The following is a 144,179-nucleotide window of genomic DNA, read 5'->3' on the forward strand; positions in this document are numbered from 1 at the left end:
TACTGATTAACCCCTTCATGCCTAAGGGTAAAACAAATCTAAATGTACAATTTTGCAACATTGACATGTGTTAGTAAAACCGTACATATCATCACAACTACTTTATACATCCAGGTGAATTATACCTTGTGTGTATGTTATTTGTTGTTTGTAGTACAGCCAGAAACAATAGTGCACATTTTGTTTTTGTCTTTTTTTTTTAAGCACACTAACTGACACTGATACCAATTTTTTTTTTAAATCCTGACCTTTGACCCTGAACTTTTGACCTTGACCTTTGACCCTGACCTTGACCCAAACTCTAACTCTGGCACTGAACTAGATCAAACCTTGATCTAGGTATTTTTTCTTTATTTTTTCCTTTATTTTTAAATATTTATTTATCTTTACAAACATTTTTTTCCCTCTATGCCAGGAGTTAGAGAGATACAATGTGTCTCTCTCCTCCATTCATAGAGAGAGAAAAAAACAAGGGGGCTGGGCTGTACAGTGACTGATCACTGTGATAGCCAATCAGAGGCTATCACAGCGATCATGTGACCCGGAATCGGGAGTCCTGGATCCCGATCGTTAGAACGGGACCCGGGGCTCTCAGTGACACCACGGTCTTTGTGCTGGGAGTACATATGTGGCCTCACAGAAAAAAGCCCAGTTCTGTGAGGACGCATATTTATGTTACTTCGGTGTCAAGGGATTGAATGGAAATCTGGTATCGTACAAACAATTTTTTGTGTTTGTCCCTTCTCTAATTTCAGATGAGAGCTGTATACTAATGGTCAGGTTATCGTACAATCGCTTTGAAAGTGGTATATTTTGTCCGATTTTCTGATCGTGTGTACTAGGCTTTACCATACTGTACATCTTTGAGTGCCCTAGTCTACTTACGTTCTCTAGCTCCTGGGCAAATCCATTCTTTGAAAAGGATCCATGGCTTATGGTGCAATGAATAATTTTGGAGCAATTCACTTTAGCTCTTTTTTTTTATTTTTTTATTGCTGATAATGTCTTGGAGAGTGGATTAGGGAACACTCATTACCCAGAGCATGAACAGTAGCACAAGGGTGAGGGGTTTTAGTTGGATGTACACATTTACTTTAAGCCTTTTGTTCAAAAATGAGATGACCAATATTTTTCATATATATATTAAACATACATATTTCATATAAAGCAAATACAATTTTGAGGTATACAGACATTAACCAGATGTTTCCTGTAGTTGTTGAGCAGATATGCTTAGCAGTGAACTGGAATTGTAGACAATTCCTCCTGACAAAATAGTTTCAGTTAATTGATAAATATGGATTTCCTGTATGAATGTCTTTTCAGATCATGCTACATTATCACAGTCTGGTCATTCCAGAATACACGCTTAGTTGTCTTTATACCATTAAGTTGTTGATTTACTTTTTATTACAGCACAAATCTAGTTTGATGAGGGGTTGGCAGCTCTCGTCTTAATGCGCAAGCATAGATAGAGTATCTAAACATTATGACAGACTTGCCACTTGGTCCAGCATTGACACTGCTTCATCTGCAGCTGATGCTATCATATCAGCTGCTTCTTCTGGTTCATTGTCTGCTCTCTATGGCCGTTGGTCAGTCACTGATGATGTAACTAATGCTCATGCACACTTAAAGGGATAGTTCACCTTCATCAAATAACTGTCTATGCAGGTATAGGGCATCTGTGGATAAAAACAAACTATGTGTCTCTGCCTAAAGTTGAATAATGTTGTTTCTATAGGTGTAGGCCATTTATATACCTCATGAAGCCAGACTGGAATTCTCCCAGAACGTTGCTAGGACATTGCTAAGTGAGGCCTAGTCATTACTGCTCATCCCCACCAGCACAGGAGTGAGCGAGTGAGCTTATTCTCTGATTTAGACCCCCTCACATGCTCTTTCTCTCCCCTGATATATAAGCTCTGAGCTCAGAATTTGAAAGCTCTCTCCTACGATGGTGGAGGTGAGCAGTAAAGACTAGGTCTCACTTAGCAACGTCCTGGGGGTATTCCAGCCAGGCTTCATGAGGTACATAAATAGTCTACACCTATAGCAGGGGGATTATTCAACTTTAGTCAGAACTGCACAGTCTGTTTTTATCTACAGACACCCCTTATCTATATAGGCAGTTTTTTGTTAAAGGTGGACTAACCCTTTAACCTCCCTGGCGGTATTCCCGAGTGTTGCTCGGGGTAAAGTTTCAGTACCAAAAGCGGTAACCTCGAGCTACACTCGGGCTTACCATGCGGCGTTGCACAGGGATTCCCTACAACGCTTACCTTGTCCTTCGCTCCCACAATGCGTCCCCTGCAGCGTCCCCGGCCATCTCCTCCGGCCAATGCCAGCATCTGGCTTCCGTGTTCCGGTCCCTGTGACGTCAGGACGTACTGGCGCTGGAACCGGCGGCAAAATTTGAAAATTTAAAAAAAATTAAATTTTTTTTAAAACGATTATTTCATAGCAAAATATTCCTGTATCAAAGCATTTCACATACATTTTGTCCCTAGTGCTTTGTCCTGTGCCCTGCCTGCATTTTGACTGTTGTTTCTGCCTGGAAACTTAGAAAAGTCCACGGCGTCCAAAAAGCGTCCCTTTAGGTCAAAATCGGTTTTAGACCGGCTAGAGAACAGCGATAGTAAATCAGAACTACTTGCAGAATTGAGTGATAACGATAATATGAGTGATAATCGGACACTGAAAACGATTTTGCGACTTTGCTCAGTGATGTGCAAACTTGCCGCTATATTTCAAATTTCAGTGTTTTTGGTTTGATTATATTATTGAATTAAACGTATTATTATTATATTATTATTTTTTATGAGTATTTATTAAATTATAATTTATGATTTCGTGTTTCAAGTTTTATCATACCCGGAATGTTTACTAGACTCTTGTTCGAACAGATTTCAGGGAGTTATTCCTAAATTACAGGCATACAATAAAAAAATACATATTTCCATGCAAAAAAATGGTACCACTTTCAGCACCAAAAATCTGAAATAATCATACCGCTAGGGAGGTTAAATTACATCCCTGCACTAACCATTGCTTTTGGCATCTTATAGATAGGAAGTGTACACTGTGCATGTGGCATGGACGGTGTGCACAAGACAAAGAGTTTGCTAGAAGAAAGTAAAAGAATTAAAGGTCAACTCTGCCAAAAAGCTTTACTCTTATTTAGGTTGTTTAGTTCCGCTTTAAGCTCCAGTTGAAGGATCACTACCTTGGCATTCTATTTTAAAATAATGATACAATTTTAAATCAAACCATATCTAAAGCCAACACTTCTTTTTTTCATTTTGGACAGAGCAGGGGAGGGTAAAAAAGACTGTCAAATTATTTTTTGTTGTGTACCCTTTGTTTCCTGTCTCCAAAGTGAGGGGAAATCCTCTCTTAGACAGCCGTAACTCAAATAGGTGGAAAATTGGAAAATGGAAAATGTTCCCTCTGTTTTTTTCTGGTACTATATAAAATTTTGGATGTCTAATCATGTTCTATCCTGGTGACAGTGAGTGAAAGTCACCAGCAGGGGCACAGAAAGCAATAAAACGCTCTCTCGCTTTCCACCTCTGTCCAACATGAAAAGGAAACATTTGGATTTAGATACACTTTAACTGCTCCTTCTAACAATCTGCTCAAGTCCACAGTTTTTTCTTTGAAAGAAAATGGTTTAATCTGGGATGTTTTCTTATAGTGGACACATAAACATAAACAGTACATTCAAGATAATTGCTGTTGTGTTAGGCTTTTTCACTTCCTTCTGCACTGCAGGATACCCAGTACTAGGAATAGTAGTCTTTATTTTTTATTTGCCTTTTATCTATTTTACAGTAAATTTGCCTTACTCTTGATTAATTCTGTAAAATATTTTCAGCTTACGTTATACATCTTTTCAAAAACAGTTTTTGATTAAGAAAAGTGGTAATATATACTGTGACAATATATTGTGACAACCATCATCAGATGGTGTAAGAAGTAATTATAGCTGAAGTGTATGCTGCTCTCAGGATGTGGTGCTTTCTAAGGTATGCTTTGCATCTGACTGAGAATCCGCAAGTATTTGATAAAGAATAAGGCTTCTCAGTGTGTGTATGTGTGTTCTTGCATGTGTGTATGCTTGTGTATGTGAACGAGAGAGCTGATTAGCAATGTGGCTGGAAGCAGCAGGAACAAGCCACTCTAATCTGGTTGTATGACCAAATAGACAGCTGGAGCTCTTGGTCAGCCTGCAGAAATTTGACCCGATGTCCCATTCCACATACTTGCCAAGACCTTCCTGACAGAACCATGTTCAGTTTTTTCCCAGATATTGGATCACTAAAATGAGGGGGGACTTCCCAGATCCTCTTTCTATTTCTAGTTTGGAAAGTTGCCCTCAATAAGGAAACCATAGATGAGCAATACTATGCATTTGGTCAAATGCCATGGAGGAAAATGTGTTAAGGGTCAATGGGGAATTGGTGCCCTTAAGAGTGATTTACTTATAATTTTGGATTTGTGGAAACTTTCCAAGGAGGATTCATGCCGTGCAGATTGTAGTAGCAGAAACTTAGAACCCCTCTTAGGGTGGTAAAATTTTATATCCTTTAGAAGCCTGCTTTGGTCCATAATAGGAACCTGTGGGGTTCTTCATATCTCTAGAGGAAACAGGGATTATGGGTAAAGGTCTAAAGAGGTAAGTGAGAAAAGAGTAATCTACCTGAGTATTTTATTTTCCTGGTTTTTAGAGAGTGTTGAACTAATGTGTTTGGTCAAGGTCAGGGGGTCCATAAGTCCTTCTCAACAGCTAGCAGTGCTATTTGATATGCTTTTATGCTAACCCACAAGGGAGCGTTAGCGGATACATGGTATGAGGTTAACAGGGCCAATTGTGAAGCCAGGTAGTAATTGATGATGTGGGAAACCGTAGTACCTATCATCTTCTACTTTGTTTCACAGCCCTTATCCTTTAGGTATTGTAGTCACAAAAGAGGGCTTTTACAGTCTTGGCCACTGCCTGGATAGGGGAATAGTTACACGGATGCTAATATGCATTATTTGATGCCTATATAGACGGCCTCTGCCAGGTGAGTATTTTCATGTTACATGTTTGGTGTCATGTACTTTGAACTTAATACCTTTTAGTTATTATTTGTTTCATTGCCCCTTCCCTTCAGGTATTTTAGTTATACATTAGGGCCTCCACCATCTCTCTTCCTATTTTCTTGTTTTGAGATACAAGGTTGTACCTATCTTCATGATATCTGTTTGAAGTGGTGTTCTGATGTCCATGGAATTGATTACATCTTGATATAAAGCTGGTTGACTTATCTGTGGGCACTTGCCTTTACACCATATTTAGATTATCTTTATCACTTAGGACACGTACTAGTCTTGTGTTGTGATTTATGCAGTACCTTGGCTCTCATCTGGCAGACATTTGATAGCAGTGATTTCCAACACATCAGCACACTCATTATATTCTATGTATTGTAGCACTACCCCCTTGGGGTTGCTGATGAATTTGGGTCCCCCTATAGTCCTGCACAACTAGTTATTATTTTCCACACAGCTTGCATCCACAGACAGAAATCAGGTCTTGAGCATTGGTTTTGTTATTTTATTGAGGGGATTAAACTTGGATAGGGTATAGGGGTGTATAGGATGCCCAAGGTAACTGAAATCTGAGGACAACTTCCTGAACTATTCACAGCATAATCTTTCTGACACACAGTCTCTGTTAGAGTGCTAGCCCATAGCTCCAGTTGAACTACCCCAGACACTAGATGAACTCCTCTTCCTTCAGCAATCTGAAGGATTTCTTCCTGATCAGGGGATCTGGCTCCTGTTCCCTTAAGTAAGATGCATAGTCACTATAAAGGGCTAATCTGGTTTCTTCCCCTATCCACCCAAGGGGTGCAGATGTACTCACTCATATCCTCGCCTGTACAGCTTGTGAAATGGCTGCTGCTACCAGGCCTATCAGCTGGACTGCTCTTTCCTTGCCACACAGGGGATCCTCTCTCATGGGACCAGTGAGTCCTAAGGATTCCTCCTTTCCAGCTTCTGGCTCACAGGCAGACCCCATCCCAGCAGGCCTCCTGGCAGCCTTACATCTTCCTGCTTCTCATTCCTCTCCCACCGCCACACTCCGACTCCTGCTACTGAGCAGACTCTAACACCTTTTAAGGGAGTCCAGCCCCTTGCCAAGCCTCCTGTTGGGGATTGGCTGAGGTCCCTCAAAGGTGCAGCCTAACACTCCTCAGATCCACCCACTGCCTCTAAGGCCCTCCTCTGAAAGCCTCAGAGCAAGGGGAAATTCCAGAGGGGCTGGCCTGCAGAGTCTCTCAGCCCTGACCCAAATTTGACCCCTCTGGCTATTGCACCTGAGCTGCTATTCAGCTCCTAACTATTGGGGATCTAGCTCCACCTAGTGTAACTAGGAGGGTGCTACAGTATGTATACTGTATATTGCTTTATGAGACCCCCTGCCCCTCTACCATACATGTGGACACATGTTTAACTGTTCATGTTGGGGGTTTTTATTTATGAATTATTCATCATATTCACATGTTGCAATATATTCATGTTCAACTTCAGATTGTAAATCTCATCCTTACTCCTAAAGAAACAGTTTCCCAGAACTAGATTCTGGGAAATGTGTTGACCTGAGGGCAAGTCCCACTCCTAGTTTGATATTGTAATAGTGTTTATATTTCCATTACCATCACAGATAGGTTTTGTTTGCCAATTAAAGTATCTATGGGGGGTGTGATACCTATGTTGGATAGAACACTGTGCTGGAATTTTATGTGTTTTAATGAATTGTACATGTATAAAATTATATGTTTTATTATATATTTGTCTGGATGCCTTAAAAGTCTGTCTGGTGCTTTTTGTTGTTTTCTATTTATTATATAATTAGGATGTATTACCCCTCCTTGCACTTAAACCCCCCTTTTTCCTATTGTTGCTTTGCTATCTGAATTAGTCACTTCTGACAGGTTATCCCAACACCACAGAATCTGAGAAGATGACACACACCCCTCCAGTGTACAGGCTAAGTTGATTGACAGCCTCAGCTATGCATATTTCCCTATGGGACTGTGTAGGGGGGGTTAATTTCACCAATCAGGTCTCAAATTACACTCAGCTCCCTAATCTATGGTGTGCAGTGTGTGAAGGTCAGATCACCTCCACCTTCCGGAGCTGAGAAATAGCCTTTGATCTGTGTGTTTTAGAAGGTTGTAGAGAAGAGAGGGCTACAGATAAACAGGTACAACTTATGTTCGAAGATTTGTTTCATATCTGTGTATCACCTGAGTCTTCTCACTGCAGTGGGCATACACAAGGGTTTACAACCACTTTAAATGAGACAGTTTCTATCTGCATACTCCCCAAGGATGTTCTAAACATGGCCCCTAATCTAGAACACCTAGTTCTAATTTTCATGTGACAAATCTGCATTTTTGTTAATTGAAATTATGAGAATGAATACACCATGTCAATTTTTTGTTGCATTTGTTCAAGTTTATCACCTTTCTCTGTAGGCACTATTGGAGTGAAGATTTTTGTTGACAACGTCAACAGTTTCCATGGGATGTATCTACGTGGCCACGACTGTGGTAACATAATACTCATGTTGCCAAGTCACAGAGTGGAATATCTTCTCTTGTTTTAATTACCTCTCCCCTCCCTGATCAAAGCACGCTACAACAATAGTAACAATAAACTTAATAGCTTACTATATGTTGCTTTGAAGAGATAGTTATAAAAATTCCTTTTTTTTTTTTTCTTGAATGTGATTGGGTATTCTTTGCTAAGTGAATTCTCACTATATTTATTTTTAAAGTGAAAATTCCCCTGCGAAGTGAACATGCGCTCTTCCTTTAGTAAATCCACTCCAATGATGTGGAAGCTGAGTAAATCTCCCACCCAAGATAAGTCTAAATTATGGGTATGTACACAAAACGTTTATTTGGAGTATATTTACATGCTTAGAAGCACTTTTTGGAAAAGGGTTAACCGAGGGGCCAGCCATAAGTATAAGTAATTAATTCCATGCCATTAATCCTAATTATAGATTACATACATCAACACAAATCTTTTTTTACTACTAGGTGATTCATTTTAACAGATACAGATATAGTATTTGACCATGCTTTATCAGGTGGTTACATTTTAAAAGAATCCCCAAAATAGTTGATAGCTGGAATCAGATTTAAATTGTAGAGATAATAAGCAGGTATTTCCTGAACCTACAACTTTACAGTTTTAGTAAATATTTAGTGATTTAGTGAATATCAAGTAAGATGAGAAAAGAAAAATGGGTGTTTGGATTCTGCATACAATATGCAAGAATATCAGTTTATACAATGATAATATTGTCCTTTATCTATAATATGTTGGTCCACATCTGTTTTAAGGTATTAATATTTCTTTAACAAAAGGTTTTATTAATTTTCAGTAAAAATGCAAAAGTACATCTTTTATCAAGAAAAAGAACATGTTAATGTACAGACAGTACATACTGTATGTAAGGAAAAACAGAGGTATTAATATTTCTAGGGAGTAGACATGATCTTTAGGTTAATTCCCAAATTATTGCCCAATACGTTTGTGCCAAAAATGGGAAATAACCCATAATGCACTACAGAAAAAAAAAGGGCAGAGGCTTGGAATGAGCATGTGGTAAAAAATGAGCATGCTTTATTATTAGTGGGCGTGGTTAATTGGCTTGATTTAAGAGAATTGCTTATATTATCTGAGACTTGTATACAGTTGTGGCCAAAATTATTCAACCCCCACTGAAATTGAGTGTTTTGGCCAGTTTGACATTGCTTTTGATCATTCAGTCATCTTGCTTACATTTACATTAAAGAGGCACTTGTAGGTCAGACAAATATAACATAACAGTTATAATGAAATAACCACAAATGTCTTTTCTGTGCTCACAGCATTATCAGTTTTATTCAACCCCCAAGTGACATTCAATCTTAGTACTTAGTACAGCATCCTTTTACAGTTATAACAGCTTTTAAACGTGAAGCATAGCTTGACACAAGTGTCTTGCAGCGATCTACGGGTATCTTCGCCCATTCTTCATGGGCAAAGGCCTCCAGTTCAGTCACATTCTTAGGCTTGCGCACTGCAACTGCTTTCTTTAAGTCCCACCAGAGGTTCTCAATCGGATTTAAGTCTGGTGACTGCGATGGCCACTCCAAAATGTTCCAGCCTTTCCTCTGCAACCATGCTCTAGTGGACTTGGAGGTATGCTTGGGATCATTGTCCTGTTGAAAGGTCCAACGTCTCCCAAGCCTCAGGTGTGTGACGGACTGCATCACGTTTCCATCCAATATCTCCTGGTACTGAAGAGAATTCATGGTACCTTGCACACGCTGAAGCTTCCCTGTACCTGCAGAAGCAAAACAGCCCCAAAGCATGATTGACCCTCCACCATGCTTCACAGTAGGCAAGGTGTTCTTTTCATCATAGGCCTTGTTCTTCCTCCTCCAAACATAGCGTTGATCCATGGGCCCAAACAGTTCTAATTTTGTTTCATCAGTCCACAGAACACTATCCCACAACTTTTGTGGTTTGTCCACATGGCTTTTGGCATACTGCAGTCGACTCTTCTTATTCTTTGGAGACAGCAAGGGGGTACGCCTGGGAGTTCTGGCACGGAGGCCTTCATTACGCAGTGTGCGTCTTATTGTCTGGGCTGAAACTTCTGTACCCACATCTGACAAATCTTTTCTCAGTTCCTCAGCAGTCACACGGGGACTTCTCTCCACTCTACGCTTCAGGTAGCGCACAGCAGTCGAAGTCAGCATCTTCTTTCTGCCACGACCAGGTAGCGTTTCAACAGTGCCCTTTGCCTTGAATTTGCGAATGATGCTTCCTAAGGTGTCTCTTGGTATGTTTAACATCTTTGCAATCTTCTTATAGCCATTGCCCTTCCTGTGAAGAGAAATCACCTCTTCTCTTGTCTTCCTGGACCATTCTCTTGCCTTCACCATGTTTGTAACCACACCAGTAAATGTCTAGAAGGAGCTGAGTATCACAGTCATTTTAAAGCTGCCTAATTGGTGCTTATTATGCTTGATTGCTGCTCGGTGACATCCACAGGTGTTTTCAATACCTGATGGAAAGCACCTGTATGAACCTCTGTTCTTCAGAGTGGTAGTCTTTAAGGGGTTGAATAATTGTGGCAATGAAGAAACCACATAAGAACCATTTACTACTGTATTACATAAACAATTGATGTCATTTTAGTTGCATTTGGGTAGTTACAACGTCCTTGTAGGATTTGATTCTGAATACAATTCCAAATGTACACTATAGTCCCTAAACCCCTTTACAGCATTGGGGGTTGAATAATTTTGGCCACAACTGTAATAGGAACAGTTTAACTGCTTCCGTGCCACCCTATAGCAGAGATACTGCTGCAGGGTGGCACAGGTGCGCAAAATCACGTATAAATACAGTTGTGTTCAAAATAATAGCAGTCAGACATAACTAACCTCATCAATCACTGTTCTTGGTAGAAATTATATTTTTACATGGCAAATAATTTAATAGCAGGTGTAGTAGAGTAACAGAAATCCAACAGACCCAACAGTCATGACATGCATGCTGCTGATTCTGTGTAATTGAATCACTAATTGAAAGGGGCATGTTCAAAATAATAGCAGTGTGGAGTTCTATCAGTGAGGTCATTCATTCTTTGAAAAACAGGTGGCAATTATTGCCCTTATTTAAGGAAGGAAGGCAGAAAATGTTGTACATGCTGGTTACAGTGCATTTCTCTCTGAAATTCTGAGGAAAATGGGTCGTTCCAGACATTGTTCAGACGAACAGCGTACCTTGATTAAAAAGTTGATTGGAGAGGGGAAAACATATAAAGAAGTGCAGAAAACCATAGGCTGCTCAGCTAAAATGATCGCAAATGCTTTAAAATGGGAACCAAAACCTGAAAGACGTGGAAGAAAGCGAAAAACTACCATTCGAATGGATAGAAGAATAGCCAAAATGGCAAGGACTTGTTTTGGCGGTTTTCCTACCCACACTTATTTACTTGGTTCTATACAGATTATAAACGTAATAAGTGATTATAACCCTTTGTCTATACCTGAATTTAGCCAATAGTGTTAATATTAAAAGATAACCACAAAAAATAAAGATATAATTTATTTACACAGCAAGGAAGCTTTCTATTAATCAAATACAACAAAAATATAATACAGAATGTTACCAATACAAAGACTACAAGAGATAGTTACAAGAAAAAGACAGAGCAATGGTGATACATTACAGCCATCCTGATGTTCTGAGGTCTGTGCCCTGGAAGGCACATGGCACAAAAAGGGAGGGCTTCTCCTTTGTCCAAGGTGTTTTATGCACTTTACAAAAGACCATCCCTAAACCCACCCACCCAAGTAAATCACACCTCAAATGGGTGGGCTTCAGAGCAATGGTCAATTTAAATAAAAGAAAGAACAGGAAATTCAAGTTGCCTTCCATCCCCCTCAGCTCCATTGAGTCTTTTGCAGTGTAATCCCCCCAACAGTCAATAACCTTCATGAAGATGTAGGCCCAAAATTGCCATTACAGACTCAGCCAACAATCAGCTCCAGGAAGATCAAAGAAGGTCTAAAGTTACCTGTGAGTGCTGTTACAATTAGAAGAAGCCTATGTGAAGCCAAGCTATCTGCAAGAAGCCCCCGCAAAGTCCCACTGTTGAAAAAAAGACGTGCTGAAGAGGTTACAATTTGCCAAAGAGCACATTGACTGGCCTAAAGAGAAATGGTGCAACATTTTGTGAACTGATGAAAGTAAGATTGTTCTTTTTGTGGTGTTCCAACAAGACAACGACCCCAAACACACCAGTAAACGTGCAACATCTTGGTTCCAGACCAACAAGATTGATGTTATGGAGTGGCCAGCCCAATCCCCGGATCTTAATCCAATAGAAAACTTGTGGGGTGACATAAAAAATGCAGTTTCTGAGGCAAAACCAAGAAATAGAGAAGAACTGTGAAATGTAGTCCAATCATCCTGGGCTGGAATACCTGTTCACAGGTACCAGAAGTTGGTTGACTCCATGCAACACAGATGTACAGCAGTTCTCAGAAACAGTGCTTATACAACTAAATATTAATTAAGTGATTCAAAGGAAAGCAAAATCTTCAAACATTTTTCAGTTTATATAGTGAATGTTTGAGTTTGTAAAGAAGAATACAAACACTGCTATTTTTTTGAACAGTCTAATATTCACTTTTCTTCAATTTTTTTAAAGGAACAACACAAATTTGATATATTTTTCTTCATGTTTTGATTTGGAATAGAATGTGTAGTGTTCCCAATGCATTTGTGCGTATGGAAATAAAAGCTATTAGAAGGATTTTGAGCTTTATTCACTTTTTCAACACACTGCTATTATTTTGAACACAACTGTATGTGATGCACGCTCCCATGGCGACTGTGGGCTGGGGGTGTGTGCGCCCACTGAACTGCAGGTGCTGTGATTCAGTGCCCAAGGGATTGATCATCAGATTTAGGCCAGTGATGTTTGGCCTGAATCAGATGATCGATCCCTACCCTATCAGAGATCTTCCTGTACCTGTGTTTACACAACAGATCCACATGAGTAAAACAGCACACTCACACGCACAGTTAGAACACTTTTTAGGACACATTTAACCCCCTGATAACCCCCCCATCCCCCTCCATTCCCAGGTTACTGAGATATTAAAATCGCATGATGATTCTCATATGCAGCAGAGTGCCACTGCTACAACTTTTTGGTGAACTGGCGAGCACCAGCAGCCTAGTACATCCTGGTCTTTTACATACCAACACTGCAGAATCACTTGGTGATGTGGCAAATCACATAAGTGCAGTACAAGCTGGTGTGGTGGTGATCAAGTGCGGTGGCAAGTAGTGTCCCGCAGCCACCAAGAATTCGCACACAGGTCCGTAGAACCCATAGTGTCCTTCCGCATGTGCTGGCAAATTCTGATTGGCAGCCCACAAATTCTGCAGCACCCATACTTCCCCCATTCACTGCCCAATCCGGAATTCAGGTGGAAACAGCAAATTTAACTACTCCCCTTGATTTTTTTGGAGCTTTTTTCCACGGAAGATCTGTGTGCATTGATTGTGGATCAAAGCAATTTATATGCACAACAGTTTATTGCTCTCAACATGGGCATTACTAAAAGAAATGAATTGCGGTTGTATTGGTCCACGGACCCGATTCATCATATGCCCATGTTCTCTGATGCCATGGCCAGGCATAGATATGAGAATATAATGCAATTTATGCATTTCAACAATAAACTCTATTGTCCTTGGAGTGACCCTGAATTTGCCCGGCTCCACAAAATTTGGCCCCTCGTAAATTGCCTTATCCAAAAATTTGCAGATTTCTATACTCCCCAGCAAAACATCTGTGTTAATGAGTCCCTCATCAGTTTTTCTGGCCGCCTTGCAGTCAAACAATTTATACCCAGCAAGGGTGCCAGATATGGGGTCAAGATGTATAATACCTGTGAGAGGGAAACAGGCTATACATATAAGTTTCGGATTTACGAGGGATTCACGTGAATTCTCGGATGCCTAGACTACATGGGGCGCAGTGGCAAGATAGTTTGGGACTTGGTGTCACCCTTTTTCCATATGGGGTACCACTTATACTTGGACAATTTTTATTCAAGAGTTCCACTATTTAATACAATCTTGGAATTGGCGCATGTGGCACTGTGCGACCTAATTGCCGGGGCTTCCCCCAACGGCTTGTAATTACCCATCTTAGAAAGGTTTAAAAAGCCTGCTTGAGAAATGAGGAATTGCTCATAGTGAAGTGGAAGGACAAACAGGATGTTTTCGTCTTGTCTTCCATTCATGCAGACACGACCATCCAAATTGCAACAGCAGCTGGTGTTGTTGAGAAACCCCTCTGTTTCCGTGACTATAACCTTAACATGGGAGGGGTGGACTTCAATGACCAGATGATGAAGCCGTACTTAGTTTCACAAAAAGCCAGACGTTGGTACAAAAAGTGTCTGTTTATTTATTTCAATTGGCTCTATATAACACTTTTGTGCTTTACAAAGCAACTGCAAGTAGTGGATTCTTCCTAAAATTCCAGGAAGAGATCATAATGGCCCTTTTGTATCCAGAAGGTGCTATGGCCCAAACCCCCAATACAGATGCAGTTATCCGGCTGCATGAGAGGCATTTTCTTGATTCCATTCCTGGTACCCCAACCCAAAGGACACCCCAAAAAGCTATTGTGTCTGTAGCAGACATGGAATTAGGCGTGACACCCTCTTTTCTTGTACCTCCTTTCCTGGCCAACCTGGTCTCTGCCTCAAGGACTGTTTCCCGTCGCTACCATACACTACTGTAGTATTAGTATAGAGTACAGCACGGCACTGTTAACGGCACATATTTGCACAGGGTCTTGAAAGATGTTAGGTAGTCAGGGAACTGGCTATCATATTTTGAGAGACCCTACAATCTGGTTAAAGTTAAAAAAGAAAAAAATTAACTATAAAAAATAAAAAGTAAAAGTAAAAAAAAAAAATTAAAAATTTTTAAAAAACAGAAATACAGTCAGGTCCATAAATATTGGGACATGGACACAATTCTAACATTTTTGGCTCTATACACCACCACAATGGATTTGAAATGAAACGAACAAGATGTGCTTTAACTGCAGACTGTCAGCTTTAATTTGAGGGTATTTACATCCAAATCAGGTGAACGGTGTAGGAATTACAACAGTTTGCATATGTGCCTCCCACTTCTTAAGGGACCAAAAGTAATGGGACAATTGGCTTCTCAGCTGTTCTATGGCCAGGTGTGTGTTATTCCCTCATTATCCCAATTACAATGAGCAGATAAAAGATCCAGAGTTCATTTCAAGTGTGCTATTTGCATTTGGAATCTGTTGCTGTCAACTCTCAAGATGAGATCCAAAGAGCTGTCACTATCAGTGAAGCAAGCCATCATTAGGCTGAAAAAACAAAACAAACCCATCAGAGAGATAGCAAAAACATTAGGCGTGGCCAGAACAACTGTTTGGAACATTCTTAAAAAGAAAGAACGCACCAATGAGCTCAGCAACACCAAAAGACCCGGAAGACCACGGAAAACAACTGTGGTGGATGACCGAAGAATTCTTTCCCTGGTGATGAAAACACCCTTCACAACAGTTGGCCAGATCAAGAACACTCTCCAGGAGGTAGGTGTATGTGTGTCAAAGTCACCAATCAAGAGAAGACTTCACCAGAGTGAATACAGAGGGTTCACCACAAGATGTAAACCATTGGTGAGCCTCAAAAACAGGAAGGCCAGATTAGAGTTTGCCAAACGACATCTAAAAAAGCCTTCACAGTTCTGGAACAACATCCTATGGACAGATGAGACCGAGATCAACTTGTACCAGAGTGATGGGAAGAGAAGAGTATGGAGAAGGAAAGGAACTGCTCATGATCCTAAGCATACCACCTCATCAGTGAAGCATGGTGGTGGTAGTGTCATGGCGTGGGCATGTATGGCTGCCAATGGAACTGGTTCTCTTGTATTTATTGATGATGTGACTGCTGACAAAAGCAGCAGGATGAATTCTGAAGTGTTTCGGGCAATATTATCTGCTCATATTCAGCCAAATGCTTCACAACTCATTGGACGCCGCTTCACAGTTCAGATGGACAATGACCCAAAGCATACTGCAAAAGCAACCAAAGAGTTTTTTAAGTGGAATGTTATGCAATGGCCAAGTCAATCACCTGACCTGAATCCGATTGAGCATGCATTTCACTTGCTGCAGACAAAACTGAAGGGAAAATGCTCCAAGAACAAGCAGGAACTGAAGACAGTTGCAGTAGAGGCCTGGCAGAGCATCAGCAGGGATGAAACCCAGCGTCTGGTGATGTCTATGCGTTCCACACTTCAGGCTGTAATTGACTGCAAAGGATTTGCAACCAAGTATTAAAAAGTGAAAGTTTGATTTATGTTTATTATTCTGTCCCATTACTTTTGGTCCCTTAAGAAGTGGGAGGCACATATGCAAACTGTTGTAATTCCTACACCGTTCACCTGATTTGGATGTAAATTCCCTCAAATTAAAGCTGACAGTCTGCAGTTAAAGCACATCTTGTTTGTTTCATTTCAAATCCATTGTGGTGGTGTATAGAGCCAAAAATGTTAGAATTGTGTCCATGTCCCAATATTTATGGACCTGACTGTAGTTGTAGTTTTTTTTGTTGTCGAGTTACTGTTATACTCTTATGGTTTTACTGTTTTATTGTTACTGCTTTATCGTTAACCATTGCTGTTTTCTTTGCAGGAATGCCATTCAGCAGCAGCACAGTATTTTTTTCAAAAAATTTGCGTTTGAAAAATCGCTGAGCGAGTACTATGTGACATAAAAAATTGCAGCACCCATCATTTTATTCATTAGGGTGTCTACATAAAAAAAAATATATATATAATGTTTGGGGGTTCAAGGTAATTTCCTAGCGAAAAATACAGGTTTTTTTCATGTGAACAAGTGTCAGAAAAGACCTGGTCTTCAGGTGGTTAGAAGAGTAAGTGGTGGGTGTCATAACGTCTAATGCTGGGCATAAAATGCCCCCACCATGACCCCTTTTTGCAAAGTAGACACCCCAAACTATTTGCTGAGAAGCATGTTGAGTCAATAGAAGAATTTATTTTTTTACCACAAGTTTTTTGGGAAATTACAAAAAAAAATTTTTTTTTTACACAAAATTGTCAGTTAAATGATTTGTTGCTCACACATGCCATGGGTATATGTGGAATTGCTCCCGAAAATACATTCTGATACTTCTCCTGAGTATGGGGATACCACATCTGAGACTTTTTGGTAGTCTAGCCAAGTACAGGACCCCAAAATCCAATAAGTATCTTCAGGCTTTTAAAGGGATTTATTTCCTTTTTTAAAGGGCTTTATTTCTTCTTCCGCTGTCAATTATAGCTAAGGAGGTGCTTGCACCCATCGTGTCCTTAGCAACCAGTGATGTTACCTAACCCGATTCATTTACCCCAGCCATGTAAATAAAGAACCCAAGGATAGTTTAGGAAAAAGAAGGTTTGGGGGTTCCCCCCATAATTTATACCAGACCCTCTGGATCTGGTTTGAGTTTACATTACACAAAAAAAAATAAAAAATGGAGTGTGGTCACACCCAAATTCTTTACTAGACTCTCTAGGTCTGTTATGGATTTTAAGGGGCAATCCCACATGAAAATCAAGAAAAGAAGTGTGGGCCCCCAAAAAACATAGACCATTATCCAAGTATACAGCCTGGCAGTTCAGGAAAGGGTGAAGAAGCTTGCCTTATTGTCAGATAGGCCTTGGCAGGAGGAAAGACAGGGGAGATTGGTTAGAAAGCACTTAGAAACATGGGACAGAGTACAACATGTACTTTGTCCCATAGGGAACAAAACTGTAAAGTAAAAGTTGTAATGTTAGATCTAGATAAAAGGTACATTTTCAAGATACTGCTTAGGCAAAATTAACATTACTAGATTTCCCTAGTATTTATGTGACATCATCACTGGGACTTTGTGTTTCTCTATGCAATGCAGATCGATCATGGCTGGTGGGATGGGTCAGCAGGGTGCTGTACATAGCTTCCTGAAAACATCACTGCAGCCTGCTCAGTACTTCTCTGAGGAACCCTCAGCCCTGATGCAGTCAGTGAGCTGATTAATGGTTGGAGTTATAATGCCTTGATGGCCGAATGTCCGTCTGGAAAACTGAGCATTTCTAGGTAGGCAGTACTTGCATGAAGACCACCCTAAGTAATGCCCACATGCAATGCTGAGCCTATATGTTAAAAGAACTGAAATCCAATGAATGAAAGGGGTGGGCAAGGTTACAACTCAAGCCTACAAGATTACCATAAGGCTGGAGTTAAACTTTAAGGAAAATTTGTTTTCTATCATACAACATATTTAATAGTAACATATTTGCTAGGTAATACTCTCTTGCCCTGAAACACGCATGTTGGTCAGGAAAGTCGGAGTGAAGTCAGTTTTTTTTATTTTAAATACGTTTTTTATTGTAGTTTTCACAAACAATACACAAGTAAACATACAAATTGGTCTAACTCCTCTACTAAGTCTTGGCTCCTCTTCTGGGGTCCCCCACCAGAGATCTCGGTCCCTCCTCTTCTGTGTCTGTCCCCATAGCAAGTGCTTGCTATGGGAGCAGATGTGCTGGTTTGATCCATTGACACACACAGTGCAGCTTGGCTGCACCCCGCCCGACTATTTAAAATGGAACTTTAGTCAAAAAAAGTCATGCTGGATCACTTCAGACTGGCCCCTTTTGCAGGTATAGCAATTTAAACTAATAAAAATAAGTGCCTATACTGTTTAAAATCCAGTAATACACTGTCTCACCTTGCTCTGCACATGCACAGTCGCTCTCTACTTTTCAGCACTGTGCCAAAAATGTAGAGGCGGTTCTATTGACAGCCTAAAAATTTAGTGCTGCTCAGGGGCCCTAGGCTTCAGCAAAATGACAGCCTCCAGCAAGAAGAAACAGGAGCAATGATGGAGGCAATTTATAGCACATACTAATTTTGGCAGCATAATTATTAACGTGGAATGTTTGTTCCTTGCTAAAGATCATTATTTTTTATCAAGTTGTTACGGGCAAAGTTCTGTCTTAAACTGCTCGGTCCCCACTGACACACACGGTTGTAAGTTGGAGGCTGCTCACACCTGTGTAACTCAATTGTTAGTATGCTACCACTCTATAACACACAGAACATAGGCCACGAGCAACAGGATGGTAGATTAAATAGCTGCATTATGGCAAGGCAGGTAAACAATACATGAATCAGTAAACAGGCAACCAAACATGTTTAAAGATGCTGAACTAGATTGGGTAAACACTCCCACATAATATGGCAATTAGCAATATTACAAAAAAAGGCTGACCAAATTTTAATTGGTATGAATGAACAGCATTAACTAACCCAAAAAGGGGTCCTCAAGTTCACTCTGGGTATACAACCCTTTAGTGGATAGGTGTACTTTCTCCTGACAAGGAGTACCCCTGAACGTGGCTACAAAGTACCTGGAGCCTAATTGTCAGTATTAGCTGGCTGTCATTGGGGCCCATCTGTAAGGTGGTGCATGTGAAGCTCCTTCTTTAAGATTGTACAATGGATGGCTGAAGGGCTGCTAAGTAGGGAGCAGTCACTATTGTCAATAACTGCTGTCAATGTTGAGATAAAGGCAGATGATTCAGCTCACCACTTCTGGTACACATGAATCGGGTCCAGATCAATTTGTCTGCAGGTAACCAGGACCCGGTGATTCAGTCCTCACAAACAGATCCTCACAAGACTCAGTCTCTCAGCTCTGGTCCTCGCTGGTTCTCCCTTGTGTAGGCACTCATGACCAAGGGTCCTTCTAGCTCCAGTCCCAGCTGAGCAAAAGGCCCCTCAGTGTCTGTGGCTCAGTCTCACTGGTTATAAGGGGTATTCCTGTGCATGAAGAAAATGCAATGGAACAGAACCAAGGTCTATTCTTGGACCTTGTCCTTGGTATCTTTGTTGGTTCTGCTAGTACCTCTTAACTGCCACTCTGGTCATGCTAAACGTAAAACACAACTCAAAATTAGGCAGACCCCCCCCCCCCCACAAGGGAGCACCCTGTTCCCTTGGAACACCTCCCTGCATACCTTTTAAAAATTAATTTTATATACATTGTGTGGTCATTATCCTTCCTGTGCAACTGGTTGGTGGTCCTCTATTATGCAGAAAACTTTACTTGCTGAATTTTGGCTATGTTCATTATTTCATTGAGTTGTTAATAATCCTAGCTATGCTCTCTTTGAGAGAAACAGGGTAAAAGGAAAAGGTGGGAGTATCTGCCTTAGGTGAAAAGTGATCAAAAAGTATGAAAGAGGACCTTGGTGATGGAGAGTGTGAAGGTGTCAAGCTTTATTGGTGGACCTACACATGAGTGTGCAAAGTTCATTTTTGGTGGAGTCTCTGCTTTTTTTTGTACAGATAATAAGGGTTGTAAGGGTAGGGACAGTGGGAATGATTGAAGATTTTAACTACCCTGACGTATTGGTGTAATGGAACTGCTGAAACAATGGACAGATATAATGTACAAACCTACTACAACATCATTTCATGGAACAGTTTATAGAAGCTCCAACTAGACCTGTTAACCTCAAACAATGTGGACATTCTTAGTAAAGTTTATATAAAAACAAAATCTGGGTAGCAGTCACCATAATATGACTTCGTTAAATTTAGGTAATACATACATAATGAGCACATACTGGAAACAGAAAAACTCAATTTTAGGAGAAGGAAATGTTCTAGTGCTGAGGACTGCTCTCTAAGACACCGGGAAGGAAAATTGTCATCAAGTAAAACAGAATACAAATAGAAAAGTTTCAATTCGACAGTATGCAAACATAATGCGAAGTATATTCCCATGGGACATACGTTTAAAAGGATAAAAGTGAAACCAATATGGTTCACATCTAATGTTAAAAAAACTGCAAAGGATAAGAAAATAGCATTTTAAAAATATAAAAATGAAGGAACACTTTCATCATATACATTTTCATCAAGTTACAAAGAACTTAACAAAACATGTAACAAGGAAATCATGATCTCAAAAATTCAAAATGAAAAACAGGTTGCAAAAAAAAGTAAGACAATCCCCCAAAATTCTTTCAATCAATAATAATAACATTTTTAGGTCTGCGCTTTGAGCTCTTGATAAAATAACTCAGAATTAGTGACTGGGAACAAAGAGAAGGCAAATCTATAAAATACTTTTTTCAGCTCAGTACATACAGAAGAAAATGATGGAACTAAAGTCCATAATGGACATGGTAGTGCCACAGCCTCAAATGAACCATAATGGCTCAAAATTGGTATGGTCCAGAAACAGCTGGATGAAAAAAAGGTGACTAAAACACCTGGGCCAGATGGCATATACCCATGTGTCCTAAAGTGTTGAGTTAAGTTATTTCAAAGATTTATTGTTTCTCATTTTTATAGGCAATTTTGTCTTTATTGTTTTACGGAAATTTAACAGAGCATAGGAAGGATATAAAAAAACAAGTACAAGTACATAAACAAAAGAAAAACATCAGAGAGGTGGTTATGATCCATGTGGGTAAATGAAGATAGTGCAACATAACAGTAGGAGGAAGGATCAATAGCCCATATCACGGAGGTAAAACATAACAGATTGTCAGGGGGGGTATCCCCCAGCACGATGTATGGACTAATATGGAAGAACTCCGCACGACCAAGATGATAAATCATGATTGAAGATAAAGAGAGAAAGGAAAAGAAAAAAGGGAGAAGAATAAAAAAAAGGGGGAGAAGAATAAAAAAAAAAGGGGGAGGGGAGAGGAAACAGAAAGAAAAAGAAAAGAAAGGGTCAGTGGAAAGGATATCGAAGGAGAAAAAAGGATGGGGTGGGGAACGGGGATGGCAGAAGCAGCAATGGGATAGCTGCCCACGCGTGTCTCATGGAAACAATCCTGACGCACATAGCACAGCATGCGCCACAGGGTCCAACCAGCGGATAAGCCAAAATGATATCGAGATGGGAGGACAAGGCACAACTCCATTAGAGCGCAGCAGGGGCACACATATCACGGAGAGTCGTAGAGGAGGATAAATGAAGCCAGACCGACCACAACAGCTTATGTTTATCATAGGTGTCATTAGTAAACACCAGCATTTCCTCCATACGCATGGTATCATTAAGCAAGGAAACCCACATCGGGAGGGGGGGGGGGGGCAGCCGATTTCCAAAAGAGAGGTATTAATTGGCGGGCTGCAGACAGGAAGAAATGCAACAAACATTTCCTCAGTGATGCCCATGATCCCAGTAATATAGAAAGAAGAGCAATTTCCAGCGAAGGGGTCAAGGACTCTCCGTAGATCTAGTTATACACAGCAAAGACCTGCTGCCAAAAGGGTTGTATTCGATCACACTCCCACCAAATGTGGAGTTGTGTACCAACAGCTCTATCACAGCGCCAACAAAGATCAGGTGTAGAAGGAAAAATTTTGTGTAGAGAGAGGGGATCCCTGTACCATCGGGAAAGAAGCTTAAAATTCTTTTCTTGTGAGTAGCAAGAAATAGATGATTTATGGGTGAAGTGGAACAATGTGGACCATTCCTCCTCCGACACCTCCCTACCTAGGTCTTGAGCCCAAGCCTTAGTGTAGGAAGGGAGTTCAGAGTAAAGAGTATTATGGAGCACTTTATAGAGAGAGGCAAGGACATGTCTCGGCGGTTCAGGGAGCACAGCCGTTCAATCTTAGAAAGTGGACGGTGGATGTTAGAGGAAGAGTGTAAGTGCTTGCAAAGTGAGGATAGGTGTAGAGTGGTCAACCAATCCCTAGACCCACCTTGAAGGAGCGGAAGATCCAACTGGGGGCAAATAAAGTCCCAAGCTACGGGCCAGAAGGCACATGTAAAGGATCCAATAATAGAGAAGCCCAATCCTTGGAACCAATCAAGCATCCGGGCCAGCAACGCAGCTCTGTAATAAATCTCAAAGTCCGGCAAACCTACTCCGCCCTCAAGTTTCGGGTAAGTAACTTGTGCTTAACCTAGAGAACCCACAGTGCCAAATAAATCGAATCAAAAGGGAGCGTAAAGAGAGGAAAAAACTCTTAGGGATAGTGATCGGTAGCATCTGAAAAACGTATAGAAGCTTAGGTAAGGTGTCTATCTTGAGGGTGTTGATACAGCCAAACCAGGGAAGGGTTGAAGAGCCCCATGTAGCTAAATCTTTTAGAATACGTGAAAGTAAGGGTAAATAATTAAGGGAATATAAAGCATTAAGATCAGCCAAAATCAGGAACCCCATGTGATGGCCTTAGGTCGCCATTGAAAGGAAAAATTAGGCCGAAGGTTTGCCAGTACATGGGCAGATAGAGAAACGCTGAGGGCCTCCGTTTTAGAGATATTAAGTTTAAAATTACTGAAGGAACCAAATCTACGGAATTCATGGAAAAGACTGGGGAGGGAAACAAGTGGCTGTTGAACGTAAACTAGCAGGTCGTCGCCGTATAAGGATAATTTGTGGTGCGCAGAGGGAATATGTATGCCCAGTATAGAGTCATTAGCTCGTGTGGCTCGCGCAAGATGTTCCATTACTAAAACAAAGAGAAGACGCGAGAGGGGACATCCTTGTCTGGTCCCATTCAATATGGGAAAGGATGATGACATCGTACCTTTAACCAAGACAGACCCTGAGGGGCGAGAGTAGAGGGACATAATCCAAGCGAGGGTCCGCGAGTCCAAACCAATCTGCTCCAAGGTAAGACGGAGAAAGCGCAAGGCGACACGATCGAATGCTTTTGCGGAGTCAAATTAGAGTAGGCAAGCCTTTAAATCATGCTGTTTGATGTAAGAGATATGATGAATCATTTTGGAAGTATTATCCCGTGCTTCGCGACCCTGGACAAAGCCGACTTGGTCGTGATGGATCAAGGTTGGTAGAAAAGGGGAGAGACGATTCGCTAAAAGTTTGGCAAAAAGCTTAACGTCTAGGTTAAGCAGAGAAATCGGGCGATAGCTACTGCAATGAGAGGGGTCTGAACCCGCTTAGAGATAACCGATATTGTAGTGGAAAGAAAGGCTGATGAAGGCACATTCGAATCGTTAATGATATTAAATGCTTGAGCCAGAAGCGGAGCCAATTGGGCGGCGAATGTTTTGTAAAAGCGAGGGATAAATCCGTCTGGACCCAGGCACTTACCATTTTTCAGGGCCCTGATTGCCCCCAGAACCTCTATAACCGAGAAGGGTTCCTCTAGATCCAAAGCGTTTGGGCATCAAGGACAGGTAACACTGTCTCCGCAATATATTGGGACATAGCCGGTAGGGGGGAGATAGGCAGGATATCAGGACTTGCCGAGGAGAGATTATACAGTTGAAAATAATAGTGCTCAAATGCAGAACAGATTTCCTTATTGTGGTAGAGTTTAGAATTATCAGGCGCCGTGATGTACTGAATCGGACAGCGGGATGAACGGGGATGTAGTACACGTGCCAAGTGTTGGCCACATTTGTTAGCTAGAGAGTAATGGGTGTTACGTGCTTTGTCTCGCACAATAAGGGAGGAGGAATCTAAAAGTTGGAGTAAATCTCTGTGAGCGTGGTCCTACCTTTCCTCAGGGCTTGTGCTGCTCCATGTGCTGGCATCCATCTTAGGTCTGCAAAGCATTGTGGGATCCTTTATGCTTTCAGCCCTCTGCGGCTCCTCCCAGGAGGTGGCGGCTTATCACATTTAAGTCTGCTGTTTGCAGCTGTCCATTGCATTCGTGTCCTGTCTGTTGCACAGCAGCAAGCTCCTGTTCAGTTAACTCTTTGCTCTCCTGGATACCGACTCGGCTTTGGCTAAGACTCCTCCTGGCTTCTGACCCCAGCTCTGGCGACCATTCTTCCTGGCTTCTGACCCCGGCTCTGGCCACCATTCTTCCTGGCTTCTGACCCCGGCTCTGGCGACCATTCTTCCTGGCTTCTGACCCCAGCTTTGGCTACGATTCCCGCTGGTTCTCGACTTGATTAACCTGAAAGACGACCTCGGCAGGAGAACTTCTGTCCTACCAAGTCATCCGCTGTTACTGTCAGACTTGCATAGACTCTTGCCTTGTTTCTGTGTAAATAAACCTACCTTTAATTGCACCTCCTTGTGTGTCTGGCTCCTCGCTCCCTGACAGATCCGTCGCAAGCACCGGGTCTAACGTATGTTTGTGGGACAGTTCCAAAGTGCAATAAGTGAAAATAATCGACGCATATCCATCGTACGAGCCTTTTTTAGATGAGAGCCATGTTTATGGAGAACCCCTCTAAGAACACATTTGAGGGTCTCCCATTGAGTAAGAGGGCCGGTAGTGTCCATTGTGTGATCCAAAAAAAGTCCTGGATAGTCCTCTCTATCTCCGTGATGCAGAGAGAATCTTTGAGTAGGGTGTCATTCAGGCACCACGAAAAACGACGTACAGGTGATGGCCTGTCTTGAATCGTAAGATGGATTGGAGCATGGTCTGACCACAAAAAGTGGCCGAGAGAGGATGAAGTCAGGCAATCTAGTAAAGATTGTGAGACAAAGAAATAGTCTATACTACTGTATGATGCTTGAGCTGCAGAGTAATAGCTATAATCCCCCCTCTCTCGGTTGCACTTCTGAACGCCCGCTCGGTTTGCAACAAACTAACTGCCATCCATGACCTCTTTATCTCCCACTCCCTCAACCTCCTAGCCATCACCGAAACCTGGGTACAGGCCACCGACTCTACCTCCCCTGCGGCACTCTCTCATGGAGGTCTCATCTGGTCCCATTCACCAAGACTGGGCGGTCACAAAGGTGGTGGTGTCGGCCTGCTCCTATCACCGCTGAGCACCTTCCAGGTCCTCCCTAACCCCCCCTCCCTAACCTTCTCCTCCTTCGAGGCTCACTGCATCCGGCTTTTCTCACCCACCCCCTTAAGGATCGCAGTGATCTACAGGCCCCCCGGATCCATAGCCCGCTTCCTGGATGACTTCGCCGCCTGGCTTCCCTTCTTCCTCTCCTCTGAGCTACCGACCATCGTCCTCGGGGACTTCAACATCCCCATCAACGACAACACCCCAGCTACCTCTCAACTCCTCCACCTTACCACCTCCTTCGCGCTCACACAACACACTCAATCCTCCACCCACATCAATGGGAACACCCTGGACCTCGTCTTCTCCCACCTCTGTACCCTTAACCACTTCACTAACACCCCCTACCCTCTCTCCGACCACCACCTCCTCACGTTCTCCATCTCCCCTTCCCCTAACTCCCCCCCCCCAGTGCGCCAAACCATCACCAGCCGCAACCTCCGCAACCTGCACCCGGCCCCCCTCCACTCGGCTGCCGACCGCTTGCACGACAGCATCCTTCCACTGTCATGTCCTGACCTAGCCACCACCTTGTACAACGACTCACTATCAGCCACCCTAGACTCTCTGGCACCCCTAACCACACGCAACATCAAACCCAGACCGCTCCAACCATGGCAGAACGACCACACTAAATGCCTCAAACGTCGCAGTCGTGCGCTGGAGAGACTATGGCGCAAAACCAGGTCCCCTCATGCATTCTCCCTCTACAAATCTGCCTTCCTCACCTACACCTCCTCCCTCCACGCCGCCAAGCAGGCCTACTTCGTTGACCTGATCAACACCCTCTCAAACTGCCCTCGCCGACTCTTCTCCACCTTCAACTCCCTGCTCTCTCCCCCCCCTCCTCCACTCAGTACCTCACTTACCGCCCACGAGATTGCCACTCATCTCCACAGCAAGATTGACGCAATCCGCAAGGACATAGTTAACTTGCAGTCTACCTCCCCATCTAGCCTCCCCCCTTCCATCACCCTCTCATCTCTCCCCTCCTCTGACCTTACAACGGCACTGCCCCCCACCACACCCAAGGCCCTGCCTACCGTAACCCCCCCATCACTGCACTCCTTCAGCCCTACTACCACTGAGGAAGTCACCAGAGTCTTCTCAGAAGCCCGCCTCACTACCTGCCCCCTGGACCCTATCCCCTCTCAACTCCTCCGGTCACCCCCCTCTTCCCTCATCTGCTCCCTTACCCACATCTTCAATCTCTCCCTCGCTACTGGCGTCTTCCCCTCCCCCCTAAAACATGCGCACATCACCCCCATACTCAAAAAGCCCTCCCTGGACCCCACTGACCTCAACAACCTCAGACCAATTTCCCTGCTGCCACTCACGTCCAAGCTCCTTGAGCGCTTGGTCTACGATCGCCTAAGCGCCCACCTAACTGACAACAACCTCCTTGACCCACTACAGTCCGGCTTCCGTCCCCTACACTCCACCGAAACTGCCCTCCTCAAAATCACCAACGATCTACTAACCGCCAAAGCCAAAGGCGACTACTCTGTCCTCCTTCTCCTAGACCTCTCCGCGGCCTTTGACACAGTCGACCACCCCCTCCTCCTTAATAAACTACTCTCCCTTGGCATCAGAGACACCACTCTCTCTTGGTTCTCCTCCTATCTATCCCAACGCTCCTTCAGCGTTTCCTACCACGGCGCCACCTCCTCTTCCCTCCCCCTCTCTGTTGGTGTCCCCCAGGGCTCTGTCCTTGGACCCCTTCTCTTCTCCATCTACACCTCCTCCCTTGGCAAACTCATACACTCCCACGGCTTCAACTACCACCTCTATGCTGATGATACTCAAATCTACCTATCCACCCCTCACCTCACCCCCACATTCTCCGCCCGCATCACTCACCTCCTAAACGACATCTCTGACTGGATGTCGCTCCATTTCCTCAAACTCAACCTCTCCAAAACCGAGCTTCTCGTCTTTCCCCCTTCCCGTGCCCCCCCCCCCATCCTTTCCATCACTACCAACAACACCACCATCAATCCCGCCCAGCAAGCCAAGGTCCTTGGCGTCATTCTGGACTCAAACCTTTCCTTTCAACCTCATGTCAAATCCCTCACAAATACATGCAGGCTCCACCTCCGGAACATCGCCAAGATACGCTCCTTCCTTACCCCAGACACCACTAAACTACTCGTTCACTCCCTGATTATCTCACGCCTGGACTACTGCAACTCCCTCCTCACCGGCCTACCCCAGTGCAAACTCTCCCCGCTTCAGACCATCCTGAACTCAGCTGCCAGACTCATCCACCTCACCAGCCGCTCCACCTCTGCCACCCCCCTCTGCCTCTCCCTCCACTGGCTCCCCATTGCCCAACGCATTAAATTCAAACTGCTCACTCTGACCTATAAAGCCATTCACAACACGGCCCCTAACTACCTCACCGACCTGATTCCCAGGTACCACCCTACCCGTACCCTTCGCTCTTCACAGGACCTCCTTCTATCTTGCTCCCTGGTCTCCTCCTCCCACGCACGACTGCAAGACTTCTCCAGGTCCTCCCCCATCCTCTGGAACTCACTACCCCAATCCATCAGACTGTCACCTTCCCTCCTCACCTTCAGGCGCTCCCTGAAAACCCACCTCTTCAGGGAAGCCTACCCCACCCTCACCTAACAGCCGCTGCCCTTCCCTCCTCCTACCACTCCATCCCCCACAGCCATTTCCTCCTGCACCTCCACCCCCTCCCTCCTAGATTGTAAGCTCGAAAGAGTAGGGCCCTCTTACCCCTTGTGTGCTGTTTGATGTTACTGTACTGTTTCATGTATTGTCCCCCCTCTATTGTACAGCGCTGAGCAAACCCTTTGGCGCTATATAAACTCGATAAATAAATAAATAAATAAATAATCTCTCTCCGAAGGATGTTGAATAAGCCAAACATCCACTAGGTGTAAGTCATGAAAGCGTGACTTAAGTTGAGATAAGGTTCAGAAGGAGAGAGAAGATCTACCCGCTGAAGTGTCCAAATGGAGAGAGAGCTACATTGAAGTCCCCTCCGACAATGAGACAGGAACCCCCAAAAGCGGATAGCTGGGAAAGGACCTCCGTAAGAAATGGAGCCTGATCTAGGTTGGGAGCGTAGATGTTGGCAACTGTAAAAACGAAATCTTGGTATTTCAATTTAAGGAAAAGGTAACATCCATCTGGGTCAATTAAGGAGTCCAAGACCTCCAAGCCGAAGGTATGATGAAAGGCTACCAATACACCCCTAGACCTAGTCTGTGGATTAGTACTATGATACCACTAATTATAGTAATGATTGTGGAGGACTGGGATACCGTCGGAGCGAAAATGAGTCTCCTGGAGCAGTAAGATCTGTGCGCCACATTTATGAAAATGGTAAAGCATCTGGCTCCGCTTCTCCAGCATGTTAAAGCCCCTACAATTAATAGAAGAAAATTTTATCGGAGTCATATTTAATTGTGGGATAACAAAGTGGTAAAAGGTGTGACACCAAAAGAGCTCTGCAGGATCGCTCCTGATCCCAGAGAAAGAGAAAAAAAAAGGAGGGGGGAGAAATCGAGAAAAGAATAACAGATAAAAAGAGGAAAAAGGAAAAGGAGAACCTACTAGACAGGCAAGCTGTAAAAATGACATACAGTTTAATACTACGCAGTACACTGAAGGACTAGGTGGGGAATGTCAAAGGCGCATGTATCTGATCCCGACCCAGGCCTCCCACAGGCAAATGGTAACTTGAGGAAGGTCACCCATAAATAAGGGCGACCGCCTCCTACAAAACGTATTCAATAATCCCTCAAACAGGCATGAGAAAATAAACCCCCACCCCCAACAAATAAAAATGAAAAAAGTATGGTAAAAAACGGGGTGTGAATAAAACAAACAAGAAAGGGCCCAAAGCCCCTAAGGCTAGGGCCAAAGGTGTCCCCGCCCGTCACGGCAAAACTGCGGTGGCAATACCCGAGGATTAGCCACAGGCCACAGCCTCAGAACCTAAAAAAACAACAAAAAAACAGAAAACCAATAGGCACGAATAAAAGGCACAAATACAAGGTACTGAACCAACAGAGGTAACCATCAGCTTGTGTAGAAACTGTAGAAAGAGGAGTAAAGGGAGAAGCCCGCCAATTCACGCAGATAAGGGGTCATCCCTCCAGAATCTGTTGAGAGGAGGATCTGGAAAGCTTCTTATTCTTGCGATCGGACCATTGCTAGGAAGAGGGTAGGGGGAGGCCAGGGGTTGGAAGTTGAAGGGGCCAGTCTGGGAGGGACACCTGGGGCAGCTCGAACACACCGAGAAATGTAGGCAGGTCTCCAAAGGTGCGGAAATGGGCAGATTTACCATTCTGGGAGGCGTGAAACTGGAACAGGAACCGCCACTGGAACCGCCACTTGCAGCATCTGAGTGAGAGGGCACAAAGCCCTGCACATAGCTAGAGTCTGGCGGGAAAGATCAGGGAGGAGCATCACCGGTACTTCATTGAATAGGATGGTGTCCTGAGTGCTGGCTGCACAATAATGGCGTCTTTGATCTTAAAGGAATGGACCCTGCATAGAGTGTCACGGACAAAAGATGGATCAGGATGTCTTGGGCCCATTGTGCGATGTATGCGGTCCAACTCAGTGTAGGTATCTTTAGGTTGCTGGAGTGGTTGATTGAAGATGGTGGTAGCTGCCACGGCCAAGTCTTTAGATTCAACGGATTCGAGTATACCTGATACAGATATTGTTACGGCGGTTCCTATTCTCAATGTCATCTTGTTGGTACATAAGCTGTTGTATAAGAACCATATGGGAGTTAAGGGTCTCTTCATGGGTTTGTAAAGCGGTACACAGGCCCTCAGCGGTATTTTCAATATGCACACAAATATCTTGTTTAAGATCAGAAATTTCCTGCTTGTATGTGCTTTCAATACGTTTCACACATTGCTTAAAATCTGCCTTTGTAGGAAGGGATTTAATGTAGTAGGAGTGCAGGGATTTCATGTGGGACTGCAGGTCCCAGCCATCCTCAGAGCAAGGAGATGCTGGGGAGGGGCTGCGGGATCCCTGTGTGCCCTGGGTCTGCTGAGCTAGCTGAAAAGAGTCCCCAGGAGGGGAGCGAGAGAGAGAGAGCCCCGACGGCTTACCTGCTCTTCTTCTTCATGTTGCCCTGCATCCACAGGGGACGAGGAGGGGAGAGGTGCCGGCGCCATCTTGACGGCCGGGGCTCCCGAGGCCTGGGCCATGGATCGAGGGAAGAATCGGCTTACACTGCCGCCGGACCGCCTCCCCGTTGCTTCCCGGGGGTCCGGAGATGGTTCTTCCCCATGTGGGGTGAATACAGCAGCCCGTGAGGGAGAGAAAGTGCCCATTAGGAAGGACCGGGCCAGGAGCTCAGCGGTAATGCTGCTAGGGCTCCATGCGCCATGCCCTCCGTTTCTAATTTTTAGATACAAATGAATCTCTGCATAATGAAAATTGTGTCCGAATTTTGATTCATAATAAAAGAATTGCATAAGTCTAATGTGGTGCCTATATTTATTAAGGGTTCAAAATCTTTACCAATTAATTAGAAATTTGTAAGCTTAACATCTATAGTCAGAAATATACTTGAGAGTTCGATAAAGTAGTGTATGCTAGAAAACAATAAAAGTGATAATCAGCATGGAGTCACAAAAGACAAACGTCAAACAAATCTACTATCTTTTATGAGGAAGTAAGGAAAAACCTAGACAAAGGTGTGGCTGTAGATAAAGCATACTCGATCTTTGCAAAACCATTTGACATAGTTTCCCATAGATATGTAATGTTTAAGTTAATCACTTCCGCTCTAGAGCAATTTTTTCATTTTTACATACATGTTAAACCCACAGAGCACTATATATTTTCTCAACCCAGAGGCCCTGTAGAATAAATATATGTTGCATGATATCCATTTATCAAATCCATGTTTTTAGGAACATATATTTTAGTGCACATAAATACAATTTAATTCTCAGTTTACTTGTACAAAACCAAAGATGAGGTAGCATCCAGGAAATGGATACCAGACATTCCCTCTCTCTGACCACAACCTTATTACCTTCTATGTCTCCCCGTCCTCAAACGCCTACCCCTCCAACTGCCAAACTATTACTAGCCGAAACCTCCGCAACCTGAACCCTGCCCCCCTCCACTCTGCAGCTGATCAACTTTATGACAGCATCCTTCCGCTGTCCTGTCCCGACCTGGCCACAACTGCCTATAACAACTCGCTGTCAACCGTTCTTGACTCGCTAGCGCCTTTAACCACACTAAACATCAGACCCCAAGCGCTCCAGCCCTGGCAGACTGATGGCGCAAAACTAGATCCCAACTAGCGTTCACCCACTATAAATCCGCCTTCCACACCTACACCTCCTCCCTCCAAACAAGCCTACTTTCTGACCCTTATCACTACCCTCTCCTCCAATCCTTGCCGGCTCTTGTCTACCTTCAACTCGCTACTCTCTCCGCCCCCACCTCCACCCAGCACCTCACTCACCGCCCTCGGGATTGCCAATCACTTCAAAAACAAGATTGACACAATTTGCAGGGACATCGAAGCTGCCCAGACCTCCTCCCCACCCATCTCCTCTCACACAGCAACCCCCTCAACACCCCTCTCCCTTGGCCTCACCACTGATCAGACCTCCACCCTACCCAACATCCCTCACACTGAAAACCCCCTCAACACTCCACTCCGACCTTACTACCACCGAGGAGGTCACTAAGGTCTTCTCTAAAGCCCGCCTTACCACCTGCCCCCTCGACCCTGTCCCCTCACAACTCCTACGACCTCCCTCCTCCTCCATCCTACGCTCCCTCACCCACATATTTAATCTCTCCCTCTCTTCTGGCGCATTCCCCTCCCCTCTGAAGCATGCGCACATCACTCCCATACTCAAAAAGCCCTCCCTGGACCCCACTGACCTGAACAACCTTAGACCCATCTTCCTGCTGCCATTTACATCCAAACTCCTTGAGCGCTTAGTCTACAACTGCCTAAGCTCCCACCTCAACTACAACAACTCCTCGACCCCCTACAGTCCGGCTTCCGTCCCCTACACTCCAACGAAACTGCCTTACTTAAACTCACCAACGACTTGCTAACCGCCAAAGCTAATGGCCACTATTCAGTGCTCCTACTCCTCGACCTCTCCGCTGCTTTCGACACAGTCGACCACCCCCTCCTCCTCAACAAACTACACTCCCTTGGCCTCAGAGACTCTGCCCTCTCTTGGCTCTCGTCCTACCTATCACAACACTCCTTCAGCATTACCTATAACACTGCCACCTCCCCCTCACTCCCCCTCTCTGTCAGGGTCCCTCAAGGCTCTGTCCTCGGGCCCCTTCTCTTCTCCATCTACACCTCTTCCCTTGGCCAACTGATACACTCTCACGGCTTCAGCTACCATCTCTGTGCCGATGACACTCAAATCTATCTCTCTACCCCTCGCCTCACCCCTTCAGTCTCCGCCCGAATCTCTAGCCTGCTGAACGACATATCAGATTGGATGTCGCTCCACTTCCTTAAACTGAACCTCTCTAAAACTGAGCTAGTTCTCCCCCCAGCCCGCGCACCCCCCACACTGACTTCTCCATCACGTCCAACAATGCCACCATCAGGCCCACCCCGCAAGCCAGAGTGCTTGGTGTCATTCTTGACTCCAATCTATCCTTCCTGCCCCAAGTCCAATCGCTAACAAACTCATGCAGACTCCACCTCCACAACATCGCCAAAATACGCCCATTCCTATCCCCAGAAACCACTAAACAACTCATCCACTCCCTCATCATATTACGACTCGATTACTGCAACTCCCTCCTCACTGGCCTCCCTCACCACAGACTGTCCCCGCTTCAGTCGATCCTGAATACGGCAGCCAGACTCATCCACCTTACCAACCGCTCCATTTCCGCCACCCCCCTCTGCAAATCCCTCCACTGGCTTCCGATTGCCCAACGGATCAAATTCGAAATGCTTACTCTGACGTACAAAGCTGTCCATAACACTGCCCCAAACTACATCACTGACCTAATATCCAAATACCACCCAAAACGCACTCTCCGCTCCTCACAAGACCTCCTTCTCTCTAGTTCACTAGTCTCCTCCTCTCATGCCCGCCTCCAGGACTTCTCCAGGGCATCATCCATCCTCTGGAACTCCCTACCCCCAATCAATCAGACTATCACCTACTCTCCTCCTTTAGGCACACCCTGAAAACCCACCTCTTCAGGGAAGCCTACCCCGCCCCCTGCTAATTGCCGATCTACTTCTACCACTCCATCCCCCACAGCTTTTCCTCCTGTATCACATTCCCCCCCTCCTAGATTGTAAGCTCCAAGGAGCAGGGCCCTAGAACCCCTCGTGTATTGCATTGTATTGTTATTGTACTGTCTCATGTATTGTCTCCCATTGTAATGTACAGCGCTGAGCGAACTATTGGCGCTTTATAAATACTGTATAATAATAATAATAATGTCAAGCTTCAAAACTGTCTGCAAAATAGTGAAAAATTGCAGTATCAAAAATTGTCGTTAGGTGACACTTGAAATGCTTTTACGGCTTATTGGTTTAGAGTTAACAATAAATGCGCAATCAATTGCATACACAAGGGCATTGTACACATGTACCTTGCAATTGTATGCATGGAGTGATGGGGACTTTTAATTTTTTTCATTTAACATTATTGCTATCACAATGGGGCTATCAAGCCATCTATGTGAAAGTAATGGGTAGGTAACAGGTGTTCTTTATGGAGACTTCAGGGATCTACTAGACCCCTAATGTTTCCCCTGCCCTCTGTTCCAGTGGATGAAGTACAGGACTGTGCTTGATCTTCTGTTTACCTAGCTTTCCAGCCAGGATGTTGACAGCTCTGAACCCGGAAATACTTGGAGCTGGGCACTTTTGGGTTCACAGTCAGAAGCGGAAAACTCCTCCCACTCACCATCCTGGCAGTATTTGTTGTGGTTCTGGGCACCCAGGAGGAGCAGGAGAGGTGTAAAAGTGATCGGTCAAGCCTCAAGCTTGTTTTAACCTCTTCAAATTTTGGACGTAGTAGACATGTCCAAAGGGCTGAAGAGGTTAAGGTGATATTAAAACTTCAGTTTTTAAGCACTTTCAGCAGCTGTTTTAATAATTTACTGAGTATGCAGCTTTTAATCTACTTTTTAAGATGGTCGAATGCCGAAAGAAAAAATCTTTTCTAAGAATTTTAGTTCGAATTTCGCACCATTAGTGGGCCACAGAAACTGACGATTTTCATGCTACCATCAAATTTGAGTGATCGGGCATGTTGGAAATTTTTTGAAAAATGAACGAATTTCTAATCAATGATAGGAGAGTTATGAGAGAAATATAATCGAAAAAAGAAACAAGTATGAGCTGTGAACTGGAAGGGAAAAAAAGCTCTTGGCCACAAAAATTCTTTTCTGTAGCAACATGTGAAATTGAAGGCTTGGTTGGTCGAATTTTGAAATCAATGGTGGCACCACTGGATTACAAAATACACAAAATGTCCAATTTTCTAAAGAAAATTTGCTCGGAATTCGACCCATTTATGGCCTGTATTAATCCTTGTCTATTTTCCATAGTGCCGTGACCACTTGCCAAGGTTTCCGGTTTTTGGGCGGGGTGACTTTCTTTTGCAGCATCCTCTGGTGCCACCCTTGCATACAGGGACTAAAATTGTGTCTCCCTACACTGTATGCATCAATAAAAGCACACAACCCCATAGCCTAAGATGGCAAAGCACTCACCTGTTCTTCCCTCCCCCTCCTTTTTCCAAACCTAAAGACTGACTGAAGACTACATTGGCTACTGTTGACTCTTTCCCGCAAAGACCTGAAGTTCAGGGAAGCAGCACTGAGAGAGCAGGAGCCAGCAGCATTGAAAGTTGTAAACTGCAGGTGATGAGGTAAGAATTTTAACATATAGTTTACTGGGGAGTGTTTATTTTGTGCTTATTGTGCTAAAAAAACACTGAGGGTTTAATACTAGTTTAAGGTCTATAGGCCTTAAAGAATTCCCTGTTAATGGATAGAAAACTGACTAAAAGACCGTATTCAGAGAGTAGTGGTTAATTATTCATACTCTGAATTGTTTAAGGTTCTTATTGGTGTACCTGAAGGTTCATTGTTGGGACCCTTACATTTAAACCATTTATAAATGATATAGAGCTTCAGCACAATTTCAGTGTTTGCAGATGACACCAAGCTATGTAGTTGAATAAAGTCCTTTCAGGATGTCTCTACCTTAACCTCTTAGCGCCAGCGCCTCCCGGCCCTTTAAGAGTTTCAGAAGCCGGGAGGCGGGTGGGGTTTTAGGGTCATGTGACCACCGTGATTCGCCATCACAGCGGTCACATGATAGGAAAAGGTCCCAATCAAAAGGGGGGATCGGGACTTTTCCGTTAGTCAAGAACAAGTGTGCTGGGATCGCGCAGGGCGCGCGCTTTCAGCACATATGTATTTTCTACCTGTACACAAATATGCGGCCGTTCGGCGTCAAGGTCCAGATGCCGAGAGGCCGCATATTTGCGTGTGCTCGGCTTCAAGGGGTTAACAGCCAACCTTAATGCATTATTTAATCGCTTCCCTCCCAGTTTATTGTCAATGGTGGCTGAGCGGTAGCTTCCAAGATCCAGAAGGACATCACATGGTGTCCCCCCAGTCACGTGCTCCAGCAGCTGAGCTGTGGGGCGACCTGTCACCCGCTGTGTCCAGGGATACAGCAGATGACAGATCGGCATACCGGGCCTGTCCCGGTACAATTTGACTGCTGTGACCAATCACAACAGTAACATGACATTTTTACACAATGGATGGCTTTCATTCATAGCCATTCTTTGTCTACCTTTGTAATGAGCTCTGTGATTGGTCACAGTGATCACATGGTACAGACAGGGCCAATCACAGCCCATCTGTACCATGTTATTAACTGTGGCCAATCACAGCTAACCACAATACTACTCAATGAATGGCTGCGAATGAATAGATGCCATTCATAAAAATGATTGTTTATAACAGTGAACATCACTGTTATAAGCAATCATAGTGTAAACAAAAATCCTGATCACCTCCCCAAAGTAGTACAGTGTCACTATGGTAACACTGTACTGCTTAGATCACAATATATAAGAAAAATCTTTAAAAAAAAAATATTAATAAATAAGAAAAAAATTTAATAAAAATTATTACTTTTTTTTTTTACATACTGTCATCGGTCAGTGTCCCTAATCACTGTCACACTAGTTATATGATGACACTGTACTGCACTTCTTACAGTATGTAAGTGGGTTTTTTTTTCAAAATGTGCAATATTTTTTTCATTTAGATACCAAAAAATTCAAAAACCCAGTGGTGATTAAATACCACCAAAAGCGGTCTGTCTTAAAAAATTATAAAATTGTTGCAGTGTTGCATGACTGAGTAACTGGCATTCAAAGTGTGATAGTGCTGAAAGCTGAAAATTGGCCTGGGCAGGAAGGGGGTGAAAATGTCTGGTATTGAAGTTGTTAATTAGGCAACTATGTGGCAAATGAGGTTTAATGTTGATAAATGTAAGGTTCTGCACTTGGGCCTAAGAATATGCATGCATCATACTTACTAGAGGGGGTACAACTAGGGAATCAATGTCCAAGCACAAAAGAAAGGAAGCTGCTCTCCAGTAAAAACCTTGTGTACATCTATTGACGTATTCCAAACACCAGCCGATCCACCTGTCCCATGAGACTTAACCCCTTCACGCCGACGTCACACAAGTATGTGGCCTCACAGAACTGGGCTTTTTCCCATGGGGCCTTATTTTTGCGTACCTGTCTTTGTGCTGGGAGCATGCCGCATAGCGCACTCCCAGCACAAAGACCGGGGTGTCACTCAGAGCCCCGGGTCGCATTCTAACATTCGAAATCCGGGACTCAAGATTCCGAGGTTTTCAGTGCAGAGTGACTTCTTTTCTTTAAAAGGGTTTGTAAGCCTGCAGCAGGACTGCAATATGGAGGAGTCAATGGTGGAGAATGATCTGTGTGTTTTGGTAGATCATACACTTAATTATAGCATGCAATGCCAAGCTGCAGTTTCTAAATCAAACAAAATCCTTTCTTGTATTGAAAATGTTATAGACTACAGTAGGGAGACATCATTTTGCCCCTCTATAAATCATTATTAAGACCTCATTTGGGATATGCAGTTTTGGGCACAAGTTTACAAAAAAGGATATTTGCAAACTGGGGAAAGTGCGGAGAAGAGGCATGGAGAAGCTCAGCTATGAGGAAAGATTAGAGGAACTGAATTTATTGTCTCTTGAGAAGAGGCAATTAGGGGTATGTGGCCACTATTTACAAAATACAAATGTAGTCCATGTGAACGTGGTGCATAGTTATTCATGCTTCATGTTACTTACAGTACATCTAACCTATGCTTGTTACTTAGTTTTGACCTCTGCACTCCCCACTCCTAACCCCAGCATTCTGTGCATTACTTACTCCAGCCCTCTGCATTCTGTGCATTACATACTTTTAACCTCTGCACTCTGTGCATTACTTATTTCTGATCCCAGCCCTCTGTGATTTATGCACTCTTGACCCCTGCAGTGGGCATGCTCATATTGTCCTTGGATTTCACTGGTAAATCCGGGTACCTTATGTTAACAGTGCTTATAGAGCAACACACAGGGACTGAATTCTGAAAGTCAAAATACCAGAATAAGGAGATGAAGTGTCCAAGTGCAGCATGAGTGGTTAAGGCAGATCCCTCTAGTGACTAGGATAGGATGGTGTCAAGATGTTACTGCCCCTTCCAGCAGATTGTTAAGCCAATTCCTGCTCAAGGGCTATCTTCCTTATCAAGCAGTTAAGGGAGGTCAGAAACCAGGTAACACAGGGCTCGCTTCTATACAGCTTCAGTGGCAGAGAAACATTTACATTAAGAGCCCTTTCTAGATACCGGTAGCTCCAGGCATCTGACCCCAGGGTCCCACAGCAACACCAAGGTCCTTGTGATAGTAGGGGTACACAAGATTTACATCACATTTCAGGAGAAGGGGGACCCATGCATCCCACACCACAGCAAGGTGACCCACTGGCAGGCCAACTACCCCATTTCAGACCAGAGCCCATGAAGGTGCCAAACACCTTTTTTCTTTCTACTTGCTCTCACTCTACATCCCAGGCCCATTACAGACATGGAGGGGTTTATTTACTAAAGCTGGAGAGTCCAAAATCAGACTCCCTTCTGCATAGAAACCAATCAGCTTCCAGGTTTCATTGCCAAAGCTTCATTGAACAAGCTGAGGTTAGAAGCTGATTGGTTTCTATGCAGAAGGGAGTCTGATTTTGGACTCTCCAGCTTTAGTAAATAAACCCCAGAATGTCTAAACAGGTTCATATTGCCTTTATTACCTTTACTTTAACATAACTGGTTTGCAAACAATTTTTTTTCATCAGAATTGCTAGTACTCCACTGTAAACAGTGCCATGGGTGCTCAGTTAGTCTCATAAAAAGGTGGATAATCTGTCCTGTCCCTCCCAAGAAAGCTTCACTACGGGCAAAGTTTTTTAACAGCATATGTAATCAGAGTAATTCTCATTCCTGCTGCATTTTCTGGTTCTTTTACTCCCCCCAAAAAGTCCTCACCAAGATACACTGGCTCCTAACCTCATGGCTCCTGATTTCATACTCTTCCCACAAAATAGACTCTACTGCATTGGGAAGCAGATATGCTCCCCAGAAAGGGTTGGTCATGTGGAACCAAACACCACTTTACAAGATGGTGGCTGTCCTTTCTGTTTTCCCATACAGGTCTCCCTTGCTGTGATGCAGTACATGATATTTATATACCATGCGCATGCCATAACGGCTGCACAAATCTTGTGCAAGCTCAGTTTCCTTTTACTACAAAATGTCCAAGATGGCGTCCCAAGCCCACAGCAGAGGACACATTAGTTCTATGCTATGCTAACCTTGGCACAGATGAATTGTGGACATGTGTGGACATTTAATGGCACGCAGTGGTATTGCAACAGAATCCCCCAAGGAATTACAATGTGGTCCTAACACCTTGATACACATTGGCTTCTAAAAATTTGAGTAAACAAAAGAACAAACATCTACATATTTTCTTAGCTCTCTGCCTGTCCTCATTTTAGCACTCACCTTGTGATATTTTTGAAAGTCTCTTTGGTGATAGCAATGTGGCAGTAATATCCAGGTATAGTCTAAAAGGCTCCTGTGTTTAAATACAGTATGCCTGGGGAGGAAATGTTACAAACTATTGTTTTCTTCTAGGCCAAGCTAGATTAGGCTGCTGCAGCCTTGAAAACTATAAAAAGATGTGTTGCAGTTGCAGAGCATGTGAGGTTTAGCCTTGATGTGTTGCATCTTGAATAGTTTTCCTTCTTCTCTGCAGACTTAAGCCTCATTTGTACCAACATCCAAATTGTGTTGTGTAGTTAGTGTTGGCTTTCCTGGTGTTTCCCCGTCATATGGCTTATAAACAACTATTAAAAAGACTATGAACCATGACAACCTTCTGCGCACAAGGTTCAATGTGTGCGCAGGAGTGACAACAAGCCAAATTAACGTACTGGTGGGAGGTAAAATACACTCTGAGATGGACTAGCCCTCCTGCTCTCCCTCTGTAGTTCCTGATGCAAAGACCAAAAAAGAAGGAATGTACGCTTGTGAAAACATGTCTAGCAACTAGCTGAATGCTATGTCAGCCAGGCTCTTAGGTGTCCCCAAGTACAGTTTAGGTTCCTGCAATAAAGATTGGTTCATTTAAAAATCCAAAGTTGCACCCTTCATAAAGGATTGGATCTCAACTGCCAGGATCTCACCATCACAACATACAGTACAAATAATATAAGACATTAAACTATCAAAAACTAAAATATCAGGATTGGGTGCACTAACCTTTCAAAATAACACTTTAAGATGAAAAAAATATTCATTTTGGATCTCACCATAGAAACAATGGCATCATTTTACAAAATGCCCACCACGTTCTTCATTCCTATAAGGGTCGAACTCAGGGTCCTAGCCTGGGTGTCTTTGACATCCTCCAATGCCCTTCTTCTATCTTCTCTTGATGCCTCTTTTCATCTCTCTAACTTGGAGGTCTTTTTACTTCCTTGGACTCTTCTCTGAAGCACCTAGCATCCAGGTCAGCGCTTCACCAGCCACTTTGCTTCTCTTCAGTTGTAGTTCACTTTGCAGTCTTAGCTTAGCTATTTAAGGACCCATTTTATGTTTAAACATGTTTTATGTTATTGCTTGCTATATCCTTGATATGTAATTGTGCAGTGGTCATATTAACCTGCTTCTTGATTTTATTACTTGTTCTTTGTAATACCTGTATTTTGCAAAATTAAATAAAAACCTATTGAAAGTGAAACAATAGTTTCCTTTTTACAGCAAATTTCTTCACATATTAGTAGTTTACCAATATATGTAAACACGCATGCAGTATATTACAGTACATACATTTTATTTAGTGTCAGTTTCTATTACAACTTTATTGATTTATTAAATAATGTTGTATGAGTAAGCATTGCTGTTATTGTTTTTTTTTTACAACAATGATTATTATTAACATGTATGTTATGGTAAGATTAAGCAGCTTCCAAAAAAGGAATGCATTCAGTCACTTGTTATTTTACAGTCAGTTGGTATGCATAAAGTTTCACTTTTTATTGCAAGGACACTTGTGTGAGATGTGTTTGCAATGAGTATGTACAAGGTCATTGCTGTTTCTCCGCCTTTTTGTTTCACTCTGAGATCTGTTCTGTAGGACTAGGACAGCTCCCTGCCAGTGCTCCTGTCGTTTCCTGATTGACCCAACTGCCAATTATCTGGGTACCCCTGGCAGCTGCCTGGTGGTGTGTGCAAGCCTAGGATGTTCAAATACCCCTCTCCATGGCAGGTGCTGTGCAGCAGTTTGGAGAGGAGAGAGCAGGTAAGTGGATAGAGTGCTGTGATGAGTGCGGTGAATACCTGTGGGCATTTAAGGCATGGCAAATATGTAATTGTAGCCATATTATATTAGCTCATTTGACTGCTAAGGGACAGAAAAGTTGAAGGAATATATCACTACATAACTACTAACTTTTATGTAGCATTACCTACCTTAGGCGTCAAACACAACAGCATCCAAAGTTCACTATGTCACCTGCAGATTCAGCACTGGCCGGGAAACCTTTTTTATTTGCACGAACATTCAAATTTTCAACACAAGCTTTCAGGTTGTACGCCCTTCTTCTAAGGTCCAAGAAGCACTTTATTTAAAACTTAGAAAGGTGTACATCTTGAAAGCTTTCCCTGAAAATCTGAATGTTAGTGCAAATAAAAAAAGTATCACGGGCAGTACTCAATAGTTTTTGTAGCAAGCGCATTAATACGACTAAAATCACCTCTCACTTGCAGATTCAAACCTGGCAATGCAGCTTTATTAGGCAGATGCTAGTAGGGAGTTCATGTTTGGGAAATTTATAGTGTAGCCAAAAATATGTTTTTCCCTTTGGATAGACTAGGAAAAGGTCTCTGTCCCCAGCAGGAAGTACCACCCTTTTTACTTTTACTGGTGACCATTGTCAGTGGGAATGGAGATGTGAACAAAATCAAAAATTTTGTGTTGTCACCAAAACAGGAATAGCAGGAAAACCTTATAATTTTACAATGGCACTAATGACAAAGGTCTAAAGGAGGATTTCCCTTTACCTCCTGCTGTGCCTCCAAGAAGTGAAGTAATATCTCCCAGATTCGATACAGCAAAAAAAAAAAAAGAAAAAAAAGCTTTGTTTGTTTTAACAATACTCTATTTTTTGCAAATTTGGATATAGATATACTTGAATCTTTAAAACTCTGGCCCCTTGCACATGGACATAATAATTTATGTTTATATGCAGGATCTTACTGGCAGAAATATCCTGAATAAAAACACAAGTTATTTTCTGTTATGACTTTGCCTATACACGCGTACAGGCATGTAAATGTGTATATGCATAAACACACGTAATATTCTACTTTATCCTCTTCTACCTGCCAGTGTTGCAATTTACACATATACGATTATATATACTGGTGTATATACATGTAAGCACATGGATTTCTACACTCAAATGTAAAATATTTTTTTTTATGACTTTGAACTCATCACTACATTACAGATCTTTAGGCAGCCGTGTGCACATTCCCATAGACAACAATGCATCTGTGTTCAAGAAAAAAAGAAAAACAACATGACTACAAATGCAGTTATTTCATGCCACTGCAAGAGGCCCAACAATGCAGTTTGTGTTTTCTAAGCAAAGCAGAAGACACTCTGTTGTAAATAAATAGATTATGCACCATAGTATACTTTCACAACTTAGTCCTGGGTACTAAAAAAGCCATAAGGGTCTTGGACTCCTTGTCCATTTTTATGCAGCCTAACACATGCATTTTGCTACATAAAAATGTATTTCAAACAGAAATCTCATTCTTTTCTATGAAACTGGTTTCCATATACTGTAGCTGTAGGCAGGTGGAACTTAGCCTCCATCCAGTAGGTGGTGCTGTTCCACTGTACAGATGGAGTGGAGTATAAAGAGGAAGGGTGTTCCTTTACAAACTCTATAGTTGTCCTAGAGGTTGCAGCTGTCTGATTGGACACTGCAACTTCTGATGACCTCTGACAGCCATCTTGGTGTGGCACTCTAGAAAATAAGGTGTCATTTGGGTGCATCTGAAGTATGTGGTAGGTAAGGGACAGAGACCTCATATGTCATGTAGAGTAAACAGGAGAGGTTCCTATCATGTGGGATCAGTGCAGGTACATCTCTTGTTCACAGTGGACATCTCTGTATTTCTTCAATAGCATGGAGTGGTATTACAGTACACTGTAGTTCCCCACCCCACCAGCAGAAGCCATCCTTTGGTACATCAGGCCAGCCTGGTAAAACTACTACTCATTAATACTGCACCATTACTGTCTGTCATACTAGAAGCTGTATGAATTACTTCTACTCTGTTGTCTGAGTTGTGGTGCCTGGAGAACTGTCTGCAAATTAAAGTGTTTCTAAACCCACAACAGTAAAATCAGTCTGCATATGCAGTAAAGCGTGCTTGTCATAATCACTGTGGAACCTAAGGGGTTAATCCTCTGCATTTGTGTAAAAATGATGCTTGATCCTAACTTCTCTGATCCTCCCCTTCTTCCAGTGTCCCCCTCTTATCTCCTGACATGACATATAATGTGGAGACACTCTGCACATGCTCAGTTTAGTGTGTATTGCTAGGGAGGTTTTTTTTTCATGGGAGAGTGCATGTGATCAGCACAGGGCCAATCAGCACTGTCCAGTCTGAGGTCAGGGGTTCTGCATCCTCCTAGAGCAGAAAGAAAACTCCTTCAATCTTTAACCAGTGCTCTGCTGGACACTGTTAGAAGTCACAATACTGCTCTAACTGCTGATGAGAAAAGGTATTTAGCAGTTTATATTTACTAAAATAATTGCATTTCCATGTTCTGTGTGAGACCAAATATAGTGAATGCAGGGAAGTGGTTTAATAACACTTTAACTTTGCTAATGTCATTACAATATACATGCGTTATACAACTCCAAGGGCTGTGTGTGTAGTCTCTCCCAGATTGGGTACCTCAGCCCAGGGCTCTGCTACATGCATGCTACAATTTATTGTTTTTGGAATAGAAATGATATGGGCCTGTTCACACCTACACAATGGCATTACAATACGTGCTGCATGAACACAGAACAGTGTAATTCCAGCCTAGGTGGCTATGTTTATCTTACATACAGCAGCAAGTGCAGCGAGGCAAAACAAAGTATGGTTTTATTCAGGGGCGGACTGACCATTTGGAAACTCGGGCACTGCCCGAGGGCCCGGGGTCAGTAGGGGGCCCGTGAGATGCCCCTAGTACCTTTTTCATAGGCTTTTTTGAGTTTGGGCAAGGACACAGTGGCCCATGATCCCCTATTGCCCGGGGGGCCCCATGAGTTGTCAGTCCGCCCCTGGTTTTATTATGCCTGCAGTTTGTTGGTCATTCTTGCAGAAAATAAATTTAGCCCATGTTCCCACTAGCTAGGCAGGTGTAATTTGTCCTCCATCCTGTAGGTGGCGCTGTGCTACTGTGCAGATGAAGTGAAGACTGAGAAGGACATTGTTCCTCTGCAGACTTCTTAGGGTTCATGTACACTGCAGCTGATAAACTCACGTTCAGGAGCTGTTCAGCATTTTTTTCAGCATCTCCCGAACTCTCCCTAATGTTTTCCTATGTGTCCATGTACACATCTTCGTTTACAGTAATTACAGGCATTTGAGTTTACAGTCATTTATTTGAATACAGAAAACTTGCGCTCAGCAGTCGATTTTATCAGTGTTTCAAATGCAAAATGCTTGTAAACGTGGCTAAATGTGGCAAATCACGTTTATAAGCATTTGCGTTTGAAAATGTTTTTTAACTCTTCCAGTTCCCGATGCTGTCCAGATCCTTTTTTCATCATGAAAAATGCATGCAAAGGTACTCAAATGGACAAAACACTGAACACAGGATGTTCCTACCAAGCTTGTCACACATTGTAATGACCAATTCACACCTCAGACCTCTCCCACCCTTGGAAACAAAAGATATGTTAATGACCACTCACACCCTGCCAGGTGGCCTTAATAACTCACTCCACCAGCCGCCTTTCCCACACTTGGAAACAAAAGAAACTCACACCTAAGCTAATCTCAACACTGCTCTCTCTGCTTCTACTCTCTGTATTTCTCTGAAACAGTCTGAAATAGTTAATTATTTACCACTTTTCAGTGCATTCTGGGCATTTGGGAGGTTCTCCTGTGCTTATCTTTAAAAAACGCTTCTAAACGCAAACGCACATAAATGCATTATGCAAACGCAGCTAAACAGACGTTTTTTAACCTACATTTTCCAGCAGTCAGTTTTCATCCTTCAGAAGTGTCCCATGTACATGGCGCCTTAAAGTTGAGTTCCACCCAAAAGGGGAAGTTCCACTTTAAAGATTGGTCCCCCACTCCCCATTAAGAATTGACACCTTTGGGGGGGGAACGGGTACCCGAATTTGACAGGTACCCGCTCCCACTTCCACTGCAATTGCTAGGCAATCGGAAACAGAAATTGTCCTCCTACCCTCCCTCCCAGAAAACTTGTAGGCCCCGTGACAGGTCCCAAAAGACGACAGGGCCATTCAGGAAGCGCAGCACTACTCGTGCAGGTGCAGCAGGCACCCGGCTGTGAAGCTGGAAGCTGACACAGCCGGATGTCCACACTGAAGATGCCGGCGCTTGGAATACAAGACGGCCGGTGAAACGGGCTGTGGCGGGGGCAACGCGGGATCGTGGGACAGGTGAGTGGCTGTTTCTAAAGGGTCAGCAGCTACAGTTTTTGTAGCTACTGACTTTTATTTTTTTACAGAGTGAGTGGAACTTCGCTTTAAGTGTCACTAGGAGAGCAGCTGTCCAACTGGACACTGCAGCACTGCGTGACCTTTGGTGGCCATCTTTAGTATGGATAGTGTTCATAAATATCAGTACCTTGCTGGATTTGGCAAGCAATTGTAAATGGACAGTGTAGGAAAAGGATCCTTGCTTGTCAGGGACAGAGAGATAGCTTTGGGTAAGGGTATCTGTGTGAGTAGGAAGATGGATGCCTTACTACTCATGGGTCTCTGGAACCATTTCATATTACCAGTTCAGCTTCCTCAGGTGCTGCTTGAGCCACCACCCTGCCAGTCATCCACCCATCCTGCAGATGCTGCCCCAGTAAAAGAGGCCATGCCTGCGTGATACCTTGTGGTGCTGAAGATATACAGCTGCACATCAGGGTTACCGGCAGGGGTGTATTTACCACAAGGCAAACAAGGCATTTGCCTAGGGTGGCATTTTTTAGGGGGGGCAGCACAGCCCCTTGAAGAAGGGATGGAAGAAGGAACACACGCTGCATGGGGATCTGGTGGGTCCTGAGAGATGCTGTGGGTTTCATGATGGTGTATGCACAGCCCGACTCTCGTTCCTGGGGATGTCCAGAGCTGTGAAGGTGAATGTCTTTCTCTCTCTTGCCATAGGGGATGGGGGCTGGTGTATGGGGGGTAGTGGAGGGCAGGGGTATTCTTGGTCAATGTCAGGCTCTTTCTGTAGGGGGGGGCGCCAATTTTTGTGTTGCCTAGGGCAGCACAAAACCTAAATACACCACTGGTTACCGGGCCTGTTAGCGCCAGCATCACTGCACCTCTTACCGCCAGCATCACTGCACCTCTTACCGCCAGCATCACTGCACCTGCTGGGTTTGTTACTACATGAGTGCCTGGAACTATTATTTCAAGAGTTCCTCTGCAGTTGCTACAGCCAAATTACTACTGCTAGTGATCGCAGATTGCCAGCTACCTTTTTATCCTTTATACCTGCAACTTATAGATACAATAACTATCAACCCTCTCTGTGTGCGGTTTTCTTAAGGTGGTTCTAAACCTCAGACATGAAATATGAACAAAGTATATCCCTCTATAGTGTGTACGAATCTCAATACAGAACACTATTTCTGTCTGCTTGATCGATCCTCTAATAAGAAATTAATCACTTCAGACAAGTTTTTCTGACACCAAGAGAAAAATGGTGATGGGAAGGGACCTTCAGCAGATTGACAGCTTCAGATCTGTTCCTGTGAACTGTGTGGAGGGGGTGTGTCCTTTCCCTCCAATCAGCTGTCACAGCTCTCCTCACTGAGCTCTGCAGAGTGTAATTTCAGCTCTCCACCCCCTGATTTCTGAAATCTCAGACAAGCTTTATAAATTCTGGACTTTGAGCAGATATAGGGAAGAGAAGACCCCAGAAAAAGAAACACAACTTATGTAGGAGGATTTGTTTTGTCTCTGTATATCCGCTAAGGCCAGTCACTTCACTGGGTATCCGTAACTTGGCCCTGCTCACAAGATTACACTGTAAAACACAGCATTTCGCTGTGCATGCTAGTGCAAGAGTTAGCTCCAGCAGGGAGCAGCTTTATTTATGTTCCAGCATATTGCACTGCTTGTTTTTTTCTATTGTCTTTTGCCATTTTTTTCAGCAGTGTTATATAGTGACACTTCATTTAGGTCACTGCACTGTAGCATGGTGCTTTGTGCTGTTGTACACTGACATGCGGTGACATCTGCACTGCACATCATACCAGTGATACGTATGAAACATCTGTTTTCTTTGTGTGCTATTAGTGAGCTGTATTTATCCAGTGCGGAAAACTGCAAGTCACTGCACATAGTTTGACTGGACTCTTAATGCAGAACTTAAAATTTTTATTTTCCCATGCAGTGCTCGTTTTGTCTAGGGGCTCAGGTAAAAGCTGTACTTACCCATTCCTACGATCCTCTGGAAAACCAGGCTCTCCCACAACCAGCGGTGGACTGTTCCTGCCGTCCTATCGTCCAGAGCGTCATGGAACAGCCCATTCAAAAAAATGCTAGTGTGCGGGGGGAGAAAAGGCTTGTGCTTAGAGGATCGGCAAATTCGGTAAGTATCTCTTCTTTCTGAGCCCCTAGACAAAAACGAACATTTAACCCATGCAATGCGGGCACAGACCCACTGCATGGGAAAATCATAATTTTGCCTAGATTTCTTCTTTAATCCAGCCATAGACAGATTGAAATTCGGCTGGTTCAGCAAGAACCGGATTAATTTTGATCTGTCTATGGGCAGGGTGGTCCACAGTCTATTAAATGACTTAAGTACAACCAGCCTGTCAGGTTTTTTTTGTGCGATCACTGCCGGCAGCTATAGCCAGCAGCAATGATCATTGTATTCTGATGGCAGGGAAACCTCTTGCTGTCAATAGCGCAGCAGGTGGGATTTCCCCATCAACACTGAATGTATTAATGGGGGAATCAACCCATGGTTGAAGCTAAGAAAATTCCATAATGTATGGCCTGCCTTAGAAGCTTCATGACATTAGGTTCATGACTTTTGAAATACAGCTATATATACACACCCACAATCACTATCATAGTCAGCAATGTCCCGTTCTTGGCACACCCACATTATTAGAGCTCTGACCCTGCTGGATGACAGCATGTAAGAAGTTCACAGTCTACACTGTTTTACACCATCGCAGCGTCCCTCCCCTGCCTTGGGCGTCACCCTATTATCATTCCTGGACTTTGCTCAGCCCTAAAGTACCTAATCATACAAATCTTTTGGGTTCAGAGTTTAGAGCATGGGCACAGCATCGGATCTATAGTGACCCAGGACTGCAAGGTGAGAGCTGAAAGAAGGGACATATATAATTAGTACCCAAGTAGTAGAATGCAAGGGGTTTTAGGGTCAGGGGAATGGCTTGGAACACAAATATTGAGGAGGGCTAAATTGTGTCATTGCAGATTCCAGAGACAGTGACAGTGGGAGGTTTCCACTGCATTACACAAAAACAAAAAGTCATTAAGTATCGCTAAAAGGTGATTTTGTTTTTTAAATTTTAGATGGAGGGGGATTAGGACATCTGTCAGGTTTTTATTGCTGTTTGCTTCCCCATTAGGGAGATACATTCTCTCTACAGGGTGTCCCTAAAGTCTGGACACAGGAAAAATGCATATTGAGAAAAAAAAAAAACATATAGTTACTGATATTTTCTATGTATCCAGACTTTAGGGACACCCTGTATAGATTATTTGACACAGGTGGCCTGGGGCAGTAACAACAGGAAGCTCGGCTGTAGTTTTACTACTCCCCCACTTTGGCTGCCCACCCAAATCTTAACATTACTGTCTTTCAGTGCTGTTTACATGCTGTGTCATTTTTACCACCACCTGCCAAACGTCCATTGAAATCAATGGGGCTGTGTCCCAACCACTAGGCAAGCGCAACCAATGCACTTAATTGCAGCGCAGTAGTGTGGCATTTACAGAATCAAATTAGGGGGTGAGGAGGCTATACAACACCACCCACCGCTTGTCAAATGGTCTCTGAAAAGTGATTTAACCGCTGCTAGCTCTTTAGAGGACACTACAAGTGTGAAAGAATCCTATTGGTCCTGTTTACCATTATCATCAATAGTGAAAGTGAAAGAACATTTCAAATTTTGGGTTGTCACTTGAAGAGGAATAGATGGGAAATCTTTAAATGGGAAACTAGTTCTTGTAACAACCAAGGATTCTCTTTTTTTTTTTTTTGCAGGGATTTCCTTTCACTTACTTTTTGGCTATGGGACAGGAAGTGAAGGGAAATCTCCCCAATGGGACAGAAATGGCAAAATAAAACTGGAGTCATAACCCTCCCTTTATCCAGAATGAAAAAAGGGGCTTTAGTTCTATTATAAATGACAAGGATTCATCTTAAGATGCAAAATGTCAACTTATGCACTTGTATGCATTTCCTTTATGTATAATATACTGTATATATATATATATATATATATATATATATACACACACACACACACACACACACACACACTGTATATACACACACAGTGTTTATATGTATATATAAAGATACATAAATGTGTGTAAGTACAACTACAGTAAATACACTTACATTTTTGAAGAAAATATGAAAAAATTTTACATACATACAATGAAAATTATATATATATATATGTTACTTTTATTAGTTGTGTTTCATTTTATGGCGTTTATACAATCTGCTGTGCAAAAAATATTTACAGTATGTTGTTTATGGGCTTACTGCATGGATTTTCAGTTGTGAAGTTTATGATATATATATATATATATACATATACATATACACACATACAACTTAATGCACATGTAATTGTGTTTTAAGACTTTTGTATGGCTCTTTTCATGTGTGCAGTCAGCGTGTTTGTAAGATGCTCAGTGGTAACATTCCCGGAATTATCAGTTGCTGGTGTTATCAGCAGCTTGCAGCAGTACAGGACCATTCCTCTTCACACCCCTTGCCTCCTTGCTTAACCTTGCTGCATGGCATATGCACATATTCAGCATTATGCCGTTTTACATATAAAAAGAAATAGTCTCAACAAGATGCATTCTCAAGGATTTTTCTGCATTTTTCAAAACAATGAAAATACCTAATAGACAGACATAAAAAATAGTTTGCTAGAAAACCTGTAGTAGAAAAATGTAATACTAAAAAGTTGTGTATGCTGAATTTTTTTGTGCATTTGGCCATATAAAGTATATTGACAATTTTACAGTCACTATGTGTGTGCTATGTGTTCCCATTCACACAGTATATATATATATATATATATTTATTCTAACTTTTGAAAGTCTCTTAAGAGAAGGTGTCATGGCTACCTGCAAAATTTCTCAAGAAATTCACTGTGATCTGGACCATTGGAAAAGCTGGGGATTGGCTGAATCCAGTTCTTATTAACATACAATGGATTAGTCCAGTTTCTAAATGTTTAACCCTTTGTTAGGACAGATGGTGTTCAAATCTAGTTTTCAAATGATGAGATAATATCTACCATCACTCTACAGAGAGGGGAAAAGTGATACTAAATGCAATTTTTTTTGCTTTAAAATTAAAAAGAGGTTACACTTACCTGCTCTGTGTAATGATCTCCTAGATTGTAAGCTCCAAGGAGCAGGGCCCTTTAATCCCTCTTGTATTGAACTGTATTGTTACTGTACAGTCTCCCTCCATAATGTAAAGCGCTAAGCAAACTGTCGGCACTATATAAGTCCTGTATAATAATAATAGTAATATTACACAAAGCAGTCCTTACCTCTTCTTAGGGAGTTCCCTCCCAAAACTCTCTGCTACTTCTTCATTTAACTGCCCACTTAACAAGTCGAATGTTGAGTGGGCATCTTAGCAGGCATGCTCCCATTTCTGGCTGTGTGTGTCCATAGACAAACACTGCACCAGAAAGCCATGCCCGTACTCCCTCATCACAGAAGTTTGACTGACAGCAGCAGGAGCCTATAGCTCTCACTGCTCACACTGTTTCCTGTGAGACCAGGAAGTAGAGGAGTGGTGCTGCAGCCAGGTCAGCACTGGAGCCATGGAAGCGTTTAGGGGTAGGTAGGGGAGGCTAGGAGAGGTAGCGGACCATTTTTTACCCTAATACATAGAATGCATTGGGGTAAAAAATGTTCTAACTTTAGAACCACTTTAACCACTTGCTGACCACACGTTGCACAAGTACATTGTACAAGTGGCCTCGGTGCGCCAAGTCACGTAGCTGGCCTGGCTATGCTGTGATTCATCACAGCACATGTTGATCACTGGGTCCCGGCCAATGATTGACCTCTGGGACCCGGTGATTGGCTGTGTGTTACACCGAACACAGCTCTGTGAATGTAAACAACACAGAGATGTATTCAGTGACAAGGGATTGTGTTGTTTTTTCATTCCCTGCTAAGCAGGGAATGAAAATAACTAGATCCTCAGTAAAAGCAGCACACAGTAATCACATTAACACTTTTAGGGACACAGTTAACCCCTTGATCACTGTAGAGGTTAACCCCTTCCTGCCCCAAATCATTAGTACAGCGACAGTGCATATCATTAGCACTGATTACTGTAATAATATCACTAGTGATATCAGTGGCAGTTAGTCAGTTCCCCCCCAGCGTCAGTTAGTGTCAGATTGCCAGCCGCACTATCACAGTCCCATTATAAGATTATAAGTCGCTAATCGCTGCCCTTACCAGTGTAAAATAAATAAATAAAAATAAAATAAATAATATATGCCATAGTTTCCAAATTATAGCTTTCACACAAACCATTTGAATATACACTTATTGGATTTTTCTTTTTTTACCAAAGACATTTAGCAGAATATGTTTTGGCCAAAATTTAATAAGATCTGATTTTTTCATTTTTTTTATTGGATATGTTTTATAGCAGGAAGTAAAAAATATTATTTATTTCTCACAATTATCTGGCTTTTTTAGTTTATATAATAAAAAACCCAGTGGTGATCAAACACCACCAAAAGAAAGATCTATTTGTTTGAAAAACAATATATAAATATCGTTTGGGCACGGCAATTGTCAGTTTAAGTAGCGCAGTGCGTTATAGCAAAAAAAATGGTTTGGTCAGGAAGGGGGTAAAACCTTATGGAGGGCAAGTGGTTAAAGCTGAAGTTTAGGTATGTATAGCTTTGTAGTTATGTATTGGTTTAGCTGGGGGATCTCTGTGGAAGTTGGAAATCACTGCAGCTATCTTCCAGGTTCCATGCTAAGGCGCTGCCCTGCTGCATTGTCCTTTACACAGAATGCCTTGCATTTTTCTCAATGAATGCAAGGCATCCTGTTATTGGGCTAGATGTAGATAATGACATCACCACCCCCCTACGACTCATCCAATCAGAGAATGCCTTGCATTCATTGAGTGTCTTGTGAATGGCACCTGTGCCATGCAAGTGATCTCCTGTCCTTGGGACCCAGAAATTAGTTGAAATCACTGCAGTAGTGGTGTCTACCAGGGGCGGACTGACAACTCATGGCGCCCCCGGGCAATAGGGGATCATGGGGCCCCTGTGCCCTTGCCCAAACTCAAAAAAGCCTATGAAAAAGGTAACAGGGGCATCTCATGGGGCCCCCTACTGACCCCAGGCCCTCGGGCAGTGCCCCAGTTTTCAAATGGTCAGTCTGCCCCTGGTGCCTACTAGTGATTTTCAGCTGCCACAAGGATCCCTCAGGCATGTCACATACATTTATCTGAGCTGGACCAACGTAGCTATTACTATGCTAAAAAAGCATACCTTAAACTTCAGCTTTAATTATGACAAACACAACTCTCCAGCACCCCTCATAAACAAAGAGAACCAAGTAGCATTTTACAGTACAGGAATTTACAGAAAAGAGTACCTAAAATGGTAAGCTGCAATTTTTATGCTATGTGAATTGGGACATGTAACAAATATAAAGTAGATGCTATCCCAATTTGGCTGCAAATGTGGTTTTGATACTTTTGAATTAGATAAAAGTAGAGTTACTTAAAAAAAAAAAAAAGAAAAAAAAGTTGGCCATAAATAGGTAGATTTTTGTTGAAAATGTTTTGTTTTAGGAAACATTAATTCGATTCTTTTAATCATTAGTGATGTCAAATTTGACTGCAGGATCTCAAGGAGCAGGATGGAATATTTTTCTCAAAAGAATTAATTTTTAAATCATCATTCACTCTACTGTACACCTGTGTGAAGGCCATGTTTGCCAGCATGGCAATTTATTTTATTTATTACAGGTACTTCTATAGTGTTGTCAATTTACGCAGAGCTTTACATATATATATTGTGGGAACTCGCTTCAAGTGGTAGAGCTTCTTCCAAGCACACAGCAACTCGCTTCTTTAAGGGCTTTTTTGCCCACTTTTATTTAAGAAAGTTCAAGTAACACATGCTTCCCACGCAGGGGTATCCACCATCAAGCAAATTAACAGTTTTCAGCCTCCTGGCTTGTACACAGTTTTAAGTCTGCCTCCTGCAGACTCTTCCCAAAATATGTCACTAGCACACAGCTAGTCTGGCTTCCACCTGACTCCAAGGCAGAGACCTCCCGTCTGCCGGGGTGGAGCCCTCCTGACTCCGTTTGCCGGGGTGGAGCCCAGAACTATGGTTAGGCCTCTACAAAAAGCCCCGCACACACCTGTGCAATCAGTGTGCTGGGGGTTCTCAAAACACGGACCCCGGATTGGAGATTTCATCCCTCCCAGATCTCTTTGAAATCTCCAGGCTCCAGATCCCAAAACAAACTTAATGAACAAATGAGGAACTGGAAAGCCAGTTTCCTCTGCAATAAATCAACTCTCTGGAGCCCCTCAACCTGCCTGGTTGAGAATCCAAGGTTCTCAGCTTTATTTTGACCGTGGTAGGACACCGCACTGCCACATATCCCCCCCCCTTTGTTTTGACCCCGTAGGGGGCGGAACACACAAACCTAAAACCCTTGCTTTAGACCTTCTGTCGGGCTATCACCTGTAGAGGTCCAATCCTGGCTGACTTCGTTTTCATCAAAGGGAGACACTACTCCCTGCCCCAAGAGATTACTTCCCTTGTCTCCTCTTGCTACCCTTAGTTGGGCTCTATGACATCCCCGTGCCTTTTTACGAGTGCGCTTCCAAAAGCGCTGTCTTCCTAATTTCCTTGAGACTATGCTAGTCCTTTTACCACTAGGGGGTTTACAAATCTCAGTACCCTTTGTAACGTGCTCCCTCTAATTCCTCTAGACCATCCTTTTTTGCTTTATTTAATTTTGATGGGGTTATATTTTTAGACCCTTTAGTAATAGAGGTGGGCTCTTTTATTTGGGAATCAAACACTTTTAACGTCCCCTTGTTAAGCTTTGGGCCAGTTCCCTTAGACCTTTCATTCTTACAACTTGGGCGTTTACTGGACCTTTGGAAAACTTTTCCAGAGTGACCTTCCTGAACCTGTAGGGGGCCTATTGCTAGACTCTTAACCTCTCTTGTGCCTGTTAAGCACTCATTACCTCTTTCAGGACGACCAGCTACCATGTCAACCTGACCACCTGGTCTACTATTCTTTTTGTTATCTCCCACAGTAATCAGACAATCCAAATTCATCAATACATTTCCCTTTTTATCATTATCAAAAATAGTCTTGTCAGAGCTCATTTCACTAGTAATTGGCAGGGCAGTGTCTGGAGAGGAATTACCCACAGTGAAGTAGGCATCTCCCATGGAAACATCACTACCCATTGACTTCGCTGTCACAAAAGACTCTGCCAGCAACTGTCCTGAGGCCAAACCATCCTTACATAAGTCTGCATTTGGGTAAACAACCCCAACCACATCACATATACATGTGTCTTCCGGCACTTCTGCCCAAACCTCTGTCCTGTCCAACAGTACTCTGGTGTGCCTCTCATACAGATTACTGCTATGAAGCAACCCAGCAATGCACTGAAAGACAATTTTCACCATTACCAACAAGGATGGAATCACAGAATTCCTACAGTTGTGTCCAAAATTATTCAACCCCCACTGAAATTGAGTGTTTTGGCCAGTTTGACATTGCTTTTGATCATTCAGTCATCTTGCTTACATTTACATTAAAGAGGCACTTGTAGGTCAGACAAATATAACATAACAGTTATAATGAAATAACCACAAATGTCTTTTCTGTGCTCACAGCATTATCAGTTTTATTCAACCCCCAAGTGACATTCAATCTTAGTACTTAGTACAGCATCCTTTTACAGTTATAACAGCTTTTAAACGTGAAGCATAGCTTGACACAAGTGTCTTGCAGCGATCTACGGGTATCTTCGCCCATTCTTCATGGGCAAAGGCCTCCAGTTCAGTCACATTCTTAGGCTTGCGCACTGCAACTGCTTTCTTTAAGTCCCACCAGAGGTTCTCAATCGGATTTAAGTCTGGTGACTGCGATGGCCACTCCAAAATGTTCCAGCCTTTCCTCTGCAACCATGCTCTAGTGGACTTGGAGGTATGCTTGGGATCATTGTCCTGTTGAAAGGTCCAACGTCTCCCAAGCCTCAGGTGTGTGACGGACTGCATCACGTTTCCATCCAATATCTCCTGGTACTGAAGAGAATTCATGGTACCTTGCACACGCTGAAGCTTCCCTGTACCTGCAGAAGCAAAACAGCCCCAAAGCATGATTGACCCTCCACCATGCTTCACAGTAGGCAAGGTGTTCTTTTCATCATAGGCCTTGTTCTTCCTCCTCCAAACATAGCGTTGATCCATGGGCCCAAACAGTTCTAATTTTGTTTCATCAGTCCACAGAACACTATCCCACAACTTTTGTGGTTTGTCCACATGGCTTTTGGCATACTGCAGTCGACTCTTCTTATTCTTTGGAGACAGCAAGGGGGTACGCCTGGGAGTTCTGGCACGGAGGCCTTCATTACGCAGTGTGCGTCTTATTGTCTGGGCTGAAACTTCTGTACCCACATCTGACAAATCTTTTCTCAGTTCCTCAGCAGTCACACGGGGACTTCTCTCCACTCTACGCTTCAGGTAGCGCACAGCAGTCGAAGTCAGCATCTTCTTTCTGCCACGACCAGGTAGCGTTTCAACAGTGCCCTTTGCCTTGAATTTGCGAATGATGCTTCCTAAGGTGTCTCTTGGTATGTTTAACATCTTTGCAATCTTCTTATAGCCATTGCCCTTCCTGTGAAGAGAAATCACCTCTTCTCTTGTCTTCCTGGACCATTCTCTTGCCTTCACCATGTTTGTAACCACACCAGTAAATGTCTAGAAGGAGCTGAGTATCACAGTCATTTTAAAGCTGCCTAATTGGTGCTTATTATGCTTGATTGCTGCTCGGTGACATCCACAGGTGTTTTCAATACCTGATGGAAAGCACCTGTATGAACCTCTGTTCTTCAGAGTGGTAGTCTTTAAGGGGTTGAATAATTGTGGCAATGAAGAAACCACATAAGAACCATTTACTACTGTATTACATAAACAATTGATGTCATTTTAGTTGCATTTGGGTAGTTACAACGTCCTTGTAGGATTTGATTCTGAATACAATTCCAAATGTACACTATAGTCCCTAAACCCCTTTACAGCATTGGGGGTTGAATAATTTTGGACACAACTGTATATTGACCATCTTTGTCTTGTATAGCCTGTAATACCAAGCTCCAATTAGCGGGACTCCACTGTACCAGCTCTCCCGAACATGGAAGAGACAGCAAGGGATACACCGGCTGTACACTCCAGAAGGCTAACATTTCCTTCAGCAGGTCTGTTATAAAAAGACAGCCTGATTCCACACATAAGTCCTTCCTAGAGACATGGAGACACTCATTTACTGATGCCTCAGAGGTGGTGCTTCTTAAAGAGGCTTCCTCTCGGCTGGAGATACCCAACACAATAACCTGGGGCTCTCCCAGAGCGTAACCAGGTGTGGGATTCACCCAAATACTCAGGCTCAGTGTCAATGAGCTCTTCCACATCTCTATGGATATCAATTTGGTACACCACACCATTAACTCCTTTATGGGCTGTGGGCAAAACATCTGCTGAGCGTTTATCTTTAACGGTGCCTTTTACCAGCGGTGGGTTAATTTTGGCAGCGACAGAAGCGCCATGGACTAATAGCTGCTCCACAGTCCCTCTATTCAGCACAGCAGAAACCATGTCCACCCCATTGTTACCCACAGAGGCATCTTTTATTATTGCCAACAAGCTTGTTGCCCATCTGTCCCAGTCCATCGTCCCTGTGATCCCATCAGAGGTACTACGCAGTACCACTCCAACCGCTGAAGGAGACACAGAGGGACAGAGTGGCTCTGTATCAGACCCATTACCTATATCTTCTTTATCCATATCACAATGGGAGACTGCTTTTCTAGGCACAGCAGGTTGCAATTTTCTAGAGACAGCAGGTTGCAATTTTCTAGGCACAGCAGGTTGCAATTTCCTACTCTCACCACCGTGACCTAGTGGCATGTCATTCACTACAAAAACTTTAGCATTAGTGGATTGCATTAACCCATCATCATTATGAATACGTTCATACCTTTTAGATTCACCATTGCCACACTGCAATAAAAAATTCTCATCACTCAATTCAGATACACTCTGATCCACCCGAGCAACACCATAGTTGTCCCGGGTTACCTTAACCACTGTTGCTAGGGGAGAGAACACATCCTGCTTAGTGGTCACCCCTACTACATTTAATTTAGCATTCTGTTTATAGGACATTGGTGCAACCCCAATATCAGTACTCTTCACATTGACATTTTTAACCATTGCCTCCCCGCTAAACAGAGCATTATACAGAGGCAAGTCTCTCTCATGATCACCAGCAGTGGGTTTCCCAACTGGGAGTATCCCAAATTTATAGCAGAGAGTCTCAAAGTCAGTCTCAATCAGTGCATTAGTATTGCTCACATTTCTCTCAAAAGTACCAGTCTTACCCACCACTGTAACAGGCTTCACCTTCACTTGAGTGCGTGGGATCTGGATCCTGTTATCTCCTCTGCTTGGCTTTGGCCAGCCAGTTCATCCATGCAGCTATAGGATGATACTGTGGCAGGCACTTCTGACTCCTTGGCACCCCCTGTAGGCACAACAGGTACTTCCTCACTGTTGCTAGAGGTGGCTGCCAACATTTTTAAACATGAATCTGGGCTTGCAGATGAAGACTTTTGCCCAGTAGCACCATCATCAGTGGTATTCCATAATCTGGGGCAGGTAAAGATACCATGCCCAAACTGACCACATTCCAGGCAGGGTATGGTTCCACCGATAACCTTCTTGGGATACGGAACCACATCTCCCTGGTAGCCCCTTCTCCTGGTTGGCAGGCTTTCTCCTGTTGCTATGGGAGATGGCACTCTCCCAGCTGAACTTCGTGGGTTCCTCCAGATGCGCTGAACTCTCATCTCTGCATTGCCACAATCCTCTGCAGACGACACTTCTCTCACCGGGTCCGCAGGCCTGAAGTCACATGGGTTGCTATGGGCAACCACATATTTTTGAAACTTTTGGGCAGCCTGATGCTCCTTCCTGGAACTCCAAGCAGGCTTCCCATTTGCATACCCAGACCTTTGTCTGGTTGTGTCACCTTGTACTGGAAGCTGGGATAATGGGCACTTGGAGACAGTGTGCCCCCATTCACTGCACCGCAAACAGCGCTCTTGCGGCAGTATCTTGGCCGAACTTCCAACACTGCATCCTCTTTCAGGCTTAGCACTCTGCACACAGAAAACTGGTTTCCTTTCACCAGCATTGCCAGGGACAACAGCATGCACTTCCCACTGTGGCAAACTCTGTGCAGCCATGTATGGGGCTTGTTCTGGTGGTAACAACCCCTCCAGCCACAGGGCTCTGTCTCTCATTTCAGAAAATCTTGCTTCTTTTTTGAGGTTTGACCGCCCCATCTTTGCAGTCACTCCACAACAATTTTGCACAGTCCAGCAGCACAATGGAGCACTGTCTCTTTAAGGAAAGTTCCTTTTCTCTGCAGGATCTCCTCACCTGCACACACTGATAGTGCAGAGTCATGCACCAAACACAGTTCAACACATGAACTTACTTCCTTGCTGGGATCTCTAGTTCTGCCCACTGCATCCTCCACCATATGTGGGAACTCGCTTCAAGTGGTAGAGCTTCTTCCAAGCACACAGCAACTCGCTTCTTTAAGGGCTTTTTTGCCCACTTTTATTTAAGAAAGTTCAAGTAACACATGCTTCCCACGCAGGGGTATCCACCATCAAGCAAATTAACAGTTTTCAGCCTCCTGGCTTGTACACAGTTTTAAGTCTGCCTCCTGCAGACTCTTCCCAAAATATGTCACTAGCACACAGCTAGTCTGGCTTCCACCTGACTCCAAGGCAGAGACCTCCCGTCTGCCGGGGTGGAGCCCTCCTGACTCCGTTTGCCGGGGTGGAGCCCAGAACTATGGTTAGGCCTCTACAAAAAGCCCCGCACACACCTGTGCAATCAGTGTGCTGGGGGTTCTCAAAACACGGACCCCGGATTGGAGATTTCATCCCTCCCAGATCTCTTTGAAATCTCCAGGCTCCAGATCCCAAAACAAACTTAATGAACAAATGAGGAACTGAAAAGCCAGTTTCCTCTGCAATAAATCAACTCTCTGGAGCCCCTCAACCTGCCTGGTTGAGAATCCAAGGTTCTCAGCTTTATTTTGACCGTGGTAGGACACCGCACTGCCACATATCCCCCCCCCCCTTTGTTTTGACCCCGTAGGGGGCGGAACACACAAACCTAAAACCCTTGCTTTAGACCTTCTGTCGGGCTATCACCTGTAGAGGTCCAATCCTGGCTGACTTCGTTTTCATCAAAGGGAGACACTACTCCCTGCCCCAAGAGATTACTTCCCTTGTCTCCTCTTGCTACCCTTACTTGGGCTCTATGACATCCCCGTGCCTTTTTACGAGTGCGCTTCCAAAAGCGCTGTCTTCCTAATTTCCTTGAGACTATGCTAGTCCTTTTACCACTAGGGGGTTTACAAATCTCAGTACCCTTTGTAACGTGCTCCCTCAAATTCCTCTAGACCATCCTTTTTTGCTTTATTTAATTTTGATGGGGTTATATTTTTAGACCCTTTAGTAATAGAGGTGGGCTCTTTTATTTGGGAATCAAACACTTTTAACGTCCCCTTGTCAGGCTTCCACCTGACTCCAAGGCAGAGCCCTCCCGTCTGCCAGGGTGGAGCCCTCCTGACTCCGTCTGCCGGGGTGGAGCCCAGAACTATGGTTAGGACTCTATAAAAAGGCCTGCACACACCTGTGCAATCAGTGTGCTGGGGGTTCTCAAAACACGGACCCCAGATTGGAGATTTCATCCCTCCCAGATCTCTTTGAAATCTCCAGGCTCCAGATCCCAAAACAAACTTAATGAACAAATGAGGAAACTGAAAAGCCAGTTTCCTCTGCAATAAATCAACTCTCTGGAGCCCCTCAACCTGCCTGGTTGAGAATCCAAGGTTCTCAGCTTTATTTTGACCGTGGCAGGACACCGCACTGCCACAATATATATTGTATATTCACATTAGTCCCTAACCCTCAAGGGGTGTACAATCTAAGGTCCCTAGCTCACATTCATACATACACATACTAGGGACAATTTAGACAGGATCCAATTAACCTATCAGCATGTCTTTGGAGTGTGGGAGGAAACCGGAGTAACTGGAGGAAACCCACACAGGCACAAGGAGAACATGCAAACTCCAGGCAGGTGGTGCTGTGGTTGGGATTTGAACCAACAACCCTAGTACTGCCAGGCAGAAGTGCTAACCATTTAGCCACTGTGCTGCCCGTATGGATGCTGACAGTTGCTGCATTCCGTCGACATGAATGGGACTGCCTGCAAGGGTATGTACAAAACACCTGAGCATCCCTATGGCAGTAAACACAGTCCTCACACAGTGTTCACTGTAGTACATCGGTGTGAATTAGGCCTAACAGTGAATGTGCTTTTTGTTTGGAAAATTACATTCATTTCAAAACCGAATGTTAAAAGCAAATTACATTTTGAAATACTTTTTCATGACAATCATCAAGTAATTGAACGTACTGAGAATTTTTGTACGAATGCTCATATGAAAATCTACTAATGGGATGTCCAACCAGCTCATATGGATGTGATGATCATATAGCATATTTTCCATCCACCTAAAGGTGCAGGGCAGTTATCCCAGAGGTCTGCCATGTCTCCTAAAAATAATAATCTGTTTTTTATGTAGGGTCCTAAAAGATCTTTATGCTTTTAAAGCAAATTATGGTTGTGAGTGACAAAGCTCACAGCTTGTTACAATGAGTTATCTTATGAACTATTATTTTTACTGATTGTTTGTAGTGATTGTTGAAATTCTGGACTATGATAAAGTCAATAGACCCTATGTCTGAAAGTGTTATCAACAAGATAGATATCAGCTAGATATATATTCAAATCATTTGGATGCAAGGTAATAATTAACCCATGTAGAAATAAAATAATAAAAAAAAGGGTCTGTCTTTGAACTTTAAATGTAGTAGATACTTTGACCATTTGAAAAGAATTTATTAGACTGAGAGCAAAATAGTCTAACCATTTGGATGCACAGTAATAATTAACTATGTAAAAATAAAACAATTTAAAATGAGGGAGTATAAAGCTAATTTCCATATAGTAGGTACTTTGGTCCTTTGTAAGGAATTTATGACAGGATAAATTATATTACCATCACCCTGTTTCATTTGCAAGTCTAAATAATTCATTGGCTGATTAAAGGGGTAATACTATAATACCTCTAAATAAAATATAATTTATGGAAAGTATGAACACTGCAATTAAGCATGTAGGAAAGATACTTTCTGTGCTTTTACCTGTATTTTTTCAAGTTGTTAACAGGGGGGTTGATTACTAATGGTAAATAGGTTGTTCACTTTGCAAGAGAATTTAACCCAGAGCTTTTCATTTTGCAAAGAATACCCAATCATGTGCAAGAAAAAAAAGAAGAAAAAGAAAAAAAAAAAAAAACATTCTTGCTTGCACATGATCAGATGATAGTTTGGAAGAAAAAGCTTTAGCCTTGGGGGAAGTTCTCATGCAAGTGCAATTTCTCTTGCACAGCCTATTAGCCTTTATTAAATCAACCCTAGGGCTTTAAAGTTTATGCCAAACCAAAAACCTTTTTCTAGCTTTGGATAGAGCGGGGAAGATTTGGAAAGTCTATCAGGTTTTAACTGCTATCCAGGGCTCTGTTAGAAAGATGTATCCTCGTCCCCCACATTAATACCCACGTGCTTTAGGAGCTGATTGACCTAGGCACCCATCTACACTGCACTTGACAGGTAATTTGCAATTATTGGTCAGATATATTTGCCATATATATACTTTAGTAATAGGTTACTAAAGTTACAATAATTTTGATTAGACAGAATACAGCTTCAGAAATGATGTAATGTATTATATTGTATTGTAATGTATTCTTTCATTTCTGAGCATGCACAGTCTTGTTCATTCTATTATCTTAATTAAATACCCTTCTTAGCATTCATATAATTAATCAAATACCCTTCTTAGTTTCCAAATAGTCAATATAAACAATCAAAATATAATCAAAATAACAAAATAAAGTCCAAAAATAATAGTAGTTTCCTCCAAAAACTCGCCATGTAAATCCAATATGTGCCGTATACCTCAAAATAAAAGAAAACTTAATAGTGCATTATCCTTACATAAATTCATCAAAATATCACAAATACTTATACCAAAAAAAACCTTATAGGTCTCATGCAAAACGCATAAATCGTGCAAACATGTGGTGACCTGTGGAATACGTAATAGTGCACCACTCTGTTTATTTGTAAAGTACTTCAGTGAACACTCAGTGTACACATCTAATGTGGCTGAATTGCATACCCTTACCAAAAATAAGTAATAAGCAAGCCTTTATATATATCCAAAGGAGGGTACAAATACCTGTTAGGACCTTGTGGATATCTTCTGATCCCCCAATACTTCTATCGATACTCCTGTCTCCTATAAGACTCCAGTACATCCATTCATAGAGAAAAGAAGATTCGTATAGTGTAGTATGTAAATTTATAATAACTCCACACTTTATTAAATAATGCTTACATAAAACGCCATATAACAGGCATAAAATATCCCATGATCCACCTTGCAGCAGCTTCCAGGAACGCCAACTGCTTTTCCCACAGTTAAAATGGCCACTCCGCTACTTCCGGTTTCTGGGGTAACGTCCAACGTCACGTCCCTTGATGTGTTTCGTCACTTCCTTGACTTCCTCACAAGGGGAGAGGCGGCCGCACTGTATCTCGGTCCAGATTGTTAATTGCGAGTCCACCACCTCCATTTTGTGAATGTTCCTTTTCTGAGCTGTTTATTCCATACTCAAAATACAGGCAACGGACTTGGGAATCTTTCCAACATTCAGAAGCACAGATGTGAAGGGCCACTTCCACCCTGCTGCCACACACCGCCCCCTCCTATCCAATCACACCTCTGCAGTGGCCCTTGACATCTGTGCTTCTGAATGTTGGAGAGATTCAAAAGTCCATGGCGTGTAACTTCCTCTTCCCTTCAATTCCTTTCCTCTGTTCCTTTCCCTGACTGATGCCAATACTTCCCTCACTTTTCTCATGTTATTTTCCTGTTTTTGTCTGTCCCTTGCTCCTCCACACTCCTGTTACCTATAGTGACTTTCATGTGCTATATCCCCAGTTCTGGAGCAGAGGGGTGTTCAAACTTGTCCATGTTTTTATGTTTGGCAGACAGTTTTTACACCACAACCAAAAGCTTTGCAATCTCAAATTTATTTGTAGTCCTCTGCAGTTGTCACTGTATTGAGCCAAACTCATTGCACTGTTTAATTAGTCAACCTCAATGCACTGTTTGATTGGGCAACTATGTGGCAAATGAGGATTATTGTTGATAAATGTAAAATTATGCACTTGGGGGCTAAGAATATGCATGCATCATACATACTAGGGGGAGCACAACTGGGGAATCAATGGTGGAGAAGGATCTGGGAAAGATTAGAGGAACTGAATTTATTCTCCCTTGAGAAGAGGAGATTAAGGGGGGATATGATCAACATTTATAATTATATAAGTGGTCCATATAGTGAACTTGGTGTAGAGTCTTTCAATATAAGGTTATCACAGAGGACTAGGGGGCACTCTTTATGTCTGGAGGAAAAGAGATTTAATCTCCAAACACAAAAAGGTTTCTTCACAGTGACAGCTGCGAAAATGTGGAATAGACTCTCTCAAGAGTTGGTTGTGGCCAGCTCAGTAGATTGTTTTAAAATTGATTCTTTCCTAACTGCACAAAATATAACTAGATACTAATATGTATAGGTGCAGTTGATCCAGGAAATATCAGATTGTCTGTTGGGGGATCAGGAAGGTATTTTATTTGAAAAATTGGATCATGCTTTATTGGGTTTCTTTTGCTTTCCACTGGATCAACTGCGGGTATAGGATTGTGTATATAGAGATTTTCTATTTGTGTGTGTTTTTTATTTCTGTTTTTTTTTCTCTGTGAGTTGAACGGATGGGGCTGTCTCTGTTTTCAACCAGACTAACTATGTAAATATGTATTCTCTTTGCCCCATAATCCTTAACTGTATTGGTGCTTTGTGTCTCTTTTGAATATTCCTGTATTTGTACCTTTGGATTGTGCCATGCTACCCTTTTTTGTCTGTACTTACCTCGAGAAAATCAATAAAAATCTTTAAAATGTTCTATTAAATTAATTAATCACATTCAGACCTGTCTCAGAAGCTTAATAGCTCTAAAGTGGAGGCACCCATCGGGACCATTCAATTGCAATTTAAATAAATGTATTTACAGCATCCAAAACATGACATGTCCCACAGATGAAACAATTCCTGCACATCTATACCAAAACCTGGAAAACACCTATTGATCTTAACAGAAATACAGTGTCCTTGTCACTTCCTGTGAGCTGCAAAGAAGAATATCTCCATACCTAGATATCTCCTGTAAACTACCAATTGCCCTGTCCCCCATGTAATAGAGATGAATAGATGGAAGGGTTTGTAGATCATGGAGACCAGGAGAGCAGCCTAGTGACAACCATGACTTAGATATAGCATAGGAATGATGTAGCCACCCAGGGCCAGGAAGTATGTTATTTGCAGAATCACCAAGTGAAAAAAGCAACAGAAGCTTGAAAAAAGAAAACAAATGCAGCCACCACACCTCGGTGTGTAAGCTTGCAATAAATACTCCATCAACATTCATCATTAAAATACATATTCTTTGTCATATTGTGCATGTATATTGAAAGTTTTTAGAAACTTCTCTTGTTCCAACAACTTCATTGCATGCATTACATATAATCTGCATTATTGTCTACTGCCTTGAATTTCATACATCATGTACATCTAGATATTGCTTGTTAAGTTGCCACTTGCTATCAGCAATTTCATTGTCTGTTGTTAATTCAAAATATATAAAAAATATTTATTTTATCAGTGTATTTCCCTTTGATTTCCTACATTAGGTATCAGTTAGTGGTGAAGAAGGATGCTCGAACGAACCAGAATCTGAGTTATCCAAAGATTACAGAAGGGAGTATGACACCACAGACTCTACTCAAACTATAGTTGAAATTTCAACACAATATCAAATTATTGATACATCAGATGCTGACTCAAATACAGTAGATTTACAAAAAAACTATGAAGACATACAGAATCCATTCAAATTAACAGAACTAATATCTGAAACACAAACTAAAAGGGATTTAGATGTGCATACAGCGGACATTCATGTGGATGAAGAAATAACTTTTATTTCTGAAGAGCAAAGGCGAAACACCACTAACACTGAGACAAATACTGCTGCTCCAGACTTAACCATGGACAGAGTGACCAGAAGCCCCATCTTTTCCCTCTCCTCATCCAGAAGTATAGCTGGTTCCCGGGAAGATCTGACAAATTCCACACCTGAAGAAAGCCAAGTGGCAAATAAGAGAAAGGATGTGTGGCTTCCCCCACCAGACCGAAATAGTAAGTTGAAAGTGCTGAGGGAAGAGGAACGTTTTGAAATACGTTCACATCGTTCAGAGACTAGCCCAAGCAAGCTCTTTGTTGACAGTGATAATGAAGATGATGGAAAAGTTAGGGTAGGTTCACGTCAGTTTACCCCAGAGAAAGCATGGGAGCTTGAACAGGAAAGAAGAGACATTATCAAAAAGCAAGGTCAGCGTAAAAGTTTGGACACAGAAGATTTGATCAACATACAAGACAGCAATGATTCGCTATTTACAAACAAAGAAATGAATGGGCCATCTGGTGGTCAAACTACAGCAGATGTAGACATGGAACAGATCAATTTTGAAGCTGCCAGGCAGCAGTTTGTAATGTTAGAGAAGAAGAGGAACAGTCTGCCTATAACCCCTCGACTTCAGCACAGACCACCCAGGCTCTTTTCTCTATATGAAAATTACAGCTATTCAGATTCTACCAAGCCGAAAGAGTCTTCCATATTGGAGCAGGATGTGAAAGCATATGAGAATAAAGGTTCTGTAACCCAAGAAACAACTGGTAGGGAAAGAAGTGCCAGTTTACTTCGTAAAGAGTTCTTAAGGGATTTTTCTTTAGATTCTGTAGATAGTGGAGAGCCTGAAGCGTCAACTGAAGTTTACAGAGGGGAGTCTTTACAGTTGGTATCAGAGGAGAAAGACAACATTCCAAACCCCAGTAATGAGACCCCTATCGAAAGAGAAATCCGTCTTGCATTGCAAAGAGAGGAAAGTTTAAGGAAAGAGAGGGGAATTCAGCATTCAGTGGAATCAAAAGAGATAGTAGAAATACAAAAAAATACAGTGCTGTCTATTTCCCCAGAAAACCAGTTGCCCAAAAAAAGCAAAGACAAAGCTCGCACTGCCTTCTTCCTTCAAAGAGAAATTCAAAGAGAAGAGCAAAGGGAAGCTGATTTAAAAAATGAAGGAAAAGTGGCTGGGCTTTATGATAAAGGAAATGCCCAAGAGTTAGATGAGCGCAGGAAGTTGTTTGAGCAGCCAGATGAAATACCGGTTCAGCCTCAGAAAACAACAACCAAAACTACCTCCAAGGGAATCATAGCTGACATCCAAGTTAGTACAAACCAGAGAGACTCAGGGGAGGAAAGTGAGGCAACTAATTTGACAGACATTGATGCTCCTTTACCCTACAGCATAAGAACTAAGTGGAAACCAACACCACTCAACCCCTACAGAACAAGAAGGCTAAGCACTGACAATATTCTAGATGTAAGGACACCTATTGAAACCACTACAGCTCAGGAAACATCAGAGGAAACATTTGTTCACAAACAGAATTTTCAAGTTCAGCCCTTGAAGTTCAGCATACACATACAAGAAGATCAGGCTGAAGAGGAAAAGGATAATAACATGGAGAAAACACCAGAATCTGCTAATGGCAGTTTGAGATACAATATGAGGCTGAGGCCTTCTCATTCCAGTGTGATTGAGGAGGAAATCCGTAAAACATTGGAAAGAGATCGGGAATTACAAGAACAAAGAAAAAACAGTGACCTTACTCCTGTTGTCACATCCAAAGAAGATCATTATGGACATAATCAGTATGGGAAGCCATCACTAACAGGTAAACAGTCTCTAAGCAGCTGCTAGTTATTATAATATACAGTGTATATGTATATATTAATGGAATTTTCCTTACTACAACAAACTTAATAGCAACTTCATTTATAATATATTAAAGCAATATTTCTGCACTCCAAATGATTTAGGAGTTTGATTTACAGAGATGGACACTTTTAGATGAAGAGCATTTTCATTATGTAATAAACTATTTAATGTTTATCTCTTAGATGGTTCAAGATCATGGTCTTCCGCATCTAGGAAAAACAATTCATCCAGCCCTATACCTTCCTACACACCACCTACACAAATGTTCACACCAAGAATATACCCCAAAATAGTTTTTGCCGAGTCTGAATCAGGCAGCTTGAAAAGACATGAAAACTGGGTAAGTAGTTCTTCTTTCTGCAGTACGTCCCTACATCTATGCACTATAAATGCACCAAACTGTAAAAAAAGGAGCATATTGTCTTAAAGTCCAAATCTGTGCATTTTGGACACAATAAAAAAACTGCTCAGGATGCAATACTCAAACTCAATGTGAAGCAGTCTTGTGCAGCACTTTTTAAGCTCAATATCATTCTGTCTAGAACACTGAGAACATATTATGAATTAATGAGCGTCATGGCTTGGTTTTATAACGGGTGTCAAATTGGCACCCTTCATTCTTAGGTTATTGCAGAGAGCGGTGCTAGACTCCATCAGCATTGCTCTTTGCATCATCAGAGTACCTCCCTGCACCTGATAAGAGGGAAAGAAAAGACCCAACATGTCATGTGCCTGTCCAGAACACAACAGGTAGGTAAGTATAAAAGAACAGAGCATGTATGCAGAGAAGACTTTTTTGGGAAAGTGGAGGGCGACTGCAGGCATAAAGCTGAACCCATCATTGGGCTCTAAAGTGTATTTAGTGTCAAAACATTTTATTATAGTTTTGGTTAGCACTGAAAATTTTAACACCCTCGTAAGATTTTTTCTTTCCTGTGTCCCTTTGGGGAGATTTTCTTTTGCTTCCTGCGCCAGAGTAGTAGGATAAAAGAGGAAATCTCTTCAAATTTACATGATATACCCTCTTAGACAGTTGTCATTAGAAACAGGTTTAGCCATTGGAGAAATTCCCCTCACCCCCTGTTAATGTGAGTTGTAGATTTCCCATCACTTTCTGTTCCAGAGACAATGCTCACCAGGACCAATAGGAAGAGTGTCTTCCCAGCAGGGACACAGGAAGCTATAAAAAACAAATGGACAGAAGTTTTGACTCTTCCACATTGTGTCTAAAGCTTACAAAAACATTTTGATTATACACTGCTCAAAAAAATTAAAGGAATACTTTTTAATCAGAGTATAGCATCAAGTCAATTAAACTCCTGGGATATTGATCTGGTCAGTTAAGTAGCAGAGGGCGTTGTTAATCAGTTTCAGCTGCTTTGGTGTTAATTAAATTAACAACAGGTGCACTAGATGGGCAACAATGAGATGGCCCCCAAAACAGGAATGGTTTTAAAGGTGGAGGCCACTGACATTTTTTTCCCTACTCATCTTTTCTGACTGTTTTTCACTAGCTTAGCATTTGGCTAAGGTCAGTGTCACTACTTGTAGCATGAGGTGCTACTTGGACCCTACAGAGGTTGCACAAGCAGTCCTACTCGTCCAAGATGGCACATCAATACGTGCCATTGCCAGAAGGTTTGCTATGTCTCCCAGTTTCAAGAGCATGGAGGAGATTCCAGAAGACAGGCAGTTACTCTAGGAGAGCTGGAAAGGACCATAGAAGGTCCTTAACCCATCAGCAAGCCCGGTATCTGCTCCTTTGTGCAAGGAGGAACAGGATGAGATCTGCCAGAGCCCTAGAAAATGACCTCTCTGACCAAACAATCAGAAACAGACTTCATGAAGGTGGCCTGAGGGCCCGACGTCCTCCAGTGGGCCCTGTGCTCACTGCCAGGCACCATAGAGCTCGATTGGCATTTGCCACTGAACACTAGAATTGACAGGTCTGCCACTGGCGCCCTGTGCTTTTCAAAGATGAGAGCAGGTTCTCCCAGAGCACATGTGACAGATGTAAAAGGGTCTGGAGAAGCCATTGAGAATATTATGCTTCCTTTAACATTTTTTAGCATGACTGTTTTGGTGGTGGGTCAGTGAAGGTGTGGGGAGGCATATCCATGGAGGGACACACAGACCTCTACAGGCTAGACAAAGGCACCCTGACTGCCATTAGGTATCGGGATGAAATCCTTGGACCCATTGTCAGACCCTACAATGGTGCAGTGGGTCCTGGGTTGCTCCTGGTGCATGACAATGGCCGGCCTCATGTGGTGAGAGTATTCTGGCAGCTCCTGGAGAATGAAAGAATTGATACCATTGAATAGCCCCCAGTTTGCCTGACCTAAATTCAATAGAACACCTCTGGGATATCATGTTTTGGTCCATCCGATGCTGCCAGGTTGCACCTCAGACTGTCCAGGAGCTCAGTGATGCCCTGGTCCAGATCTGGGAGGAAATACTCCAGGACCCCATCCGTCAGCTCATTAGGAGTATGCCCCAACATTGTCAGGCATGCATACAAGCACATGGGGGCTATACAAACTACCATTTTGAGTTGCTGCAATGAAATTTCAGCAAAATGGATTAGCCTGCTGCATCATTTTTTCACTTTGATTTTTGGTGTGTCTTTGAATTCAGTTCTCTGTAGGTTAATAATTTTAATTCCCATCAAACGATGGGGAATCCTTATGTTCCTAACACATTACCCAGTCCATATCAGTATAGATATCCAGCATGATATATATTTTTTCCCATTGAGATCTGATGTGTTTTCAATGTGTTCCTTTAATTTTTTTGAGCAGTGTACATTTACTTTAACACATACTTTAAAGGAGACAACCAACAGAATTTGATGAATTCCATATGTACAGTAATACAATATCTGCCCAGTTCCATTATATGAAGCTTGGTGCCCAGTTGGTAGTTCTTCCAGGCAGTTCATTCAGTCTGAAATTACAGTTGAAAGTAAATAACAAAAACAGGTAACTAGTACATTGAAAGAATCAAGAATACATGGAGAATGGGAACGCCAATAAATTATGTGATCCCATTATAAAAGTTGAAAGTTTGTGCATGTCAATAAACTAGCAACCAGCTATACTCCAAAAAGACTTGCAATTCATGACCTTCTTTATTACCTGTTCAATTTACTAACAATGTATAAGATTTTAGGGAAAAAAGCATAAACTTTCCATAGGATCAGCGGGTCAGGTGAGTATTAGCTTAGTCCTCACCCCTAGAAAAAATGAGCAGCTGATCCATGCAGTGGGAGGCACAGCCCCACTGCATGTTAAAAAAATAACTGGAGTTCTGCTTTAAATCACCTTATTGAGTTTGAGGTCAATGGGACTGCGCTGCAACTGCAAACCAAAGACCTTGCTTGCAGTCGCAGCACAGTATTTTAATAAAAAATCCTTTTGGAATTGAAAAAAAAAACTACCAAAAAACCCATGCAGTCATGAGGTGGAAGGCTTGCCCCCTTAACACCTGGAAGCCCCTGCTTTGCCACACTCTTAAAAGTGGTCCACTGTGGATAACTTTTCAGAGGTGGTAGAGACTGCTGCCTCTCTGAAAGTGGCCTATGTGTTCTATGTGCAGTAACACAATGAAATATTGCATGTTAAGGCACACTGCGACAAGGCAGCCTAATCATTTTGGAAGGTCTGGCTGTGCACCTTAACACATTCAAAAACAGACCTGACTATTATTGTAACGCAGTGCACCACATTGCATGCAATTTGACATATTGCACATTGCACTTTGCATTGCCCGCTACTATAATAGTGCATTGGGGTGCAACACAAAATTTATGGCACTACTCAACACCGCAATGTACATTTTACAATCCATTTCTGTCATACACTGTAACATTTGGTAAAACTTACTTTTCACCGCATTAAGATGTAAATGGATATTAAAAATGTCCTTTTTTGGAGATTGATTCTGTTTCTAAACTTCAGAGTAGTCATAGTTGTTAATGTGACCATAACTCTTTCTCTCTTTCTTTCTCTCTCTTTCTTTCTTTCTTACTTTCTTTCTCATGGCTTTGTTGCAGAATATTACATAGTTATTGCTGCCAAAGGTTTTCTTACTCCAGATATCTCTGTATAAACAGTGCTTAGTCTATGGGCTGGGTCCTCAATGGGGAATTACAATCTGTTTTCAGATTTTCCAAGTTTTTAGATATTTTAGATAGTCCACTGTGATAGTGTAATGATAGTTGTGGTTCTGTGGGCAATGACCTTCACAAAAATTAATATGTCAGGTTTTATTTGTAGGCAGAACAGCATCAAACCTGTTACCTTCTTGTGAAGAAAGTAACCTTAACATAGAGACATACAAAATGTCCCAGTACATGTACTGTTACATGTTTTAATTACTAAGGAAACTTGATCAAATGTTAAATGTTAAAACAGAAGGTGTGAAGTGTACCTGAACCCTGTATGCTCTTCTCGTTAAATAGTAGAGGAAGTTTCCCCAGTCTTATTACCCCATGACCACCTGGAAACAAGGATGTCTGAGCTGGTGGGTGGAGAACACCAGTCCAAGGATACAGTAACAACTACCAGCTGTACTTCCTCTGTATATGGAAGAAAAGTGATGGCAAAACCTGTTTTCAAGCAGGGAGCAAATCATAAAGGAAAATAAACTTGGGAGGGAAGCAACCTTTATGTGATCAATTACTCCACCCACTTTTAATTAAATGCATTTTGGCTCTGTTCACCCCTGTGTGCTTTATGTATGTTTTAGGTGCAGTTTATTAAAAAAAAAAAAGTCCTGCTTGCTGCAGCTTTGATCAAAATGCACATTATATAGAGTTCAATTTTAATGCACTTAAAAATACATCTAAAATGCACTTAAACCACGCCCCCAGATGTGAAGTGGGCCTAAAAGGCATATTATAGATAAATCCTATATAAATCCATGTGGATGTTGGATTGTTTTGTACATTTCCTATTATTTAAGGTTAACTAAGCTTGATTTACCCTAGTGGAGTAAATGATTACATAAAAGGTAGCCATGTTTAAATTCTGGCTAGTTTGATTAAAAAAAAAAATCAAATGACAAAATATATCCCAAATCAATAAATCCATTAAAAAGAAAAATCACACCTAATTACAGAAATTTCTGAACCTGTTGATTGTTTTTTTTTCATATTGAATGCTAAATAAAAAAAAAAAAGTAAAACAAACATATTTTTGACACATGTACATTCTGTATTTTATTTATTTCAGACTGTATTCTATTGTGACATGCTCATATTTAGCTTGTTATTACAATTATTGCAAAAAAGGTTACAAAAAACAAACATAAAACAATGTTTAACTGATAACTATTTTGTGCTATACTAAATATGAAATCAATAGTTATAGTGAATGCTAATCATACACCACACTGTTGACATGCAGATAGAAATTCCCCTGGAACTGGGAAATAATGGCATATATCACCCTTCCATAATGGGGATAACATATATATATATACTGTGCAAGTCACTTCTGTCAGCTTCCAAATCTTTTAAATAAATACAACTGATTAATCTCATAGATAGGGAGCTCCTATATTTCCACTAATATACATTAAGAAAAGGAATGAGATATCCTCTTGAGGCAAAAATCCTTACTTAAAAAGTCCATGTGCATGCATACATACAAAAAGGATAAAGCCAAGCAACTGTACAGTTTCAAGCAATGCCATGCTCTTCCTCAACCTGTGCAAACTACTGAGAGCCATTCAAATAGATACAAGAGAAGGTGCTTCACATGTGTATCCCATATCACTAATTGCACAAGCCAAACATCGATCATTGTGAATGTATCAATTAAGGAAAGAATATCCAAACAAAAAGCAAGTTTTGACCCTCAAATATCAAACACATACAGAAAAACACAACATTGTAATACATTAATGGTTGTCCATCATTCCTTAGTAAATAATAGTTCCAATTCCTTTCTGTCATCCAAAAAAGATCAAATAGCTGAAATATACTGAAAACTATTTAGAAAAAAAAGTATACATAATGGATATATACAAAATAAACATACCAAATATCACAATATTCCCTGTTTAAACCATGCAGATACAATGTGTTTAACCTGTTAATCCCCAAATTTTATTCCCACCTCTCCCATCTCTGGGGATTTCCTCCAAAATTGCAAACCTGAGATCTGTGTTTTTTGGTTGTGTTCCATAAAACATTTGGATACAGGTAATCCTGGTGGTCTACCTCTAATTGAGCACCGATGCTGTGACAAACGGTTTTTGATTTTCTCTGTGTGGTACATTTCATATTTAGAAGTATATTTATATGTACACACTATATATTCATTATGTATCTCTCCATCTATCAATTCTAGTTCCAGATGAAACTTTTCCATGCACAATAACAGAATTTTGTTCATAGTAGTACATACATTGGTTCAGTCTAAATCAGATTTGCTGAACTGTACTGATGTTTGGGTGTTGAATCTGAACCCCTTTGAAGTCAATAAGAGACACATTTTAGAAATCAGTGGCCATTTTTAGACCACTGAATTATACCAGACCATCTACTCTCAACATGGGGGTGAAGGGGTACTTATGTTAATAAGGATAAGGGTCTCTTCTCCACAACCCTGGTGGGAAAAGGGGGAGGAGTGAGCAGACGAATGGCTTAATGGAATCAGGAAGACTCCTTTAAAATAATGGGCTCCCAGATACCGACCATTGCCTTCAAATTAATAAGGAGTGTATAGTAAAAAAAAAATTTTGTAAATATATACACCGCTTTCTGACAAGCCCTTATTAAAAAAAAATTAAAACAAAAAAAGTCCCACAATGTAAATCCATTGTCAATTAGTGATGGGCCGAACACCCCCCTGTTCGGTTTTACGGTCAAACATTCGAACCACCGAAAGTTTGACTGCGAACTTCAAACAAGGACAATTTACTAAGCGGTATCTTACCGCTTCTGAGTATGTGGTAAGATACTGCTCAGCTACTAATATACTGTGTGAGTTATGCTATTAAGTAATTTTAGTAGCGAAACATTCTTTAATGTTTGAGCTGTCAGCAGGGTTCCTCGCTGAAAGCTGAACATCAAAGGAATTGTCTGCATTGCCGAACAATTAAAACATTTTTTTTTAAAACGGCATGGGGTCCCCCCTCCCATCCATACCAAGCCCTCCAGGTCTGGTATGGATTTTGAGGGGAACCCCCACACCAAAGTTTTAAAAGAAAATGGTACCTCCCAAACAAATCCATAGCAGACCCTTATTCGAGCATGTAGCACGGCAGATCAAGAAAGGGGGGGGACGAGTGAGTGCCTCCCTTGGACCATACCAGGCCACATTTCCTTGCTTTGGGGCAAGGGGGGCTCCCCCTTCAAAGCACCTTGTCCCCATGTTGATGGGGACAAGGGCCTCTTCCAGCCTTTTCAGGGCCTCCTCTACCCGGCCAAGGTTGTAGGGGTCTGCGGGCAGGGGGTTTTTCAGAATCTGGAAGCCCCCTTTCCAAGATCTTGCCCCCCCAGATGAATGAGTATGTGGTACATGGTACCGCTACCCATTCATAAAAAAAAGTGTAGTGTAAAAATGACAGGAGACGATCTGACAAAAACAAAAATGTAAAAAATGTCCCCTGAAGTAGATCTAACATCAATCACGATGCTCGCCCACCCCCTTGTGATGTCACCCCACTCCCTTGTGATGTGATCATGCGCTGTGATTGGCCAAAGCAATGCTTTGCTTTGGCCACTCACAATGCACTGTCAGAGCACAGAGCATTGTGGGGAGCAGCGGGCGAACTATCCGCTGAATGCCCTTACCGTTCATGTGTTCAGCAAACACACAAACAGCCAATGTTTGAGTCGAACTTACGATCGACTCAAACATAAAACCCATCACTATTGTCCATCAGATTGTCCAGAGGTGCAGATCTGTGTCATAATATTCCTAGATTGTAAGCTCGAAAGAGCAGGGCCCTCGATCCCCTCATGTTTTGCATTGTATTGGTATTGTTCTGTCACATGTTCTGTCCCCCTTTGTAATGTACAGCGCTGAGCGAACTATTGGCGCTTTATAAATACTGTATAATAATAATAATATAATAATAAATGGTACCCGCCAACTTGGCGATTGCTCCAAACAACTGCTTTCAGCAAATGACAGCTTCCAGCTTTAATATAACTAAAGGCAAAAAATGTTTTCATTTTGGATAGAGTGGAGAGTAATTAGAGCACCTATCAGGTATGTTTTACTATCTCATTTATCAGCATGGATTCGTGAAAGAGAGTTGTCAAACAAATCTGATTTCTTTTTATGAGGAGGTGAGCAAAACCTTAAGGAGTGCCTGTAGATATAATATACTTGAATTTTGCAAAAGCATTTGACACAGTTCCCTACACAAGGCTAACGTGTAAAATAAAGTCTATGGGCTTGGAAAAATCAGTTAATTCTGACTGTGGGGAAGTCTCCCTTCTGCCAACATACAAAGGCTCATCTACATCAAAGGTGTGCATGGGGGAATTAAAAAATTTTTTGTTCAACCCACTGGTTGAATGGAAAAAAAACTACTCATCTATAAGCTGCTTAACTAACTGGATCGCCAGGTGAAAATAAAGGAAAAAAAAACGTATAAAAAGTAAACAAATGCAGCCACCAAAATTGATAAGCTGCAAAACAATACATTTTTGCTATTGCGTTTAAAGACAAAGTTCACCTTTTTAAGAAAATGATAAATGCACATATTTTTGCAGGTAGAAAAAAATGTGCATTCTTTTTTTTTTCTGGAGCCTGCAGAGCATTTCACCCACGATCTGCAGATTGCAAGTGCAATGCCAGGCTCCTGCAGACTTTCAGAGTAGCTGCCTGCTCATACCTCCCATACGGCCAGACAGGAGGATCAATGAAATATGAGAGTGCTCACCAGAGCCCTTGCAGTTCATTGAGAACTACAAGCTCTCAGCCGTGGCAGCCGACTGTACATAGTTACATAGTTAGTCTGGCTGAAAAAAGACAAAGGTCGATCTAGTTCAACCATTATAGACTGTAGTTTTAGTATATTCTTTCACAGAACTCTGTCACAGCAGGGGATCGGAGGTGTGCAGGCAGGTAAAAACATATTACACAATAATATGGGTGTATCATGTCACCAAGGGTGAACTTGTCCTTTAACTATATGATCTCCGGAAGATTTTACCCCCTTCATGACAAGGCCATTTTTTGCTGCATGGCACTGCACTACTTTACCTGACAATTGCATGGTCATGTAATGCTGTAACTAAACAAAATGTATAACATTTTTCTTTTTTCACACAAATAGAGCTTTATTTTGGTGGTATTTGATCACCTCTGGGTTTTTTTTATTTTTCATTATATAAACAAAAAAAGACAGACAATTGTGAAAAACAAAACAATATTTGTTTACTTTCTGCTATAAAACAAATCCCATAAAACATTTTCTAAAAATATAATTTCTTCATAAATTTAAGCCAAAATGTATTCTGCTACATGTCTTTGGTAAAAAAAAATCCCAGTAAGTGTATATTGGTTGGTTTGTGTGAAAGTTATAGCATCTACAAACTATGGTATATAGACTGTAATTTTTATTTATTTATTTTTATACTAGTAAAGGCAGTGATCAGGACTTATAACAGGACTGCAATAGTGAGGCAGGCAATCTGACAATAATTGACGCTGGAGGGAACTGAATAACTACCGGTGACAAAACCAGTGCCATTAATGCAGTGATCAGTGCTAATAATATGCACTGTGACTGTACTAATAACACTGGGCAAGAAGGGGTTAACATCTAGGGCAATCAAGGGGTTAAATGGGTGCCTAACAAGTGTTTGTGTGTACTGTGTGCTGCTTTTACTGGGGATATAATTGCTTAGCAGGGAATGATCAAACAATGACATCCCCTGTCACTGAACACAGCTTTGTGTTGTTTACATTCACAGAACTGTGTTTGGTGAAGCTCAGAGCTGATCACCAGGTGCCAGCGGTTAACCATTGGCCGGGACTAGGTGATCAGCATGTGCTGTGACGAATCACAGCCAGGACACCAGGCGCCTCCGTACCCCATGCCTGAGCACACAGATCACATACTAGGTACGTGATCCAGCACAGAGAGGCCACTCTGCCACTATACCGTCAGCAAGTAGTTAATACCACTTTAACCACTTGCCCTCCAGAGGATTTACCCCCTCTTCCTGACCGGGCCATTTTTTGCGATAAGGTGCTGTGTTATTTTAACTCACATTTGCGAGGTCATGCAACACTGTACATAAATTAAATTTATGTACTTTTTTCCCCACAAATAGAGCTTTCTTTCGGTGGTATTTGATCACCTGTGTGGTTTTTATTTTTTGCGCTATAAATAAAAAAAACTGACAATTTTGAAAAAAACAACAATATTTTTTACCTTTTGCTATAAAACATGTCCAGTAAAAAAATTTTAAAAAACTAATTTCTTTATAAATTTAGGCCAAAATGTATCTGCTACATGTCTTTGCTAAAAACAAAATCCCAATACATGTAAATTAATTGGTTTACGTGAAAGTTATAGCGTCTACAAATGGCGGTATATATACTGGAATTTTAATTTTTTTAATACTAGTAATGGTGGCAATCAGTGACTTATAGCGGGACTGCGGCAGACATTCTGCCACTGGGTGGGAACTGACTAACTGCCACTGACATCCCAATGACACTACAGTGATCAGTGCTAAAAAAAAGAACTGACACTGTACTAATGACACTGGGCAGGAAGGGGTTAACCGTGTAAGCATATTGTAGTGATAGAAAAAAACGCTACCATATATGACATTCGGCTACCACTAAGTGGGTAAATGTTCAGGCAATTAGATGAACCTGAGTTCGGACTGAACAGTGAACTCATCTCTATTCGTTCATTCTGATAAGAAACAAAAAAGAATTCCATCCTTCACCTTCAATTTTTCTAGTCAGTATAGTCTAAAATAATTGTAGATTTATCCCCGTTAACTATTAAAAGATTGAACAAATGTTCTGAAAGCAAAAGTTCTCTTGATGTATGACCAGCTTAAGGATACTGGAAAGAAAGACCATGGTCCTAAGTGGAACAGGCCGCGGGAGCTTGGAATGACTGATCAGCATGGATTTGTATTTACTAAAGCTAGCTATACACTTTGCGAATTTGCCTGATCAATTTTGCCTGGTTCCTGGTTTGTCATCCAAAATTTGATCAGTGGGTGGCCCTGTTGGCACTAATCTGCCATATTTTAACCACTTCCGCGCTGCCCTATAGTAGAAATACTACTACAGGGCAGCACAGGTGCACAAAATCATGTATATATACGTGATTTATGTTCCCACGGTTTTCGTGGGTCGGGGGGTGCTGTGATTTGATCCCCGAGGGATCAATCATCTAATTTAGGCCAGTGATGGTCGGCCTAAGTCGAATGATCGATCCCTGTCCTATCAGGGATCTTCCTGTACCCGTGTTTACAGTTACACAGGTACAGGAAGTGATGACATCTTCTCTCTCTGGGTACATTCCATCCTAGAGAGAGAAGAATCAAGACACACAGTGAGTAAAACAGCACACTTACACATTTAGAACACTTTAGGACACATTTAACCCCTTGATCGCCTTCCCAGTTAACCCATTCACTTCCCTGTCACTAGTGTCATTAGTACAGTGTACACATTTTTTACTGATCACTGTATTAGTGTCATCGGCGACTTCAGATAGCGTTAGAGTTAGTTAGCGTCAGATTGCCCACCAGTACACCAGTAATCAGATTTAATTGCCAGGAACACACTCACATACACAATAAACCTCCATTGCTAGTATAGTGTCTGAACGGATCAATATCTTTGATTAGATCAGCACTATACCAACGTTCACATTAATATAGTGTCCTCAAAAATGCAGTGTTAGCAGGATCAGCCCTGGCACCTGCCAGCACCTTCGTTTAGCCCCTACGCTTACCCCCCCCCTTTTCCCCCAGCAAATGCAGTGTCAGTAGGTCACTGTCACTTGATACATTGCACACAAAACCGCAGTGTTCACAGAATTAGGCCTGATCTCTGTTAGCACTTGCAGGTAATTTTTTTTGTACTGGTTCAAGCAGTCCCTGACACCCAGGTGCTCTTTTTCCCATGAGTTGCACGAGGTACATATAAATTTAGTGGTCAAAATGTCCAATGAAAGGTACTCTAGTGAAGAGGCCTACGGGATTCTGAGAATGTCAGATGAGAGTGAAGGGGAAGACACCCTGACACAATCAGCCTCAGAATATGAACCTGTAGACAGCAGCGGAACCCTGAAAGATAGCTCAGACGATAGAGAAGAGGTCCCTGCTAAGATCAGGCATACCAGACCCCGTTCCCAGGTTACTGAGATGTAACAAACGCTTGATGACTCTCATATGCAGCAGAGTGCCAGTACTAGTGCCGCTCTACCTGTTGGTGTACTGGTCGAGCACCAACGGCCTAGTACATACTGGACTTTTACATACCAACAGTGCAGTATCACTTGGTGACATGGCGAGTTGCATAAATGCAGTACAAGCTGGTGCGGTGGCGAGCACGAGTATTGTCCCGCAGCCACCAAGAATTCGCACACAGGCCCGTAAAGTCCCTAGTATCCTTCCGGATGTGCTTGCAAATCCAAATTGGCAGCCCACAAATTCTGCAGAACCCGTACTTCCCCCATTCACTGCCCAGCCCAGAATTCAGGTGGAAACAGCAAATTTAAATACTCCCTTTGATTTTTTGGAGCTGTTTTTCACAGAAGATCTGTATGCATTGATTGTGGATCAAATCAATTTATCTGCACAACAGTTTATCGCCGCCAACCCAAATTCAAACCTTGCCAGACCATTCGTATGGAAACCCATTGCGGTTTCCGAATTTAAAGTTTTTTTGTGCCTAAACCTCACCATGGGTATCACTAAAAAAAATTAATTGCGGTTGCATTTGTCCACAGAACCAATTCATCATATGCCTGTGTTCTCTGCTGCCATGGCCAGGCATACATATGAGTATAATGCGTTTTATGCATTTCAATGACAACACACTCTGTCGTCCTTGGGTGACCCTGCATTTGACCGGCTCCACAAAATCTGGCCCCTCGTAAATTACCTTAACCAAAAATTTGCAGATGTCTATACTCCCCAGCAAAACATCTGCGTTGATGAGTCTCTCATTAATTTTTCTAGCTGCCTTGCATTCAAACAATTTCTCCCCAGCATGTCAGACATGGGAAAAAGATGTATAAGACCTGTGAGAGGGCAACAGGCTATACATATAAGTTTTGGATTTACGAGGGAAATGATAGTCACGTGGAGCCCCCCGGATGCCCAGACTACATGGGGAGCAGTGGCAAGATTGTTTGGGACTTGGTGTCATCCTTTCTCCATATGGGGTACCACTTACACGTGGACAATTTTTATTCAAGCAAGCCAATAATTAGACATTTGTACAATCTTGGAATTGGCGCATGTGGCACCATGCGACCTAATCGCCTGGGCTTCCTCCAACGACTTGTAAATACCCTTCTTAGAAAGGGGAAAAAAGCCTGCTTAAGAAATGAGGAATTGCTTGCAGTGAAGTGGAAGGACAAACGGGATGTTTTCGTCCTGTCTTCCATTCACGCAGACACAACCATCGAAATTGCCACTGCAGCTGGTGTTGTTGAGAAGCCCATCTGTGTCCACAACTATAACCTTAACATGGGAGAGGTGGACTTCAAAGACCAGATGATGAAGCCGTACTTAGTTTCCTGAAAAGCCAGACACTGGTACAAAAAAAGTGTCTTTTTATTTATTTCAATTGACTCTATATAATGCTTTTGTGCTTTACAAAGCAACTGGACAAAGTGGATCCTTCCTAAAATTCCAGGAAGAGATCATCACGGTCCTTTTGTATCCAGAAGGTGCTGTGGCCCAAACCCCCAACCCAGATGCAGTTATCGGCTACATGAGAGGCATTTTCCCGATGTCATTCCTGGTACCCCAACACAAAGGACACCCCAAAAAAGATGTGTCTGTAGCAGACATGGAATTAGGCGTGACACCACTTATTTTATTGTCCCTCCTGTCCTGGCCAACCTGGTCTCTGCCTCAAGGACTGCTTCCATCGCTACCTTACACTAGTGGAGTATTAGGGGTACAGCACAGCACAGTTCAGGGCACATATTTTCACAGGGTCTCGAAAGATTTTAGGTAGTCAGGAAACTGGCTATCACATTTGGAGAAAACATACAATCTATTTTAAATAGTTAAAGTTTAAAAAAAAATAAAAAAATAAAAAGTGCAAATCCCCCAAAAAGTTAAAAATTTTAAAAACCAAAAATAGTTATAGTTTTTTTTGTTGTTGTCATTATTGTTACTGTTCTACTGTTAAAATGTTACTGTTTTATTGTTAACCAGTGCTGGTTTCTTTGCAGGAATGCCATTCAGCTGCAGCACTGACCTATTTATTCTGACAGCAACAGGAATTTGCTCTTAGAATATAAGTTAGTGTGGGCAGTGCTGTTGGATAAGATTTTTCATCCGCAGTTAAAAAAAGCATATAAGCCGAAGCATAGGGGCCTGGGGTGGCCAGTGGTTTGATGGCCCCTATGCTTCGACATATATATTTTATAATATTTTTTGGCACATTTCATGTGTACCCACCATTAGAAGTGGGTGGATGCAGGGTGGTACAGTGGAGGAAATAAGTATTTGATCCCCTGCTGATTTGGAATGTTTGCCCACTCACAAAGAAATTATCAGTCTAAAAATCGAATGGTAGGTGTATTGTAACACTGAGAGACAGAATAGCAACAAAAAATTCAAAAGAAATGCATTTCTAACAAATTATGCACTGATTTGCATGTTCATGAGGGAAATAAGTATTTGATCCCCTATCATTCAGCAGGATTTCTGGCTGCCAGGTGTCTCTCATATAGTTAACAAGCTGATATTAGAATCAGTCTCTTAAAGGGAGTGCTGCTAATCATTTTCTTACCTGTATAAAAGACACCTGTCCACAGCAGCAATCAAACAATCAGATTCCAACCTCTCCACCATGGCAAAGACCAAAGAGCTGTCCAAGGATGTCAGGGACAAGATTGTAGACCTACACAAGGCTGGACTGGGCTACCAAAGTATCGCCAAGCAGCTTGGTGAGAAGGTGATTGGCTTTCAGGTAAAAGCAGTCCTAGTGGCTAATTAGCTGTAGGATTGCTTTAACGAGCAGTGGGTGAAGTTGCCCCCCCCTCCCCCACTGCCTTCCACAGCCTTCTCGGGAACCTGAGAACACAGCCGGTGTTTCTGCTAGCTGACCATAGAGCTGATTGGAGGCTGGAATGGTGCCAATCATCTCTATAGTCTTAGAAATTGGAAGCTACGAGCATTTCATCACTTCAGTTTCGCAGGACATAAACAGCGCCATTGGTAAATTGGGAAAGCATCTGGTCACACTGATCTTGGTGAGATTAGATAATGTAAGGGCAGAGGAGATATCTAGTTGAAATTGTGAAATTTGAGTTTTTTGGATATTTTTTGCCAGAAATTAGAAAATATCGGGGATTTTTTTTTTTTTTTAAATTTCGCTATAGTGCTGTATAGCAAAAAATGGCGTAAATTGCAGTATCTATACCATAGTTTGCAGATGCTATAACTTTCCCACAAAGCAATCAATATACACTTCTTGGGATTTTTTTTACCAAAGACATGCAGCAGAATACATTTTGGCCTAAATGTACGAATAACTTTGAATTTCTATATATTTTTTATAGCCAAAAGTAAAAAATATCATTTTTTCAAACTTTTCTGGCTATTTTTGTTTATAGCGCGAAAAATAAAAAGCGCACAGGTGATCAAATACCACTGAAAGAAAGCTCTATTTGTGTGAGAAAAAAGGACATAAATGTAATTTATTTTTTTTATTATTATTTTATTGAATTTTTACATTTCATCCATTTCATCAGTAAAAGTCTGAGAGAAAAGTCTTATTAAACTGTTATCATCAAAAAATACAATACTTCCCAATTCCCCCCACCCTACCCCAATCACTATATCCCCTTCCCTCCCCCCACCCCCACCATCCCTCCCCCTCCACTCTGCATCTCTCCCCTCTCTTTGGGAGTCCTAGGGCTTTCTTCCACTTCTATTTCCTAAATATTTTCCATTAACTTAAGCTTCTTAAACTCCTCCCATTTTTTCCATTTCTCACAAAAGCATTCTATTTTATCCTCATATATATGGTATAGTTCCTCCAGTCTATATATCTGATCCACCTTTCTTATCCAATCTGATGTTTTTGGTGCTTCTTGTTCCCTCCAAAATTTGGGGATCAAACTTTTTGCTGCGTTAATATAATGCAATAACCTGAAATGTTTGTATTTTTTAACCGTTAGCTCTGTTCTATGTAAGAGACATGTCCCTGGGTCCTTTGGTATTTTTATCCTCATTACTTCCTGTACCTGATGTATTATTTCCTCCCAGTATTCCTGAATTTTATAACACACCTACCAAATATGTACCACTGTGCCCAGTTCCCCACATCCCCACCAACATAAAGGTGAATTGTCCCTATTTTGTTTGTGAACTATATTTAGTGTCATGTACCACCTCGCTAAACATTTATAATTCATCTCTACATTTTTCATATTTACATTTCCGTGTGTTAACTTATAAATCTTTATTTTCTTATCCTCCTCTATCATAAATCCTAATTACCTTTCCCATTTCTCCATATAAGCAGGGATCGTGTTTGTTGTCAGCCTCGTAAAAATTTTATATATTTTTGAAGTTCCATGTTTCCCATCATCCCGTGTACTAAATAAATGTTCAAATGGGTTCCACTTTTATTTTTTCCTTAAGGGCCTAGGGAGTTTTTCTATAAAATGTTTCAGTTGACAGTACCGCCACTCATCCACTTTAGTAAACAGGTCAGTCTTCCTTTTAATTTCCTCTAAGGGACAAATTTCCTCACCTTTCATTATATCTCTTAATTGTGCATCTCCCTTTTTTATCCATTTCTCTGCAATATTTTCATTCCCCGTTGGGAAAAAAATCTGTGTTTACAATAAGCATCAACATTGAATTGAATTCTCATCCCATTTGCTTGTGCATTGTGTCCCAAATTTTCAAAACATTTTGTGCAAATGTACTTGTGCTATCTATCATTCCATGACAAAGAGGTGGTAACCATATTATCCTACTAAGATGTGTTTTACTTAATGTATTTTCTATATCTATCCAACTTTTCCCTTGTGCATTATGTGTCCAATCAAAAATTTGTGATAACAATACTGAATTGTAATATCTTTTAAAAGCAGGAACACCCAATCGCCCATTCTCTTTGTCTCTAGTTAAAACTTTGTAACTTATTCTAGGTTTTTTATTCCCCCAAATATACTTTGTCATAATTTTTTTCATTATTCTAAAATACAATCCTGGCAGCTTTATTGGGATCATATGGAATTTATATAACATTTTTGGGACTATTACCATTTTTATCAAGTTTATTCGTCCTATCCAAGATGTACCACCCGTCCCTAGTTTTCTCACTTCATCCTTAATTTCATTTAATAATGGGATATAATTTGCTTTATATAAATTCTTTGAGGATACGGTTAGATTTATTCCCAAATATTTTAGTTCTTTTTCCTTCCAGGAAAAAGAAAATTCCTTTTGTAAAGCTTTTTTCTCTCTTCTTGGAAGATTTATATTCAAGATCTCCATTTTAGTTGGGTTAATTTTTAAATTAGACAGATCCCCATATTCCTTCAACGCTTTCATTAAATTGGGTAGTGTTATCCTTGGATTGCCTACATGAAACAGCAAATCATCAGCATAAGCCATGACTTTATGCTCTGTCTCTCCTATCCACATTCCCTTTATATCTATGTTATTCCTTATTGTTGCTAAGAGGGATTCTAAGGACAGGACAAACAACAAGGGTGACAATGGGCATCCCTGTTGGGTCCCGTTATACATCTTAAAGCTCTCTGATATTTCCCCATTAACCTTTATTGCAGCAGATGGTTGACTATACAAATTCTTTATCCATACTCTCATTCTTGGGCCCATCCCCAGAGCTTTCAATGTATCCAACATATACCCCCAATCTAATCTATCAAACGCCTTCTCAGCGTCTACAGACAATAACAAAACGGGGAATTTTTCTTTTACTTTTTTGTATAAGGAATAGCGATCTTAATACATTATCCCTACCCCCTCTTTTGCATATAGTTTAGTGTCTATATTTAGCAAGGATATCGGTCTATAACTGGAACACTGTGCACTATTTTTCCCTTCTTTCGGTATCACTGTAATATGAACTTGTAGGGACTCCTCTCTCATTTCCATCTCCCCTCCCAATGCATTCATGTATAAACTTAATTTAGGTATCAATTGATCTTTAAATTTTTTATAATATCTCACACTGTACCCACCTGGTCCAGGACTTTTCCCTGCTATAGTACTCTTCAATGCATTTTGAATTTCTTCTTTTGTTATTACTTTCTCAAGGGATATTAACTGATCTTCTCTCAATTTCGGTAAACCTGCCTCTTTTAGATATACCTGTCTTTTTTTATTCTTTCTTCTCTTATGGACCGTTGGGGATTGATGTTATATAACTATAATAGTCTTTAAATACTTTTGCCAAACTTTTAGTAGTATATCTTAATTCTCCCTTATTATCTCTTAGTTTTTCTATGTAGTTCCTGCCTTTCTTTTTTCTTTGAGCTAAATATTTTCCTGGTCTATCTCCCCACCTATATCTTTCACTTATCATCTTATTAAACACCCTCCTCTTATCTTCCTCCAATAAATTGTTTAATTCTTCTCGTTTTTCTATTACATTCTGCTTGATCTCTTTTGTTATTTTCTTTTTATGTATCTGTTCTAATTCAAATAGTTCTCTAAGGAGTGTATTTATTTTCTTTTTTTTTTTCGCCCCAATTGCTATTAAGATTCCTCTAATGTAGACCTTATGGGCTTCCCGCACTGTCGCTACAGACACCTCTCCATTCTCATTTCTTTCAAAATATTGCTCTATTTCTTTTTTAATCATCTGCTCCGTCTCCTGATCCTGAAGAAGTGTCTCATTTAATCTCCAAGTATTTGTCTTTTTTTGTTCTCTTCCCCATATCAATCTCATTGTGACAGGTGCATGATCCGATAATGTTGTAACTTCTATGTTTGCTTTCACCAAAGACTCTATGGGGTTTATTTACTAAACCTGGTTGACTCAGAATCTTGTCCACTTCTGCATAAAAACCAATCAGCTTCCAGGTTTTATTGCTGAAGCTTAACTGAACATGCTGAGGTTAGAAGCTGATTGGCTACCATGCACAGGTGCCCAAGAGTCAACCAGTTTTAGTAAATCTCCTATTATGAGTCTATGATCTAGCACAGGGGTAGGCAACCTGCGGCTCTCCAGCTGTTGCAGGACTACAAGTTCCATCATGCCTCTGCAAGTCATAGCTGTAACTGTCAGTTTTGTAATGTTGCAATGCCTCATGGGAAATGTAGTTCCAGAACAGCTAGAGAGCCGCAGGTTGCCTACCCCTGATCTAGCATTATGTAATCCAATCTTGAATAGGTCTTATGTGCATGTGAGTAAAATGTATAATCTCTATCCTTCAGATTTTTAATTCTCCAACTGTCCACCAAGTGACATTGTTGTATTGTTTTCCCCAATATTTTCAGGTATTTATTACCCTCTCTTATCATATGTGACGTCGTATCCATCTGAGGATCCATGCAACAATTAAAATCTCCTGCCACAATTAATTTGCCTTTTTTAAAATCTAATAGCTTCCTCAATATATTCTTTAGATAAACCTCAGGTTTTTTATTAGGACAGTATATATTTGCCAATGTACATTCTACTTCCTGCAATTTCCCCTTTAAAAATAAACATCTCCCCTCCGGGTCCTCCCATTTTTTCTTCCAATTTAAACCTTATATTCTTTGCGAACCCTACTGCCACATCTTTAGCACGTTTGGTTGAAGAGTCTACGTAAAACCATATTGGGTAATGCTTAGAGTATAATTTCACCTTTGTTTCTTGTATTAAATAGGTTTCCTGTATAAACACCACCTCAATAAATCTTTTTTGTATTTCTCTAAGTATCTTGAATCTTATCTCACTTTACACCTCCCTTTCCTACTCCCTTCTCCCCCCCCCTCCCCCCCACATTTTCCACCCTATTGTTTCATTCTCTATTCCTCCTTCGAGCTATCTGCCACCCCCATTCATCCATGTCTCCCATCCTCCCTTCCTCTTCTTCCCATCCAGGAATAGCTATTTTCTGCAAGTCAAGTCTCTCATAAAAGTCTTTCATGTCTTCGGGGAATCTCAGTCTTGCTGATCGACCATTTTTCCACCCAATTAGACATGCTGGGAATCCCCAGCTATATCGAACGTTCTGCTCTCTCATATGTTCCAATAGTGGTTTCAGCAGTCTCCTTCTTAATGTTTCTGCTGCTAGATCAGCAAAGATCTGTAAATTTATTTCTCCATATCTAATTTTTACTCTTCCTTTTATCTTATTCCATAGCTTTTCTTTATCTTGATAATTGTGAAATTGAGCAATTACATCTCTCGGTCTACCTTCCTGTTGAATTCTTCCAATTCTATATACTCCATCCATTTTGATAAACTCTGTTGTAGATCTGTCCATTTTATTGTTCCGCACTTTCCCTATTGTTCCCCTCAGATCTTCCCCTTGAGCAAGCTCTGGTAAACCTCTTATCCTTATATTGCGCCTTCTTTCCCTATTCTCCTGGTCTTCCAGTTTAAGTAGCAGGGTCCTTTGTTCTCTTCTCATGTCTATTAACTGTTTTTCAGATTTCTGTATAATTTGGGCATGTCTTTTTACTTTTCCTTCCGTCTCTTCTACCCTTGACGATATTTGCCCCAGATCTCTATGTATTTTTGTTATTTCCTGTTTTATTGATCTTTCAAGTCCTTTGAACATTTCTGCTATTTCTACCTTAGTTGGCAATTGTGAGCTGCTCCTGGTCTTCTGAGTTTTCCGTATCTTTCTCCTCTTCTATAATTTGAACAGGTGTTCACTGATCTCCCTCCCTTCTATCGGTGGCACTCACCATGCAGGTCCCAAGTCCGCTGCTGTAAGTGTGGAGCCTAGAAAGCATTATTATGATGATGATCACACAGTACAGAAGGTGCCATATGTCTGTCTTTATACAGCGTATGGCTGTATCTCTGTCTGTGCCTCAGAAAACAGGAATTGTTAGCTTGCCTGTGCACTGGGTTCCCATTGCTGCCTGTGTCCTTGGCCATCTCTCTGTTGAATCACTTTCTGCCACTGGGCTACATCCTCACCTTCTGCCCTTCTCAGAGGAGGAAAGAATAATCACTCCGCCAGTGAAAGTCTGTGAGCAGCCGCATCCGACCGCCACTGATCAGCGTTGCAAAATGCGGAGCGGCTTCAGCTGCCTGTGCTCGAAATTAAAACAAGAGTCCCTCTCTGCTCCTCGCCTCCTGGGCCCCTCATGTGAACTAATGGGGCCCAGGGAAAATATAATTTATGTTTGAGCAGGGCCAGCTGTACTGCCTTATCAGCTGCCCTGGCTGTGGCTGAAACCTAAGCAGCATTGCACCCTAGGCGGCTGCCTAGTTTGCCTAGTGGTAGAGCCAGCCCTCCTGGAATGGAGGAATCTGTCCTATCTTTATGGGTATGTGGCCAGCTGAAAGTGGTTGCAAACCCTGGCCTGTACCCAGTGAAGTGACCAGCCTCAGGTGATACGCAGAGGTGAAACAAATCCTCCTACATAAGTTGTAACTGTTTATTTGAAGCCATTTGTTCTATACATCCTTGTAAAACTCAGAGATAAAAATAATTTTTCACACTCACAAAGCAGGGGGTGAGTAGCTGCAGTTACACATTGTACAAAAGGCCTGAGAGCTGATTGAGGGAAGAGACATCCTCCTGGGCTGAGGCTGTCAATCACAGGCTATGTGCTGGAGATCCCTCCCCTATCACCGTTTTTCCCTTGGTGTCAGGGAAAGTGACTCAAGAGAAATGAGACAGCAGACAGAAATTACATTTATGCCTAGTACACACAATGAAAATATCAGACAAAAAAAATGCATTTGGAGCATTCATTAGATAATCTATTCATTAGTACACAGCTTTCAAGAGCCAATTACAACAGTTCATGTGAAATTATTCGAAGAGACAAGCATAAAAATGTTTTTTGTACGATTTTCGTTTTAATCAGTACAGTATTCTTGCATAAAAAAATCGAGTGACCAAGACCGCGCATGATTGGAGAGATGAAAACAACCCGAAAGGATAAAGGGCAACGAAAACAATCTTCGCTTACAATGAAAATGTTCTGGAACAAAACATTGTTTTCAGGACAGAAATATTTTTAATTGCAATAATGGAAAGATAATGGAAAGATAATCTTATTGCTACGCAATGTTGATTCTAATCTGCAGATCTTCTTATAAAGATATATACCCTGTAAATATTTTTTTTTCATTATAAATGTTGACATCACTACTGATTGCACACAGGTATGTTGCTATCCACAGGGGAAGTTATACTGGATTGTACGAGAAATTTTCGTATGCTTAGTAGCACTCTTGTATTCGATATGAGAGTAGCATGCTAAAAAATAGGAACGATCACTCTTTTTCAGATTTTCTCATCATGTGTACCAGGCATTAGTGGAGAGAGGCAAAAAAACACTTTAAATATGCTTTGTTCAGATTTCATGAAGTTTACAACCATTTTTATATACAATTGATATTTTACAGTAATAAGTGTCAATCCAGCTATATTAGTTTGACTACCCAAGTAGCAAAGCTTCATTAACTAAATAGATAAGTGGATCATGGATTAAGTATTTTGGAGGATTTTACTGCTTTATGTTTTTAATATTATTATATGGATTGGGTTGTTTGGGTTTAAACTCCAAAAAAAATGAATTTGAAATACTGAGTGTAGTGTGTTCCATAAAATAAAACGATAACCCGAAAAGTTAACAGGCTATTCATTTATCTCTCTTAGTATGCTGGCATTGAACCAAGTGATGCTGTCAACACAGAGGTAATGATCTCTCATATTTCTAAAAGTTTATGTGTGTGCTTCTGTGCAGCTGCTCTACTATTATAAACTTGCAAAATCAGCAATTGTGTAATTTCATATTGGAATTGTTCATGTTAAATTATGAAGAAAAAGCTACAACATTGCATTACATGCCTGAGCAGATGAGAAATTGATATAATTATGTCAACATTCCATCCTTAAATTCCAGGTTGAAAAATAAAGAATACCAGCAGTTCTGTACCCCCACATGAACACATGAGGGGGCTCCCAGTTCTCCATTTTCCCTATTTCAGTGGAATTGGGATCCAAAATAACTAATTTCTCCATACCAGCTTCTGGTAAAACAGAAAACTGAAATTAAGTTCATAGAGGCTTATTACCTTTTATTCTTCCAATAGAAAATCATAAATAGTTGATCTGAAAGTCAAAATTCAGACATTGTTTCCAAGTAGGTTCACAGTATTTCTTCTATATACAGAAATTTATATTTCTGCATCCTTGAACATGGGTAACATCTGTTCTTGGTTTGAATGAACATCTTGGGAGACTTCTTGATAGGAAATTTACCATAGGTACCAGGAGGACTTTGTCAGAAAAAGGTCACCAACTATTCTCTGCATCCTAAAGCTTTAGGTTCCAGAAGTAATTGCGCCCAAGAAAGCTTTCTTAAGAGTCAGATTCTATAACTTTCAAATTTGTTTGTAATGAAAGGGAGGTTCTGATAGATATCCCAAAACCAAAGGTAGGTCCCACTTTGAAAATCGTGGACATATAGACAGTCTCTGCTTTCTTTCTTCCCTCAGGAAATGATCCACAATATCTAAAACCTGAAACTTATGGGCTAACAAACCCATTGCCCTAAAACCTAAAAAAACAGCATAGGTTAAACAGTCCACTGACCTGAAACCTGGAAACACAACGCATGAGGGCTAAAACAGATTACTGACCAGCTGCCTTGACTGACATTTAGTACATATGGGTTGAGGACTGTTCCCTGAGCACAAGGAGATCCTCACAGTGTCCAATGGACCCTCAGAGAACTCTACACATGTGAGGCAACCTGTGGGAAATGGATTTTCATATAGCACAGGTAAGGGGTTTGTTCTTCTTGCTTTCACAGTCCAATATAGCAAGGATGTAAAGAGAACAAGACAAATTGAGTGGGAATTCAATTTATTTATTGATATAAGGTCCTATGGGAGAGTGAGGCAAAGCCAAACATATGTGTATGCTGCCTTGAGAAAGTCAGGGAAAACAGTTATTGCAGCCTGACCATACAAGTATAATGATAAATACACTGACTATTTATTCCATCAGCAGAATAGTGATAGTGGTTCCAGAAGCATGGTTAAAGTAGCAAATAGTAAATATGACAAGAGTATTGCCCAGTCTGGTCATTTTGGGCAGATCTAGTGACAATCATTGTGCCAGTGGTAACTCTGTAGAAACTATTGGCTGAAAACAGCCATTGGTTCAGCTGGTGCCATTGTTGTACACTCTTGGCATCCCTCTCTTTCTTACCTCTGAATAGCATGAACAAAAATTCTCAAGCAATCCATTTATGCCTCAGGCTGTATCCAGTGGCACCAAGATTTGGTTAAATTATGTCTCTCCATTCTTCTCTTCTCTGATGTCTATAGTGTATATAGTGTCTACAGTGTAATGGCCTAGAGCAGTGATGGCGAACCCGTGGCACGCGTGCCACAGCCGGCACGCCGAGCCTTATCTGTGGGCACGCCAGGAGAATACCGTATTTTTCGCTCCATAAGACGCACTTTTTTTCCCCCAAAAAAGGGGGGAAAATGTCAGTGCGTCTTATGGAGCGAATATAGAGCGGCCGGTCCGGTATTTCCACCGCCGCCGTGTCAGAATACCGGGCCGGCCGCTCAGCTCTGCAGTGGGACCGTACCTGTCCCTCTATCCAGCGGCGCGCTGTCTTCCCGGCTTCTGTAGTGTGCGTGACAGCCGGGTCCCAAGTGCGCATGCGCAAGAAGCAGTGCTCTTTGGTAAGGCGGTACCTGGGACACATGACAAATCCCAGAAGCCGCCGGACCAATCACAAAGCGCAGCGCTTCTCGCGCATGCGCACTGGGCATCCGGCTGTCCGACGAGCGCCCACACTACAGAAGCCGGGAAGACAGCGCGCGGCTGGATAGAGGAACAGGTAAGATAAAAAAAAAACTCTGCGGAAGTAAGAGCGGGTACCTGTCAAATTCAGGTACCCGCTCCCCCTCCCTCCCCAAAGGTCAGCAGTCATCTGTACTGTCCGCAGTCTCTGGTCATCCCTGTGCTTTCCGCAGTCTCTGGTCATCCCTGTGCTGTCCGCAGTCTCTGGTCATCTCCTGTACTGTCCGCAGTCTCTGGTCATCCCTGTACTGTCCGCAGTCTCTGGTCATCCCCTGTACTGTCCGCAGTCTCTGGTCATCTCCTGTACTGTGTCTGCAGTCTCTGGTCATCTCCTGTACTATGTCCGCAGTCTCTGGTCATCTCCTGTACTGTGTCTGCAGTCTCTGGTCATCCCTGTACTGTGTCCGCAGTCTCTGGTCATCCCTGTACTGTGTCCACAGTCTCTGGTCATCCCTGTACTGTGTCTGCAGTCTCTGGTCATCCCCTGTACTATGTCTGCAGTCTCTGGTCATCCCTGTACTGTGTCTGCAGTCTCTGGTCATCCCTGTACCGTGTCCGCAGTCTCTGGTCATCTCCTGTACCATGTCCGCAGTCTCTGGTCATCTCCTGTACTGTGTCCGCAGTCTCTGGTCATCCCTGTACTGTGTCTGCAGTCTCTGGTCATCCCTGTACTGTGTCCGCAGTCTCTGGTCATCCCTGTACTGTGTCTGCAGTCTCTGGTCATCCCTGTACTGTGTCTGCAGTCTCTGGTCATCCCTGTACTGTGTCCGCAGTCTCTGGTCATCCCTGTACTGTCCGCAGTCTCTGGTCATCCCTGTACTCTTAATTAGTTTGCACTACTGTACGAGTTGTTTTTTCTAAACCAAAAGCTCGATATTCAGGTTTCATTGCAGTGTTGGCACTTTGAAAGAAATAAGTTGGTTTTGGGTTGCAGTTTGGGCACTCGGGCTCAAAAAGGTTCGCCATCACTGGCCTAGAGGCTTTTGGATCCTCTGTGCAGCCTGCACAATTGATGATGGTGTGCTTGGCATACAGAGTCTAAGGAGCACCTGGTCTTTACCAGAGCAACTAATGGATTGTGCTGCAGGACACTTCCCAGGTTGTAGTCCCTAAGCATACCTATGCAGGCCACAACAGACCAGATTCAGAGAGGCAAGAGGTAAAATGAAGTTAAACCCCAAACCAAACATATGATGTATGGCAGCATACCAATCATTAGATGTGGTGGTTGCATTAGTATTCACCTCTTTTTTTAACTGGTGATCTGGCCAGTAACACATTTCCTGTATTAGAGTGGCTACACTCTGGAGGATGAAGGAGCAACAGAGACACCTTGGGACAGCAGCACTGTTAATCTGGGGGGAGGAGAGTATTACATGGACTAACAGATTAACATATTGAAGCAACCTCCAGCTAACACTTTTAACTGATGTAAAAGTCTCACATTTTAAAAATTAAAATAATAAACTAATACTAAACTAAATAAAAAAATAAATAAAAATTAATACTAACCTGCTCTGTGCAAGGATATTGCATACAGTGGTCCCTTACCTCTTCTTTTTTGGTCCTCCGCCAGCGCTGTTTGCTCCACCTCTACTTTGAGGCTGTGTGCATCTATAGACATATACAATGCGACTTTGCCCTGCCTTCTGCTCATAGGATTTGACTGACAGCAGCAGGAACCAAATTTCGTTTAAAAAAAAAACTGAGCTCAACGCAGTGATGAAGCACTCAGCTAAGATCATACTATTTCCTTTTTCTTTTTAAACAAACTTTTTTGAAATGTCACACAAACATCTCATGAAGATCAATTGCCAACCGCACAGTGGGAAGCAGTGGATTACTTTGCTTGCACTGAAAAAATGTACTGCATGTAGTACTGTTTCTCAATGCACCATACCCACACATCACAATGCAGATGTGTGAACCAAGCACACAGGAGACAAGGCATTTTGCCTTGTCCATGTGGTGGACTGTGCTGGAATAGCTGTCCAAAATAGTCCCACCACAGCTGGTGAGAACCAGCACTAAGCACCAGTGAATGTAGCACAGACAATGCAAATAGGTAAACTAAAGCAAGTTTACTTGCCCAAACATCTCCCAAACATTCTTTGTGTGGTTCTGTGATCAGTTGCTTTGATCTTCTCCCCAATGCCTTTTATTGTGATTACTGTATGATGATACTGTATATTGCTTTAATCCCCCTGAGATCATCCACCCTTAATTAAACAATTCTTCAACTATACATGGTTAGATATAGATGATCGCCTTACTAGTGCTCCCAAAAAAAGTCACTGGGAAACAGGTTGGAGTGCCTGATCTTGGGTGATTGCCCAATGGTAGGGATGTATCTTATCAGCACTTACCAGCTTGATGTTCCCTTTGTAGCAGGCAAAAGCTGAGTTAACAGAGGAGAGCTACTGTATTGCAATTATTTTTGTATTCTCACTAATAAAGACCAACACTAATAAAGACTCTAAAGCAGAGTCAGGTCCTGGTCAGAGACCTTCCATTTCACTCAGAATTGCTACTGACCATGCATCATAACTGATGAATCTGTGGAGAATTCAAAGACCAGTGATGGAAGTTTTTTGGCTGAAATCCTTTAAGGGAGTTAAGAGGGGGTTTTTGTGCTGGGGTTCTGAACAGATGTGAAGAGGAGCTCCACCCTCTTTAGTCAGGTTAATTTTAAATATTGCATATTTATATACTTTTCCTTTGCATGTATGGATATTCAAAGTGAAAACAGCTTTGTCTTGTTTACTAAGCTGAACATTTGCTTTGCTAAGTAAACAGCATGGTTCAGGGGCGGACTGACAACTCATGGTGCCCCCGGGCAGTAGGGGATCATGAGGCCCCTGTGTCCTTGCCCAAACTCAAAAAAGCCTATGAAAAAGGTACCAGGGGCATCTCATAGGGCCCCCTACTGACCCCGGGCCCTCGGGCAGTGCCCAAGTTTCCAAATGGTCAGTCCGCCCCTGGTGTGGTTGATTTACTAATGAAAAATAGGCAGTGCACTTTGCAGGTGAAGTTGCGCTATACAAGGGAATTTGCTCCAGAGCAGGCCCGGACTGGCCATAAGGCACACCAGGCATTTGCCCAGTGGGCTGGGGCTGCTTGGATAGGAGGGGCGGCCTTTCACTCCCTTCAGTGGCAGCAGGAGAGAAATGCTCGGTTTGGTTCCTCTTTGTGCCATCCAGCTGCCCCTTCTATCCATCCCCTGCTGCCCTGAGCTCCTGTATGCTCCCCCTGCGGCTCGCCCTCTACCCCCCACCCCCGAATCTCCTGCAGTGCTGCTGGGTTCTGTCAGAATAGACTGTCCCCAGTGCTGACAGTTCCCCTCCCCCCCACCACAGATGGGAGAGGAGAGAGAAAGCTGGTCCTGCCCCTCCTGATCCCCCCCCCCTCTCCTCCTGTGTCTGCCCTGCCCACACTCCCTGGCAGTCTTCTCTCCCTCCCCCCTTCTTCTTTCTTTCTCTCTCTCTCTCTCACTTCCTTCTTTCTCTATTTCTCTCTCTTTCTGTCTATCTTTCTCTCTCTCTCTGTCTTCTCTTTCTTTATCTTTTCATTTCCTTCCTTCCTTCCTCTTTACTTTCTTTCTCTATTTCTCTCTCTCTCTCTGTCCTTTCTTTCCTTCCTTCCTTCTCTTTCTCTCTTCATTTCCTTCCTTCCCTCTCTCTGTCTTCTCTTTCTTTCTCTCTTCAACGGGGCTCCTACAAAAAAATGTAAAAAGATAATAAAATATAAAATAAAAATCTACTGACACTAGTGGTGAAACTACCAGGGTCGCTCCTGCAACCGAGCCCTGGCGTTCCACCACCAGATTCCGAGTAAAGGGTCTTCGGGCTTGGGACTGCTCAGTCCAAAATGCCCGGGCCTATTTTTCGTCCCAGTCCGGGCCTGCTCCAGAGCTTAGTAAATTTTGCAAAGAATACCCAATCATATGCAATAAAAAAGCAGCATGTTTGCTTGCATATGATTGTCAGTAGAGTTTTTCCTCATTTACAAAGCTCTGGAGAAAATTCACTTGCAGAGGGCAACTGCATTTGCAAAGTGCACAATCTATTTGCCTTTAGTAAATCAACCCCGGTGTCTTCTACTTTAGTGATTCAACCTGACAGCAGTCACAGTAGTGACTCATACCTTTTCGGACAGCTTAGTCTAAAGCTGGCCATACATTAGAACATTTTTGAACAAAAATTCTTAGTACATTCAATGAATGTCGTTCAAAATTACTTCAAAATCTTCTTTCCTTTTAACATTTGATTTTGGAAATAAATGGACTTTACTGAACGAAAACCACATGCAGTGTTAAGAATCAGTTTGAGAAAGGTCTCCATCCTGCTCCTTCAAATTTTCTCATCACTGAAAATAAACTTCAGTTTGACCCCAGTAATGATTAGAAAATTAAACATAAATTTTTGAACAAAACTCTTACTAGTGTATGGCCAGCATGCTTTAATCAGACAAACTGACCCACCAATGTTCATCTGCTGTGTTGTCTCTTTAGCTAACCCATATAATAAAAAATAAACAGTTTAAAACCATAAAGATTTTCAAAAAATGCAATGAAAAAAACTGTTTAAAAACTTAAATAAACAACATCAAAATAAACTGTACTAAAACAATTATAGCTTGCTTTTTAGTCCTCTATAATTTTTCCTATTTTTTTTTTCTTACTTTACTTCCTGTCTGCATTTCTGCTGCATTGTTTCTGTTTCTCCTTGTTCGTTTTCCCTTGTTCTAACAAATTATATTTTCACATTTTTCCATTTATGTCTTATTTTTCATAAGTTCTACAAAGCTATTGTGCCTGGAGTGGTTAGGGTTTATTTTGAGCAGCTAAACCAGTGATCCCCAAATTGTAGCCGTTGGGCTTAACTTGGCCATTTTCTTGCATTCAACTGGCCCTTGTGGTACTAATCATCCTAACACCAATGATGGACACAATTTCTCTCACTGTCAGCAATGATGGGGCATGGTTCCCTTCCACTCACACCAATGATGGGACATGAATCCTCCCACTCACACCAATGATATGACATAGATCCTCCCACTGACGTGTATGACGAGGTACTATTTCTCCCACTGACACCAGTGATGAGATACTATTACTTCCACTGACACCAATGATGGAGCACTATTCCTTTCACTGATACCAGCGATGCGGCATTACTTTAACAAACATCAATGATGGAGCATTATTCCCTCTCCTACTGATAACAGGTACATGGTCATTTTTTAAATATCAAAGACCAATGTTCCTGGGGCATTGTTTACTCTTCCTGGCCACAGTCATGTCCTTCTAAAGTTTGAAAGACAGTTTACTGGTCCCTTGTTTATAAGGTTTAGTGCCCCTCGACTAAACCATTTACAAAAGAGTAAAGTTAAGTTTTTCCTTTTTTTAGTTTTTAAAAGAGTGGGAAAGGGTTAGACTTTCCTAATCTTTTCTGTGGTCTCGGGAGAATCACACTCTTTTTTTCTCCTGATGCCCTTTGTCACCAAAACAGGGAAGATATAATATTTTAAAGTTGTCACCAGAAGAACAGAACCTGGGGGGAATAAATACAGAAAAATGTGAGGGTAAGTTTTCCAATGGGGCCTTGTTCTTGTGGCAACTGTATAAGAATGTAATTTCTTTCACTTTAGAGACATATACACTCACCTCCTGTTGTATCTACTGGATAAGACGTAAAAGAAAATCTCCCTAATCACCACCCTCCCTCCCCTCCACCTCATCCAAATGCTTTGCATTAATTCAGAATCCAATACATTCTCTGAATGGTGCCCAAACTGAGTGACCAACCTCCTGTGCTCAGAATGCATCAGGCTGACTGGAAGCTAGTGGAGATCACTGGAGTAGTCTACTTCAGTAATTTCCAGCTTCCAGGGGCATCTTCCAGGTATGGTATATTTATTTGTATTTATTTATTACAGGTGTTTATATAGTGTTGACAATGTATGTAGAGCTTTACGTCTATATTGTACATTCACATCAGTCCCTTCCCCAAGGAGCTTACAATCTAGGTCCCTAGCTCGCATTCATACTTACTAGCGCAAATTTAAACAGAAGCCAAATAACCTACTACTCATTAGAGTGTAGGTGGAAACCTGAGCAGGCACAGGGAGAACATGCAAACTCCATACAGGTAGGGTAACGGTTGGGATGCAAACCCATAACCCTAGTGCTGCTATGATGTGCCACTGTGCTGCCCTATGTATTGCTATTGTTCCAAGCATCTTTAAGTTCACAAATTTCAATCAGGATAAGACAAACTGCCCATCAAACCTGGGCCAATTTTACTCAATGCTACTAATCACATCACTGATGTTTTAACACTGGTAACTAGTTTGATTCATCCACCTTACCACTCATTCAGTGTTTGCCACCTCTTTCTGCCAAACCCTCCACTGGCTACTGCTTACCCAACAAATACAATTCAAAATACTATCAACACTATACAAAGCCATCCCCAACTCTGCCTGACCTACATCACCAAACTCACTTGAAAACCATCCTCTTCACTCCTCATAAGACCTCCTGCTCTTTCACCTCCTCCTCTGCTTGCTCCAAGGACTCTTCAGAGCCTCTCCCACCTTCAGGAACTCCCTACAACAATCTGTGCAATTATCTCATACTGAGGTTGCTTTTAGGCAATCCCCGAAAAGTCATGTCTTCAGGAAAGTCTATCTTGACTCCACCTAATAAACTACTTTTACTTTTTCCATCACCTCATTCCTCACAGTAGTTACCTTTCGTATCACTTGACCTTTCCTTTAATCTCTCATGAGCAGGACCTTCTGAACCCCCTTGTAATAAAATTGTATTGTAACTTCAAGGAAGAGTGGTATTAAAGGAAACACACTATACATTTTCTGACTGTAACTCCTCACTTCTATGATTCACTGAGCAGTTTGTGTATTTCAGATTGTGAAGTCCACCCGTGTAAATCGACGCAAGAACAAAATGGCACTGCGCTGGGAAGCTGGTCTATACACCAATGAGCCGAGCAAGTAGCTCAGAAAATGGAAGTAGCTGAACCTTGCAGTGGAGTGCATGTTAAAACTGCTGTTAATTTAATGTGTTTTGATCATTTCAAAAGAATACCAAAAGAAAGCTAGATTACTGTACTGTGCTCTTGGGGAAATCTTTGAATATTGAACATTATGTTCATACACACAGATGATTCCTGTGAAAATCAGTGCCAGATGTTTCATGCAGCTACCCTCAGGCTGCCACGGTTGTATTGCACTGTCCCTATGATCCAAGGATGGCGACTTGTCATTTCAGTAGTGGCAACTGGTACTGCTACTGTTGCAAGAGACCAAAGCTATAATTTACATTTTGCAATTGGAAAACACTGGATTGCCAAAGGCAGACTCAAGTAAAATAACCTATTAACTTGTTGACAGCCATTGCCATATACAAAATTGACAGTGTTAAAGCCTTTGCCACAGCCAGATTTGTAGGCAAACCACTCACGCTACCCACAGTGGTTGTGCTTGTGTAACCCATATAAAAGTCTAATTTATATGAGAGCTCAAAATCCAAACAGTTTAAAGATGAATTCCAGGTATAACTTTTTTACATAGTTAGATTGGTCCAGCTTGGACCAATGTAACTATACATATGTGATAGCTGTGGGATCCCTCAAGAAGCTGGAAAATACTGTAGTAGACACAGCTACTCCAGTGATCTCTGGTAGCTTCTGGGTTATGTGCCGAGTGGCTTCTCTGCTGGATTCTGAACACAAGAGGCTGGCTAATCAGCATGGGCACCATTCAGAGAATGCTTTGCATTTTCTTCATAATTGCAAAGCACTCTCTGATTGGATGAGGTGGAGAGGCAGGGCAGCCAGTAGGAATCTATTAGTAAGGGGCTCAATGAAAACATTCAACACTACCTAGAGGTGTTGGAGCAGAACAGCCCAGCAAATCGGCCATGACAAGGAGGTTTAAGATGCTGCTACATGTATGTGTGCTGGCACCTCTAGGTGCCTGTAGAAGTTTGCCCTGTTCCACGCAATAGTATAACCATAAGCTGTGTATATAAATGCTAAGCTGTAGTTCTGCTGCATATCAAAGGGAAAAGAACTTAAAAATTTAATTTTAAGAGGGAATTACATTTTTTTATATCAAAAATTATCAGGAAGCCTCTTTGGCAGTGGCCCATACTGATATTAATGTATATAGAAAGGTAAGAAAATACTATGATCATGTAAACGGCTTCTAACAGATGCATTAGTAAAATAACATACCACTACAGATAATTCATAAGTATTAACCAGTGGCTTGATGCACTGGACTCTATAGCTGAATATCTAAGTTAAAGTGCAATAATGGTGATCACGTTAATATTGCTTTCTACTGTAAGTAAATGTTTTTTGTTGTATAGCTACACTGCTATTAATCAAGTCTCAGCATCAGAGTGACATTTGTGTGACAATGCTTTATAGGACAGTTTTTTTGCAATGATACTCCAGATTCTTTGTTTAAGTTAATTTTCAGTTTCTATTTCTAAAAAAATAAATACATTAAAAGGATCATTAAGCTACCTTGACATAAAGAACTATTGGTGCAGTTCTTGGAAATTCTAATGCTTGTGAAAACTTGGTATATTTGTCATTGTCTACTATACAAAATTTGAGGTTCATTTGCAGCAAGCACAGTATGCTTACCAAAGTTTGTTTGAGGTATTTGTCAGCTGGACTATATAAGGGCCAGTGTTTCTTTCCAGGACCATGGAATCATCTCATCTGTTTTCTGTACCTTTGAGATCCTGATACGGATTTAAAGTAGGATTCTGGCTTTTAGTAAGTGTAACACTAAGCATACAAATTAAAATGTGCTGGAGTTCACTATGTTATATACAGTAGCAGTAGTACCAGACAACCCTATTAAAAGGGCCTGACCTGTTTCAAAAGAGAAGTATGGGTTTTGAAAAAACCCCCATTATATTCACCTAGTTGGTGCAGCATTGATCCGACTCTGCATCTGGCCCCTGCTGGCTCTGCACAGAGAACTGAGCAATCAAATGCCACGATCGTTCAGCTCCCCCCCCTCCCCTGCTCTAAGCAGACAGCCATGACTGTCAGTCTCCGGCTCTCTGCTCTACCCCACCAGAGCTCACTGGAGCTCTGGTCTGTGGAGGAGGAGGGAGGGGCTTGTTCAGGCAGTTGTTGGATCACTGAGAAACTGAGCCAGGTGCTGGTCCAGGTTTCTGGGTGGATCCCGACCATTTGGTTGGGATCTTTTCAAAGTCTGGACCAGCTTTGTAACTTTAGCTGGCTATACTTCTCCTTAAGGAAACCATATACATCTCAATTTTACTGTACAATCTTTGCACAACAAGCTTTAGATTTGATATATTTGAATATGACAATCTACAATCTGTATCTGGTAAGTCCATGTACAACATGGTTGGGGTAGATTTAAAAGAGATGGTACAGAAAAACGTTACTGTGTGTGATGAGCTTAACAGGCATCCAGAAACCACAACATTTGTTTAAAGAGTTCTGCAGAATTCCACAGCATATTTTCAATTTGAAGTGTATGTATAGCCAAATCTTCTTCTAGGATTTGGATAGAGTAGGGAAGGTTTAGAATCCTTGCCATATTTGTATTGCAGTACGTGTCTTTGCTTGGTTAGACCCACCTTCTCTATTTGTCCTGGTGACTGCTGTCACCAAGAGAGAAAGTGACAGGAAATATAAAATTATACAGTAGTTATCAGAAGGAGAGGAAAATCCTCCAATGGGAACACAAATCCTGGTGACACCTAGGAGGGGATCTCCCCTCCCTTGATAAAGATTTTCCGTTCTATCTCCATGGTATACAGACACCCATAAAATAAACTGAGAGGGTTTTTAACCTTTCCCTACTCTATCCTCAAAAGCAAGTAAACATGTTTTGGCTGTTAAATCTTCCAAAGGGAACACCTGTACTAGAGAATATCCCCTCACTTTGGAAAGATTTCCTTTTGCATCCCCATGACATACAGACACCCAAAACATTTAAGCTGAGAGAGGTTTTAAACCTTTCCTATTTTTACAAGTAAGCAAATTTTGGCTGTATGTGCACTTTAATTAGTGGTTGGATCTCAGCCTTAGGAATTACAAAAAAACTACCCTTGCAATGGCTTCCCCCCACCCTGAAAGGGTTATCTTAACTCTGGGAGATGAGGAATATGGTATAATACTTACCTTACTCTTCATTGCATCAGATGCCACCTTCGCTTGGGGTTGTGGGCGCTCCCTTGCCATCTTGCCACACAATAAAATATTATTAGAACTGCATTGTATTTAATTACATCATCCTGCGATTGCAGCTTGGAGAGCCTTATAGAAGAGGGAGGGAGTCTGCAGGAACAAGGAGTAAGGTAAGTATTGCACCTTATTTCTCATTCCCTAGACTAGAGTTAACAAGCATTTATCCCTTGCAATGCGAAGGTCATGGGCAATCCCTCATCATCCTTATGTACAATGAAGAGCTATTGGCCCTGCTTTGTACTTGATGATGTCATCATGTGACCACATCCTAGACAGCTTTACAGAAGAGGCTTCTGGGCACCTGTTGTACAGATGGAAGGAGTCTGCTGGATCAAGGAGTAAGGCTGGCCATACATTATACAATTTTCTTGAGATTTTTGTTTTAGATTTACCAAAAACCATATAATATGAGGTCAAACCTAACAACACTTTCAATTGTATCCAATTAGGCAGGCTCTTGTACTACATAGTTGAAGGTAAATCTAAAGGAAATTGGGCAGAAATTGGACAGAAAATTGTATAGTGTATGGCCAGCCTAAGGTAAGGATTACATCTCATTCCTCATCCCCTAGACTAGAGTTGATAAGCATTTGTCCCTTGCATTGCGGAAGGGTAGCTTCCCAGAGCTTGGCTTTAATATAATGACCAGGAACCTAAGTGTTAAAAGGTAGGTGAAAATTTTTATAGATTTCTCAGTATCAAGAAAAATAAAGAAAAGGTTTTTAGCTTTAGTATCACTTTAATGAAAGGTCTATGTTGCAGAGATTCCAATGTATCTGAGTTATTGATTTTTTTTTTTTATGGGGCTAGCTACAAAACCACCAGCTTCAATAGCTACACGTTATCCAGTATAGGTGCTAGTGATCATGTTACACCTACATTGTAGCTGTAAAGAGGTATTGTAGCTGGCTACAATACTTAAAAAAAATCAGATTACTAACTGCTTGAAATCTCTGCTACTAAATTGCAAATGTGACTTGGCCCAAAGGGTGAAAAAAATGTAAAAATTGTGAATTGATTTTTGGAAACATTTGAACTTGAAAAGTTAATTTATGGACCTGTTTGCACTTTGAGGATTCTTGCATAAGAGTGCCTGAGTCTCTGCAACATAAACATCAATGTTTTGCTGTCTCTGCATGCATTGCTCGAATGCTGCATACAGCTGCCTATAGACATGAATGGCTGTACACCACTGTACTTATGTAAACATGTGTACAGCGTAGGGGCATATGGCAAAAATGTAAAATGTTTTATTTTTTGCACGTCTGTATGCCATATTCATGTTCATATAAGTACTGCAATATACCAACAGTACACATTCATGTCTATGGGCGGCTGTATGCAGTACCTGGTCTGCCAGGGCTGAGGGGGAGACACTCAGATTTACGTTGCATGGGCTCAGGCATGTGCAAGAGTCCTATTGCAAAAAATCCTTTTTACTATATTTATTGCTGTTTAATGTCACTTCCATATAAAATGTCCAGCAGAGCTTTTGTTTGTAAAATAATTTGTAGGCTTAGAGTAAACCTAAATTTTCAGTCTTCAAATGTGAACCTCTGTCTTAGAATGCTAGTTACCTTGCTGTCATTCTGATCCACTGCTTCAATGATTTATGGGCTACTAATCCAGAATAAATAAGCAGATCTGCAAAATGAAAGAAAAGTCCAGAGTCCTCTTTTGCATTCTAATTCCAGGTCGATGACACAAAGGGGTTGATTTACTAAAACTGGAGAATGCAAAATCTGGTGCAGCTCTGCATGGAAACCAATCAGCTTCCAGGTTTTACTGTCAAAGCGTAATTGAACAAGCTGAGGTTAGAAGCTGATTGGCTGCCATGCACAGCAGCACCAGATTTTGCACTTTCCAGTTTTAGTAAATCAACCCAAAATTATTTAGACCAGAGACTCAACATAAAAGCCAAGCAACAAGCATTTGAGAACTAAGCAATGGCATCCCCTGTATTCTAATTCCCAACAGATTTAATTTAAATGATTAACATGTTTGACAAATAGTGACCCCTGCAGTCTAAGAAAAATAAGCAAAAGTACATTTCAAATTTTAACAACCTCTGTGAGTTCCAGTGTCCCCCAGAATACTTTCTGGTTCATCCTGCTGTCCTCTATATCACTTATGTGATTTGTAGTGATGTAGAGGCTGACAGATGGAGGTTGACACTCCTGGAAGTTCTGGTATCTCAGCACACTTTGAAGGATGGTTCCTTAGCAACAAAGTGGTGCTCTGTAGCATAGGCAGCAGTAGAGTATTTACATAATGATTTTCAGGCAACAGCTTTATTTTGAATCTGATATTGGCTACAAGGTTGTGTTAAGGGTCCTGATACAATCACAGCTTCTTCATGCTTCCCCATCTAAGGGAGCATGTGACCATCTTCCCTTTTTCCCTCTATGCACAACATCTGAAAGGCCAATCAGCAGGCTTGAGCTCTGGCATACAGTCACACATTCCTTAGCCCCGTGTAAGCACTGGCATAGACTAACACATAACCTGCACAGGGCTTTCTACTAGCATGTGTGGTGGGCAAACAGGGAACCAGCTATTTTACCCCCAATGGATGACATGTTGGGAAAGGTCCAAAGAGTTGAGGGCATCTCTTTCATTATCCACTTGTAAATGGGATAAGGAAACTGCTTGTGAACATCTCTGTTCCATAAATGTCATAATAGAGGAAAGTAGGCAATGTTCTACAAGGCCCATCCCTTGTATCCTCTGCCCTGGTCAGAACTGGTTAATATGAAGTCATATAGAGCAACTTTAGCTCATAAAGAGTAATTATATATAAAATATAGACATCACAGTCTAGAAAAGTGTTTCACAGAACAAAATTGAATTACATAATGCATACATAGTAGTTTCATACATGAGAAACAATAACAGGCACCAAGGGGTTCTTCAATAAAAACACAAATCTGATAGATGACCATGACCCCACAGGGTAAAGGAACAGAATAAAGCTTTGTGACCTGCGGTCAGACTCACAAGCTAGATCAATGCGGCATGCTTTTAGTTTCATGTAAAAATGGCTTGCATTTCAGATCAGTTTGGGGTGCATTTTCGATGCTTTTGAGATGCATTTACATGTGTTTCTTCATCTATTCAATTAAGTGTTATTTTATAAAAGGTTATTGTTAAATTTCTTTGATCTTTAATAAAGTTGCACAAAGATGTAAAAAGCAAAACAAAAATCTGTTGAAATAATATATATTGTGCTTTTAAATTGTTTAGTGGTTATTCTTTAAAATGTAAAAAGAAGAGCCCAGACACCTATTATAAAAATCAGAGTTCATCCAATGTTCTCGAAATGGTAACGGAAAAGAAACTTTGCTGTTTTACATGCTAAACGTAGAAGGTATTCCAATAAACACTATGGATTTACAAATATAATGGTCACTTTCTTTGATGATTGGAAGTATAATGGTCCAGGAATTTTGAAATCCCCCAAAACCTGAACGGAGTGGAAAAGCTAGAATTGGCATTCAGGTGGGTATAGTGGAAAATAGTGAGAGACATTGTGGGGTGAAAATTGCAGTAATGATATATTAGCAACCAGTAAAAAACATGCTATACTGTAACAAACAGAAACAAATAATCCAATAATTAATAAAAGTGCAAAAGCCTATAGTAGTCATTCTCACCCAGGGTTCCCTGGAACCCTAAGGTTCCAGTCTAGAGGTTGCTAAAGGTTCCTTGAGCTGTGGTTAATTGACTTCCCATCTGATGGTGCATGCATAGCTCAATGGCCCACACTACTTGACAGAGCCAGCGATATGACACTAATGAGCATTTAAGTTGTGTGTAAACATGTGCATTTCTTTATTAAATGATTTTGGACGAAAATTTGGTTTTCAGAGATTCAGATGTATACGAATCTCTGAATGGACATAGTAATAAATCCAAGAAAAGTTCAAACGAAATTAACAAATGCATTAATTTCATTAGTTTCATTTGGATGGAGTCACATGATGCAACTGTAGTTCAGGCCCATGGGGAAATTCAATTTTCAAATGTGTTCAATATTTCAGATTTGAGAAAATTTGTGGTGTAAATTGAATTTGTAATTGCCACAGTCAGTCAGTTCAGTTTCATAGTCTAATGCAATTATTAAGTTTGAAAAATTCAGGGGCCGCCTAATTTTGCATTATATATACCTTTGCATCCAAAAATATTGAATAGTTTTGATATATGCATAACAAATCCACCAAAGTATCAAACATGAAAACTAATCTATAGCAATTTTCTGGAAAAACTGCAACATTTTTTTAATCCACCTGTACCAACGAATATTCGAAACGAAAGCAGCAGATACGAAAAAAATTCTGCAAACGAATTTGTTCAACATAGCAAATATGACAAAATGTAATTCTTCAATGAATGAATACACCAGAAAAGAAACAAAAGGAACATTTCCGGCGTGCACATGTCTAGTTGCCTGTATGGGTGACATGCTGTGGCATAATGTTCTTGTCATTCACCAATATACTGTAACTGGTGTTCTTCCCATTGACCTTCAAATAATTCCTTTTAGCAGGGGTTCCCTGAGACCTTAAAATTATTTTAAGGGTTTATCTGATGTAAAAAGTTTCAGAAAGGCTGACCTATAGCAACTATTGTTCAAAATTCTGTAATGCATAGCAAGGCATAATAAAATAGTAAGTAGCACAGCATACAGTCAGCCCAGCACGGGCGTCATTCTTACATGGGGTACACACTATGACAAAATCGACTGGTCATCCGATTTTCCACAAAAGTGAGTGTCATGATGTAACTGACAATGGTATTAATGAAAATTCTCAAACAACAAAGGCAAACGTTCTTTCTTTTGTATTATTTTTATGCTTGTTGCCACCTTCTTCCGGATCTTTCTTTGCTTCTGATCATGCGTGTTTTCTCATATTTTATTATTTCTGTAGGATTACAGATTGAGTGAAAATCGGACATTGTATTCACGTATGATAAAATTTTTCTTGCTTGCACCTTTGTTTTTTTTTTTTCCAAACAGTCGGAATCAGCTGTCGAAAGCACTATACTAACAATCAGATAATCGACCGATCATTTCTTATACATAATTTTTCTTCCAATTTTCTTATAGTGTGTACCCAGCTTTACCTTTATTACAGACACTCTTGTCCCCTTCTCCCAGGAGTTGGAAGATAGCACCATCTACACCTAGATCTCTCTTCCTACAGCAGTTGCAAAGTCTACAACTACAAATCATGCAAAAAGACTCATGCAAAAAGGTGGGTAGTTTTCAGATCTGTATTTACAGTATGTATAAAAAAAACAGAATTTACACCAGTCAATCTCTAAAAGAATTTTTTACGGAATGGCCTGTGCAGGCAGGATGCTATGGCTAATATGAAGTCTTACTACTATATACTGTATCTTTTCTCTGAGCCAGACTTTAAGTGTGACATACTAAAAGGCTGATTATGACCAGCTGTTCACTTTTGTTTAAAAAATCATGCTGCATTCTTAAAAAATGTTGTTTGACTATTATATGGTATGCCAAAAGCTAGTGAAAACATCAAACATTTTATAAGTATAAAATAGGTTTTATTAAGCATTTTGTTCTTGTTCTGGATAAGAAAGGGGAAAACAAAAATACATCTTCTATTGTCTGCTCTTACATTGGCCATGTACGTGTTAATTTACAGGCAAAAGTTGACCAATTTTAACAAATTTTGGTTTAATAGTATGACTGAATGGATTACTACAACCTGCCATCAGCAGCTTTGATAGTTTCAGTTATAATTAGGCAGGAATTTTAATGGTTTCAAATGGTTGACAAGTTCACTTTACACTGGAAACTCAACATGGCAAAGACACTTGGAGTGTATTTATATAAAAAAAAAAATCACATAACAATTTTACCAAAATAGGCCGCATTTGTTCTGTGCAGAAAACTAAAAAAATATTCTAGGCTATTTATTCAAATATGTGTGTATATATATGTATATATACACTATATTACCAAAACTATTGGGACGCCTGCCTTTACACGCACATGAAACTTAATGGCATCGCAGTCTTAGTCTGCAGGGTTCAATAATTAATTGCCTCACCCTTTGCGGCTATAACAGCTTCCACTCTTCTGGGAAGGCTGTCCACAAGGTTTAGGAGTGTGTCTATGGGAATGTTTGACCATTCTTCCAGAAGTGCATTTGGGAGGTCAGGCACTGATGTTGGATAAGAAGGTCTGGCTCACAGTCTCCGCTCTAATTCATCCCAAAGGTGTTCTATTGGGTTGAGGTCATGACTATGTCCAGGCCAGTCAAGTTCCTCCACCCCAAACTCACTCATCCATGTTTTTATGGACCTTGCTTTGTGCACTGGTGCACAGTCATGTTGAAACAGGAAGGGACCATCCCCAAACTGTTCCCACAAAGTTGGGAGCATGAAATTGTCCAATATGTCTTGGTAAGCTCCTTTCACTGGAACTAAGGGGCCAAGCCTAACCCCCGAGAAACAACCCCACACCATAATCCCCCCTCCACCAAACTTTACACTTGGTACAATGCAGTCAGGCAAGTACCATTCTCCTGGCAACCGCCAAACCCAGACACGTCCATCGGATTGCCAGACAGAGAAGCATGATTCTTCACTCCAGAGAACACATCACCACTGTTCTAGAGTCCAGTGGCGACATGCTTTACACCACTGCATCTGCAGCTTTGCATTGAACTTAGTGATGTAAGGCTTGGATGCAGCTGCTGGGCTATGGAAATGCATTCCATGAAGCTCTCTACACACTGTTGTTGTGCTAATCTGAAGGCCACATGAAGTTTGGAGGTCTTTAGCTATTGACCCCGCTCTGTCATTTTACGTGGCCTACCACTCCGTGGCTGAGTTGCTGTTGTTCCCAGTTGCATCCACTTTGTTATAATACCACTAACAGTTGACCGTGGAACATTTAGTAGCAAGGAAATTTATTGCACATATGGACTTATTGCACAGGTGGCAACCTATCACGGTACCACGCTTTAATTCACTGAGCTCCTGAGAGCAATCCACTCTTTCACAGATGTTTGTAGAAGCAGTCTGCATGCCTAGGTGCTTGAATTTATACACCTGTGGCCATGGAGATTGGAACACCTCAATCCAATGACTTGGAGGGGTGTCCCAATACTTTTGGCAATATAGTGTGTCTATAAATAGATAGATAGATAGATAGATAGATAGATAGATAGACATGCACACACTGCTCAAAAAAAATAAAGCAACACTTTTTTAATCAGAGTATAGCATCAAGTCAATTAAACTCCTGGGATATTGATCTGGTCAGTTAAGTAGCAGAGGGGATTGTTAATCAGTTTCAGCTGCTTTGTTGTTAATGAAATAAACAACAGGTGCACTAGATGGGCAACAATGAGATGACCCCCAAAACAGGAATGGTTTCACAGGTGGAGGACACTCAAATTTTTTTTTCTCTACTCATCTTTTCTGATTGCTTTTCACTAGTTTTGCATATGGCTAGGGTCAGTGTCACTACTGGTTGCATGAGGCGATACCTGGACCCTACAGAGGTTGCACAGCAGTACAACTCCTCCAGGATGGCACATCAATACGTGCCATTGCCAGAAAGTATGCTGTGTCTCCCAGCACAGTCTCAAGAGCATGGAGGAGATTCCAAGACACAGGCAGTTACTCTAGGAGAGATGGAAAGGGCCGTAGAAGGTCCTTAACCCATCAGCAGGACTGGTATCTGCTCCTTTGTGCAAGGAGGAACAGGATGAGCACTGCCAGTGTCCTAGAATATTACCTCCTGCAGGCCACTGGTGTGAATGTCTCTGACCAAACAATCAGAAAAAAGACTTCATGAGAGTGGCCTGAGGGCCTGACGTCCTCTAGTAGGCTCTGTGCTCACTGCCCAGCACCTTACAGCTCGATTGGCACTTGCCATTGAACACCAGAATTGGCAGGTCCGTCTCTGGCGCCCTGTGCTTTTCACAAATGAGAGCCAGGTTCACCCTGAGCACATGTGACAGATATGAAAGGGTCTGGAGAAGCCGTGGAGAATGTTATGCTGCCTGTAACATCATTCACATGACTGTTTGGCTGGTGGGTCAGTGATGGTCTGGGGAGGCATATCTATGGAGGGACACACAGACCTCTATAGGCTAGACCAGGGGTCTGCAACCTTTAAGACATAAAGAGCCACTTGGACCCGTTTCCGAGAGGGAAAAAAAGACTGGGAGCCGCAAAACCATTGCAACATTTAAAACAAATCCAACACTGCATATATTGCAAAAAGCGCTCTGGTCATGAAGGGGGTTTAAGGGCCCAGTAAGCAAAGGGTTAATCAGGGCCACAGTGTATCGTCATAATCACAATCATAGCCTTAGGTCAGTGGTGGGCAACCTTTTTTTTCAACTGAGCCAAATCTCGCCAAAACCACGATTGAAATTTATTTTGAGAGCCACATTTTTAAAACTGAAAATACATCCCCCATATAGTAATTCATCCCCCATATAGTAATTCATCCCCCATATAGTAATTCATCTCCCATAGTAATTCATCCCCCATATAGTAATTCATCCCCCCTATAGTAATTCATCCCCCATATTAATTCATCCCCCATATTAAGTCCCCCCTGTGTCAATTCACTTACCTTTGCTCCGCGCGTTCCTCTCGCCGTGTTCCCGCGCCGTTCCGGTGTAGCATGAAAATCTGTCTCCTATGAGGATCTGTCCCCCTCGACGTATCTGCGCATGTGCCAGTTTCAGGCATTAGCAGCCGATCGGCGATCTCCGGCACATGCGCAAATACGTAGAGGGGGACAGATCCTCATAGGAGACAGATTTTTATGCTACACCGGTCTTCAGGGCGGACTGTGAGAGGAGCCTAGCGGGAGCCTAGCTCCGTGGGCCGGATTAAAAGGTCCGCCGGGCCGTAGTTTGCCCATTGCTGCCCTATTGCCTGTCACCTGGTGGGCAGTGTGCTCCGGAGCCGCAGCCAAGGTGAAAAAGAGCCGCATGCGGCTCTGGAGCCGCGGGTTGCAGACACCCGGGCTAGACAATAGCATCCTGACTGCCATTAGGTATCGAGATGAACTCCGTGGACCCATTGTCAGACTCTACACTGGTGCAGTGGGTCTTGGGTTCCTTCTGATGCACGACAATGCCTGGCCTCATGTGGTGAGAGTATGCAAGCAACTCCTGGAGGATGAAGGAATTGATACCATTGAATGGTCCCCAGCTTGCCTGACCTAAATCCAATAGAACACTTCTGGGATATCATGTTTTGGTCCATCTGATGCTGCCAAGTTGTACCTCAGACTGTCCAGGAGCTCAGTGATGCCCTGGTCCAGATATGGGAGGAAAAACCCCAGGACACCATCCTTCGTCTCATTAGGAGCATGCCCTGTTAAAGTTAGGCATGCAAACAAGCATGTGGGGGCCATACAAACTACTGAGTACCATTTTGAGTTGCTGCAATGAAATTTCAGCAAAATGGACTAGCCTGCTGAATCATTTTTTCACTTTGATTTTCGGGGTGTCTTTGAATTCAGTCCTCTGTAGGTTGATAAAATGAATTTCCATCAAATGATGGGGCATCCTTACATTCCTAAGACATTACCCAGTCCATATCAGTATAGATATCCAGCAGATCTGATGTGTGAGAGAGAGAGAGAGAGAGACTATTTTAATCGTTCCACTATGCCAAAAATTGCATTCTCTGTATTTTCCTATCTGTAACTGACTGAATTTAACACTAGGTGGCACCAAAATGTTATTGTGTAAACAGAAAAATTAGGCAGACCTGGTAAGAGCAGACCTGGGCTTATGTTATACAATTATTATAAAATCACCTTGAAAAGTCCAGGATGCAGTATCTTACCCTCCTATGTTTTCTGCTTAACGACCACTTCAACTTCATACACCAGTGCTTTAGGTATAGGGATATTGTCAGTACCTCTCCTATGGTGTTCAGTTGCTTCTGTTTCCAAGGGGGCAGCATTGTGACTGTTCCTATCATGATTAAGTCACTGTTGGTATTGCCTTCTACTATACTGTCTCAATGTATGCTTTAGGTCTTTAATAAAAAAATGTAGTGAAAAAAATATCATGCGTGCATACAACCCTAAGGCAACGTTCACACTAGCCTTGTTTGCAAGCGGCAGACAGGCATTTGGGAAGTGTTTTTACCGCTTCCTAAACGCCTGGGAAAATTCTGCACATTGCAGCACATGGTGCTGTTCACAGGGGAGCGTTAGCGTCGCGTTGCGTTGTGGCAAAACGGACACCTCTGGTCCAGTCAGGAGGCGTTGAAGCCTCCTATTCAAGTCTATGGTGCCGCTCCGCAAACGCCCGGCCAGGGTTTGCAGTGCGGTTGCGGGGCGTTTGCGGAGCGGTGACACCATTTAAACTTCATTATAGGTGTTTGTGGGGTGTTTTTAACGCTTTGCAAACGCCTAGCAAACGCCGCTAAACCGCGCATGCGGGCATTTGCGGAGTGTTAAAAAACGCTCTGCAAACGCCGGACCAACGCTTGTCAAACGCTATAGGGGCATTTGACAAGAGTTGGAAAAACAGTCAAGTGTGAACGAGCCCTAAATCAGCAGCTTTTCCAGATAAAGGCACAAAACCTATATAATGAGTTGTTTCAATTTGCTTTAACAAGGAATACTTCCTTCCTGATCCTCCAAGGCAATCAGCGAACCCCCCAAATCAACATTCTAACACGTTATTTCTTGAGTTAGTACCTATTTACCTATTTATATTTCATTAACCTCTTGCCGACCGCGCATAGCCGAATGACGGCTTCACCGCGGCCGGCCAGTTCTGAGTGGACGTCATATGACGTCCTCCCAGAACACGCTCTCCTGCGCGCCCCAGGGGTGATCTCCGTGATCGCTGTGTCCTACGGACACAGCTGATCACGTGATGTGGTGAAAGGCCGATCCTACCGGCCTTTTACCACGTGATCAGCGGTGTCCAATGACACGCTGATCACAGGGAAATGCAAGTGCCGGTTCTCGGCTGCACTTTCCTCACGCTGTCAGATCGTGAGGAAAGTACTGCCGAGAACCGGCAGTTGTCAGAGCGGGGATCGGCACTGATCATCAGGGCACTGATGATCAGTGCCCTGATGGTCGGTGCCCAGCAGTGACACCCGCAAGTTCCGCCCAGCAGTGCGCCCACTAGCCCCGCCCACCCGTTCCCAGCCGTGCCCCCACCTGTGCCCAGCAGTGCCCCCACCTGTGCCCAGCAGTGCACCCACCTGTGCCACTCTGCAGTGCCACCTACCTGTGCCCAGAAGTGCCACCTACATGTGCCCAGCAGTGCCACCCACCTGTGCCCACCCACCTGTGCCCACCAGTGCCACCCACCTGTGCCCACCCACCAGTGCTGCCCACCAGTGCCACCCACCAGTGCAGCCCAGCAGTGCTGCCAGTCAGTGCCACCAGTCAGTGCCCAGGGGTTGTGCCAGTCAGTGCCGCCAGTCAGTGCCCAGAAGTGATGCCAGTCAGTGCCGTCTATCAGTGCCCATCATCAGTGTCACCTATCAGTGCCGCCTATCAGTGCTGCATATCAGTGCCGCCTATCCGTGACCCCTAATTAGTGCTGTCTATCAGTGCCGCCTATCCGTGCCACCTCATTAGTACTGCCTATCAGTGCCCTTTAGTGCTGCCTATCAGTGCCCATCAGTGCCGCCTATCAGTGCCCATCAGTGCCGCCTCATCAACGCAAATCAGTGAAGGAGAAAAAATACCTGTTTGAAAAATTTTATAAAAGAAACAAATAAACTTTTTTTTCAAATTTTTTGCACTTTTTTTAATTTATAGCGCAAAAAGTAAAGCGCCCAGTGGCGATTAAATACCACCAAAAGAAAGCTCTATTTGTGAGAAAAAAATGATCAAAATTTCATATGGGTACAATGTTGCATGACCGCGCAATTGTCAATCAAAGTGTGGCAGCGCTGAAAGCTGAAAATTGGCCTGGTAAGGAAGGGGGTATAAGTGCCTGGTAGGCAAGTGGTTAATAGGAGGACACAGCTCTGCTTTTACTAATTACCATCTGCATATATCACCACCTGTAGGAGCTGGACACTCTTCACGAAAGCCACTGGCTTAGATACAGGCCTGATAATATAGATACTAATCGTAGCCCCATTTGCAACCATTGAGCACAGCGCTTCCTTGCTCCATGTGGGTGTGGCTGCAACAGCTTGACTTCCTAGTGGGGTTTTACCCTTGGGTTCACATATGACTCACCAAACTGTTGGTTTTTACAGTGTCTCCCTTACAGGTCTGCAGCACCTATGTATTGGATGGCGGTGGTCTGCAGTAACATGGCGGACAGCTGTGGCTTCTGGCTAGTGCATTGCTGAGGGTGTGTGAATAGATTTCATCTGCCCACCACCCTTCCCCCCATCTTTTCTGTGTGGTCTGAGGGGGTGAATGTCTGGGTTTATGAAGGCTCCAGGGTCCACCTTAATCTAGGGTTACCTGCTAGAATTGGGGTCACCGTGCTTTTGCAGCATCTATCCCTCTAAGACACAGGTGAATGACAAGTATTGTGGCCAAGTAGTTCCCTATAGTGGTGTCACTGTTGGAGGCTAGTGTGGTGGTCTGCGTACTTTTGGAGCATCTAGCCCTTTAAGACATGCTTCTCTGGCCAAAGAGGGAGTTTCTGCAGTACCAAATTTGGTCTGTGTATTTGGCTCTGCAGGAGCTGCGGTGGTTACCTTTCTATTGCTCTGAGAGGAATAGGAAACACTGGATGGAGGAAGGGGTGGTCCTGTAGTGGTCTTACGTATGTGGACAGCACACCAGGTCCTCTGCAAATTGCCATGTTCCAGGCTTCACAGTGAGCATTGTAGCCTTAAAGAGCAACACTCTTCCACTCCTCTCCTGTCTGCTGGAAATTAGAGATGGTGCAGGTTTAGGGGGCCACAATCCCTTTATCCCACTACTGGCTGGGTAGTCACCAGCTGTTTCAACCAGGTTTGCTGCCCTTGACACTGTAGGTACCCATGTTGTGGCATCATACTCTTTACTAACTTGGTTTGGTGGGCATTGCTTGGGCGACATGTTAGAGAAAGGGGGAGGGGGGTGTCAGGCCACTGTAGGGGGCTACCAAGATTCGCTATTGTGTCCCCTGTGTGGTATTTCAATACAAGGTGCAGAAGGGGAGACATTTGAAAATGCCTGTTAGCCATTGCCTGCAGTATCACTCCTGTCCTCAGGGTCATCTCTCCCACCCTCAAGAGACCCAGGGTCAGCTGCAACTATTGATTTCCTGGCGGTCACGTTGGAGGGCTTATTTTTTTTTTTTTTTTTTTTTTTTTTAAGTCCGCAAACGTGGAACTATAACGTAAAAACCCGTAAGTGTCCGCAAAAAAGTGCAAGTGCAAGAACACACACACGAAAAACGTGCACTTAGGGGTGTGTTTGTCCTACCCCCGAAAGGGTTGGACCGTTCACCCGATCCCCCGGGGCACGAAGCTCCTGACAAGGACAAGGTTCCCATTTGGTCCTCCTGGCCAAAAGGCCTGGTGGACCACCGTTCCTTATGCCCAGCCGAAGCCGGACATCCAGTACGTTGGAGGGCTTATTTTTTTTTTTTTTTTTTTTTTTTAAGTCCGCAAACGTGAGACTGTAACGAAAAAAACCCGTAAGTGTCCGCAAAAAAGTGCAAGTGCAGAAACACACACACGAAAAACGTGCACTTAGGGGTGTGTTTGTCCTACCCCCGAAAGGGTTGGACCGTTCACCCGATCCCCCGGGGCACGAAGCTCCTGACAGGGACAAGGTTCCCATTTGGTCCTCCTGGCCAAAAGGCCTGGTGGACCACCGTTCCTTATGCCCAGCCGAAGCCGGACATCCAGTACTAGGCAAGGGGGTTCTCCCGAAGAGAAAACCCCCTAGGGATCAGGGGAGGAAGGAACCGTATGGCCACACATCCTCCCCCTAGACTTCAGGTAAGGCCCGAGGACCCACACCCTCCATCCGTGAAAAACACACACATAAGAAAGCAAAAAGTGACAAAACGTGGGAGTGAATAAATAAATAGAATAAAAATAAAAAAGTGGTACCGTGCCTAATAGTGCACAGACGTTGGAGGGCTTATTTACACAAGTAGAGCACACCTATACCCAGACAGACTTCAAAAACACCTTTACTTACCCAATATTCCACTCTTGCAGGCTCCCTCCAAGCTACTGGAGACTGCAGCCTCTTTTTCAAAGGCCTGTCTTCTGCCCTTTCTAGTCTGCCAAATCCAGCATGTGGATAGGTGCAGCATGGTATGGCGGCTGTAAACAGTATACACTGAGTCCAGTTGCAATAACAACACTTGTACTGAAGTAATAGCCCAAAGATACAAACAGTCCCATGGGAGGGCACCCAACTGGGAACACTCAAATTTCTGTGTAAACTTGTAGATTGGAGCAGGTTCTGATGCACCGACAGCATCTGTCTCTGAGGGCGGAAAAAGGCCTGGCCAGTCTGAGCCCAATGGGGAGGATTCAAATGCACAAGGGCATGTCCATAGCCTGTCCCTACTCTTCCAGAACCCTTTCCTAATACTATTCTCTCTCCCTGATAGGCGGGTGAACTGCCCCTACACTATCCTCTCGGCAGAAAGCATGTCAAAGCCTGGGGAGAGGCACTTAAAAACCCTCTGCTGACCCAAGATAGCCACAAGGGCCATCTGGATGCATCATAGCCAACCAGAATGCTGCCTTTGGGATCACAGAAGTCATAGAGAAAACAGGTTTCTCTTGCCTTCTTCTCCAGTTGAAGTACCACTACAGCAGAGAAGAAAGACTGCTCCTGCCTACACTCCCAACATCTTTGACAGATGCTGTCCTCAGCATCACAATACAGTAAGAATAACATGAAGCCTACAAAGGCATGGCTAAGGCAGAACAGTGAAAACAAGTTCAAACAACATAGTCTGAGTATCCTGCAGAAAGCTCCCCGAGAATGGACCGCAAAGGGTGATGATTCACATGGTCATCAGTAGAGTCACGTACAAAGGGTTCATCTTCTGGTTGTGACTCTGGGGCCACAGGTGGTAGGGGGGTCACCTGCAATCTCTCTACCCTCCTCATCTGGCCCTAAGACTATGTCTCCAGACACATCTGAAAGGTCTGTTGTTCTGGAAGGAGCTACTGGATCTTCCATAGCCCCGGTGCCTGAGTTCTCTGTTTTCGAGTTGCTGGAGGCTGGGGGTTCGAACAAGAGAGGAGGCAGGAAACATTCATTGCATAGGTGGAAGATCCACAGGGTCAAATGATTCCCAGTCACCAGAGCAGGATTGTTGGAACAGTTCCCACTCAGCACACAGAGCTTCAGCATGTTACAGTTAAGATGGCTCTTCACAGGGTTGGGCCCCTCGGAGACCACGTCATATACTGGCGTAGAAGGGAAGGGCTGCCCTCCACCCAATATGGGGTACACTCCTACTTAGGCTCCAATTTACTGCCCCTGATGCTCTTGGTGTTTTGCACTAACACCCGGTCCCCCGGTTGCAATACTACCGGGACAGAGAGCGTTCAGAGGATTCCAAGAGAAGGTCCATGGGCATTCGGCTACAATGCCCAAACATGAGAAAAAGGGCGTGTGGCTGGTGGACCGGTGGGTGGTATTGTTGTAGGCCAACACTACAGCTCCCACATGTTTGTGCCATCTGTCCTGGTAGGTTAGCTCAAGGGTTTGCAGCATTCCTAACAGGGTGCAGTTGAACCTCTCACAGACTCCATTACCCTGGGGATGATAAGGAGTGGAGTTGGATTTCTATATGTCACTGAGGTGACACAATTCAGTCATGACCTTCGATTCAAAGTTCGGGTCCTGGTCTGAGAGTATGCATTTTAGGTAGCCATATGGCTGCACAATATGCTCCCAGAATAATTTGGCTCTAGCAGAAACTGTCTGGTCCTTGGTGAGTACTAATACCACAAACTTGTTGAAATGGTTGACGAAAACCAGCGCATATTGGTAAACTGAGGATGAGCAACATCATCAAGAAACCCATGGTGACCTGCTCAAGGGCTCAGGGGTGGTAATAGTCATGGGTGTTATCTTTTTGGGAGGGGCTTTGTGTATCGTACAGCCTTGTGCACCCAGTCTGACAGCTTGTAGGCAGAAGAAGTACCTCCTGACCAGGTACTCTGATCTGCCCCAAAGTGCTTGCCCTCTGCATGGAGCACCTGACAAATCTGCAGTATGTGTCGCGGGAGGTCTTGATACCTAATGGCATAGCACCTTATGCTGCGTCTCAAGCAGATTGCAATGTCTCAGGATTGCTTCAGCGATGGCGGACAGTTTTTTACATTCATGGGAGGTTGGCCTATGTTGTTGGAAGAGGTCCGGATCTTTCTGCTGGATCAGCGCCCGGTCCTCCTGATTGTAGAGTTCAGCAACTTTTTCCTGCGGGCCTGTGATCTGTTCTTTGAGAGCGTGAGGCAGCCGATGTAGGCAAGACAGGGGCGACATCTCTGTCCTCCTGGCTAGGGTCCACATCCTCCCCAGGGTGCTCCACCGGGAACCAGGACAGGCTGTCTGTGTGCCCATTGAGCCTTCCTGGCTGACTATGAATTTTGAACTTGAATCATGCTAGACGTGCAATCCACCTTTGCTCCAGCTCCCTGAGTTTTGCAGTATCCAGGTAGGCCAGGGGGTTGTTGTCAGTGAAAACCTCTATATCGGCTCTTGTGAGGTATTCCAAGAACCTTTTAGTAATGGCCCAGACTAGGGCTAACAACTCTAGCTGAAAGGATCTGTAATTATGGGGGTTCTTCTCTGTGGATCACTAACTATGGCTCGCGTAAGCAATCACTTGTTTAAAGCTGTCCTGCACCTGAGCCAGGATAGCTTCCAGACTCTGGAGACTCCCATCCCTGTATACTCAAAACAACTTGGTGTAGTTTGCGTAGGCCTACAACAATGCTGAGGTCAACTTCTGCTTTAGTGCCTCAAAGGCCTTCTTGTTAAGGGCCCTGCCACTGGACCTGTATTGAAGGAGAAGCCCCACTCCTTTTCTGGGTGGCGTGTCTGCTTAGCAGCTGGGTAAGCTGGGCGGCTATCTGAACAAACCTTGTGATGAACCAGCTATAGTATCCCACCAGCCCCAAGAAGTAGTGTAGTTCAGTGACAGTCTTTGAAGGGTACCATTCTTGAACAGCTTGGAACTTGGCTGGGTCCAGGGAGACTCCTACAGCTTTTACAATGTGCCCAAGTACTAGATTTTCTGTCTCATTAAGTGGCACTTGACACTGGGCTTGAGTTTTAACCCACACTCTGTAAGCTGCGAGAACACCAGGTCCAAGTTCTTGACAAGGTCCTCAAAGGTCTTGGAGAAGACAATAAAATCGTCCAGGTAGACTAACATGGTCTTGAAGTTGAAGTTTCCTAGGTATCGCTCCATTAAGCACCGGAGAGATGACACAGGGCTGGGGGAATGTGGCAGCACTGTTCTTTAATGGGTAGTGCATCCCCTGTGTAAATCAGATGGTCAATGTCGGGTTAACCCATAGTGTTCTGGACAGGTGGCAAGTACTAGTAGTTGTTTCTCCAGTAATTGATAGTCTTTGTTGCGTCAGAGGAAAGTCTTGATGAGGTATGTCCAACTGTTCCATCAATAGTTTGTATTGGAACTCGTCTAATGACATCATGGCTGCCTGTAGAGAAGTACAGACTGCTTCCACCCCTAGTTGGTCCTCGGAGATGCAGTGACAAGGCACTACATAGAGGTCCGCTATAGTGGCATGGCTGGCTGGGGAATGTTGTTGGGGTGGATTGATGGGCTGTACCAAAACTTTCCCTTTGAAATTTTTTGGACAAGGTACGGCCCACTAGCCACTCTCTTGGTCCCACAGAGTCCATGGGTTCAACCATAACCATCCCTGCAACCAGCCAACCAGAATGCTGCATAGGGGACCAAGGAAGCCATAGAGTAACCAGGTTTCTCTTGACTGCCTCTCCAGCTGCAGTACCGTTCTGGCCAAGTGCCAACTACAGTGGAAAACAGAGACTGCACTTGCCTACAAGCGTGTAGTGGAACATCAACTAGCCTTAAGAACAATTAAGGGTCAGGTTTCAGCTTTGATGGTTTTTTCCAATGTGTGCTGGCATCATTGCAACTCATCCATGCTTTTATTCAATCTATTACTGTCTGTTTGCAAAAAACACCTTTTGCGAACATAAGAGAGATCCGGCTGCTGGCATTGTATCAGGAGGTTAAAGAGGTACCACATAAGGGCCTTGCAGAGTCAAATGCAAACATCTCATACTGGTTCTGGCACACCATTGTACAAACATATATCATACATCAAGAACCACCATTTCCAATTGCAGCACACTCTACCAAAACATTAAGTGCATCTTAGGCTTTCCGACTTCAGGCCTCAGGTTTCAAATGTGTAGAGTAGCCACTTTTTTGTCTGTTTATATATTCACCAAAACTAACAAGGTTGATGTGGCAGTATCAGGGGCGGACTGGCAACTCATGGGGCCCCCCGGGCAATAGGGGATCATGGGGCCCCTGTGTCCTTGCCCAAACTCAAAAAAGCCTATGAAAAAGGTACCAGGGGCATCTCATGGGGCCCACTACTGACCCCGGGCCCTCAGGCAGTGCCCGAGTTTCCAAATGGTCAGTCTGCCCCTGGGCAGTATCACCCAATATCAGTTTGGGGAGTAAAGTTTGCAGGTGGCAGTTTGACTGGTCTGTGTCATATTTCTTCAAGACAGTCTGGCTTTCCATTTCATGTATTTGCCTGTCCCATCATGGCACTGTTTTGGGATGTCCCAGTTGGTGATACTGCTAGGTTGTTAGTTTAAGATTACACTTAAACTGCGAAGGCAGCTGGATGGGCTTGTAAACTTGCTGCAGCCACAATGCATGGTAAGGATTATACCCCTGCCATGTTTGGCAGGTACCACCTACTGAACACGACCCATTTTAAGCAAATGTGGCCATGCCTCAACCACGTGCAATGCATGTGGTTGCAAAGTGGTGCTCTGGGACCATGGAAATCAAGCCTAGCCACCCTCAAGCCAACAGGAATTCGGATCATGGCAGCAAAAAAAGAAATTTCGACTTTAGAAGGAGGCAAGGAACAAGAGAAGGCCCTTTAATAAATTAAATATACATACTTGAGAAGATTTTTTTTATTCTCACTTTGTGAATGAGAGTCGTGGCTCTCCCAGCTCTCTCTCCCTTCATTGGCATTGGAGCCATTGGTTCCTGCTACTATCAATCACAGCCTGTGAGCCAATGAGGAGAGAGTGGGGGGCGGGTCGAGCCATGCTCAGTGTGCGAATGGACAATATCCATTCACAGGAGTGAGGCTCAGGAGCGAGCCTGCTCGAGTGCCCCCACAACAAGAGGCTTGCTAATGGGGGCACTTGGCTGGAGAGGAGTAACCAGGACCACCGTCGGGGGACTGAAAAGGAGCTGCACAGAGCAGGTAAGTATGACATGTTTGTTTTTCGTTTTGTTTTTTATTTAATTACAACCTTTAGAATCACTATTGTGATGCATGCCACACCTGCCAGTTTTTGCACCACTATGACACAGAAAGCCAAATTAATTTCCTGGTTGGTGCAATCTTCCTGCCTGGAGTAATTTACTATTTTCAGTGAAAGCTCAGCTTAGAAGTACCCGACTTGTCCTGTACTAGTTAGGGAAACAAACAAAAAAAATAATTCTATGTGGCTCATAGAACTCTTTTTTTAGTTTCCCTACCTGGTACGGGACAAGTCAGGTACCTCTAAGCTTTCACTGAGAAATCTACTAAGGTTACACTCCAGTACTAATATGTAAACCACAGAAAGGCCACTAGAGGGATGTGAAAGCTAATAAACACGCCATTACTCACTATCAGTAGATAACATACTTCCTCATCGCCTTGTTTTTTGTTTCCTTTTCAGGAATATGACAAAGAACCCCATAGACCGGAAATCTGTGAAAAATGAAACAAAAGAAAAAAGGGAATTACCAATTTTCCTTCATTTTCAAAGAGGTCCCATTTAAAAATTTAAAATTTGAGGATGATCAGCGCTGAAAAAGATGCATGGCAATGCTGACTCAATCACTTCTCACACCTCTATACTAGAATAGTAAAATATTGCACTATTAAATAAATAAAAGGACTTTAACCTCCCTGGTGGTAATCCCGAGTTTGGCTTGGGGTAAATTTTCAGTACCAAAAGCGGTAACCCCGACCTACACTTGAGATTACACTGTAGTGTAACTTACCTTGTCCCCGCGATCTCCTGATGTCCTCCCACTGCCGGCATCCTTCTTCCGCAATCCCTTCCCTGCGAGCGCCACGACGCAGGGGGCGGAACCGACGGGAGATTCAAAAAAGTAAACAAAATATGACATACACACAATGCATTGTAATCTGTTAGGATTACATTACTGTAGCAAACCATTTCACCTCAGTTTTGTCCCTACTGCTTTGTCCTGTGCCCTGCCTGCACTTTTACCGTTCTTTCTGCCTGGAAACTTGAGAACGTCCATGGCATCCAAAAAACGTCCCTTTAGGTCAAAGGCAGTTTTAGTCCAGCTAGAGAACAGCGATAGTGAATTAGAGTCACTTGCAGAATTGAGCGATAGTGATTCATGGGGAAATTCATCATCAGACACTGAAAGTGATGACAGCGACGATTCTGCGACTGAGCGCAGTGATGTGCAAACTTGGTGCTCTGTTTCAAATTTCAGTGTTTTTAATTTGATTACATTATTGAATTAAATGTATTATTATTATATTATTATTTATTATATTATAATTTATGATTTCATGTTTCAAACTTTATCATACCTGGGATGTTTACTAGACTACAATATAAAACAACAAATTTCCATGCAAACCAATGTACCGCTTTGACCTTCAAAAACATTGATTAGTTAGACCACCAGGGAGGTTAAACAATATACAGGTAAAACTTGAAAAAATTAGAATATTGTGCAAAAGTTCATTTCTTTCAGTAATGCAACTTAAAAGGTGAAACTAATATATGAGATAGACTCATTACATGCAAAGTAAGATAGTTCAAGCTGTGATTTGTCATAATTGTGATGATTATGGCTTACAGCTCATGAAAACCCCAAATCCACAATCTCAGAAAATTAGAATATTACATGCAATCAATAAGACAAGGATTGTACATAGAACAATATCGTACCTCTGTAAATTATAAGCATGCATATGTACTCAGTACTTGGTTTGGGCCCCTTTTGCAGCAAATACTACCTCAATGCGGCGTGGCATGGAAGCTATCAGCCTGTGGCACTGCTAAGGTGTTATGGAAGACCAGGATGCTTCAATAGCGGCCTTCAGCTCTTCTGCATTGTTCGGTCTCATGTCTCTCATCTTTCTCTTGGCAATGCCCCATAGATTCTCTATAGGGTTCAGGTCAGGCGAGTTTGCTGGCCAATCAAGCACAGTAATCCCACGGTCATTGAACCGGGTTTTGGTGCTTTTGGCAGCGTGGGCAGGTGCCAAGTCCTGCTGGAAAATGAAGTCAGCATCCCCATAAAGCTTATCTGCGGAAGGAAGCATGAAGTGCTCCAAAATCTCCTGGTAGACGGCTGCGTTGACCCTGGACTTAATGAAGCACAGTGGACCAACACCAGCAGATGACGTGGCTCCCCAAATCAACACAGACTGTGGAAACTTCACACTGGACTTCAAGCATCTTGCAGTGTGTGCCTCTCCATTCTTCCTCCATACTCTGCGTCCTTGGTTTCCAAATGAGATGCAAAAGTTGCTCTCATCAGAAAAGAGGATTTTGGACCACTGAGCAACAGACCAGGTCTGTTTTTCTTTAGCCCAGTTAGACGCTTCTGACATTTGTTGTTCAGGAGAGGCTTGACAAGAGGAATACGACATTTGAAGCCCATGTCCAGGATCCGTCTGTGTGTGGTGGCTCTTGATGCACTGACTCCAGCCTCAGACCACTCCTTGTGAAAGTCCCCAACATTTTTGAATGGTCTTTTCCTGACAATCCTCTCCAGGCTGCGGTCATCCCTGCTGCTTGTGCACCTTTTTCTTCCACACTTTTCCCTTCCACATAACTTTCTATTAATGTGCTTTTATACAGCACTTTGGGAACATCCAACTTCTTTTGCAATTACCTTTTGAGGCTTTCCCTCCTTACGGAGGGTGTCAATGATGGTTTTCTGCACAACTATCAGGTCAGCAGTCTTTCCCATGATTGTGATTCCTACTGAACCAGACTGAGAGACCATTTAAAGGTTCAGGAACCCTTTGCAGGTGTTATGGCTTAATTAGCTGATTAGAGTGGGGCACTTTGAGCCTAGAATATTGCACCTTTTCACAATATTCTAATTTTCTGAGATTGTGGATTTGGGGTTTTCATGAGCTGTAAGCCATAATCATCACAATTATGACAAATCACAGCTTGAACTATCTTACTTTGCATGTAATGAGTCTATCTCATATATTAGTTTTACCTTTTAAGTTGCTATTACTGAAATAAATGAACTTTTGCACAATATTCTAATTTTTTGAGTTTCACCTGTATATTGCCTATATGCAGGATATAAATAGTGTGCATATCATTCATTTAGAGTGTTAGACATAGAAAATACCATGAACATTTTAGTCAGATTTGAAATTCCCTTCTTTCAAAGTCATCTGTTACATTATCAACACAGGCATGTGGTGAAGTGCATGTTCACTAAGGCCTCATGGACATGGATGCTTAGTAGTTCCTGTGTGCTGGGGCGTAAAATCCCCAGCAGGGGCCAATACAAGTAAATAACTGTACACAGCCAGGCTCAGGTAAACGTCAGTGACTGCATCAGTGTTTACCCACATGTGTGCATACAGAGCTCATTCCCAAATTTGCCACTTTCACATTCAGAGAGAAAAGCCATACAGGCAGGTAAGGCCTCATTCACATGGCTGTCAAAGCCCGTAAAGCATGGATTGGCTGTTTTTTCATGCAGAAGCCTTCAGCATTTACCCGAGCATGGCCGCGTACAGCCATTCACTTTTATTGGTGGCTGTGTGCTGCACGTGTGGCTCCCCTGGGGCCAGAAAGCGCTGGAAATTTTACTCCTCAGCACGCAGGAACTGCTAAGCGTCCATGTGCACAAGGCACAAACCTCCAGAAAACCAACATGACAGCTTTTTTTTTGTGCGCATGCTTTAACCCATTATTACATGTTTCCATAGTGATAAGATGGAGGCCAATCCAGCCAATTTGAGGTGAAACTGAAAACGTTTCAGTGTCTTTGGGCACTCTTTGGCTCCTACAGACATCCACTGGCCCTCTGATCTCAGGATAAGAATTAAAGCTGATCTCCAGGAATTGCTTTTTTTTTTTTTTAATTTACATGAATCCAGCTTGGTTACATCCAAAGCTTTATCCAGCAGGCTGCTGGGGATGCAGAAATTCACTGAAATTCACTGTAGTAGCCTGTACTATATACAGTCAGCATGGGTCTCTTCCAATGGCTGTTCAAGCAACTTGCCATCTTGTATACTGAACACAGGAGGTCACTAATTCAGCACTTTTGCCTTTCAGAGAACATCTTTTTTCAATAAATATGGCGTTCTCTGATTGAGCAAGACAGAGAGGGGAGGTGGATGACAAAGACATCAGTGCTGATTGTACGTAGCTAGCTTCATGTATCCCTTCAGATGTGAGATACAAAGAATTAAATGTGACCAAGCTGGCCGAATGTATATTTAAAAAAAAGATCATTCCTGGACTTCAGTGTTAAAGTAATTGTAAATCCTCAATTTTTTTTAATTATAATATACAAAACATGGTATACTTACCTGCTCTATGTAATGGTTTTGCAGAAAACAGCCCCAATCCTCCTCTTCTTGGATCCCTTGCCGTCAGTGATGCCAACCACCCGCAGCATTTTTTACAGATATAACATGGAGCACATTTTTTTACTGACAGCCTGACAAATGACATTAAAAATCGAAGTAAATCAATAAACACAATATAGAAACACTGACAATAACCATAACAAGTAATTTAACTGGTTTACACTTACAAGTCAACACAGCATGACAAATTATCAGGCCCTCATATTTACAAACAGTTGTAAAAATCACTGATTTTTACCAACTGTCTGTAAATTTACTAACGGTTTGCAACCCTGCTGGCTCAAGCTCCTGGCTCCTCCAACCCTGCAGAGTGCCCCCATAGCAAGCCTCTTGATCGACAGCAGCTGGAGCTAATGACTCCCGCTGTTCTTCCTGAGCCTGTGAGGAGAGAGAGAGAGAGAGAGAGAGAGACTGCTCTTGTGCTCATCGCTAGATTGGGATTGGGCTCAGGTAAGTATAAAGGGGGTTGGGGGGGGTATACCGGAATGCAGGTTTTTTACCTTAAGACAGAGAATGCATTAAGGTACAAAAAACTTCTGCCTTCAGAACCAGTTTAATAAATATTAGTTGAATTTTTCTGCCTGATCACAAAGACTTTTCCCCTAGAAAACCTAGAGCTTCCTCACTCCTTCAAAGTCAAAACCATGTGCACTCAAGTGATCCAGGGGTGCGTGTTTATGGAAAGATTTTTGGCAGTCAGATCATGAGTGCATTTCTGACCACCCTAGCATGTCCGTGAGTAAATTGAGTATCTAATGCTTCCTAATAAACACCCTTGTCAACATAATTTAGAACACACTCTGGCAAATATTTAGTTTCTGAGACACCTGCAAGTAAGCACGAGAGCACACAATATTCTCTAGGTCGTTACGCAATGATAAACTTGCAATTTATCTCAAAAAGCATCCTCATTTGGCTTACAAAAAGCTAATTCTTTACACAGAGTCCCCTTGTTCAATGGACACTTGAATGAATAGGACAAGTCAAGTAGAGAATGTGGATTGGTCTCAATAAGATGATCTCGTGGACAGCCAGATCCTCTGGAACCAGATGTGTTCCACATTGACCTTTACTGATGTTTTTCAGCTCAAGGACCAGATAGTGAGACTGACAGCTGCTTAAAACCCAGACTATTATGTTTGTTAACTGAAAAAAAATGCTGTAAATCTGGATATATTTACATAAATGCAACTATAATGCAGTACATTGCCAAAAAACAATAAAATGCAAATACTGACACATGTATGCATGATTTAAAAAGGTTCATTTAACCCTTTCCTGCTGCAGCTTCCTGACCCTTTAACAGGTTCTAAATGCCAGGAGGGTGAGACGGGCATTCCAATCACGTGATCGCAGTGATTGGAAGTCACAGTGGTCACATGATCCGAAAGCTCCCAATCACAAGTATGCATTGGGAGCTTTCCAGTGCCCACCGGTTACTGTGCTGGGAGAATACAGGAAGTGTGCTCTCAGCACAATAACATGTTTGCATAGGGACACATATATGCGGCTGCTCCTCGTTAAAGCCCACTTGCCGAGAGGTCATATATATGCATACGACTGGCGGGAAGTGGTTAAAGTAATACTTCCTAAATAAAAGACAGTAGGGTTGATATACTGAAGGCAAACAGGCAGTTTTTACAATCAAAGCAGCACTTTGCATATGAAATTTCCCCCAATCTCAGTGAATGTGGTGAAATTTCACTTTGTAGAGAATATCCAATCACATGCAAGGAAAATAAAAAAAAAACATTTTTTATTATTATTATTATTATTATTATTATTATACAGGATTTATATAGCGCCAACAGTTTGCTCAGCGCTTTACAATATAACGGGAGACAATACAGCAACAATACAGTTCAATACAAGAGGGATAGGAGGGCCCTGCTCCTTGGAGCTTACAATCTAGGAGGGAGGGGCTAGGGGTACAAAAGGTAGTAACTGTGGGGGATGGACTGGTTGGAAGAGTAGAAGATCCCATTATTAGCTGAGGGCAGGATAGGCTTCCCTGAAGAGATAGGTTTTCAGAGATCGCCTAGAAGTGAGCAGAGTAGGCAATAATCTGATAAATTGGGGTAGAGAGTTCCAGAGGATGGGGGAAGCACTGGAGAAGTCCTGGAGACGAGCATGGGAGGAGGAGACAAGGGAGGTAGAGAGTAGGAGGTCTTGCAAGAAGCGGAGAGTACGGTTTGGGTGATATTTAGAGAGAAGATCGGTGATGTAATTTGGGGCAGAGTTATAAATGGCTTTATACATTATTGTTAATGTTTTGAATTTTATCCGTTGGGCAATGGGAAGCCAGTGGAGGGATTGGCAGAGAGAGGTGGCAGATACAGAACGGTTAGTAAGGTGGATGAGTTTGGCAGCAGCATTCATGATAGACTGAAGAGGGGATAAACCTGTGATTAGGTAGGCCAATGAGGAGGGAGTTACAATAGTCAAGGCGAGATATAACAAGGGAGTGAATAGGTTGCTTAGTGGTTTCCGAGGTTAGGAAGAGCCATATCTTGGAGATGTTGCGGAGGTGAAGTCTACAAGATTTGGACAGTGATTTGAGAATCTTCCCCAGAGCTTAGTGAATGTGGTGTAGTTTCACTTGGTAGAGAATACCCAATCACATGCAAGAAAAAAAAGACGAGTATTTTTTGCTTGTGCATGATTGGATGATGGATGTCAGCACCTCATTCCCTAAGCACTGGGGACATTTCCATTGCAAAATGCAACTTCCTTTTCAAAGTGAACAGCCTATTTGCATTGAGTAAATCAACCCCTGTGGCCAATTAAAACTGTTAATAACCCTAGAGTAGAACCGATAGGAGTTGATTTGCTAAAGACTGTTCACTTTGCAAGAGAATCTTCCCCAGAGCTTAGTGAATGTGGTATAGTTTCACTTTGCAGAGAATACCCAATCACATGCAAGAAAAAAACAAGGGTATTTTTGCTTGTGCACGATTAGATAATGGATGTCAGCACCTCATTCCTTAAGCACTGGGGAAATTTCCCTTGCAAACTGCGACTTACTTTGCAAAACGTATTTGCCTTTAGTAAATCAACCCCTATGCCACATATGTTGGCTCCAATGATCCAATGGTCATCCACTCTAAGGCTGCCCATAGACTTTACAGGTGATTGAATATGAAGGCAGAATCTCAGAATAGCAAATCTTCCAACCACAGAAAATCTTTGCTGGCCTCTCAAGTGTAATTCAATGCAGAGGGGAGATGGTGTGGGGACTATATAACCAGAAGCCCATTGTTCAGCTCACAGTTGATAGAGCAATGAGATGTGGCAGCAAATCACTAGAGCCTTGACTAGTGCAAGTTTGGTTTAAGCCATATCCCCTTCCAACAGTAAGCCCCACCCCTGCCATTTAATTATCAAATGATGAAGCATCAATATACACTTGGAATCTCTGGTGTTCCCCAGTGATTATGCCTGCTCACCATGTAAAGCTAGATTGTTCAGGGAAGGACACTACATTGACATCTTGTACTTGATCCTAGTCACCATTCTAATATCTGAAACATTTGTAGTAGGCCTCAATCTATACCCTATTCTACCTTTTGCTATTGGTCGTACATATGTGTGTATCTCTCTCCTGTACGGTCAACAAGGATTAAATGCTATTTATTCTGGAGTCTGGAATCTTCAAAAATACTTACTATATCCCTTGCACCCAGAGGCTTTCTTTCCACCAGAAAGCTTGTTATGCAGACACAGCCTCTTCAGCATCATCATGTACAACATAGGACCAGTGGTCCTGCACTGTATATGAGGACATCTAGGGCCAGCCCACATACTGGAAGCAGAGGATCCTGGTGAATACAGTAAGTATTTTTTGCTTGCTTCTCACTCCCTAGAATAAATAAGCATTTATAAGTCCAGAAAAAATGATATCACTGAGCATCAGAGCGCTGGACATACAGACATAGACATTTTCAGATATACTTCAGTAATGAGCCGGGATAGGAGAGTGATAGTTTCATGAACATCCTGCTGCTTCACTGGGGATAGGCGGATATTGCTGTTTGCAAAGCTGAGTCAAGAATGAGAGAGGCAATGATATTTCCAGAAAACGATACTGACTGCCAAGTCAGATATGGGATGAATGATTTTTCCAGATACACTCTTGCTGCTAGGGAATGCTGGAACAATGGCATTTGCAGGGGAGCTTCTGATTTGGGGACTGGATAAAGTGATATTTCCAAGGATGTTAAACAAGGGAGTCCGGGATGATGGGAAGGGTATCTCCAGAGATATAGCATGTAATATCAGTGGAGTGAGATTTCCAGGGATGCTATATTTCTGAGTCTAGAATGAAGGCAGTGATATTTCAATCCTGTGCTGTCAAGTCAGGAAGCTTGGGAGTCACCCGATATTACGGGGTATTATCCAGTCTTCCTGAAGCTTGAGTGAAAGTTTTGGGGGCCAAGTGCTGGAACACTGCAGGCATACTGGACAGTATGTATAATATAAAAAGTTGCACTACACAGTAATTATTATTGTGCTATATATCGTCAATATAAATAAGCCAAAATGAACTATATCAGTGATTCAAAGTATACACCATATAAATGAAGTAAAAAATAAAATTCAAAAACAAAAGTCCACAGTTAGTGAATTCTAATATGTTAGCATTAAACTATATCAGTGGAAAAAAACAAAAGTCCGCAGTGAGAAAATTGAAACACATCAGCATTCAGTATTGTTTTCTTCATCCACCCACACCCATGCTACCCTTCACTGCAGTGCAGATAAGATACAGGCTTACCAGATTAAAAGACCCCCTTATTCATTAAACGCTCTATATGCTCCACCAAGAAATCCATGCCAATCCAAATGGTAATCACCAATACCACCCATCAGGTGTATGGTAAATTCACAGTAGATGGTATAAACATGCAAGATAAGAAAATAGAGTACTCCTCATAGTGTAAAACCACTTTAAAAGCCTTTAACAGGACATTAAAATGCACTTTAGAAAGACGTGTATAAGCGAATCAATAGTCACCAAGTCGGCATAAACAACAACAGGTTCCGGTTCCTTGTGCACGATGACGTCACAGGGGAGGCTCCGCCCGACGTGCTTTGTCATAAGCAGCCATATTCCGGGGGGGACAGTGTGGGCAGAGTGATCTCCCACCAGTCACAGCAAAGTCCCAGCCTGATGGAGAAGAGAGGCAGAGAAGCAAGGCAACGTGTGAGGAGTATGTTAGCCGCTGAACACCAAAGCTGGGGTTGGGATTATTATGCTCCCACTGACACGAGTGAATTTAGGCTCATTTTATCCCACTCATACCAAACTTTGCATGTGTGTCAGAAGGAGTTGGCTATGTGCCCACTGCACTTCCTGGGCAGGAGATACAACCTTTGTGGTATATGTTTAACGAGTAAATGACTGATCATCTTAAAGAATGTGTATTGGTTATATCCCTGCTGATGTATTACCTTATTTCTGGTGGTGTCTATGGAACAGATTGTATCTTTGTAGCTACATTTATGGCAATGTCACTGCAGAAGTGTTATGTCTCTGTATATGTGTTTGTGGCAGTGTAATTGTGGTACTGATTGTGCATCTGCAGATATGCTTTCTCCTGTTTCAGTTAGGTACTGAGTATGTCTTTATGTAGCTGCTGACAAAGGTGGAACCTGGAGTTCTTGACCTGTGAATAAGAGTATTTAGTAAGCTCTGTACTTTTGTACTTTCAGGCATGTTAGTTATTTCAGGAATTGTCTGCATGGGGAAACTTTTGTATGGGCACTGGAGTCACACTATTGCCTCTATTCGGCGTTACTTCATCCCCATTTAAGTCTCTACCTAGGTTAACATCTCTGAAAACTCAGTGAGCTACCAAACCAGTAGTGCAGCCACATGGCCCCATGAAAAGAGTTAGGGAGAGAATTTTAAATGCTGATTTGCTATCACAGGAGATGAGTAACTGTGCCTCATGGTAAATGTAGCTATTCAAATGTGACTGTTCAATTTACCTTTGCAAGGCAAGACCTCCACTGAAGTTTCCTCTAGCTTTTCCCTGCCCAGGCATAGTTCACTGTCTTTTGGGTCCTGCTGAATGTGCTCATGCTCCACCTCCTCAGCGAGGCGGGCCACTGGTGAGCCTACAAGCTGCTAGTGGTGTGAGATCCCACCTCAAACCAGGGCATCCTGGCCCTCACCTTCACCTTTCGCTTGGCCCTCTGACTTTGCGCACATCAGACTCCTTGGTCTGTATTTCAAGACATGTAATGACTATAAATAAAATGTAATTTTGCATCAGCCAAATATGCACCTTACAGTTCTGTGCAGGCAACCCTGGTATCAGCGTAATTTTTGGAGACCAAAAGGAAGCAGCTGTAAAATCCAACATTGGCAAGTGAAGCTTCACCCACAACTCGTTGACCAAGGGGTGTTTGCGCACTTTGCCAGATAGACATATTGTCATCTTGTTATCCAAATTTAATCCGACAGATCATGCAAAGATTATCTAGGGGAACCTTTATGTTGCTCACTTAGAAGGTACGAATCAGTATTCACTCTGTAATTAGCATACCAAGCTGACATTGGAATTTCAGCTTTGAAGCTGCTCACTAGTCAGGACAGGGGCATGCTGGGTACAGCAAAGAATTCTAGCTTACTATTGCATCACATTTTTAAAGCTATTGGCAGATGCTAACAATTACTTAACCACATTTTTTGTGGTGGGGGGATTTTTAAAGGCTAGAGTCTGTTGCTGTTATTTTCAAGAACAGATAAAACAAAAGAAAGTTGCAGAAGAAAATATGACGTTTGATTCACAGTTTAAAAAGATTACAGCAACAATTTCTCTTTCTATTTTCAGTTGTAGTGTTAATTATTCTGGAAAGAAAGAAGAGAAAAAAGTCATTTTTAATTAACAGCTTCTGAATTTCAGATATTTTCCTAAGAAAAAAAAACTGTGAAAGGCGTCATACTACCCAAGGGAAATACGGAATAAACTCTTAGAAGTCAGATACATTTTTTTTTAGCAAAGTTTCTTCAATTATTAATATTTAAACATCTTGTTATGATTATTGCTGCTTTGGTGATTTAGCTCAGCTATCTGAATTGACTCATAAATTGAGTTCTTCCCATATTTAATAAAGTAGTTTGCAGGAGGCTAAAGAGTACAGGTAACCATTCACATGGGTCCCTACCCAAGAGCCCCATGGATGAATTTACAACAATCACATGGATACACGTGTAAAGTTTAGGACCAGTTTGGGCAAAGTCCAGTTAAAGGGAAATTTTAATTGTTTTTCATAAACTTTGTAAATATTTTTATTTTAAAAAAATACTTTGATTTTTAGATATGTAGATTTTTGGACACTGCTCATAGAACTTGACGGATTTTTAAGATGACAGCTCAGCAGTGGCTGTTCAGTTTTGCTCAAATTCACTCTAATGTGGCCTCCATATAGAGCCCTATGAGCTGAAGAGGGGGCTTGTCTCTCTTTTGATTCCTTCAGCTGCATGTGTTCTCAATAGGGCTGAACAGTAGGAGATCAAATTGCACTCCTTTTACAGCATAGAAGGAAAGAGACACAGAAAACATGTAGTCATTCAGTAGACTCTAGAGTTTAATCGTTTTTCCTGGACATAAAAAAAATTTATTTGGATACACTATTCGTCTTTATCATTCCAGGATTAATTTAAAGTGGAGTAACCATGCAAACATGGGGAAAACAATTCCATTATGATCATGCCTTTAATGGAATTGTATGCTTTCAGATGTTTTCATGTTATAACTAAGTATTCGTTTAGTTATATTACCTGTGCTGTTTGTTTGCCTTACCTTGTAATGATGGGCTCACATGCTGTGGCTGCAGTTTGCAGTGTCCTGGATGATTAATTCCCCTATGTAAGCTTGGCTTCATTTGCCTATCTTGTCCCAATTCACCAAAGGGCCAAGACAACTTCCTGTTCTGAGTCACATGGCATCCAATGCATGTGTTGCCATTTGCTCTGTGTCACATCACAAGTGTGAGAGTACTACTGAAAGTACAAATGTAATGTAAAAAAACATCTTTCAGCTGCATAGTGAGCTCTCTGTGTGTCTGGGAATGCTCTGTCTGTTTATCTCTGAGTCAGATCTAAATACCATGTAGTAGCTCTCACAGGAAGCGTAATTTCTTAAAGTGTTACTAAACCCACAACAGTAAAATCAGTCTATATATGCAGTAAAACATGCTTGTTATACTCACTGTGGAACCTAAGGGGTTAATTCTCTGCATTGTGTAAAGACGCTGTTTGATTGTGACTTCTCTGATCCTCCCCTTCTTCCAGTGTCCCCCTCTTATTTCCTGATAAGACATATCGTGTGGAGTCACTCTGAACATGCTCAGTTTGGTGTGTATTGATAGAGAGGTTTTGTTTTTTCTTGGGAGAATCAGCACTGTCCAGACAAAGTTCAGAGGTTCTGCATCTTCCTAGAGCAGAATGAAAACTCCTCCTACAAGCTTTACCCAGTGCTCGGCTGGAAACTGATAGAAGTCACAAGACTGCTATATACTGCTGATGAGAAAAGGTATTTAGCTGTCTATATTTACTAAAATATGGACTTCCATGTTCTGTGTACTGTGGGAGACCAGATATAGTGAATGCAGGCTCCTGGGTTTACTAACACTTTAAGCCCCGTACATATACAATACATAATATTGGGCGGCATCAGCCAGTTCAATAGAAATTCGGCCTGTGTGTACGACAGGCAGTTCGACAGAAGGGGTATGGCTGAAAAAAGGTCTGCCGATCGATATCTGATCAGCACTCTCAGCCAATGACTGAGAGTGCTGACCGGTGTGTTCTGGTGGGGGGCCATCCCCCTGTCAGAACACAATAGTTTAGCGGGGAGGGGGGTGTTCTACTGACATCGGAGGGGCAGTTGGGAGCTATGATATATAGTAAGTAGCTTGTATTAATGGCATCAGTTTGATGTCATTTTGAGATGCTTTTGATCTCATCAGAATTTATTGACAGGTATATCTAACCTGCATTTTACCACCATTTGACCTGCTTCAAGCTGGATTTGCAATCTTACAGTACTGCCCAATGACACAGGCACTATTTTCGGAAAACATTTTTTCTGTGGTCAGTACTAGCAATACAATAGAAACTGAGTCAATTGGAAACGGGATCCAAGCTGAGATCTGGGGTTAAGCTTGGCCATATATGGATTGACTTTTGCCCAGCGGGTGGATCTCTCAGCCGCCTCTGGCCCTAAATCCCCCACCGCCCAAAAAAAAAGGAAGTAGCTGGGTGGAAAATTGTCAGTCTAGCAGCACCTGCGTTCACTTTTTGGGTAATTTGACAGCTGATGGGGTCTGCCGATGAAATACAACAGCTGTATGCAGGTCTCTAGTTGTCTTCATTTCTCAACACTCCACTAGGGGCCTGCTGCACCTTAGTTAATGCAGGTGTAGGTGTACTGCCCTGTGAATGCTATTAGCAATGTTACTGAGACTCACGTGGGTTTAGCACCCTTCATGGTCATGACCATAATATTTTATCAGGCCCCACATACAGAATGATAATTATCATTCTGTATGTGGGGCCTGATAAAATATTATGGTCATGACCATGATATATTATAATGTCCTCTCATCTGCCAGTGACACCTATCTCAACACTAACTACAGAGTCATTTTGAGAGAAATAGTGTAGAGCGCTGAATTTTCCCCACCAGCTCTTTCAACGCTTATTTTTTCACTGTTCAGCACATTGGCTAAAGGGGGAGCCACTGCACACATCACAAGGCCTCGCACACTGTGATTTCAGGCCAGGTACCTAAAACCGGTCCTGTTCTGCAGTGGGCCCTAAGATAGGGTCCCAACTGCTTGGCAGAGTGCATCACCTACCAGAATAGCCCACCTATGGAAAATGATGCACCCTGCCGAATGATTGGGTCTCTGTCTTAGTGCTCGCTGTGGCCCTCTCCCAAGTTGGCTTCTCTTCCTTCCTGCTAATTTACATACTACAACACCGGAAAGGGTTAACCTGAAGTTGTACACATTGTACCCCAAGTATGTTCAGTGTAAATACATAGGAATCATATCAGACGGTTCACTCAACCAGTAACTTCTTTACGTGTCGGTTACAAATAGTTTGATGCAACATCCAAAATGCAGAACATTTTTCACCTTCCCTGCTTTAAGTGCTGTGGTGCTCATACCTTTCTGTACAAATGTGTCCCCACAAAGTAGAATATAGAAAGTCTTCCACCCCATACCAGGGTCCACCTGTGTGGTAACTCCACTGTTACACTCCCAGACCCATCTTTATATGTATGGTCCTTGACTACTCACCTCCCACTGACTGATTATGAGGTCTGACCATCCCCTGCATTTATCATCTCTCCAAAAGACAGGAAATGACACATGCACAGGAAGGCACACCACTGTACACACTATTAACCCTTTTAACAGAAAACGTTAATCCTTAAATTACTCAGCAGGATTACGATTTAGGCACCTGCCTACAAGAGAAAACATTTCCAGTCATCCAAGGGCTGTGCAGCCAGATGACACATTAAATAGCCAAGCTGTAATAGTACATTTAATGGGTATCTCCACTTTTGCAGTTAACATGGGATAACACCTACTTTAGATTTGATATATGTTCCTATTCAGTTACCATAACCTAAAATAATATTAGAAAATTGTGGATTACCTTTTTTACTTGCTTGTCTGTACTGTGCTTGCAGATTCATTATCAGTTGTAAACTAGTTTTGAACACTGTCTGCCCTAGTCAACACAAAAATTACCCCCTCAGAACAAGAGAGAGAGAGAGAGAAATTTGGAAACATCAATCAAACACCCTCCAGCAGCCCTCAGCCTGTCGTGGAAGACTCATCTGCTCTACACTGTCCTCCTCCATTCCAGCCCTCACCGACACAGCTCGCAGAATGACATCCACCAGGCACTGCCAAAGCCATGATGAGGACTAGAAAGGAGAGTCTGACACCATCCAGCCGCCTCTGGTGGATCCCAGCTCCTGCTGTTCCTCTGTCTCCACTGCTCCCCAGTCACTGGCTGCCACTGTGTCAGTTCTGCTGGGGGCAATGCCGCTCCCCCTGAAAAATGCTGCCCAAGGCAAATGCCTTTTTTGCCTCGTGGCAAATACACCCATCTGTCCTAACAAAGGATTAAAAATCTTGAGACTTGAAAGTTACGTTGTATGACAATGCACTTTCCTCAATTTTTTTTAAATAGTTCAGAATAGCTTACAGTCCCATTCATAAAACTCCAAAAGAAACGACTAAAATGGTGACAAATACTTTTTAGGTATGATGTGTAATTGGGAACATATAATGGGGGGGTTCTTAAATTTTAGAAAAGAAGCCGAAGCCATGATGAGGGCCAGGAAGGAGAGTCTGACACCATCCAGCTGCCTCTCGTGGATCCCAGCTCCTGCTGTTCCTCTGCCTCCACTGCTCTCCAGTTGCCGGCTGCTACTGTGTCAGTCCTGCCAGGGGCAATGCCGCCCCCCCTGAAAAATGCTGCCCAAGGCAAACGCCTTTTTTTGCCTCATGGCAGATATGCCCATCTGTCCTAACAAAGGATTAAAAATCTTGAGACTTGGAAGGTACATTGTATGTCAATGCACTGTCCCTCAATTTTTCTGAAATAGTTCAGAATAGCTTGCAGTCCTATTCATAAAACTCCAAAAGAAACAACTAAAATGGTGACAAATATTTTTTAGGTATGATGTGTAATTGGGAACATATAATGGGGGGGGGGGGAGTTCTCAAATTTTAGAAATGAATGCTACAGTAAAAAAGTCTATTGATAGGAATGCTGCCTCCAGAAAAAAATGTTAATATCTTTTTTTCTTGAGTCTGCAGTAGATGTCAGCAGCTTCAGTGGAAAATGGAAAATATTGCAAATACCGTCCTTAGAGATGTGGTTTAATAATGTGTTTGTAATGCGTATAATGTGTTTAACGTCTAAGCAGCATTTTTAGACCTTTTGACATGATTTTGTCACATACTGCCCTGGGTTAGTAGGTATCTTCTATAGCTTATTATCAGCTTACTCACCCTCACCTTTAAAGAATATATATATATATATATATATATATATATACAGTCAAAATGTGAAATCATACTGTACATTAATTTCCATATTTCAATTAGTTCTTGTCTGCTTCTATTAATTTGAAAGACCTTGACGTTTAAACTTACTTTGCGGCGATGTCCACACATTTACTTCCTTGAATTCTGTGACATGTATTCAGTACGCTCTATGAGTAGGCATTGCTGTGTCACACATTTCACAGAGCCTGTAGATGTGCTGAGAGGAGGAGTTTCAGGAGCCAATACAGAAATCACTGCTTGTAGGCAGCAAGGTACCATGGGATATGTAGTCTTTAGAAATTGAAAGTAAACAGGAGAAGGAGAAATTGCAAAGCACAAAGGGAATCCAGGAATTTGTAGAAAGAAATGGCCAGCAGACAGGCAGAACTCACAATATGCAAGGAGGTTTTTCAAATAAGATTATGTTGGACTCTTTAACCTCTTGGCACCGAAGTCACACAAATATGTGGCCTTAAAGAACTGGGCTTTTTTCCGTGGGGCTGCATATTTGCGTATCTGTCCTTGTGCTGGAAGTGTGCCACACGATGCGCTCCCAGCACAAACAGCAGGATGTCACTGAGAACCCTGGGTCCCGTACTAATGATCGGAACTCGAAACTCCTGATTCTGGGTCACCTGATTGCTGTGATAGCCTCTGATTGGCTATCACAGTGATCATTCACTGTGAAGCCCGCCCCATGTTTTCTTTCTCTCTGAATGGAGGAGAGAGATATATTGTATATATCTCTCTCCTTGCAGAGAGAAAAGAAGCAACAGTGTGTAAAAAAAGAAAAATAAATAAATATAGCAAAATAAAAGAAAAAAATACTTAGATCAAGGTTTGATCTAGGTCAGGGCTTAAAATTTCAAGTCCTGAGCTACTAGCCAGGCCTTAAGAGTTACTCGCCACCAGTTGCCCCACTCAACCCCTACCCTGCTACACCCCTAATTCTGCCCCTAAACATGCCCTCGTAAATTATTTCAGGAAATAACACTGTTAAATGTTACCCACATTACATCAGGGTCCCCAGAGTCCCCCCCACATTACATCAGTGTCCCCAGAGCCCCCCCACATTACGTCAGGGCCTCCAATGTCCTCCTAAACACTCCATCATACTTAGATCATGCACAGCATACAATCATAACCTCCCATAATCTTTCACTCACAAAGCCATAACTCTACCAAGCATATCCTACCTACTATCCAACCCAGCAATACCTCAAATGCCCCATACTCTACCACCTATAAAAACCACATACTCCTGAACCTGACCAAACCACTCGTACATGTAGGTTTACATACAGACACATGTACATACACACACAAACAGACACCTGTACACAAACACGAACAGACATCTGTACACACACACACACACACAGACATGTACACACACACACACAGAAACATGCACACACACACACACACACACACACACAGAGACACATGTACACACACAGACACATGTACAGACTCGCATAAATGTACATACACACAGACACATGTACATACACAGAAATACACACGCACAGACACACGTACATACACACAGACACAAGTACATACATACACAGACATGTACATGCACACAAACACACACACGTACATGCACGCGCACACACACACGTACACGCACACAGACACATGTACACACGTACACACATGTACACACACATGTACAGACATGCAGACACATGTACAGGTACACACATGCACATACACACACAAACACACACACGGATACATGTACATACACAAATACACACACACACACTTACAAATACACACACATACACTCACACACAGCCCTATAAAAATTTGCAGTGTATCGTTACCTTCACTCACAGAGCCGGGTGCTGCACTCTAGGGGAAGGCAGAGAGCACAGCACACACTCCTCCCTTTGCTTTCATTTTGCTCAACTATTGAGCAGTCTGACGCCCCCACCATAATTTCCACTCGCCAATGCGAGCAGGCGAGTGGGAATTTCAAGCCCTGATCTAGGTCAATGCCAGGGTTAGTGTTTGGGCCAAAATCAGGGTCAAAGTTCAGGGTTTTTTTTTTATTTTCTAAAATTAGTATCAGTGTCAGTGTGTTAGGTACAGCAAAAAAAAAAAAAAAAGCAAAAATGTGCACTATTGTTTCTGGGCTGTATTACGGGTACAAACAACAAATAATATACACATATATATCTCTGCGATCACCAGGAGCTGGAAAATTTATTTTGGTTTGTTCTTTGGTGGTAGGATATGGTAGTAACAAAAAACACATAGTTAAAATAAAAAAGCTAAAAAATTGTTTTTCTTTTTCTTTTTTTTTTACTATTTTGGGCTAGTTTTCTTTTGATAATAAAAAAACCCAGAAGATATCCATTACCATTTACCACCAAATGACAGCTCAATTTGTCCTGAAAAAAACAAGGTATAATCCACCTGGATACACAAAAGTAGTTGTGATGATATGTATGGTTTTACTAACACATGTCAAAGTTGCAAAATTTTACCTAGGCATTAAGATTTATTTTACCCATAGGTGTGAAAGGGCTAAAGTGGTTGTAAAGGCTAAATATTTTTGATTTTCAAATCTTTTTTGTGCAGCACCCCCTTGCCCCCTCCTAAATACTTACCTGAGTCCGATGTTGATCCAGCACTGTGACTGAGAGCGGCGACGCTGCTTTCTCTGAGTCAGGTGAGGAGGGAGTGAGAGAGCAGCGCCGCTGCTCTCGGGCACAGTGCTGGATCAACATCAGACTCAGGTAAGTATTTAGGAGGGGGCAAGGGGGTGCTGCACGAGCCATTGGCTCCTGCTGCTGTCAATCAAATCCAGCAATTAGGTAGCAGATTAGGGCCAAGCCACACTGTGCATTTCAACAGGCACACACAGTGTGGTTCGGGATTCAACCTGCATGACTACCCTCCTAGAAAGCGCCGTGCTAGGGGGGTACTTCGAAGGCAGGATGAGCCATGAGCACCAGAAAAGGAGGTTCAGGGCTGTTCTGCAAAACCAATACAGGTGAGTATAACATTTTTGTTATTTACATTTTTTTTATTTTAATTAACAGTCACTTTAATATAACTATTGTTTGTATTGTTATTACAATGCTGATGTTATAACATGAAAGCGTACGCTGGGACCGTAGATTTTTTTTTTAACTATGCTTTTGAATTGATTAAACTGTGTGATCTATTTGTTCAGCATATTGTAGCAATGTACTGTATATTTTATATCATTCACAATAGAAACAGGTATAGGAATAGGAAATAGGTAAGTAAGTAATGATGGGCTCAGAATTACAAAAATACTTGAATATTCAACATTTCCCCTAACACCATATTCATTACAGAAAAGCTGGTATTTATAATCAACACATACTAGGCATCCAGTAACAGGTATCTTTTATTCTATAGGTCAACTGCAGCCAAAACATTGTTTTTGGACAGAATGAATGTCTGCATGCGGTCTGAATAAAGAAAAATGTATTAATTCCCCCCAGCCCCCGACCCCCACTCCCACCCTTAGCACAGATGGAGGAATCTCCACTGCCAGCTATTGTATTCAAGCACCTGTGGCTGCCTGAAAACAATGGCACTGCCAAACAATGACTGCAACTGATAGGATAGGATTTTTAAATCAACTTTTGTTGAGCCAGGGGGTGCTTGCAGGGCCATCTATGGGGGCTTTTAGGTAAACAGAGCTCACATATGTAAATGATTAGGATGAGTGGTCTCTTCTGCTCTAGATCTAAGATCCTTTGAGTGGTCTGAAAATTCCAATAATCAGAAACCAGAATCAACTTCAAGCCACGCATGATATGTTTAAAACTTCTTTAGGCCTCATGCACATAGTGTTTTTGCAGCCAGTTTTAGGGGCTTCACGCAATTTTTTTATACTGCTTCTAAAAGGCCCTCTAGGTCATTCTATGTGTGCATGGACACAGACTTTTCAAAGCTTTTAGTAGCAGTAGCATTCACCAGCGGGAAAAAAAAAACTCAGAGCCAGTATGTCCAGGAGCAGCAGTGTTTTGGCAGAAAAAAATGCTTAATGCAGCTAAATGCTAGGCATATTTAGTGCTTGAGTATTAATTCATTTCAATGGCCAGAATAAATTATCATTCTGTCCAATGAAATTAACGCCAAAGCGCTTAATGCTTGTAAATGCGCCTAAACGCTTGTAAAAGCGTTAGATACTTTTACAAGTGTCAGGCGTTTTTTCTGCAAAAATGCTGCTGATGGGAGGACAGCTTCTAGGAGAGTTTTTTTTAACATCCTGTGTGCATGAGGCCTAAAGTGGAACTTTAGTCAGAAAATTAAGTCTGGCTAGATTATTTTAGGCCAGCCCCTTTTGCAGGTATAGCTATGTAAAACATTACAAATAAGTGCCTATATTGTTTAAAATCTTGTAACACACTGTCACACCCTGCTCTGCACATGCTCAGCTGCTCTCTATTTTTAGGCACTGCTGAATTTGTACAGGTCAATCTGCTGAAAGCCTTAAAGCGGAATTAACCATTTGCCTGCAGAGGATTTACCCCCCTTCCTGACTAGGCCATTTTTTGCGATACAGTGCTGCGGTACTTTAACTGACAATTGTGCGGTCATGCAACGCTGCACCCAAATGAAATTTATGTCTTTTTTTTCCCACAACTACCGTATTTTCCGGCGCATAAGACGACTTTTCAACCCATGAAAATCTTCTGAAAAGTCGGGGGTCGTCTTATACGCCGGTATACGGCGAGCCGGTGTAAGGGCGGCACTTTTTCGAGGGGCGGCG

At 42.3% G+C, this 144,179-nt stretch overlaps 1 protein-coding gene across 2 annotated transcripts; it reads left to right on the top strand.

Annotated features, from left to right (window-relative positions):
• The first annotated feature begins 41,062 nt into the window (after positions 1–41,062).
• Positions 41,063–106,882, top strand: MISP (mitotic spindle positioning). Of its 2 annotated transcripts, XM_089673565.1 has the most exons (5): positions 41,063–41,394; positions 65,883–67,989; positions 68,216–68,373; positions 91,047–91,085; positions 100,141–106,882. In XM_089673565.1, exons 1-5 carry the CDS (start codon positions 41,335–41,337, stop codon positions 100,228–100,230), a joined length of 2,454 nt encoding a protein of 817 aa, XP_089529691.1. In that variant the 5' UTR covers positions 41,063–41,334; the 3' UTR covers positions 100,231–106,882. The 2 variants fall into 2 exon arrangements, with proteins under 2 accessions (XP_089529691.1, XP_089529692.1); XM_089673566.1 differs by lacking the exons at positions 91,047–91,085; positions 100,141–106,882 and adding an exon at positions 72,496–73,243 and having other exon boundaries at positions 41,204–41,394.
• Positions 106,883–144,179: the final 37,297 nt, after the last annotated feature.

The sequence above is a fragment of the Staurois parvus genome, unplaced genomic scaffold (assembly GCF_062004578.1).
Source record: "Staurois parvus isolate SC_StPar_1 unplaced genomic scaffold, SC_StPar_1.0 ptg000141l, whole genome shotgun sequence".
Classification (NCBI taxonomy): Eukaryota; Metazoa; Chordata; class Amphibia; order Anura; family Ranidae; genus Staurois; species Staurois parvus.

Coding starts and splice junctions, on each gene's coding strand:
- MISP (XM_089673565.1), top strand. CDS start 41,335: ATGTTCAAATACCCCTCTCCATGGCAGGTGCTGTGCAGCAGTTTGGAG. Junction 41,395..65,882: donor GTTTGGAGAGGAGAGAGCAG/GTAAGTGGATAG, acceptor TTCCTACATTAG/GTATCAGTTAGTGGTGAAGA. Junction 68,374..91,046: donor TGAAAAGACATGAAAACTGG/GTAAGTAGTTCT, acceptor TATCTCTCTTAG/TATGCTGGCATTGAACCAAG.